This window comes from Erithacus rubecula (genome assembly GCF_903797595.1).
Source record: "Erithacus rubecula genome assembly, contig: SUPER_Z_unloc_2, whole genome shotgun sequence".
NCBI classification, from domain to species: Eukaryota; Metazoa; Chordata; class Aves; order Passeriformes; family Muscicapidae; genus Erithacus; species Erithacus rubecula.
Genome location: NW_027635860.1, coordinates 8,187,044 through 8,331,222, shown reverse-complemented (window position 1 = coordinate 8,331,222; position 144,179 = coordinate 8,187,044). Strand labels below are relative to the sequence as shown.

Here is a 144,179-nt window from a genome sequence, read left to right as displayed (position 1 = left end):
CAAGCTTGGTACACTCTCAGGAAGTTACAGCCTCTCACATCTCCCACTCACCAAATGCTTCCTTTCCTCTCCTTCTTTCTACTACTGTTCCCTCCACAACCTTGTCAAAAGCTTATGCATTTTGGTTGGGGTTGCAGTGTTTTAATTTTGATTGTTTGTTTTGGTCTTTTGAGAAAGAACACCAACATAATTATCAGTTGTGCTGCATATTGTAGATATGAAAATGAGATCTAGAGTGGTCTGGAACCTGACAGCTTAACTGAGGAGGTTACTCCTGATTTAGGTGCTCTCAGAATGTGAAGTCATGCTGATTTACAAAAAGAAACCAAAATCAGACCTTACTCTGCACCCAGGCACTGAAAAACTCCAGTAGGTAGATTTTTGTCAATATCGTCAGTTTTCCTTAAACATTTGTTTTCTGCTATTGCATGTCCTTGGCTCCTGGCTGGCAACACATTAGAGTGCAAGTCTATTCCCTGAAGACAGGCATTCTGTCGTAGCTTATCTTTCCTTTGGACTCAAGTCAGATTAAGATCCAGATCCGTGTTATCTAGTCTTCCAAGATATATCACATCACACTAATAAAATAAAAAGAAAAATTAAAAAATTATTGAGATACTGAAATTGTTCTCTCTATCAAAACCTTCTTCCCTTCACTGTTTTTCTTAGTGTCTTCTGGACCACCCATTTTTCCTCTCTGTTTTTTGGCATTTTTTAATGTATTTGGGCACTTTTTTGGTTGGTTTTTCCTTTTTAGAATATCCCTGTTGTAGAAAATTCTTACAGTCCAAGTATATACTCCAGGACACCAAAAGTATTCATTTTCTCCTATATATGTAAACCAGCATTTAGACTGGGCATATTGACACACTTGAAAAAACAAGGGAAAAATATTTGTCAAGTTTCAGCTTAACTAAGAAGAGCATTTCTTTCCTTGTAAGACCTCATTCTGGTGAATATCAGGGACAGACAATGCAGCAGGGACATCCAGAGAAATTTCCTCAACAATTACATTTTCTTCCCTTGTACACAATCCCAGTGTTATTAAATGTTTGCAGACCATTCACTGCAGGAGACATGGGCACAGCCAATTCAGACCGAAGCCTGGAACAAGGATAAACAATGAAATTCTGGAACTCACCTACAAGCCAAGGAGCCAGGGCCAGAATACAAGCCAAGGCTAAAGCCAAAGACAGGAACCAAACAACCTGCCAAGAGGCAGGACCCAGAGCCAGGATATGATCCAAGGGTTGTGAGCCAGAGCCAAGATAGAAGTCAAAGGTCACAAATATATGCCAGGGACTTGGATCAACAACAGGCTTCAACAGTTCAACAGCTGAAAATACAGACACCACTTTAATGCCCAGCAACTAACTACATGGAATGGCCACACATGTGACTGTGCTGCTGAAAAGCATCAGCTGTCTCTCACCCAACAATTTCTAACAGACTCCTGCTTGCACTGAGATCAGGCCAAAGCCAGCAGTCAAACAAATTGCAAACTGTTGCATCATAGTTCAGTGATGGGGTACGAGCTAATGTCTGAAAGTGGCATCACAGTTTACTCAGCCCAGGACACCCCCACAGCCCTGAATCAGCTTGATAATGTAGTTCATTACACATTTCAGATGCATGTGGTGCTGTATCCTTGTGTCTTTGGCAGGGTAAGTGAGACCATCCACTACTGACAGGAAATGGGATGCCAGATGACTGAAGGTTGGAGCACAGAAAGTTACAGGTGCACAACAACTTTTGAGGATAGTTTTATCAATAAATTTGTTGCTATAAAAACAGACATTCCAATAAAGTCAGATGGTAATCTGGTCCCTTTTTCAATTATCAGACTTCCATAGTTGCTCACTCAAAATTTAGGAAAAAAGGCAATGTGTAAATACATATGTGTGTGCAGACACAGACAAATAGCTGCAGCGTCATAGTTAATTCACTTTCTCCTATAAAGTCTGAAAAGTCTTAAAAGAGAATTAGAAGTTTCAGAAATCAGAGTAGGAGAACACCGTGAAACACCTTATCACAATCTTTGGCTAACTGGAGAAAAAGAAAACAAGTAATTGGATGCAAGTTGTAGATGTAACAAGAGAGGCTTACCTAATCAGTAGGAAAATAAGCCCAAGTGGTGGAGGAATGAACTAAGACAGATAATCAGAGTCCATTTCACAGGTGCTTCCAAAGCTTATTAAATTACAATGAGAAGCATTGATAAAATAGTGGTGTCTTATTTGCCCTGTTTAAATACCTGGCATTTCCCCAAACTTCATCTTCTTTGTATCAGGCCTGAAATAAGTTTTAATGAGGTACATATATTCCTTTTAATTAACATTCAATTTTTCTTGTTCTAGGAATGCAAAATTTCAGGCTTTGTAGCAGGAAAGAAGTTGTATGTTATTAGCATCCAAAATCATCAGGAATCGTGGTCTTCACACTATTCCACATTTGCTTTAAACATTCTGCTGACTGAGGTGAAGTAAATGATTGTTTATGAAAGCAAAAGGTGATGTTTTTCACTCCATTTTCTTTACAAATAATCTATAAATGCATGAAAAGGTGAATTGAGCTTCGTTCAGAGATTATAGTGGTTTTGATAGTAGCTCCTTAGGCAAGAGTGTGATAAGTAGGGCTGTGCACAAGATTATTCTTAAATAGGTAGGATAAGAAAAAAAATGTTTTGAAGTATGCTAGAAAATACAATTGATAAGGTATATCAATCCAAACCTCTCAAATAATGTGTCTTTCTCTTGTTTGCTAAGAAAAAACCCAAACCATAATTCTCAGACATCAGAACATTTAAAATTTTAGGTTTTCATGGGGCTCTGCTCATAAGAAAATCAGGGCATAGTCTAAGACAAGTCTCCTCAGTGAAAGAAGCTGTGAAATAATGGCAGAGATGTTTCCAGCTAAAATGTGGGGGGTGAGGGGCAGAAGGAAAAGACACATCCCTTCTTTAATTTCTCTTTTTTGTGAGACTGTGCTGAGGAGATGGATGTAATTCTTCTCATCAAAGAAGCAATGCTGTTCAGATGCCATTATTGAAGCCAATTTCTTTCCTGTCCTTGAAGGTCTGTATCTTTATAGTTAAATACTGAAAAATATGCACTATCAGTAGTGGTAATATCATTTGTTGCACAGGTGTCAAGCGTCTCCTGAATACTGAGCACTGTTAAAACTTTATATGGGATTTTTTTTCAGACTAAAGAAATATCTAGGTGTTGATAGGGACAAGTCCTGTGGAGTGATAATACACTTCAGAGCAGCTAGAAAGGATTTACTTAGGCCACCCATAAAGCGAAAAAGGGTAAAAGTAGCTTTTAGCTTGTCATTTAGCCTGAGGTCTAAAAATACTTTGTGACAAGGTTATGACACATGTCCTACAACTAGAAGCTCACTACTCTACAGGGGAAGTACCTGGCTGGTATTAAAGCTGGATGGATTATTAACAACACAGGTGCCCCTGTAATTTCACAGCTGCCTGGAGGCTTCATCAGGTATCTCTTCATTTAAACATCAGCAAGTGCCTGAAGGCAAAACCATATGGGATGAAAAGGGCTCTCCCAGTAAAGTAATTCTTACTTGTAAATCCTACTAATTTATGACCCTGTGTTAATTCCTCGAGCTCTTTGAAGAACTATTACATAAATCTTTTTAACTGCATTATCATCTCTTGCACACAAATCATAATTTGTTCTAAGGACTTCAAAGGTCATCAGTTATCCTGACTGCAGCTCCAACCTGACATGGCAATCCATTAAAAACAGAGAGACTTTTACCAACAAAGTTTTTCACTTTAAATTGCCAGATGACTGAAACTGTTAAGAGGTCACTTTCAGAAAAATAGTCATCGTATTTTTATCATCTTTAAAATCCTCTGTTAAAGGATTTTGCAGTCTCTTAAGACACCAGCAATCTTCCCCATGGCCTCTATTATTCAAGAATTATTCAACACCCTCATTATGATATGCAAATGTATATTTAACCTTGATGAGTTCCATCTTCAGTAATATCCCAAACAAACTCTTAGAATGGAACACACATCAAAGAATAAGCTCCTGCTTTGTAAATATATTCTGAAGAAAGACACCCTTTTCAATGTAGCTCAAGCAATATTTCTTTGGTGTTCAAAAAAGATCTTCCTGCTTTGCATCTGTTTATACCCCTGGTTTGAATAAGCTCTCTGTATCAAAAGAGTAAAATGTCTGTAAAAATATTTTGCATGTTTATCATGCAAAGTCCGAAACACACCTCCAGAGGAACTGGAAAAATGTAACAATAAAAAAGACCCAAACAACAAAAACCACCATCAGACAAACAAACAAACAAACAACAAAACCAAAAAACAAAAATGAACCATCAAAACAAAAACCCCCAAACAACAAAATTAACCCTCAACAAATTAAAAAGGCTTGAAAGCAAATCAAACAAAGAGGGATTTACCAAATGGAAAAGGCAGCTGTAATGGCTGAACTATTTTTATCAGTATTCTAACAAATAACACCTCCTGTGCTTTAAATATTTAATGTGAAATCCATGGATTTATATAGCTTACAAAATGCCAGAGGCTTATTATCTTTACAGATTGCATGACAGGAATATTCATATAATTTGATTCCACTTTTTAAGACAACAGGAATTCCTCCAGGTGCTAATGGTAGATAACTTGTGTGCTGCTTCAATAATCTACTAATTATAGAATCCCTCAGGTAGAACAATGTCATTAATCTGATTAAATTATTTATATTTCTGGAAAGCAAAATCTTATTAGATCCTTGGCATTTGACTGTGTATATTATGCAGCTGTTTTTGCAGTTTATGGTGTGGAGGAAAAAGATCTGTATTTTGCTTAACCATCAATATAGCTGGCAAAGGACCAGAGTATCTTATATCCTAACTTACACTGCCACTCATAAATTCCAGAGCATACCCTGCATTGCATAGGTTGTCCATTTAGTGCACTATAACACTTCTAAGAACAAAGGTTTGTTATAGGCATTTATTAGGCACCTTGTCTTCTCAAGAGCAATATAACAACAGACATGGATGGATTCTCATCCACCCACTGCGTGGTAAGCATGTTAACACTAGTGAAATTACCAGACACTCTAATATAAGATCAGAATCAACCAACTGCCAGAATTGAAGTGAGGGTTTTAGTTTTCTACTAAATATAGCAGGACCAACAAAAGCAACATATGTTCGCAGAAAGCACAGTCTGATCTCACTTCAGTAGCTTTGATTTTAAAACAGGAAAGAGTGTAGGGCATTGAGAGCTGGTATTAACTTGTAACTTAGCACGTAATAATGACACTGAAACCAGATTAATTTTAAATTAGGGAAAACAGAAATTTTCAATTAGTTCTTGCAGCAGATACTTCCTGCAGCAAGCATCATCATGACACATGGGATAGATTAAGTGTTTTTTTATAGAGAAGCAAAAGTTTCCACAGTCACCTCTGTACACCATTGTACAATATATCCAACTTCTGTTCTCACAAATGCCTCCATTTGCATGACAATTAGACAAGTCTAACCAACATAAATGTGTTCCCATAGCAAAGAAATAAAAACTACAGTAGATTTTTAGTAATTTAAATATTAATATATTTAGAGATTTCTTAAGGATGTGATTTGGTGTTGCACCTATTTCAGCTGCTATATGAGACAACTTACATGTACAATAATTTACTGAATAATATAAAACTGTCTCAGTAGGTCATTTTTCTGCTAACATTTATTTACAGTCAACATAATTTCACATCCATTTACAGCTACAGACAGGCTTAAATGTTAGCAGTATCCCTTCAAGCAAAAGATTGCTGGGCTGCTTTTATGAAAAACATCGACTCATGTTAATTTATCTTCTTGCCCTTCTAAACTTCTAGAATATTTAAGTACAAAATAAACTGTATAGAAAAAGTTGAAAACACCAGTGTCCCATTTGGTGCCTATTAAAATATATGATTTAACTGCTCCTTCTTGCTTTACAAATATATGAACTTTCACATTTCAGACTTTGCCAAGAGTTCCAGTTTTGATATTGGAAATAATTTATACAATATGTACTGTATGTAGGCAGCTACTGTAAATATTGTAAAGCATTATTATAAAACATTGCAAGTCCTAACATTACCAAATAAAGTAGGGAGTTTTATTCTTTTATATGAACTACCAACGATTCCTGCCAGTGCATTACTGTCTATCTATCAAACTTCTGAAAAGGGATTAGAAGGAGCAGCTTCACATATTCAGCTGGCTCTTCTAGCAAAAAAATAGTCTCAGTTTGTGAGTCATCTCACTTTCTGGCAATGATATCCCAAAAAAAGTGTGATAACATATTTCACCTCTGTACTACGCAAATCTGGTCCTATAAAATGTAGGATGTTCATCACAGTGGAAGTGAGAAAGAAGAGTCCTCTTCACCCTTCTATAGCAACTCCTGCAATGTGTCATAGCAAAAAATCTCCTTGCATAAAACATAATCTTTCTCTCAGTCCAAGTTCTCTCCTAGTTGATCTGGCACAGTATAACTGAGATTAAATAACTATCAACCATTTGTACCATAAGAAAGTTCAGTGCTCTTTCTATCAACAGGTTTCTGATGTGCTCTTTAGAACAGACTTTCCCAAGGGAATGCAATTTGCATGGCACGGATCTGAGTGACAGCACGCTCCTGCTGATTATCACCATGTTGGTAGACTTCCTTAAAATCTCTTAAGTGACACAAATGCCTGTCCACTTGAATGATTGCCAGAGGAAATTTACAAGCCATCTTGAAAAATGCTAAAGTGATGAGTCTTCCATCTGCCTTAAATCACAGACGTACTAAGCATGTTCCCACAACCAGTTCACTGCTCAGTTGGACAACATGCAAAAAATGAGATACACAGACACAAACACATCTATTTTGTGACCATTCTCACCACTCCTCAGGCCAAGTATGTCTGATTCATGTTTGCTAGGTAGGGCGTGCATCTGTTAAATAGCCAAGTTTATAGAGAAGAGAAAAAGCATGCAGTATCTCACCTTCACTATTTTCTCCTTCTCTAAGCTAGTGTGGTATCACAAGGCATTGTTTCACCATATATTATCTTTCTGCAAACTCCACCACTATATGGAGTGATAAAAATCCAAGTGGGTGGAAAAACAAGATTATTCAATGCTGAATGAGCAGTAAAGGCCTGTTAAAAGATCTCTGCTAAAGGATTTGAGTCTGCTCTAGTAGATACTCTTATTTGTTTTCCTAGGTCCACTGGCCATCAAATCCCAAAACAATGACTTTTTTTCACCTCTAAGATGTTATATCACACATCAGAAGACAAATCTAGACTCAGAAGGCACTAAAACCAGCACTGGTTCCTATACCTGTTAGTGAGATTATAAGAAATGACTGAATCACCTGTAGGTAATGCCGCCACGTTATTCATAGTTTTCAGTGCAAAAAGGTTTTTGGCTCAAGCTATCATGCCTTCTTATCTAACATGAATAGCTGTCTTTCAGTCTTTTGTAGGAAAGATAATGAAACTCACCAGGAAGATAAGTACAAGAACCTTGTTATTTCAAAAAAATTCTAAGGCTCCATTTACAAAATTAAATTTGCTTTTGTTTGCTTTTGCCCTATGCAAAGGACCATTTCTGCTTATCTTTAAAAAAAAAAAAAAAAAAAAAAAAAAAAGTAGTAAGAGAAATGTTAAGATATTTGATTCATATGTAATATTCCTTTATTTCACTACAATTTAAATAGGTCTTAAGTTTTCATGAATGTGTACTCCATTACAGAAAGTTAAACTGCAAAAAGCAGATTAACAGGTCTTCACACCTGAATGCAAATAGAAATGCTAATAGAGTCATCTTAGGGCACAAAAACCTGAGGGGATGCAAGACAGAATAGCATAAGACAGATGACTGTAACTAGACAGACACTAACAGATAATCTATTGGGACCTGCAGAAACTCCTCTAGCTCCAGTACCCTGCAATGGCTTGCAAAGCTGAGAGGTCTCCTGGGATGAGAGACAGGAACGAGGGATCAGACAGAACAAGGCATCACAGTACCTTGTCAAAACTGGATTTCAGGTGTTAACCTTTAGTGAAAAATCTTTGATCTTCTGGCTGTCCAAGAAGTTAGTTAAGTGGTGGTGACTAGAAAGGTGAGCAATCAAAAATATCTGCCAGGCCAGAAATATCCATTTGCAGTATTAAATGTCTACTCACAGTGGATATCACAGCTGCAGTGCTTGTAGGAGGATAAAGGTTACTATTTTGATGTTTTTCTATATCATTATGTACTTGACTATAGCTTCATGGTTGCCGTTATTTTTTGGCAGATTAAATAATTGTGTGTGTAAATGAAGGATAACTATGAATTTTTAAAAATAACTGAGTACTATGTACAAAATTCTTGTTCATCCTACTCATTAAAAATTACAACCTCAGGTACAAAATCATTTACGTTTTAGTCACTGAAAAAAAAACAACCCACCTAAAATCTGATTGCCAGAATTTAAATATACTCAGGCAGATCGGGTGCCTCCATCAAACTGACACCTGATATTCTTTATAGGATTTAACAATAAATATCACAAATTGTGAATGAATGCATTAGATGTCTGACTGTTCTTTTTGTCTCCATAATTCTTAAGGCTGCGTTTCCATCCAGTAAAAATATCAGTGTCTCTCCATCTACTTCATTCTCCTGATTATGAAACTGGTATGAAATTCAGAAAAAACAACAAATACTGGTAGTCCTAACTAAAGAAAGCTGTCATCTCTGATACCTATGGCCCACTACATAAGAATGCACCAGATTATAAATTCAATAACCATTTACAATAAAAGATCACTGTATCACAGAACTACAGAATCATGTAATTCAGAGACAATGAATCACAATATAAATTGTAAGTACTTGTATATGGTGGGTAAGATGGAGACACTTAATTTAGTTCTAAAAACTCATCTCAAATATATATTTTATTACTTGCTTTAGTCTTCAGACATGGTAGTTGAATGTAATACTTATTAGTTTTGGGAAAAGAGGGACTAGTCAGCTACATCTACCACAGGAAAAAGATAATTCTATAGCAGTAAGGATGTGGATTATGTATATTCTTACTACTTTTGTTGTCTCTAGCTTTCATGGTTGTATGATCAACTATTTATTTTTTGTCTCAGAATACCCTCAGCAACATGCAAATATAATTTCAATGTTATAATTAATTTTTGGTGCTTCACATGATTCATCAATACTCCAAGCCCCCACCCTTTTCATGTTGCTCAGAAATACCCACCAGTACATATATAAAACATAAAATTATCCAGGTTAAAAAAACCTTTAAGATTCTAATGTCCAACTATTACACCAGCACTATCAAGTCCACCAGTAAACCATGTCCCTAAGCACCAAGTCTGTAAGTCTTTTAAACACCTCCAGGGGTAGTGACTCACGACCTCTAAGTGGGCAGCTTGACTGTTCCATTGCTTGACAACCCTTTCTGTGAAGGAAATTTCCCTGATATCCAATTTAAAACTTCCCTGGAGCAACTTGGGTCCAGTCTCTCATCTAGTTGCTTCCTGCTTGAGACTAGAGACCAGTCCCCCACCTCACTGCACCCTTCTGTCAGGCAGTTTTAGTAAATGATAAGATCTCATGTCAGTCTCCTTTTCTCTAGACTAAACAATCCCAGCTCCCTCAGACACTCCTCATAGAACTTGTGTACCAGACCCTTCACCAGCTCAGTTGTTCTTCTCTGAACACACTTCACCACCTCAGTGTCTGCCTTGTCATGAGAGGCTCTACACTGGACACAAGATTCAAGGTGTGGCCTCACCAGTGCTGAGTACAGAGTGACAATCCCTCCCCTCGTCCTGCTTGCCACATAATACATAAATACAAACCAGGATGCCACTGACCTTTTTGCCCCTTGGGCACATGCTGGATCATGTTCAACTGCTAACAAAAAGCACCCCCTGGGCCTTTTCCCCTGGGCAGCTTCTCAGCCACTCTGCCCCAGGTCTGTAGGGCTGCCTGGGCTGTTGTGACTCTAGCACTCGCCCTGTTGGACCTCATGCTGTTGTTCTCAGCCTCAGTCCAGATCCCCCTGCAGGGCTTCCAGCACTACAGCAGATGAACACCCCCACCCAACTTGGTGTCATCTGCAAGCTGACTTAAGGAGCACTCGTCCAAACTGTTGATAAAGATATTAAACAGAACTGGCTCCAACACTGGGCTCTCAGAAACCCCACTGGTGACTGGGCACTGACAGGATGTGCACCATTCACCAACCCTCTCTGGGTCAGGGGGTTTCAAGCTCAGTGAAGAGTGTACTGGTCTGAGCCATGAGCAGCAAGTTTCTCCAGGACAGTGCTGTGAGAGACTGTATTGATGACTTTACTGAAGTCCATGTAGACACATCTACATGATCATGACTCAGTGAGTGCTTTCACCAGCTCCCTTAGTCCCCTCAGGTGGACTTATTCTGGCCCTATACATTTATACATAGTGGGCAAGCAGGTCACTGAGCATTTCCTCCTGAACTCTGGAGCCTTCATTTTGCTCCCCATCTCTATTTTCCAGCTCAGGGGGCTGGGTACCCTAACTAGTACAGACTGAGGCAAAGAGAGCTTTACAAGCCTTAGCCTTTTTACCCATGTCTAGTCACTGACATGGTATTGGCATGGTAGTTCTACATGGTATCCTGTAAGAGCTGTTCACCCAGTGCTACAAACACAAAGTCTACACCTCACCACATGAGATATTTTTGAGTACTTCAGTTGAAGTGAAGAAGCATAAATAAGGACAGCAAAAAAAGCTCAGATAAGAAGGGAGGTTTAATTATTCTGACATTACCATCCCCAAGGGTGCACTATCACCACTTAAAATAAATGTAATTAATTCTAATTCTAATCCTGCTCAAAATTTGCATATCAGGGACAGGCCTAAATCTTCTCTTAAAAAAATATAACATGCCATATGTCTTTATGTCTAGTATTCTTCACATTCATGTACACTATTTTTCAGGAGTATCAGCACTGTTTGGGATAATTTCTGAATGAAGGCTGTCTGTTAGGTCGAGTTCAGAAATTTCCAAATTAATTTTCTGCGTCATAAACCATCAAAAGACCTAAAAGTTTTCTTGCCAGATATTAAAACTGATGGCCATTTCTGAATGCTTCTCAATATCCACCCAAAGAACTGGAGAATGGAGCTTCCAGCCTTAAGATACCCTGACTTCAAACTGATTCTACTGACCAAAACCTTCCTTCCTGGAATGGAAAAACATGACCCGCGTTGCTCCTAGTTACTATAACTCTGAAATTAAGGTCCTTTGAGACAAACATATGGGGAAAGGAGTGCCAGTTCTTTCCAGTGTGTGTATGTATAAGCAGACAAATGAACAACGGCAGTGCCAGCCCCAGCATTCCAGAGCCCATTCCCATCCAGTCCCTTCCCGCTCTCCAGCCCCAGCATTCCAGAGCCCATTCCCATCCAGTCTCTTCCTGCTCTCCAGCCCCAGCATTCCAGAGCCCATTCCCATCCAGTCTCTTCCTGCTCTCCAGCCCCAGCATTCCAGAGCCCATTCCCATCCAGTCCCTTCCTGCTCTCCTATCCCAGCATTCCAGAGCCTATTCCCATCCAGTCCCTTCCCGCTCTCCAGCCCCAGCATTCCAGAGCCCATTCCCATCCAGTCCCTTCCCGCTCTCCAGCCCCAGCATTCCAGAGCCCATTCCCATCCAGTCCCTTCCCGCTCTCCAGCCCCTCTCCCCTGTGCGGTCCCGGCCGCAGCCGGCAGGGGGCGCTGGTGGCTCCGGGGCGCTGCGGTGCTTCCCCCCGCCGGCAGGGGGCGCTGTGGCGCGGGGCCGCCCCTCACGCGGTAATGGCGGCTCAGGAGAGGGGAGGTGGCTTCCCTTGTGAAACTCACAGGGAGTAGCTGCTTTCAGTGCCGCTTAAGGTGACGAGCTGAGCTGCAGCAAAAACCTTGGAGCAATGAGCTAGATCAGCAGAGGTGAACAGGCCTGGGGTCAGCAAATGAAAGTGTGGCAATAACGCCGGCAGAGCAGCAGGAACAGCGGCCGGGAGGGAGTCAAACAAAAATGTAGCTAACACCTCGGGCAGCAATGGACCTTGGTGTCACTCGCTGACAGCTGGCAGCAAGGGTGAGGGCAGCGGGTTCTGTGGAGCGGCAGATGTTGGCAGCCGGTAGAAATGGCAAAAAGAAATAGGCAGACCTTGTGAGCAAACCACAGCTCAGCCCCGTCAAGGGAAGGACACATTCCCCCAGCATGCGTGGCCACTCTCCCCTCTGACAGCAGAGAGGAAGAGCAGCTGAGCCCAGCCCCTGATCCTAGACACCGACATCTCCTGGTATTGCTGCACTTCCCAATGGAAACCCCTCAGCCAGAGAGCTCACTGCCAGCTAAGAGACTGCCGCAACCATACCCCTTCCTGCCTCCTCCCCCAGGATCATCTCTCTAGAATTTGAACATGCCCAGCCATGCTTTTTGTCTCTTAATACTGTCCGTTCATCATCTCCAGGGCAACAAATGGAAAGAAAAATTCCTTGAGAGAAGGAAAAAGAAAGAGAAAACTTAACCCCCAACATTAAGACACTTACTTTTCCTTTCAAAGGAAAGTTTGGAATTTCTACTTCTTGTTTCAGAAGGCTGGAATTTTGGAACCAGTTTTACCATCTTATTTCTGAAGGAGACAAATCATTATCATAAGAAGAGTATTTTCTGTGCAATTCACTCTGCTCCTATATTCTCCCATGGGTCCATTTGGTGTTCTCAAGGTAAGAATTTTAACATAGTGGTCAGACCACACCCTTGCCATATTCTTTACTTCCTCCTGAAGGCGGCCTGAATGGTGAAGGCGGCTGAGACACGAGTAGGCACCTGATACAAGGGGGAGCTGGTGTCTCTTGACCCGTCACTGTGAGTGCAGATGCAGAGGCAGGTTTTGCCCAGGCAAGGCCAGCAGCAGCACCAGCATCAGTTGCAGCGCAGGCAGCCAGCACTGGATCTGCCAGCAGCACCATTCACAACCAGGGGGGACCTGCAGATGATTTGCACAGCTCAGCTCTCAGAAGAAGGAAATATCTAGTTCATCTTGCTCTACTACTGATTCCCCCTAGGGAAACAGAGGGCACCCTTCCTCAAGGCTTTCCACAGCTGCCCACAAAAATCTGATGCAATCAGTACACTAACCTTGAGGAGGGGCCTTTTTGGCAGCAGTCACCTCATGCATAGAGTCATCTTGCTGTGAGGCAGAGACACTCAGTTACATACTCTGGTCCCAGTTTATTTTCTGCAAAAGAGAAGCATTATGCTGCTTCACTGCTGCTGTTCATTGTACATCCAAGAGGGACAAGACAGCTACCAACGAGTGCTAAGCTGATTTACATCCAGTGGTGGACATGAGTGGGGAGATGAGAAGATTCAGGGCTAACTAGATTCAGTCATAAGATAATTTTGGTGTTTATGATTACACGTCTGTAATGGGTATTACTCAGAGGTACAAGTCGTGCCAAAAGGAGAGAGATCAAGATTACTGCAAAGCCCAAACAATAAAAATAAATCCATGTTTGAGGAAGGAGATGCACTTTTCATCCTTGCCTAGACATGACTCATCAGTACTCTTCTCTCCATGCAGACTGAGGAGCTGCCCCAGAGCTTCCCTCCCTCTCCTTCATTTACAAACCATGTTGGTCATGGATTTACAGCTGTATCACTTTCCCTGCACACAGACAGGCATATTGTGCATAGAAATTCAAGGACTACTGCTAAATAACTTTTTGTCAGCAAATAGGGAGGCAATCGGATTAGCTTTCACTGCCTGACCTTACAGCCACAGTACCCACCACTTAGAAACATTGCTTCATTTTCATCATAACATTGATGCAACAAGGAATTATTATAACCATTTTATAGAGACACAGAGTGATTAAGCTGTTTGCTCACAGTCAGCAGCAGATTCCACAGCCAAAGTCATAAAACTTAAAATCCCACAACTTGAAAATACGGAGTCATCCATCATCTATCTCCTTGATTATCCCAATACTACATGATGAAATTTCACAAACGGTCATGTTCCATTGCTTTCTAAACTCAATGACCATTTCCAAAATTTGCAAATAATAATACAAGAGAAGGGAGACATTATAGAACAGGTTTATCTTTAAGCTGAAGAACAACATGTGGATTAATTGCACAATAATATCTCAGGGGCATTGTACACATTAAAGCAGTAAGAAAAACAGCTGAGTACAAAGGAAAAATACTTCAAAATTACAGCTATGGTCAAAAGAACTACAAATAAATTTATTTAGAAGTTTCTACTGGAAATCTTCCAGAGAAATTTTGGTCATGCTGCCTAGGGGGAGGCTTCCTGTCCACTAGCTTTTAAAAGCAAGTATATTACCATTGCTTCAAATTCCCCCACCTATCACTCCTGCCCTCGACAGTACATGCAGTTCTATAAAACATTTCCCAGATCAGAAGTACAAGATGCCAACTCACTGTATAACTTCCCTCTGAAAACAGCTAATCTAAGCACTAAGATATTTAGTTTCCAAAAAGAATCTTAAGCCTGAAGAAGGTGTTTCCTAAAGAGAAAGACATAAAAATTAAGGCAGAAAGTTACTTTTCCAGGTATACATGACTTAAGTGGAAGACTTCCACTGTTTTACCACATCCAAGGAAAAACACTTCCTCCCATTTACTTTACAACTAGAAACCAGGTGAAATGAGAAGGAGCTACCCATGAGCTATACAATTTCGAAGTATAAGATAATCAGAAGAGTAACAATACTCTTTTCCTGTGTTATAGTTCATACAGATTTTTTTAATCCAAATATTTTTCTCTTTTTTTTAAGGGGCTAAATTTCTGTTTTGTTTCAATGTTTGGAATATTTTTAAAAGTTTGCACCATTTATAATTGTTTATAATAATTATAATTTATAATTATTCTTCTAGCTACTTGCTAGAAGAATACAGTGTTTAGACCATTTATAAATTCTTTATGCCTCTCTATTCTACTCTGGTGATATTCCACCTGAAGTGCTGCATCCAGCTCTGGAATCCCTACCAAAGGAATGATGGGGATCTGTTGGAATGAGTCCAGAGGAGGCGACCAAGATGATTAGAGGGATGGAGCACCCTGCCTATGAGGGGAGGCTGAGACAACTGGGATTGTTCAACCTGGAGAAAAGAAGACTTTAGTTTTACTTAATTGTGGCCTTCCAGTGCCAAGGAAGATGGACAGGGGCTTTTTGTACAAGCATATAAAGGACAGGACAAGGAGGAATGGCATCACACTAGAAGCAAGTGGGTTTAGATCAGATATTAGGAAGAAAATCTTTACTGTAAGGGTGGTGAGGCACTGGAACAGGTTGCCCAAAGGTGCTGTGGATGTCTCATCCCTGGAAATGTTTAAGGCCAGGCTGGATGAAGCTTTGAACAACCTGGTCTGGTGGAAGGTGTCTGTGCCCATGTGTCTGTACAGGGGGGTTGGAACTAGACAATCTTTAAAGTCTCTTCCAACCTAAGATATTCTATGATTCTATGATAAAAATAAGCAAAATTTACTGGTAGATCTGTCATTTTTGCATACTTATTATTGCACTTGGTTTATATAATAAGGAGATATTTCATTTAAACTTTGGGCTACAGTGAATAGTATCACTGTTAGATAAACTTTAATGCTGAGAGTTTAGCTTGGCTAATCTATAGTGATTCATGAAGATAAGCTCATTATAACTCCAGTAAGTAAACCATATCTCACACAAAGGAAGATGTAGCTGGGGTGTCAGGGAAAATAGCTCCAAGTATATAAAATAACTGTGTCACATACTTCAGAGGAAAAATAACAGCGAAGGAAAAATACTTTTCTCTATTAAAAAAAACCCAGCTTTTTAGGATATTTTCAGGCATTAAGAGCTAGGAAAAAAAAAAAAAAAAAAAAAAAAAAAAGGAAAAGATAGATAGAAAAGAGAGAAAGATAAATAATCTATTTCAAGGCTAAGTGAAATTTTTGCAAATAGGATAGAGATTCATGGTTTTTCTCTCTGCTTCTTTGTAGTTATTCTCTACATAGACAACTTTGAAATTTTTGTGACCTGGAACCCAAAAATCTTTTACTATGTCTTAATAGTTACAGAGAACAACAGTTTCTGGAAAAATACTTCACAATAGAATAACCAATAAAGAACAATGGAAAAGAAACCATAATTACTGTCCTTTTAGCATGTCACTGCCTGAGGTGTCTCCTTAGACCTGAAATCACCTCTGCAGGACATGCAGATGTTCTGGACCCCAGCTCTTTCCCATGCCCATGGATGAGAGGCTGCAGGAGGCTGTTCTTAGAGGTTTTCATGGTTGTTTATAGTTTCTTATCTCAGGAATGCTTTGTCCAGCTAACAGCGGTCTGCTCGCCAGACATCCAGGGCAGAATCTGCCTGAGAAAGGCAGGGCTTATCTTTTATGTTCTAAATTACATGCTAGGTATTTACAAATTACTTCCAATACAATACAATCATGTAACATGGTCCAGCTCTGTCCCCATCCGGTCTGAAAGTGCCAGCATGTCACCCAGCATGGATGACATGGAGAAGGAGGAGGAAGAGGTATCCACACCCCAAATTCTCCATCTTGGCCACATGTCCCTTATCACAGACATTCTAGAAATCTGCTAATTCTACATTCTAACAGTCTAATTTACACTCTAATTATTTTTGCAGCTTGCATTTCTTCTCTCAATGTTGGTGAATTGTTCCAAGGAGCTAAATCCAGCCCCTGAGACACCTGGGTCTCATTCGAGGGTCTTTGGCGACCCTGCCAGGGGAGTCTTAAACCTCCCAGGGAAACCAGAGGAATACTCTTGACTCCCACATTAGCAAAGCTTCTTGAACTAGTCTTCCTGGGAGATGAAAGTTATCAGTGTATGAGATTTATTATGGGAAAGGAGTCCCTCTTTTGTTGTGTGAAAGAGCTTTCCCAGCAGTTATACATAAACCATGTTTTAATCTCCAAATCCAACATAGTATAGCTGAGACCCTGTTTGGAGATTTGCAGACTGCTCACCCACCTCTTGTCTTTTTCTTTTTTTTTCTCACATCCTATGCTTGTTCTGCAGTTACACAGCATTACCGCTACCCCAAGCACCTTTTACTGTCTCTCATGCAAGGGTCTTTCACCTTCTTGGAGTCACTACTACCAGCAAGGTGCTTGTTTGTTAATTCTGGTAACATATTATCTGAAGAAGTTTTCTCTTCCTCTCCCAGATGGGCTTCCTCTTCACATTAGGATCTCTTGTGTTCCATGACACAGACTCATCAGGGAAATCTCATGAAAAGGAATGCTCGCAAATGAAGTTGTGCTAATGCATAGGTCTAGGTGCTAGGGTATTGGCTTATTTCTTTTCCCATGGAGAGATCGACCTATTCTTACCTACAATTTCCTTCACTTTGTCTGGAGAATAAGAACTGCTTGCATATTTCAAATATATGCATAGTATTCCTGCCCTAACCTCTTTTAAAACAAGCATTCATCACTTAATCTTGAATCTCTATTGTAATGTTTTAGTTTTTCAGGTAAAAGCATCCTGAGATGCTCAGGTAAAACCAGACTGAGATGTTGTAACCATAGACCTCAGATGTCCTTAGGAAATTCAAAGTGCTTTAGCTAAACTGTTCTCAGTTTCAGTATTGTGGGTGTTTGGAATTAGCACTTGTCACATTTATCTTATGTTAGAGTGGTTACAAATACATCACTGAAACCACAACATTTTAACAAGCTGCCACTACAGATTAGTGCTAGCTAGCTTTTACATGGCACTTTAGATATGAATCTCAAGCACAATACAGAAAATGGTAAGCAACATGTCATTAAGCAGACAAATAAGAGTGAGAGTGTGGTTGCTGCTCAGGAAAGCCTTTCCTGACAACTTAAACAGGGGCCAGTATCATCCTAAGCCAGAATCATCTCTCCCTGCCTGCCAGCACAGAAACATCTTGGAGACATGGGGCCAAAGAAAAGGGTTTCCATGACATGCTATGGATCTTGAACCCAGATGCTGCAAAAGATTGAGGGCAAGGCACCTCACAAGATTTCATTTCCATGGGCTGGCCTTCTCCTAAAATGTATTCTCAGTTGCTTTTTCACCAGGAGTGCTTTTTCTGTTCTCCAGTGCCGTATTTTGCAACTCCATTCAAAGCAGAGTCTAGTGCTGAAACCACTTGAAACCTTCCCAATTTATACTTGAAAAGCAAAGAAAGACTAATCAAAACATGTTTCCATATGAAAATGTCAGTAACCATCTAAAACTGCAATGTATTTCTTTAGCAGATGATTAAAAACCAGCTGGCTCTTAGCCAGCCACTGTACTTTACTGTACTTTCCTTCAGTAAAGACCACTGAAGCTTTTTTTACTAGTCCCACAGTCTCTAACATTGATAAAAAGCAGGTTAAGCAGCAGACAGAAAAAAAAAACAAACCCTACATGTTCAAACATCCTTTTGATATAATAAAGCAAAGGTAGTTTATTCTAGTTTAGAAACCAGGTGGCAAAAGTAGCAAATCCCTAGGTTTTAAAAGCCAAAAGTTTTTAAAAACACTTATTTTAGAACATCCATGGGAGAAGACTTTGGCTTGTATAAGCAAAATTCCAACTACTTTGTTCAAGGAAGAGAAAGCTAGAGCAGAGCTAGATATCTAAACCCGAATTTTTTGGTTACTTGCAGAAGGAAGCAAACGCATGGCATGCATAAGCATCTCTGAATCTCTTTATGTCTGACATGTTTTAAGACTACTCAGAAGGCTTCTGTGAGAGGACAGCAGCACTTACACTGTTTACACCTGTGTGTGCCTCAACACCACATCTTCAGCCTCAGTGACAGCTAAGCATTTGCTGATGCTGGTGAAGGGATCAGCGTGATACGCCAAAAGTTTTCTGTGGTTTATCCTCTCTAAATCTTTTTCAACACTTTGAAGAGTGGATTCATGCTACTTCAACTATATGATATGGTTTAAAGGTAAGGAGAATGAGAATAAATTTCAATTTGCATACTGTGAGTACAGCACTCAGAATGAAAAACACTTTGTGACTTACTTTTTAATTGTTGGACTTGAAAAGCTTCAAAAGAGGACTTACATTTCCCATTTAAAATTACTCAAAGTATTATGAAGAAAGGGGCAAGCTGGAGGTAAACTTTCAAGGGACAAAAATAAAGCTTTAAAAGTACATTTCATAATCATATTACATGGGGCTTCTAGTCTGAAGATTTCATGTCCACATTCTTCCTGTAGATAGCTCAGTTAGCCCATGTTCTCTTGTGATGCACTACTTGTATTTAAAATGGTTGTATGCCCTCCAGCATCCCCACAATGAAACCCAGTCAGGAATTTTGAGTTCCAGGAAAAAGAGGAACCTGAGGACACAGAAGACTTCAGCATCTGAGGAATTATATTTTCAGTAACAAAAATAAGATCTTCTTTGGAAAAGATAACATAATTCTTAAAAAGAAATCAGATTTTCAATTAGCCTTAGTTACAAACAGCAACCTCCTTTTTACTGGTAGTGGGGCAGCAGATAGTCTAACTGAATTGCTGTAATTAATCATTACAACAACAAATAAATTATCTAATTAGATAGGGATATAGAAATAATACACAATTCTAAAGGAACTACTTTTCAAATGAGCTGATTATGATATTAATTGTACTACAATTTTCAGTTTGCTGGCCTGACAAATAATGCATGCTGAGAGAAAATTATGAATTTTAATGTCCAAGCAATTCTGTCACAACCTTGATATTTATAGTATATACACGCAAAGGTATGGATGAAGTGGAATCATTCACTAAATAACATTTATATTCATAGACAGGGTATTTAGTGTATTATATTAAGCAGTAGCTGTAAAAAAGTAATAAAGACAACTACTGATATTTCTATCTATGCATTGGTAAGTTTATGCATTTATTCCTGGGTGAAGGACTTTTTGTTTTGATTTAATAATGTAATTTATTTTTAGTCAAAATGAAGAAACAGGCAATAATACCATAGTTTTTCGTTAAGAAAGAAACTCTGTATTGTTTAGAGGAAGAGCTGAACATGAACAAAAGATAAAAGCAAGAATGTGATATTCTAAACCTTTAATGGTACATAAGAGGGTGCTCAAAGCATCCCCCTCAAGTTTATTTTTTTTTAAAGGGAATGGAAAAAACAACAAAAGTATTCACAAGAACAGTATAGGATTATTTATTTCAGCAAACACGGGCATTCACAGCCATCTTATTCCCTGAGCCAATATTTGGAAAACACTGTATTCTAGAAGCAGTTTCTAAAGCTGCCTACATCTTAGCAAGACAGAAGGGGGTAGCGAAATTTCAGTCATTATTATGACCTATATAAAAGAAATACAGTAAGTAAAATAACTAAAATGATACTCCAGGGATTACTATACAGAATAGATGTTGGATTTTTTTTTTTTTTCTTAGAGGATGATGGTTAAGAAAAAGTGGTTTCAAGCTCACAGGGTACTATTCATGCTACTCACTCAGTTACAAGCTTCATTTTTGTTTCTGTGCCCTAAATCTTGTTCTACAGATATGCTCAATTTTTCATTCCTAGTTTCTTCTTCATAATGTCAAGGCTGCTTTCTTGCTCAGTTTTTTTTTACTTATCAGGTTCTTAGATCTTATTAGAGATGATCAGAAAGAAATTATTTTTCTGTTGAACTGAAAGTTGGAAACGTTATTCCATAGAGAAATTATAAATGTACTCTTCACCACAAAATTTAAAAAATAAATTAAAACATAATTAAAACATAATTAAAACATAATTATGTGCACTTTGTTTGCGAAAAATAGCTTTTTCCCTGTGCTTGCTTTTACAAAAACATTCAGTGCATGTTTTCCATTGAAGTCTAGCCTTTCAAACAACAATTAAATGATTTCCTACAAATCCTAAAAATTCTCAGTGCACAACAGACTAAAAAGTTTCAGTGCACAAGAGACTAAAAAAAGAGAATAACACAGATCCCACAAAAACCCCACGTGAATGAAAAACTTGCCTTCATGAGAACATAACTGTTTAAAAGGGTGAAGTGGCCAACATCACTCTCCTTCAGTTTCTCCCCACTGCCTGCATAAAGAAACCTAGTCCTCTGCCTTTCCTTTTCTTTATTCTGTGTCATTCTTCTTTGTCTGTCTTCCAATTGTCTGTCTTTTCCAAAGCCATTCAGTTCTAGCTCAGACCTTTTTAACCAAAGCTTGGGGCACACTGCAGGGAGTCACAACATAGATAGGATAAAGCCTGTTTCATGTTCAAAATCATTTTCAAAGCCATAACTTTTAGGTGGAAATGAGGATGGGTGGCAACCATAGGGGTGACCCTTTATTCACATTTTGTCCCTTTTTAAGCCTTTACCCAACCCTGTGAAGGAATGCATATGGGTAAGGAAGCTTTGTGCCACATGCCTGTGCTCTCTGAGTAGGCAGTGGCTCAAAGCCAATGCAATCACCAAAAGTGGAAGATGCTGTATTTTGGCTTTCTGGCCTCTGGGAAGGGGTGCTCAGCAGGACTCTGGTAATTTCCATCTCCCCTACTCCTTGGCTATTTTCAGGGAAGCTCTTCCTATTTGCAGAAGAACAGTTTCTAGATTCTGGAACTTCCTCCTGTTCCTTCATCTCCCACTTTAGTAGTAGTCACATAACAAATATATTAAAAAAGAGTTTCAGATTAGGAAGAGTTAATTGAAATATTTACATAGTTGACACTCCTGATGATGCTTGGAGTGGCACCCTCTTAGCTGGCTTTAACATATACTAACTACAACCCATCAGGTAATTTCTGCATTTCTTGTAATAATGAAGTTTTAGCACGTATTTTCATTATTTAAAAAGCTCATATATTTCTGGAGTTACTTAGCCTTGGTTTTGCCAAATGCACCTAAAATAGCACCCAGTCTTTATCACATCCTTGTTCCCCAGTTATCACACATTTAATTCACAATAACAGTTCTTGCCTTTTGCCTCACATTATCTTCAAAGAGCAGAAGAGTTGCAATTAGCAAAATCTTGTGAAAGCAGAGCCATATCCTTTCAGCTTTGGAAAAACAGAGCTAAAGCCGTAGTGATGTTATTCAGCTTCTTCCATTCTGGAGGCTGACAGCTGTGTAAGATGCCTTTCAACACAGTGAGAACAAGGGTTTCCCCTCCTCACTCGTACTGAGTAACCTGGAGATGTAATTTATGATGAATTCACACACAAAATGGTCAGTGGTTCAGTACAAACCAAACATAAGCAGACACATTTCTAAACCCATCTGTCATGCTGCTTACACAATCTGTTGATCCATTGAACAAATATATGTTGAAAGATTAGGCGGGAGTTGACTGCCATTCAGTAAAATAAATGTGGACTAGACTAATTTTCTGCCTGACTTAACACTTAAGGATCTGTATTAAAGGGGAGGGGGAGGGAATTCCAGCCACCTAGATTTTTGGAATGAGATTATCCTTCCAAGAACCTCACACAGAGGTCTCTACCAGCCCTCTTTCACATACTGAATCATCTGTTTGTAGAATAAAATTGCTAGGCAAGTAAACTGGTAGTAAAGGAGCAATAATGCTGGTTTTTATTTTTTCTTGGCAGAAGAGAAAAAAAGCAGAAGGATGAAGTTGTATGGCATGCAGTTGTAAGTTAAAAGCACTAGCTGTGCTGTCATGGTCTTTGTTATCCTGTTGTTTCACAATAGAATTGCAGAAAACTGAAGATCATTAACTGGGGAAAAGTACTCATGCTGCCTAGGGCCATACCCTGACATGCACTAAACCTAGTATTTACTCAGCTTCTTTTTTGGTGAAAGTCTCTAAAATCAGCAGCTTTCCTAGATGAAGACTCCTTGGGCTTTCTCAGAAAAAATCCTTCACCAAAAGACATACCAGTTTTTGGAAACTTTGTCCAAAAGCTGCACTTAAGTCATGATTTGTTGAGTTAAAAGTAGTGCTAGAGAGAAATAAGCTTGTTTTGTGATTCAGGTTTTCCAGGAATCTTGGGAAATACTGGCATCCCCAGCAAAATGAACTACTGAAAGTTTAGGTGGGTGACGTGACAAGAGCTCCAAAAGGCTTAAACTACCTCTGGTAATTCATCATCACAAAGATGATGAATTCTGATAATTTCTGACAAACAAGCAAACAAGCAAAAAGAAATCCAACAAAAGAAGAAAGTTTCTCATGTGTTTTTACACAGCTCTGAAATGGAATTATGAGTATTTCCAGTAGGTCTTCAACAGACCCCTGAAGAAGTATTGAAAATAAAATAGATACATCTGTTTTGTCAAGCAGACCTGGCTTTTAGAAACATGGCAGAGACAAATGTGATAAAATTCCAGATTTACTGCAGTCAATGACAGCATTTCTGCAAGTTTGAATGTTTGTGTTTTCAAAAGCTTACAAAAAACCCCTCCAACTTTCCATGGTGAGTCTGAAGTCTGAATCACACATACTTCTGGGAATGTGTCTTACTGTAATGATTCCAGCAACCTGTACCAGGTGTCAGTCTTGTGGTCCTAGAGGTCCTGGCAGCATCTCAGAGCTTTCTATCTCATGATGCCTGAAATATAAAGACTTTGGAAGAGGTGACAATTTTATGGGCATTGAAATTTTAAGTGTTGATTGATTCCAACCTCTAAGTCTTGGTGCATTCTCACACAAGACAAAATTTGCCAGACTGGATATGAATATCATTACACAAACCCTTGTTGTGCAATACTCTCTTTGTATTGTGTCTAACAACACTGGCACGTTTCCTTGAATGTTTTGCTACTTCACAAATAAAGACACCTTGCAAGCATCAGTGCTTGTTTCTCTTCTGTTATAAAAAAAGGTTAGCCCTTCTGTTTATTTCTTTTGTTTTCAAATTAAAAAAAAAAAAAAAAAAATCTTTACAGTGCTGAACCTGGTCAACCAATCCACCCTTCTGCCAGTTTGCTTCATTTACTCTGAAGCAGATCCTGTAGTCTTTAGACTTAAAAAAGATGCTTTTTGATTTGCTTGTTTCAAAGAGTGGAGCCTAATGAAATGCTGATTCCTACTGGACACTACTTCAATACTGAAAGCAGCATGTCAGCAAAATAAGTAAGTGCATTGTTCCAGGTACAGCAAACACTGTCCAAACATTACTATGGTTGATTGCATCTCACTGACTCATGTGCAAACACTAGTCTCTGAATATTAAAGTTCAAGTTCACTGCAGGGATGGAAGAATCTCAGAAAACAGAAAAGGCGTCGCTTAATAATCACTAATACATAGGATAAAAAGCCCCAGGCATAGTTATGCATCAGTGCTAGTAGTTTAGTATTTTCTTGGGGTCTTTAATTCAGATGGAATTTTTTTCCTCCACTAAAGTAGCTATTAGAGTGTCTTTAAAGGTTTAATTCTACCAGAATCAATTCACATAAAAACATTTTATTTAGTTTCTCAGAATTACTTCAGCTGCAGCCTACTTTGATTAAAGAATTAAATAAGAACCTCTGTCCCAATTTTTGGGCAATTTTGGCAAGTCTTTGAAATAAGTTAAGAAGGAAATCCAAAATAACAAAAAAGGTCTAGCTAGGAATAAACAGTTTGGAAACATGGGTAAAGATATCTATGTTATTTAGGACTAATGTTTCTTATTCAATAAACTGATCTAGCCATGGTAGGAACAAGGCAGCAACGTTGGCTGAATACATCGCAATCACCACTACATATTATTCAAGCATCTAGATTAACTCCAGACAAAACACAATGTATTAGCTATCTCTAGATACCCTAAGCCAATAATTCAGTGATGTAAACTGATGTACTTTTAAAAAATAGAAAGGGGAGAGAAAAACTGGACAAGAAAAAGAAGTGAGAGGGGGGAGGGGGAAGAAAAAGATTATTTGAATAGTTTAAAATAAAATAATCAAAATAAAATAATGAAAATAAAATAATCAGGGACTTGAGATTAGTTTGGCAGACAAAGGCTTTTTAAACCTAGCTAAAATTATACTAGAAAAGAAAGCTACAATATGGTTCTAATGAATTCACTGGAGACAGTTTGCATTTTAAAGAAAACATAAACTTGACCATCTGGATTAAGTTACGGCAGATTGCTGAGTATTTTTCTTCCTCCGGTCCCATGTATATGACTAGCAACATCATATTTGGCACAGCAGTAATCTGTCTTAGGCTCCATGGCTCTTTTGAAAGCCTGCTGGTACCTGCTCCAAAATTCTGTAATTGAATGGTAATCATCATGACAAATGACAAACAAGGAAAGCCTCATTTGGTAGCTTCCTTTCCTTCAGACAGCTTTATGACTCTTTCCTTTCATGATGTCACAACATATACCTGGCAAGTAGCATCTACAGACACCCAAGTCAGTGTATCAGGCCATCAGTGTCTAAAATTAGTATTTTGCACACAGAGGCACACATACAAAATTAGCACCTGCCCATAAGATCTATGTTATTAAAGAGCTCCTAGGAGTGCATAATATGCCTAGTTCAGAATAACTTCTTAGAATTTATCACTCTTTCTTCATTCTCCTCCAGGTAGATGGGTGTGCCCATTTAGCCAAAAGGAGGAACAGACAAGATGTGTTTGTTACATTGGGATTAGCAAACAACAAAGCAGAAACCAAGACATAAAAGTATATGGACAGCACATCAGAAATCCTGAATTAGAAGAAAGTGTTTAACAGCTGCTCAAGTAGCCCAGTTCTCCATTCAGCACAATGTACCTGCTCTTCACAAAGCACAACAAAATTACATACAACTGATAACCAGGTCAGGCTAATCTCTCTAAAAACTTGTAAACTTTCTGCCCTGGAACTTGGAGATGAATTTGCCAGCTGCTACACCCAAGAATTTTACAATCATTTTCTTAAACAAAGATTGAAGTTTCAAACACATGTAAATTAAAATTTTTAATGATAACAAAAGGAAATCCTGTTTTAAAGACAGGAAGTTGAGACTTGGAGTTTTTCCCAAAGAGGGAATCCTGTAGTGTATTAAAATACCTGACCCAGCAAAAGGTAAGCAGTAGCAAGAAGAATGTATTTACTGTGTCTTGAGAACACAAACAGATTGCCCCTGATTTCTGTTTGAACTACAGTGAACCTTGAATCTCTTGGAGCAATTTGTTCACCTGTTTCTGCAAGCCACATTATTCACTGTGTTTTATTCTGGTAGGCCACATTTTACATTACCATTAATATCCTCACATATTTTTTGTTCTATGCTTATTACACTGGTAATAAGTGTTTCTGCTTCACAGGAACTTTAACTTATGCTTGACAGGTAGCAAAAAATCTGTACATCTCAATGCCATTCTAGAGTATGTGGTGCCTAATTGGACAAGAACACTATGGATTTTACAATAGCTGAAGCTACAAATAGTTGAATAAGGAGCAGAAAAGAAGCTCTCTTGGGATCTCCTCTGGTCCATCATACTGCATCTTGAACGTGTGCATATCTGACAACATCAAGAGTAGTGCTGAGTACTCCCAGGTCTTCTCCATTAAGCATGCCCAGAGGAAGATGACCATGAAAAGATTGCTATCCTTTTGAATCCACACTTTGCATTATTATCACTACCCAAGCGCATTCCAGTGTTCCAAGTTAATTTCAATGTTCCTGTCACTGCTCAAGTTATACAAAGACCTTTTGGGACAACTAGAGCACAATAAGAACTTTCTAGTGTGTTTGCAGTTCTCCCGAGAATAAGTCCTTCTCCATAAAGTCAATGCTGAATGCAAGTGCTGTGTTTGAAGTTAAGGTTAAGTCCTCTCAGCTGCTGCATGGGAGAGAGTGATTTACAAACAGAGGAGTTTTAACAGTTCTCAGGGATGGAAACCACAATGGCATCTTTAACATAAAAATTCCTTATGCTTATAACGAAAGGGGAAAAAAACATTGCATGATTTTACAGCCCACGCAAAACTGAGTCATAACCATGGAGGAGTTAAAACCACCATTTTTTCACCCCTACCCAGGAGAAAGAATGGACCACAAATCATTTTTCCCATCAAACTATTTCTGTCAGACAGGACAAAGCACATCTCTCTGGTCTGCACAGCAAATGAAAAAGACACCTGTCCTTATTCCAACAGCATTACAAAAAACCCACCAAAATACCCAAGCAAAAAATCCTCCCCAAAAGACAGAGAAGCCATAATGGGAATATCTACGCACTGAAATATGTTCTTCAGAAAATATTTAGTATCTCTGGGCTCAGAGTTAAGAAAAATCCAACTGGACAAGTCTTAAGCAACTCGGCTTTGAAAAAGGAGCTGGCAGGAGGTAAGAAGCTTTTAAGATAAACAGCAGCATAAGGATTATGTTTCCTCCTTGTTTTATTGAAGTAACGAATAGACACTAAGGAGCAAGAAAAATATATGGAGATAGGGGCCTACACTAAATAAATGAGGTAGTTTCATGGGACAAATACAAGGAGAATTGGCTGAAAATTAACTAGATTTTATCAAAGACTGGCATAGATGTATAATAGAGGTGACCTACAGTGGCTGTGAATGTATCAACCTCCCCTTGGTGGAGCAAGTAGGTTTAAGGAGAAAGGCTTTTTTCCAGTCAGCTATTTGGTTTGGTTGTGGTGGTTTTGTTGTGGGGTTTTTTTCCCAATAAATTTCCCACTGGATGCCTGAATTGGTAGTTATGAGACAACTCCCCTCTATCCGCAGCAGGAAATCAAGCACATATTGATTGCACAAAATGGCATTCACTGCAAAGCTAGCAGAAATGACAAAAAAGCTCCTTCTGCCAGTACAACCAGATACTACCCACTGTGGCCTCCCAAGCTGCCAACATCCAGCAGATTGAGATTTAAAACCATTTTTAACTAGTTTCATCTAAAGAGGCTAGTCCTAATTTACCCATCAATGCAGAATAATCCAGGAGTCCAACACACTCACCACACGGATTCCTCAGGACTGGATATTTTGCTTATGTGCAACCCCAAGACAAACAAACATCAAGGAGGAAAAAAGAAGAGTTACAGATGTTAGAGAGGTCCTTCAAATCTCCAATTAGAGACACTGGAAAAAGGAAGTGCTTCCTTAAAAAAGCTCAAAACTGAAGCAGAAAATAAATTTGTGAAAGTTCAAAACTGAAGCAGAAAATAAATCAGTGAAAGTAAGATCAAATTAAAACTGTTCTTCCAGAAGGGAAAAGTTGATTGCTGTGGGATACTAGACAATTGCTCAGAGCTGAAGCTGCTCTTATTGTTTAATTTCTGTTTTCTTTAATTTTGCTTTTGTAATACGAATTTCTTCACATTGGCATTGCAGCAGGCTACCTCCCAAGGAGCTGGACAGACAGTCAAATAGCTGGCAATGTTTTCCTTTTGATTGAATGCCTTGCTTGAGGCATATTTTAAGGCTTTGGATAAAAGCATGGGAAATTGCTATTCTAAGTCTTTGACTCTTAAAAGCAATGTAGTCGGGAAGACACTGCTTTAGCACATATTGTAGAACATTTCAAAGAAACATAGCAGAACATTATTCTGTCACTATACATGAACATAACAACTCACATAAATATAAAACCTACTTTCAAGTATTTCTATGGTAGCAGACCTGGAAAAGCTACAATAATTTTGAACTTGCGATTTTCTGTATTATTTGCTAGATTTCAAAAAATTCCAGAGCAAAGAATTTTCAGTAAGATTATCAAAGGAATTTTTTTTTTTTTGAGGTAAATGCCATACAAAGTTCAGTATTTTGAGACATGGGCCTGTATTACACCAAAACAACAGCTTGGAATGTCATACTATAGTTATGTGGTGCCAAAAAAAGAAGAGCCTTCATCTGGGCAAATACCTCATCCTTTCCTTGCTCTATATCTAGGTTTCAAACTCTCCAGCTTGACTGACCAAGAGTTAATAATCTACATACTTCCACTGGGTGTTTTTAGGCTTTTCTGGATATTGTGTTCCTGAACAGGAAGGTGAAATTCCTTACAAGTAGGAAGTTTTCCAGGGATCAGAGAGGATCTCTCATGGTACTTAGATACAGTTTGTTTTCATTAAAACAATTGCAAGTAAACTGTCGCAAACAGGAATTCTGAAATCTCTGCCAAAAGCATAATAAACTGGTTGGTAGCCATTGCCTGGTTTTTTCAGGAACTTATCAAATGCACAGATAAATATTTGCTTGGTTATTTCCTCTTCCACTGCCTTCTTTCCTGAGGGTTTAAAAAAAAAACTCAGAACAACAACAGTGTTTTCCAGCTTTGCCGTATTTTGTTCAACACAAATATAATATTCCACCTGAGTATCTTCAATCAAGTAAAGATTCTGGCTTACCTTTTTGATGTTGCATCTTCATTGCTGCTCAAGTGTGCTATTTCTAATGTAACTCAATTCCTTCTGTAAATGGAAAAGTCTTCCCTGCTGGCAGAAAAGCAATGTTCTTTTCCAAGCCAACCCACAGTTACCTTCTTTTCCAGTAAAAAAGCCCCAAATAAGTCCTTTGCCCTGGCTGGAAGAAGGCAGCAGAGTCAGGATGTGCAATTCATTTCCCTCAGGTGCTTTGAATCCACTGCAGAGCAGCTGGCTGCAGGGAGGTGAGGGAGACGACAAGTTCACCATTAAATCAGCAGACACCGCTCAACTGGAAGCAGCCATGATGAACCAAAGATTTGGTGTCACCCTACAAACCTATTCACTCCTGGGGTTTTTTTTTTCCCTTCACTTGTCCCTGGACCATTTTGGAGAAGCCCAGACCCCCAGAAAGACTTGGTGACAAGGCTGTAAATTATTTATTTAGAATTTTTGGGGCTTATCCTCATCCACAAGAGATTTATGCAGTCTTTTGATCACATATTCCCACTGCTGACACTCTCCTCCCCTGAATTTCTCCCAGCTACCCCTTCTCCCAGCAGGACTTAGACATTGGTCCCTCTCCTGCAGCTCTCCATCTCCCAGCTCCTTGCCCAACACTCCAGCCCCAGCGCTATCCCCAGCAGCACTGGGGCTGCCTGGGCAAGACTGAGACTAAACTACAGCTAGAGCCATGAGCACTTGTTTACATTTCCCCATGTCCAACTGTACTAGGAGTCCACCAGAGCATGGAGGACCTCTGCTCCTCCAACCTTTGCTAGCCCTGTCATGAAGGCCATTTGTCTCTCCCAGCTCATGGACCAGCTGGTTCAAAACAGAAGGTTTGCTCTTAATCTTCATTCCTTCCACCCTATTTCAACCTACCCCTGCACCATCCAGCATGGAAAGTCTTTAGAAGGGCTGCAGTTATGCTATGTGCCTTCTTAGTCCTTTTTATAGGAGAAAGATTAATAATTCATAGAATATAAATAAAAATGTTGGGACAGTTCATAGAAATCAAAGCTTTTTTGCTAAATGGACCAAGTAATTTTGGATTTTTTTTTCAGAGTGTCAGATTATTAAGTGAAAATGGTGGGGACTCTGTTTTCTCTCAGGTAGAGTTTCAGAAAGGTAGGTCAGGAGAAAGGATATTATCATAGAGTTCAATAATACTCTGATACAATTTTTTCATAAAAATTAAACACCCAAAATGCCATTGATGAAGTACTTGAAAAAAGTTTTGAATTGTTTCAATGAATGACCATAAACATGATTCTGGGTGCAATGAATAGCTGAAAGAAAATATGCAAAAATTTTTGCTGTGGCTAGAAAAAGTGAACTTAGCAAAAAGAATTAATGTTCACCAGCATACTGCAGTAAATTAGAACCATTTCATGGTTCCGCACTTAGACTATTGGAAATTTGAACATAGATGGGTTAAAAAAAAGCTTCATTTTCTAGTGTGGCAAGTGAAAAGCATTACCCAGGAAAGCATAATTTTAAAACAAAAATCAGGCTGATTACAGAACCTGGATTTTCTTTTTCTGATGTGTTATTGAGTGCACTTATGCATTTTGAATAACAAGGTCTGACCAATGTTGGATTGACCAGAACTTAGATTGACAACAAACTCTCTTGGAACTACAGAAGAAGGAAGCAAGCACAGTTTAATGTGCTGTCTTTTGCTGGACCTCATCAACTGTTACAAGGTAAAGGGTGATATTTATGGTTTGCACATCTTTTCCAGTCATTAAGAGCTGGCCAAGAACTGGTTTGTCAGGAGATGCTTTTCCCCAGTGCCAATCCTCTTTCAAACCAACCAACAGTCCAGAGCAGCTTTTGGTGCACTTCAGTTCCTCAGCCCAGTCTGCATTTTGGTTCTTTCCATAAGAAAGCAAGAGCTTGCAGCTTCGAATTTATGAAAAGAAAGCTCCTGCTTTTCATACAGAATGATTTGTTACCTTCCTGCTCTGTGTAGAATAATAGGCTTAGCCTCCAGAGTACGCAGCGTGCATAGGGTCATCAGCCAGAAGAAATGAAATTCTGAATATTATATCACCCAATTTAGTTTGTCTGTTTGAGAAGAGAAGGCAAATTCAGTGATTAGCCAGGGCAGATTTTCTATATCCTTTAAATAGGGAAAATTTTCTCTGTCTTCTAAATGTTCTTTGGTCATCCAATATATGTATTGAACTATACAAAAAACCCAGTTTGTTACTAAATGGCAAGGTTTATTTTGAGAATGCAATTAATATGTAATACTTTGCAAGATGAACAGCTATTGTAAATACAGAATAAAGGCTCAAGCACCACAGCTCTTCTGTTCCTGTTTTAGTGTTTTACAAGAAAAGACACACAGCACTAAACTGCGTAACTTCCATAAAAGGTGCTATATCTAATTTAGAGAAACAATGCCGCAGTGAGTTAGCATGTCAGACTGACATGTGTGCATTCATGAACACAACAATTCAAAATAGGGGTCCAGAGCCCCACAAGATGAACTTCTCTTGATCCCCTTCAGCTGTGCTTTGAACTATGAGCAGTACCTTTTTTGCCCAGCTGCCTCTGCCTCAGCTCCATAAGGCAGGCCACTAATTTTCTCTAATCAGTGGTGTGAGTGTCCAAAAGTCCTGTTAGCTTATTTACAACAGTGGACACTAATACAACAGGAAATGAACCTGCTGGTTTCATTTAGATCCCTGGGCAGCTGCCAGTTACCAAGAGATCTCATCCGAGTTTGAAAAGAGCAATGCTCTTGATTGCAAAATGACTTTTTCCCTGCTGCTGCTGCCCTCCTATACTTGCTTCTGATCAATACACCATTCTGATTCACAGCCACATCTTCCTCAGGAGGCTTTGAATCAACTAAGTAAAGAAAATGCTGGCATTTTTTTTATATTGCAAACTAACTCTACATATCCTCTCTCTCAAAATTCACAGAAAAGTCTTTTATTGAAAGACCCTATAAAACTGAGGTAAATTACAAAATTAGAAAGGTAGCTGTAGTAGAAACGACAGAGGATGAAACTCACTGTATATCCATAAAGAACACATGGGAATTGGTCTAAACATGACATAAGCAAGCTTCCTAGCAGCAAGGAAGTTTTAATGCTAAAATCTGTGATAAGTAATGTGTATCCCATGACTTTTTACAGTTCACAGTTATAGAAAAAATTCCTTTTACTGTAACTGCTCCAAAATCAAATTTATAATATGTATATACAAATAGAATGAAATAGCCAAAAAGTTGTTCCTTGTCTGACCAAGACATGACCAAGCAGAGGAACCTATTAATTTTCTTTTGCAGTTAGCTTCATAAATTACTTTTCAGCTTTGTCACTAAACTTTGAATTTTATATGTACTAATATAATTTAAATACATAATGGGTTTTGCCCATCTGTACAATAACATTTTTGTAAAAGGCTTTAACATGTTATCTCCCACCTTCCAATGGGAATGAGCTGAGGGGCAGCAAAACCTACTGCTAATGCTTAAGCTTCCTGGAACAGGCTGACTCCAAGCATAGCTAGGATAATAATTCCTTCCCTCCTTCAACCACACATAATACAGTCTTTATTCAGCAAAGTCGTTTCGCACCATGCCAAAGGTCAGCTTTTGTTGTATTAATAGCTGCTCTGGGAGGATCAGTGTTGTGCTATCCTACATTTTTTCCAGGGCCTGGAGATGCAATTTCCTACAATCTGCAGGCAATTTCCCACCAATTTTCTTGGGGAGCTAATAGGCTGTGACAGGAGATGGAGCTAGCTAGCAGCAGGCGGCTTCAGAAAAGACAAATTGCATCTCTGCCACCTAACTGGGCAATCTAGAAAGACAGAGTTTATAGCTTTGTAGTGTTATTGGGCCCCATGCTAACAGTAAATCGTTCAAGCTGCTATCTGAATTTCATATTCCTTTCCTTCTGAATTGTTATCACCACATATCACTTTGTTGCACTTTTTCTATGAATGACAGACACAGATCATGTGTGATTACTATTTTAACTGCCTTTTAACTAGACAAGCCCTGCTAAATGATATCCACACCAGAAACAGAGAAATATACAGTGTCTCTGTCAAACAGCAATATTTTGATCATTTTCATACTTGTTAAGGTACAAACCAGACACCTATGGAAAGGGATTAATTTGTAAGCGAAATTCAAATGAAACAGACAGAGCAAACTATGGGAACAATGAAACTGTGAGCACACCTACTGTGGTAAGAAAGTCCCACTGATATATAGTACAAAAAGAAAGCAATAAAACCCCCCAAATATAACTGGCAATTTTCCCCTCTATAGCAGATTTTGAAGCTTAAGAAGTTGACCTGAACAGTCAAATCAGTTCAAAACAATCCATGCTACCATTTACCTTGCAGATTTAAAATTAGTAAGACTAGTAAAGCTCTAAGAATGTATTAGCATATCCACTTTGATAGAAATGAAACTGATTTAAAGCTGCTCACCTCATCTAAGATTACAAAAAATTTTTAATAACTGAAGAAAATTATTCAAAGGCACATAGCACTAGCAACTATTGCAAGTGGTATCTGTCACTGTACTTCCCCTTACTGTTATAGTTAACCCAGGGGATAAATACTGTAAACACATTCTATTACAGAACCCTGTATATCTGTATGTTTTCTTCAAAATATAGAAGAAATATCTGAAGGCATGGAGGTTACTGAAAACAATTAACAATAGTAATGAAATTATTATAATCAGCAAAATTTGTAAGGTTAATATTTTTCCCCTTCCCCCCTGCCCAAGAATAAATTAGGTAGAGTAAAAACAATCCCATCTAAATTATTGCTGTCCACTGGGAGACAAAATTAGTACTGAGATGTATAAAATTTTACTATAATTCAACCCTAAGGATTTTTTTTAATTACTTAAGTAATGAAAAAATGCAAAATTACAGTGAACGAAGTGTTGAAATATTCTAACATGCATTTTGAAACTCTCACATTTAAACCACTTGTCATTAATATCCCCATTTCATATTTGTGGTTTTTAATAAGTTACAACTAGATAAAATACTGAAGAACCAGGAAGAATTATAAATATTATACCAGGTCAATAACTTGTACTCAACAAAGAAGAGTATCTACATAAACAAATAAAAAAAGCTGTGAAAACCCTTCAAAATCCAGAAGTATTTTCTTTAACAGATTCACTGATAAAAATACAAGAGTATCAGGATTTGAAAATCTTGAATTTGACAAATGAAAATCAATCATTTATCTATACAAGTCTATAAACTTCTTGAAGTACACATTCAAAAATTCAATTATATCATATATTCGTGAATAGTCACTCAACTGCTGTCAGAAATACACATCTCACATAATTAACAATCAGAGAAAAATTAGTAGCATTATGTATGTATAACTCATTAAAACATCTCTAGAAATCTAATGTATATTCAGGAGGAAACACAAAGAGCACGGTATTAAACTGATTTCTGTATGAAAAAGGAAGCTTATTCCAGTAAGTGAATTTAATGTGGCTATAAAAGCTGAATGACTCTGAAGTTTTGTTGCATGCACGGCATGCTAAACAAATACCAGGCTGACATTAAGGACATTTACATACTTAACAGCAGTGTTTGGCTGATTCATCAATAATTAGAATATACTTTGAATTTGCAAAGCCATCAGCTTGTATATTTATTTGAAATCTAATTTTAAAAAAATAGTGTCCAACTGCAAAAAAACTCCAATAGCTGACTATTTTTTAAGAATAAAGGGCATCTTTATTGGTCTGCAAAATTTTGTGCTAAAGCAAACCACAAAATAAGAGTCATTAGCTTATCATGATTACAGACCGTTTTTAAAGTAAAAGTAATCCACTGTGGATCACTGAAGGAAGTGTGAAAAAGGCTGTGAAATGAGCAGATGGATTTAATTTTAAACAAATTAGGCTCACTACCAGGAAAGCAAGAAGGATTTCTCAGTTTTCAACTGCTATGGGTTAACTTTCATTTATGACCCCTTCATTCTGCTTGTCAACTTCTTTAAACTGCCATTAAAATCAGTGCTTGAAGGAAAAACAGCATTTATTGTTTGCAGTTACAGGCTATCATCTCCATTTTCTATGTTAATGACAGAGTATACAAAAAGGATAATTATAACAATATGTTTGATTACTTAGTCTCCAGACTATGTGTTATCTTCACCTCGAACTCATTTTTGGAAGAAAACAGATAGAAACAGCATTTGAGAGATATCTTTGAGCTTGAACCTGGCAAAGACAATCCTGCCAAGCTGTACACAATAGAAATGTCTAGTGTTCCTTGCAGCATCTCTTCTATGAATCAACATAACCTTACAAAAATATGGGCAAAATCACATGTGAAATTACAGGACAGGGAGAAAAATATAAAAATTTTATGTTTTACATCAGAAGCCACCACAGAACTTTTCTAGGAAAAGTCAACTATGCCAAACCAGGAATTCCATAAACAATAAAAGTGTGAGTATAGAATAATGCAGTTATCTTACATCTCAGTGCTTGCTTTAGTAAGGGAAATCATTACAGCTGACACTGCCCAATATAATTATGTAGCTATTCACTAAAATCAGATTTTCCTGTATACTATGTATCATTAACAGGCAACTAAATTCTTATTAACGTGTAGAAGAGCACAGAGCCAGAAAAGACATGGATTGTTGTTGTTTAGCTTCTCGGAGTGAAATGTGAGACCCCAATCTAAGAAATAAGGGGAAGAAATCCCACAACCCCACAAAAAAAAAAAAAAAACCAAACAAACAAACTCTGCCCAGATATGAAAATTATAACTAACATTTGTCTCCACAAGAGAAATTTTTTGATATTTGGTTTTTCTGAGCAGCACTTTAGCCTCAGGAAAATAGAAATCCAGCTCTCTCAAGAATTAATGTATCATAGAAGCAGTAGGTTCTTTGCTTTGAGAAACAGCATCTTCAACAATGTCCTGCCCTCTGAAGATTATTATTCATTCTTCTGATTTCCCTTTGTGTTTTCTTCCTGTATTAAATTTATACTTTTTAAAGTTATATCAGAAGAAAAAAAGAAATAAATCAGCATAAAATAGTAAAAACCACAAACCAAAAAACAAACAAAAAAACCCAAAAAAACCAAAACAAAACAAAAAAAACCCAAAAAAACCCCAACAAGTCCACCATGTGCTTAAAATGTGTTCAAAACACACTTTTAGCTGATTTAAAAAATGTTTTAGGGAGTGTTTGAGCTCTCTTATATAGATGAGCAGAATTCTAGGCAAATTTCTCAGAAATGTCAGTAAGACAGACCCATAGGGCGGATTTTTCAAGCACCCAGTTCTTATGTGTTTCCCTAGCAAAAATCTACCACACTGCACTAAGCACTTAAGCTACAATGGGACATTTGGGAGCATGTTGCTGAAAATGGAATATCTATTGCTTGGAAGCAGATCTTGAGTTACAGAAATAAAAGGTAATGGCAAATGTTGAGAACTGGCTGTGAGTTAACTCCCTTTCCTCTTAGGACATGATGAGGTGTTTTTGGATATCAAATAAATGTCCATTTCCAGTGGACACAACACAAGTGTCCTTGAATAACTGTGCAGAAACATTTGAACAACTTCACAGGGAAACAGAAGTCAGTGAAATTGCACACTCATTCTAGGTGAATTGCATAGATTGCATGTTAGATTACACCTAAAATGTACGTGTTGCTATGATCTCATTTGTCCTGCAGTGTGCCTAGGTGGCCAAGGTGGCCAATGGTGTCCTGGCTCGTGCCAGCAGGACTGTGGCCCGGATTTTCCCTGTCCTTGTCACTGGAAAGGCTGCACTTCAGATCCTGTGCTCAGTTTCAGGCCACTCACGACAAGGACATTGAGGTGTGTTCAAAGAAGGACACAGGAGCTGGTGAAGGGTCTGGAGCATGAGTCTTTTAAGGGGTGGCTGAGGGAGCTGGGGGTGTTTAACCTGGGGAAAAGGCTCAGGGGAGACTTCATCACTCTGTAACTCTGAAATGAGGTTGTAGCAATTTGGGTGTCACTTGGCCTCTCCTCTCAGCCATAGAACAAGAGGACACAGCTTCAAGCTGAGCCAGGGGAGGTTCAGGCTGGACCTCAGGAAGAATTTTCTCATGGATAAAGTTGTGCAGCATTGGTCACCCATCCCAGAGGTGTTCAAGAAATGACTGAATGCACCACATAATGCTATGGTTTAGTTTACATGTGATGTTCAGTCAAAGGTTGGACTAGATAATATTGGAGGGCTTTTCTAACAAAAGTGATTCTGTCCATGGATTTCCTGCCATAAACTCTCTTACATTCTGGTGTTTGTCAGTTCAACTCTGACTTGCTTCACCTTCCCCATTACATAATAAATTATGTCTGTCTGGCAGGACAGAATGAATTGACTGAAGTCTTAGACAGAGCTACATTCCCAAATTATTTCTGTGTACTTGTGGCAGGAGAAAAAAACAAAACCCTTGAGGAATCAGCAGAGTTAGAGCAAATCCAGATTATCCAGTGAAGAGATTTAAGGGGTAAACACTCTATCAGTAGTGCGAAATCAGAAGTCAGTATTCCTCCCTAGCCAAAGTTTCAAAATCCACCTTTCTTAATTAACAGAATGGTGGAATTTCCCCATCTACTCAAAATTGCACCAATATAATAGAAAATATGATAGACTAATCTAACTAGACTACATAATCCCACGGACTCCTAAGTGGGCCAGTCATTTCACAAAATTGCAAACAAACAAAAAGCCCTATCAAGAATTAAACACCAAAAAAAATAAAAATCAGTTTGTCAATCTGAGTTTAAATAACTTGAGTAACTTGGAAGCTTCTGAAATGCTAGTTGCATCATCAATGCAAAAATGTGACCCAAAAACTATGGTCAAGCATTCATAGACAGAATTTATGCATGAGATGACAACTTCTACACTGATGTTTATTTTTAAAAAATAACACTTGTTATAACAGTCTATGAAAATCATGCTCATTTAGTGTTCCCACTTTCCTTTAAAGGAACAAAAGCCTTTGAAATGCCAAATGAGTTAGAAAGAACTAATATAGATGAAAATTTTCTCTTGGGTACCAGTGGCTTTTGGACTAACAGGGGGAACTACACTTGGATTTATAATCAAAAAGAGTCTGACACGCTGACAAAATACATTGTGTGGAATGATATCATGACTTTCTGCACAATTGATTTATGAAGGGTTATGCCAAGTGCACATATACAAAATATACATATTAAAGCCAGCAAAGGATTTTGTTCAGTTGAATTGGCATTACCACAAATCCCCTCTTCATCAGTTATTGTTTGCACTGACATCCAAAGTATCTTTTGTAAGGACTCCCTGCTTCTATCCAGCACTAGCATTTGCCAGAGTGGCATTCAGACATCTCTGAATACTGAAGGCCACCCAGCACACAAAGACTGTCCCAAAAAGAGGCTAACCAAAGGAATCTTTTAGGACTGTAATTAAATTGACCCCCCCAAAAAATACACAATAGTTACTGGCGCACTTCTTTTTCCCATATGTTTTCCCATACTTTTTCCCATAGTTTTTCTGTTACTGCTGATCTTGGTTGGTCTGTTTCTTCATTCAATAAGCAATTATTTCCACCCACTACTTTACACAGGGCTATAAGAACTTACAGAAGTTCTAAGCTTCACAAATTTTACATCTTTTAGGTAATTGCATAAACAGACATCCTAAGAGTTCAGCAAATCTATCTTTTCATTAAACATTACATCTGCAGTTGAATATGCTTTACTGCCTGACAAATGAAAAAACTCACAATGTTTTATAAACATTAAGTGAAATCTGAAACAACAAATGGAGAGAACTACTCATCCACAAGTATGGATGATGCATCCAGAAGCTTTCAGATGCATCCACTAATTTTTAGACCTCAGGCTTAAAGTAGATATGATGGGGAAAAAATTAATTTCTTAATTATAATCAAGAAATATATGGTACAAATATGATGAATTTAATTCGCATGCATAAATTTCTGATTCCATAACTCCTCTGACACTGTGCATTCTAGGAGCCAAGAAAACAAGGTATTTTATGATTTTCCTGACACTGATTTTGAACCTTCTGATTGACAAGAATGTGATCTTACTAGCAAGCACTATGTCACAACACATAGCAGACCAATTACACTTGTGGGGTTTTTTTTAAAAATTCATATATATGTGTAATAATACTTGCATTCTTGGTTCTTCTGATACTGACTTCAGAGAACAGCAAAAGGATATCTATAAGGTAAAAGCCAAGGTGATAGCAGTTTTGCAAAAAACCAAAAGGTCCTAACTAAAGCAAATTTGCCAGTGCTGCTAAAGTCAATGATCACCACCAGAGCCAGATGTTCAGAGAAATTTCAATATGAAAAGTGTAAAAAAAGTGTAAAAATTAAGTAAATCACGTAAATACTCTTGTTTTAAAACTTTCCCTTTTAAAAATGGCATAGCACTTCCCAGTACTTCAGTGTAGCAAATATAGTTAATTTTTTGAAAAGTCTGATGATTCTAGTTTTTGCCCCACTATATCTGAAAGCAACAGGACCAGCATCTAAAGTGGTCTGTCATTTTCATCCAGATACAGATTAACAACTCAAAGTTATATATGGATACATACTGATAGAATGCTAATTTTAGATGTCTAGGAAACCATATTATCCTGAATGGGTAACATTTTACATTCTGAATGCAATGTTAATACATTAAGGCTATTACAGTTCTAGATGCTATAAAATGGTTTCAGTAGAATGGTCATGTAAATGGAAAAGAAAAAACCTGTGTCTCTTCAGACTAGAAACTTAGATAAAATTTGCCCCCAGAAGAAAAATTCCTTATCCAATCAACACATCTGTCAGTCAAGCTTGTTTCTTCCTAGTTATGTGTCCTTGGAAGAGCAGGGACACAGGCCATTGTCAAATGCTAGTAAAATGAGAAAGCAGCTCTTCTTCTGCCTGCCTGTTTGTGTAATCTAAATTAGTTGTTCAAAGATATCCTTCTGTTCATCTGTACTCTTCATTAGCAACAGAAATTCTAACCAAATTACAGACTGTGGGAAATGCATGGCTCTCACTAATGCAACAGCACAGTTTGCTGTCTAGCACACAGTGGTAGAACACCTTAGACTGAAAAAATAATAGTTAAATAAAATGAACACATTCTCTCCTCATCCATTGCTCTTGAGTACACCAAGAAAACTTGAAGATGCATAGCTTTGGTAACTGGCTGCTTATCATGGCTCTTCACAGACATCACACAGTGATGTGGCAATGGAAAGGACTCAAAGATTGCTCAGCATGAATACATAGAGCATACAGGCCTGTGTAACATGGGACACTCAGGAAAATTAATTAATTTGTAGAGTGGATTAGTTAAAAATCAAAATATTCCTTTGTCAATATTCTCACAAGAAATTAAGAAGCAAGTTTAACTTAGTTTAGGTTAATTCTCTTCACTTGCAACACTGCAAGTATTTAACATCTTTAAGCAATCCCCTGTAAAACTCACACTTTTGGTAATTTAGTTAAATTTACCTGAGTATCTGAGTATAGACAAGATTTTAAAAAGAAAATGGTCATTAACTACCATTTCTCTGTAAAACATGAAGGATGCAACTTATCTAGCTTATCTAATCACAGACATCCTCATATAACGAATAAAGGCTCTGATGTACTTAGTTGAAATGCAGTTTCACATGAATTCTTTTCAGCTGGGGGAAAAAGGACAGGGAAGTCATCTCCTCTTCTAGAGAAATGACCAAATGAGTTATGATCAGGCACATATTACTGTATCTGCCAAAGAACATGTACATGGGACATCAGAATAAACTTAAACTGCACAGCTTTATGAAATGTTCAATTTTTATATTTACACTATAATTAGTACAAAACTGCCTTTAAGTTTTCTGTAGAACAAGACAATATCTACTGGACTTGATACCCTAGTATGTCAAAACAACTACTTTGAAATATGATAAAGGAATCTAAGAAGTTATAAAGAATAAGACACCATTTTCAAACTATACATAGTGTTTGCTTTTGCTTCTAAAAAGGTACTTATATCCCCAAAAGTTTTTTAATTTTAAATAAGCAGGGCAAGCAGGGAGGGGACAAGAGGGAAGACTGGTTCTTGGTACTAAAGCCTTTACTGTAGTAAACTAAATATATTTACAATTTATACAAATGTTTGACCTTCAACAAAAATACAAAAACATATCACAAGATGCAAAACCAGGAAACAAGTTCATCTGAGACACTGCTGCTCTACACAGGACAGAATGCAACTTGAACTGCAAGGAACAGAAAGGTATTTATCCCCCATATTCAGGCAATGAGAAAAATTTGCATGAGGTCACAAAAAGGAAAAAAAAATAAAAGGCTCCAACATTGTTCAGTAGACTTGGCTTTTAAAAACTATGTCAAAAACCTAGGCTACATTTGTCCGTCTTGCCTCTGTGTTCCATCTGGTCCACGTAGCCAATACTTAGTTGCTGGATGTTGCCTTCTATTTCAAAAAATCAGTGTGGATTCATGGCAAGGTCTGGAACCTGAACACTTTCGTTCCTTTCAAAAATTCAAACTCTTTCTACTTCTACAAACAATTTTGGCCCAGTTCAACCTCTAAAATAAAATCCCCATCATATTTTTCAGTAGATAACTTCATAGACTGTAGCCTTTTTGTCTCCAGAGCCAGTGACAATGTACTTATCATCCACAGAGATGTCACAGCTAAGCACTGATGAAGATTCTTTGGACTAGAAAAAAAGATAGAAATATATTGCATCATTAAAAAGAAGTCTGTTTACCCTCATTTCATTATCTCATTTTAGGTAGATCACATATTTGAAGATATCTGAATCCACTCTTGGAACTCTCCACATCTTATTATTTTTCATTAAAAGCAATATCATCCTCACCTGGAAGATACTAGCTCCATAAGGAGTTCTCCATGCATTAAGGAGGTTATCTTTCCCAGTACTCACAAACCATTTACCTAGAATATAAACCAGAAGGATTACAGAAACATGGAAGAGACATCTGACAAACTCTGGGTTTTCACTTCACATCAATGAAATCCGTTAACTAATTACCCTTATAAAAGCTCTTAGTACTAATCAACACCGTACTCTTTTTTTTTTTTTTTTTTTTTTTTGCTTACAATCAATGCAGATGCTCAGTGCGTTTGCAGTGTGTTACACACTAGGAAATCCCTAAACTCTTCAAAGAGAAATAGCTTTTTACACATGAATCAATCCTCACAGCAGCCTCTAGACAAACAGATGGTTGTTTGTAGATAAGTGCATTTGAATTCATAAAACAGAGATATTTATGCATTATTTAAACTGAGATGTAGTAACTAATGACTATTAAATAACTAATCAGCAAAATTAAGAGCCCTGACCTCCAGTTCTATGTTCAGGGCAACTTACCACAGTAAGCAAACTTGAGTGACAATACACAGCTCTCATGAAGGTGCAGTTGATATTTGTCTGGTTTATTTACATGTAGCACTTCAACATTGCTGCTCTCCATTCCCACAGCTAGCCATTCACCAGTAGGACAATAACCAAGGGAAAATATCTGAAAATTAAACCATATTTGCACCTTTTAATTTTTTTCCTATAGACAATTTTTTTTTCCCGAAGTTAAAATAATTTGGGAGAGGGAGACAGAGAGATAAGGACAAATTCACAATAGTTCAAAAGCAAAACTGCTGTTCAAAATTCAAGTAACTAAGTAACTTGTGTTTTTACATATTAACTTAGAAAAATAGGAAAAGAGTAGTGTCAGGCTATAATTTTCTTCTGTAATCTAAGCACATAAGAAAGCTTCAAAATATTGTGTTGAGAGCAGCCAGAAGGAAGAGAGGGAACAATCTGTCAGTTCTACTGGGCTCAGTCTTAAATTTGATCCTAAGGGTATCCTTCCCACCCCACACACTGCCACAGGCTGTAGGAAAATCCAGTTACCTGTGATGTGAAGTCATGCTGTTGTAGCTGTCTCCCTTCTCTCAAGTCCCAGGATCTGACAGTGTTATCCAAACCTCCTGTCCAGAGCTTGGTACCATCATTAGAAATGTCAATACAGCTGGCTCCATCTGTGTGGCCCTGGAATTGCCTGATAAAACAAACCAGATTGAATAATGATTTCCTGCCAGAGCTCAAGGTAAACACTGTTGTGGTGTTAGTTTTGGACTCTGTACATGTGTCATCTGTTCTGTGTCTGACGATGAGCAAGAATCAGTCCCTCCCTCTCACTGAGCATTAAATACCAGTATTACAAAAACATTTTCCAGGTGCTAGAGGAATAAACTGCATCATGGCTAGCTGAATAAAGTCAAATATTTCCTATCAGGTTTTGAAAAAAACCCACAAAACAACAAAAAACCCCCAACAGCCAAATCACTTGTGACTACAGTCAAAACCAGTAAGGATAACTCAGATTAAATCAAAACAGTCAAGAAAATAAAACCCCCAGTTTCAGAGAACAGCTTCTGTACTTTTCTTTGGCTGCAAGTCAAGAAGATAAATAACAAGCAGACATACTAATAGAAAGGGATCCAGATAGAGATCCAGATAGTTAAACACAAGCATTGCTGAGTCACAAAGTTGCATTCTGTGTGGCAGGAGATTAGAAAAATCTAAATGGTGCAGTTTGTTTTACAACCTTCTCATTAGCAACTCTCAGCTTTCAGCAAGCAGAAGGTCATCTCAAGTTTTTCTTAATCCTCTGGCAAAAGCATTCTGAGGCTTCTGCATTTTTCATCAGCAATTAGCTTCAGCAAAATCCTAGGCCTCAGTGTGAAAGGTGGAGGGCGGGTGGGGAAAAGACAACTAGCTTGGGAATGAAGGGTATGAATCACCAAGAGCTGCCACAGAAAGGTCACATTCTGTTGGCCACAGCACATTTTGTTTAGTAGCTCTGGTCTCAAAATTCCATGTGTTATCAAGATCAGTGTGCAAGTGGGAACACACACAGCAAGCATTTAAAAAGCACGATGTTCCTAGATGTGTATAGATGTTGCAGAGTGTACCTTTACACTCTAAGCATGCACATGACGAAGTGAAAACTTCACACAACTAAAATTTATTGATCTCGGCCAATAAATTGGCCAAATTTATTTATTGACCTAAGGGTCAATGGGAAGTCAAATTTGCATGCACATTAACACGACTGTCTGCATGTAATTTTCAGCTAATTATGGATATATGGGAAGTTTAATTGAAACACAGCAGACTAAGCATAATCTTTGGTTTTTGTGTTCAGAACTTTCCATGTATCATGGCCTTTCCCAAACTAGACTCTCTCTTCTCAAAATATTGTAAGCCACCACTACTTTGGTAAGCATAATCTAAATTTATCTTACAATAAGGCCCTATGCTTTCCTAAAGAACTGAGCGGATCCACCCTTTCAACCACTTTTGTAAGATTAATTTTATTACTCATCATCACTAAATAAGAACTGAAAGTACTTTTTTTTGCTTAACAAGGCTTAAGACAAAGGAAAACAACAAACCTCAGAGTGCCTAAAAGGCGTGTTCAGTCCATACCAGTAATATCATGCCAGCAAGAATGCTGCTTGCAGAAACCTGCAGACCAATCCCAAATAATAGAGACCTGCAGGAGCTTTTACATTGACTACAGTAAGTTATGGACCAACCTTGAAAGCACATCTTCCACAACTAGGCTGAAGCGAACAAAACTAGTTTCTGCGCAACTTGGGTAAACCACTCTTCTGAATAAGAGACACTATTTACTTTGCTGTCATAAACCCTGTTCAGGGAGATAAATATTTATGTAGCTGTCCAAAGAGTAACTCCTATTAAAATTTTTGGTAAACAACGACTCACCTGACCAATGTCTGATTGTGCAGATCCCACACTGCAATGTTCCCATCACTGCAGCAGGAAAAGCACACCTTGGAATCAGGGCTGATAGCCAGAGCATAGCAGGCAGGTGCTGAGGATGTCAGCTCAGCTTTGATGCGAGGAGTTGGAGCTGCCAGGTCCCAAATGGATAATGTGCTGGCTTCCCCACCAACAATCAGGGTGCATCCATCGGGCAGCAATTTACAGGAGCGGATGTAGTTATCTCTGTTCTGTACAACACAAATCACCTCAGTTACTGCCTGCCAGTAATGTCCACTAATATAATTCTGACTGCATCAAAGTTTCAAACTGTTTGGTACATTTTCCATTACCAAAGTACTGTAGAAGAGCCAGCAGATCCTGAGAGGTTGGAAACGCCCACTTCTCATCACTACTTAGAAACTGCAGCTGCAGAAATTAAAACTGCAGACTCCTGTTTCCACAGTCTACTCTGTTTCAAACGTGACGAATGGCAAGTTTTCTATCTCATTACATAAAAACAGTACATTTGCTTTTCTGCAAATGTACTCCATCAGTGAAGGTCACCAACAATAGAAATATTACAGCAAATGACCTTTCATTTGGCATTTAACAGCCCCATATGAAAATGTCGTTCTAGTCTCATGCCCTTCAGATTTTTGAATTTTTCTTTCAAATACTACTTTGCATTCACAGTATTAAAGTTGAAAGATTAAGGATTCCTGTATTGGTCCTATATTTATGTTGGTCCTTTGTTTTTCATTATGTTTCTTATTGTACATATTGATCTCTCATTTGTGATACTATTGCTGATTTGAGAGAGACTGTGGGGGAGTCAGTGACAGAAGACATTTCTACCTTTCCTTATTATGACCTTGCTTGGCTGGCAACAGTTTTTTACAAAATTGATGATTAAGATCTGTGACTAAATGTATAGAAAAAAAAAAACCACTGCAAAAATTACTTAGCTGCATTCTTACTATGGTTATTTTTTTTATTTGCAGCAAAGGAGCAGTAAGTAGGGCAGTGAATATATTGACTTAGTAAGTCATTACTGCTCCATAACTAAAATGAAGGCTCTGCATCCAGACAGATACCTGCCAGAACAGAATACCTATTCAACTTCACTATTACTACTAGGCATTTACAAGACGATAGCAGCAAAGAAAGGACAAAAGGTAAAAAACCCCAAAAACCTTCATCACATTTAATGGGATCTACACTGAAGATAGAATTTTCATTTACAATGCGTATTGCTGTTCTTGACAACATTAAGTCTTTCCAATTAACATTGTACAAACCTCTATGCTGCTTCTAGTGAAAAGTGTCTCATATAGAGCTACTACCATTTTTGCACTAGCTTTTCAGCTGCCTGTACTTTTGCACCCAGTTCCTTTTGTACTCTGTATATGTGAAAATAACCAGCGTGTATGTATAACTAGTGGATCATAACAAAAATCATAGCAAAACGTAAGAGCAACCTTGTAAGAGCACTGTGTCACGTTATTTCAGTATTCAGGATTTCAGTATGTGGCTGCCATCACCTTACAAAAATGAGGTGAGTGAAAGACCTAGCAAGGTTCTCTGCAGCCCAGCATAAGACAAGCTATCTTCCTTTTGAACTCATGCACAAAAACCATCAGTTTAACTAGAAAGGGAAAAAAATAAGGTTTTATTCAAAACTTGACAGATGCATTCTATTCTGAAATCTGATCTGTTATTTGATAATTATCACTAAACAAACCAGCACTATTCTAACACCATTATGTATTAAAAAAAAAAAAAAAAAAAAAAGACACTAGGAAACAGACCTGCCCGCTATTTTCTTCTAATACAAACAAAATCCAAACAAGGACAGCTTTTTTTTTTTTTTTGAATCTCTAAGGAGAAGCTACTCTTGTGCATAAATTCCTGTTCACCTACCAGGCAGTCCAGCTGAGAGACAGGGCTCTTGTTGCCAGGCTGGCTGATGTCCCAAACCTTGACACAGCCCTTGCCACCCGTGTAGACGTGTCTCGTGGGGTTGCTGATGGTAACTGCACACACAACTTCCCCGTGGTTCAGGGTGTTGATCTGCCGGGCATGGCGAGGGATTCCTGGGCCGATGAGGGCATCAGGAGGGAAAGGAACTGGCTGCATCTGGCCATCTGCAGTAACATGAAAGGAGTAGGCTCTTTTGGGGAAGGAAAAGAGAGAAGACAAAACAACTTTAAAAATCAGCCATTACAGAACTACAATGCAAGAGAAACACAGCATTTTTAATCTTAGTTCTTTGCTAATCAACTTATGAAAATCAGAGCTACAGTGCCAAGTAATACAGGCAGATGAAACCTCACCAGGATTCACAATAGAAATTTTCAGCTTGCCTCAGCTGAAGTATTTGTGTAATGGGGAAAAATCCCAGGTTAAATTCCACCCTTAATCCCACAGACCAAGGTCATGGTTGCTATCCCTCAGCCATCTGGATAATCCAAAGACCTTTCACCCTCGGCTTCTAGGTAGCAGTTCCAAGTCTCATCACCACAAGTCCTAGAGCAGCAATCCCTCAACAGGCACTACCCTCATCCTTCCTTAAGGCTTACATCTGTTTCCTTGCAGTACAAGACAAAGTTTTGCTTGATTCCTGTACCTCATCTTCAACATCTCCAGTGTCTGTGCTTATATATCCCTCTTTCTATCTGCAAAGTAGTACTTTAGACAGAAAATAGAAACACATAGTGTTGCACACAGATTTCATCAGAGAGCTGATGTCAACTTCTCATAATTATGTTTCCTTGAATTAGTACATTGAAAAACCTGAAAGGCTCAGTTTTCCAGGTACTTTTGGCACTTCAGAAATAACTTTTATTTGTATTCATTGAAGGATTTCAAGTTTATAGGAACTGAGGGTTGAGGAAGTGACATTCTAGCACTGAATAAAAACACTCCCCAGGGAAAGTACATGAAATTATTTTTTCATGGCCACTGAAAAGTTTAAAGTCTGCTCTACTTAAGGACAAGGGCACAAACACCAATTAATGAAGATTTTAGGTGCAGGGGGGTGGGTATTTGTTTGCTTGTTTTGACTAATAATGAAAATACTACTGTAAAAGGCTTGTTTTTGCTAAAAGGTGAGCTCCTTTTCTGTAACTTCTGTTGTAAGTGCATCCATAGCTCATGCATTTGATGCTCGTGTTACGTCGACATCATCCTTCAAGAGGCCAAAATGGATAAAAAATGTTGAGAGATGAGTATTCTTTTTTTTTACTAATGAGCTGCCATCTCCCTACCAAAACATTTCTTTCACTAATATATTCTTTTGTTCAAAAGTTCACTTTCTTTTTCACATCCACTTTCTTCCTCAGAAATCTTCAATCACTGTAGCTCAACTATTAGTATCACATCCATCTTCCAAGAACCCAACAATAGATATTTCTATTAAATCTTCTGTTCTGAATAACAAGCTAGTATTTTCAAGGTATTTTATTATGTGTTCCCAAGTATCACACAGTTTGAAGAGCAGAAAGATGCCTGGTTCTGGAATAGACTTCACAAAGCAACTGAATCTGCTCTGCTCCTGGGTATAAGGTAATCCTTTGAAAAAGCATGAAGAGAGATGAAAGAATGCTACAGAAAGTAAGACTGGAAACAGTCAACCCATGCAATATCACAGTTTTATCTTAAGTGACGGGTAGAAACTGGTTAACAGTAACTGCTCCTAAACAGAACAGAAACTAATAGTGCACATGTATGCAATTCTTATACTCATTCATGTTTCATGGTTCGACATATAAGCAGAAAGCTTGCTGGGTGAGTACACAGAAATAGAGGATGAGAAAATGCAAAAGATGACATCTCTTTCTGTCACAGAAATGTCAGGAATGGGAAATGCAATATAGGGAAGGATGTACAATGTTCACTCCCTTACCTGTACAAAAGGCACGCAGTTTATCAAATGTATTTAGTCCCAGGAGACCCTTTCTGGCTCTTTGTATGAAGAATTACAGTAATGATAAAAGGCTTAACTAGAAACCCATTCCTTTCTGTGAAGAAGAATGGAGACAAAACTGTCCCAAAGTAGCTATTCACTAAACAGGACAGGAGAGGAAGCAGAACAGGAGTAAGACTGCTTGAGGCTGAACTGCCCAGGTTCATCAACAGAGTCCAACATAAGAGTCATAGCATTCAAGACACTGAAAAGCTTGGCTCCATCGTGGGCTCCAGATCAAAGTCAGCTGCAGAGTATTTGTTAGCAGGAAGAGTACACAGAGCTACACAACTTTGAAGTTCCAGCCCGCCCTTGCTTTTATCATGGACTGAAGCAAAACAATTAAGCATGTATTAGGCAACTTTTTCCAGCATGTCCAAGATGAATAATCTACTTGTTCATGACTTTTTCTTTATTTGAAGTTTACAGCTTAAATGTTCTGTTCAATCCAAAATACCTAAATAATTAGTGTTTTGAAATGCTTAGGTGCATACACAGAGCTCTTCAGTTCTTGCTGAAGTGGGGTGTCAGGAGTTCAATAGAAACATTTTTTTCTTCCTGTTTACTGTAGAATTGTAATGACTCTTATGCTATGAAACATCAGAATACTACCCAGTGTATTTTTTAATCATGTAGAATTTTGCCAGTATGTCTACATTTAAAGTAGGGCTATCCTAATCATAGAAACAGTCACTCTTTTTTAGCATTTGCTTCTAAGACAGGTTGATCAGGATGCAGGATGGCTGAGTTTGATTGCCTTACAAACAGGCCAGTGATAGTTTCTTACAAGTCAAAACAGCTTTTTCTACAGTGCAAGTTATCTGCAAACCATTGTAGAAAGAAATGGCTACATTTTCCCAAATCCCTCTGCCAGGACAAGCATGCAAAACAGTAAATGTTCCTGTTTGCTTGAAGAAATGTGGCAGGTAATGCTAACATCACCACTGCCAGCATACTTATGGTATGGTAGTCTAGTGACTTGTATCTGCTGGGTACTATGGTATAAATTTTGTTACACAACCCCTTTCAACCTTTGAAAGGCTTGCATCATTTGCCAGACTGACACTCCTGACACTCCCTGGACAAGGAAAGTGTCTGTCTCTAGAAGAGGGCAGGGCTGGAGACTGCAGTGCAAATGAGTATTTGCAGCTCAGCTGCTGCAGCCCTTGGCTTCCTCTTCATCAGGTTACCGTGAGAGAGACCCTGCTACTTCTGGGAAGGACTGTACTTAGAGTTCTAAACCTAGAGAAAACTCAATTTTTTAATGCACTAGACATACTCACAGGCCTCAATTCTCAAAAATGACAAGAATTTTCATTATCTAATCTCAAAAGAGTAAACAGCAAAACCTAGCAAATTCTTGAGTTCCCAAAAGCTCAGGATTTCTTAACAGGCCCCACTTGTCCACCCATTTTTCTTTTAGAACTGACCACGTATGCCAGAAATTGCTGTTTAGTCTCATGACTAGCACAGTTTTCTGTCTCACTGAGAGCATTCTGCCTGTATGAACGATGGCTATCCTATAATGGATTCTATGACCATCCCTCTTTGGTCAAAGGAGAGTCGTCCTTCCTTGTGTTGGGCTAATAACAATCAGAGAAAATTATCTTATAAAAATGCAATTAAATTTAATATAAAATAAGCTAATTAGGTATCAAGTAATACTTAAATGTACACTTTTAATTAACTGAATATTATGACAAGACAAACTTCTGTGCCTTTTACTTAGAAGAGTTCTGAGAAATAGCATACTGTCACTTATATTATTTCTGGATAATGGAAATATTCTTCTGAATTACTGTATCCAGAGACTTCTTGCATGTGTGTCAAAGCAGTACTGAGAACCTGCATAGCTCTTATGCCCAGCAACATGGTTAAGTGATACTAATACAAACCAGTTTCTCTGCTTTACTCTCCAATTTCAAAATAAGTGTACAGCAAGTAAGTATCATCTGACATACAGAGGACAGCTCAGGATAATTAATTCACCACCCAGGAACATAGAAAGTTAACTAAATAGCCTACCAGCTACCCTCAGTATTCAGATGGATGTACAAATGCAATCTGTACAATGTCTGCCTACTAAACCACCATGCCTTAAAAAAAAATCCCCCTCAAAAATCTCCAATTCATCCCTTCAATTCAAGCAGACTTTTTTGACTAGCACAATACCCCCAAGAGCAAAGCACAAAAGCAAAAAGTTCCTTTCACTCACGACTGCAGTTTGCTTTCAGCTTTTCTTTGAACTCCACCTCATTTTTAATTGTAGTTAACACAAGAAACGGTGAATGTTGTGTGTTTTGTTGTTTCATCATATAGAACAAAATGCAAAGAAACAAGGATAGAGGTATTTGTAGAGAAATGACTGAATTTTCATCTTCATACATATTATCAAATAATTCTATTTAGAGAAAATGGCAGGGATACACACAGTCCTTAATCTCCTATAATTCAGTAAAATTAGCCTTCCTTTGCAACATCTCTCATTGTACATTCACTGTAAAAGTATAAAGATCTGAAGAACAGAACAGAACTGAAATCAAGCAATTCCAAAAGAGTATACCACACCTCTCAAAAAACACAATGAAAAGTCAGCTTATAAGTAGAAGCAGAAAGATTTAACATTTACCACGTAAAATTCTCCTGTCCTACCAAAATGAGAAACGTATATTTTCAGCTTTTTTCACTGTCTGGGAAAACGTGCTGCAAAATATATTTGTCCTCAATACTATCATTAATTCAGAATTTTAGACACCAGGGAAGCAGTACTGTGGGCATAAATCTTACCACTAATCTTGAAACTGTATTTAGTCCACAATCCAGCTATTAGAAGGCATGGTTCACATAAACCAGAAATCCTTAAGAATCTTAATTTAGCAGCTATAGAATACTAAAAGATAAGTACTTGTTAGAAAGACTATGCAAAGCAAAGAAACAAAAAAAAAATTTAGAGCAACACACCAAAAACTTACAGTTCAGGGCATATTTAAATGCATCAAAGCAAAAGAGTTCAGGACTTAGACACTACATCTTCATGTCGATTTTTAACAAGTCATACATTTTTCTAACAAGCAGATCATTAACAGATCTCAGAACATACAAGGTTTAAAAAAACCTGGGTGCTATCACATCTGTCCTTTAGAAAGAAGCAAACATCATTTTCTCTTGGGTGGAAAAACGGCATAAACATAACTGTAGATAAAAAACATGCAGCCTAAAGCATACACATATGAGTGGGGACTTCATAGTCCAATTTGAAAATTCACTGTACCACTTGCAACAACTCACTAAAACTCCACATCTAATGAAACAAACTCAATGTGTCACCATATCTGCACTCAAGAAAAGGGCTGAGTGAAAATAAGCAAGGCATACTACACCAGTTTTCACTATTATATCTGTTCTGTGCCGAAAAAACAGGAGAAAAACATGAAGCAGGTGAGATACTCATAAATGCTGCAGGTAGCAGACAGCATCTAGCCAATCAAGACTAAAACATAAGATTGTTTTGTAGCTGTCAGTGGAAAGATAATTCCATGAGTTTATGGAGTTTTAGGCTTGCTTCACTAAGATTAGCAAAGAAGTAATTTTAGAAAAAAATGTACAAGTAACATGACCACAAAAAGCCTCAAACACTGTAGAACACATTAAATGGAGACTAGGGAGTATGGATCAAAGCAGGCAGTACATGAAACAGTGTGAATAAACTGGTAAGAACATTAAAAAAACCCAAGCAACCCCTACACAGCTTCCCCCCTGACAGTACTTTAGCTAAATTACCAGGATACAAAGTAAAGCAGTATACATAGCTGTCCTTTAGTCATGAATAGTGCAACAACTAGACCTCAGCCATAGACAATTTCTGATTGAACAAAAATAGGTTTCACTAGATTATTATTTTAATGTAAGGCATTAATAATGAAATATGTCATTGAAAGTTTATGAATAACTTGTTTAGAAGTTTAGACGTAAAAACTTGGAGCCACTCAATTACGTGATTTTCAAAAGTATTTTATTTAAATATGCCAAATTATATGAAAGTCTGCAAGAATGTGTCAGGGTTTTGAGTACAAAGCCTGATCCTTACTGCACTAAAGCTAAATACACCACATTTGATACACAACACCCACTCATTGAGCCCTCACTTGACCAATCTTGTCAACACACCACCAACCTCAAGTACAACCAAGATTTAACAGGTTTCTCACACTGTCAACAGAGAGCTAAACCTGTTCCCAGAAGCATGGTGGAGAGCCACAAAAAGACATTCAGGATGGCTTTCCAAACTAAGTCTCCTGCTTTCCTATTGTTACAGGAAAAGATCAGAAGATAATACACACTTTTTTTTGCCTGTAATCTGGTACCCTTTCAAGGATCATTGCAAGACTAACACTACAAGATATCACTAGCAGGAATCCAAAGTCAAGGCAAACAGAAATACATGAGTATATAACTTTCACCACAGCCTGATAACTTAGTATCCTAAAAGTAGTAATTTCTAAATGTTTCCTGAAAGTGTAAAAAGAAAAATTAAACTTAGATTGGTAAACAGACATTATGTAACATGAACATCCCCCGCACAGAAAGTGAAACATATTAAATAAATTTCAAAATTATGTATATACCTAGACAGAGAAAAACTACTCTGATTGCAAGTTCCTGTTAAAAGAGAAGTCAGGATTGACTTCCAAGTGTGAACAAGGAACAGGTTCTAACAGAGTGTTGAAAAAACTGTTAAGAATTGTCTCTGCCTCATTCTTTCCAGCAAAACAGCTCAGTTAGTACCAGCATAGACTACTTGTCCAGGAATACCTAAACATTAATTGAGTATTTTCAGAGGTCATACATGCTCATGAATCCACTACACTGGAAAGTTCAGGGTCAATGGTCTACAAAAGGCAAAATACTGAAGTATTTAATGTATGCTGCTGAATATATTTTATTGAAACATCAATAAGTCACAGCATCACCATTTAATAACTGCTTCACCAATAACAAAAATTTTTAAATAAAACCAACTTATTATGGAAACTCTTCTACATCTATTCACTATCTGCTTCACAACTGCTTCATTATCCTTTGGTTCTCCAGCTGCACTCACACAGAAGTCCTAAATAGCTTGTTCCATTATGCAACTTCAGTTTGAATATATTTTTATCTAACACATTTTACCACTATTTACCATTTAGTTTGTAGTCCCCTTACATTCCCACAAAAAGAATGAAATAAAAAAAAACCCCTAAAGTATACCTTCAACAACTTTTCCTGGGAAATAGGTATATTCACACCTGTTTTGGGTTATGACAACTACCATTTGAGAGCTTTTACACTGCAGATTTTACCTGGAGAAGTCTAAAACACCCTTTTAGAAACAGACACTCACCAACAAATCTAACTCCATTCCCTCTAAACACTGCAGAAGTTACTAAAATGTTAAAAGTTACTTACGGTTTTCCCCCAGGAATCCCTGCTAGATTCGGAGGGATTCCAGGTACTCTCATGTGAGGAGGAGGATCAAACCCAACCTGACAACAAAAAGTGAATTAATCTCACACTTAGAATTTCTCATCCATTTTTCAGCAAGCCTCTTTCCTCCACTCCCAAGATATAAGGCATTTAACCAAAAGGTGCCTTTTACCCACAGTATCAGATGACCCTCCATTGGGGGGCAAAACCCAGACCTTTTCCCTGAGCATACTTCTGATAGAAGCACTCATATGAAGGCAGAGAATAATTTATCACACACTCACAGCACTGAGCATAACCCAGCAGGCTGTTTAGCAGGGAGAGTCCTGTGTCAGCCCTGGAATCAGAGTCCATGCCAGCACCAAGCCATGCCAGTGCTCCTTGCCCCTGAGAGAACCAGCACTTACTCAGGCTGGAAAGTAGCTCTGGGCCCCAGCTGGGCTCTCACTGCCTCCACAGCTCTCTCACAGAGACACACTGGGGGTGCAAACAAACTTCTCCACAGCTTAAAAAAAACTTCATTCTCTTTACATGCTGCAATTCCACTGAATCTTTATATCATGAGTAATTTTATTATATAATCCAAGCAGAAATTTTGGACCAAAAAGACTTAGTTTTTCTTCTGAACATTATACTAGAATAAATATTGTTATTGCTTTAAAAGGAGGGCGTAGGCTATTCAAAATTTGTGTGCTTTCACATAAAAGCCCTGTTTGAAAAAAGTGGTCATACAAACAGCAATGAGAAGTTGACAGGCATAATTCCAATTTTGCAAATTTACAAGTAGGTAAGTCTGTCTAAGCAGAAAGCTGCCATCAAGCTCATATTTGCAGAATCAGGCCCCAAGTTATTTTGTGTGACAGCCACTGTAATTACCAGGTTCCATTTACTTACTACACCCCCAACAGAAACTCTTCTAAACACACCTGATCTCAAAGCTCCAAAACAGGTATTGACCACCTTCTCAGGCTGATTTCCACAAAAAAGCCAACAACAAAATACAGTGACAGAGACCCAGATAAAAAGACTTTTGCATACTTCAAGATTAATTTGTTATGTCTATATGGGACACAAATGTGGTTCAGCAACAAAAAAGCAGATGTCCACAGCTACAGTGAATTACTTTGTGTCTACTGGAGCTAGTTTTTCATTTACAGTAGCACAGAATAATTTTTAGGCATTTATTCATCAGTTAAAGCCCTGATGAATGTGAAGGACAAAAAGAAAACATACATTAATACACTGAGATTCTTTGTTTTCAAGGTGCAGATTTGTTTCTTCAGCCACACAGCAAAGTGAAGCATGCAGTGAAGCACGCAGTGAAGCTGTCAAGCCTCTGGCACTGTTATGAGCTGGGGATTCTGCAGTGCTAAATGAAGCATGTTGCTTTTCTCAGTGAACCGCAACTCGCAGGACTCAGACTGCATGCAACGTATGGCCTACCATAGGAGATCTTCCATAGGCAACCACGGCAGCTGCAGCAGCAGCAGCACTCATCTGGGGTGACATATTGTGCAGACTGGCATAGGCTGCCCCTGGACTGGTTAACTCTCCGTTCATGCCAGCATGAGGTACCATTCCAAACGGAGCGGGGTACGGGCCCGGAACCGCCAACGGGGTCCGCAAACCTGCAGCTGCAGAGTAATGAAATCAAGAGGGTTTATTTATCTACTCCTGCCTACAGGAAAGAAGCCCTTTTTTCTCTCTCCTCTAAAATACCTCGCCTACCCCTCTCACACACTGTCAAGAAACATTGCCTTAATCTGTCAGTACCACCGGCTCTTTTCAGTGTAAATAAGATCTACTGGAGTCTGAACTTGCTGATTACTTCTAGCAATCTCTTCTAGCATTACCAATTTCCATTTCTGTAATATTCCCCTGTTTACATTAATCTCTTCTTTGCCAAATTAAGCAGTAAAGCTGACAGACATGGTTTACACAGCTCATGTCTGAAGCAACTGTGTGTACCAGCCTGAATAGCAAAAGTAAACTTCCCCCGGCATTTGTCAAGCTGTGCACTGCAGCAAATATTAGTAGACTCAGACAAAGACTGTGGAAGAGATTGCATGCAGAATAAGTACTAGAAACTTCTGAGAAGTCTTTTTATATTGCATTCGGTCTGTGGATTATTTGCAAAAAAAGATAAAGACAAAAGTAAACAAAGACGACTAAGAGACAGAAAGATATTCAAACTCCTGATAATCCAAACATCTGCTTCTCATCAAGCCCTCTCTTGATACCAAGAACAAAGCAATATATTTAGTTAACAGTCACATGTGTAAAAAAGATTAATTTTGGAACCATAAAAACACATGAGGTAATGCATTTACCAGCTTGGTTAACCAGAGGGTCCATTGTTGGAGGTTTGCCAAGGCCTGGACGGAGTCCTGGAGTTGCACTAGTGCCTGGGGTTGGCACATCACCTCGAGGAGTTGGTGTGCTGGATTTCAGAACAGGCGTGCTGGCTTTTTCATGCTGGTATCATTAAACAAATTAAATGAGTATTATTTTTAATCCAGGCCATATTATACAATTTATCACAACAGCAGCTGGGATGCTGGGCACCTACTACCCAGTCCCTCAGCCAATTTTCATAAATCCACACAATGCTGACAACATTAACTCGTGAGAGAGAAATGTTGACCTTTTTGACTGCTGCCAAAATTAAAATAAGAAACGTAGAAAGTTATTTTTCCTTTTCTACTGACATAAAAAAAAATGCCTGAGCTCATTTTTTTCTTCAAGAAAATACAGTATGGAAATACAAACAATTTTAGTTTGAAATCATTAATATCTTAATTATTAGACACAAAAAAATCTAACTACAAAACCAAAATACCACCATAGTTGATAGTTTCAAAAAAACATGATACAGAAGTTACAGAGAATCAGATCAAGTTATTAGTGATACTACCAGAAAAAATTTCCAAGGATTAACAGCTTATTTAGAAGAGTTTATCAAAAGCCTGAAGAACTTAGTGACTGTATACAGGCCATGTTAAACCATAAGTTATTGCTCCCAAAAAAACCCAAACCAAGGCTTAAGCAACTCTTGTACATTGGAATAAATTTGCAACTCATTTGACAGAAATGTAGGAAATGAGAAATCATAACAAGGCACAAAATACTGCTGAGGAGGAAAGCTCAATACTACTTTAAAGATCTGGAAGAACAGTAGCAAATTTCAGCCTCAAATAATTTGTGCCACAGGTAGTTACAGAAGAGTGGAGAGTTAGATTTTTACAAGAAAGAAGACTATGCAGACCACAGTCTGCAACCTACCAGACCCATTTCTTTGGATTTGAGGGAAGTGGAACTCCCTGAAGAGGCTGTAGATGCTGGACTGCTGGAAGCATCCTTCTTCAGCAGGCGGGTTTTGTCTATACCGTTTTCACGTGGTGAATGAGTGGGACTTGCCCTTGGGGAAGAAGGATCCTAAAACAGTGGGAAGGGAAGAACAGCGTAGAACCATGTCATAAACTTGTACACAGATACTACTAAGGAGTCTATGGGGAAAAAAAACAACAAAAAAACAAGAAGAATTGAAGCAGTAAGTGCAAATGACATGACGCAATGTAATCTTTTTAGGAAAAAATCTGAAATTCCTTCATCAGCCTAGAGAAGTAAGTAAAGTCATATAATAAGCAATCTGTTTTTATTTTACACTGCATGCAATCATAAACCGTTTTCAAGCACAGAGCTTGCAAAGCATCTAAGCACAAACTAAAGAAAGTGTGGAAAATGTGGTAAGAGCAAGGAAAACCAACAGAAACTGCAGTAACCTGACACTGTTTTTAGCATGTATGTTTTCCATGCTCTGCAAGTTTCAATAAACATTTTAATAACCTCTTTTAGGTGATAAAGACCTTGCTCATCTCTACCTTCAGAAGCAGAGATAGACACATGCCTTCATAGATTTCAGAGTATTTTGAGTTGGAAGAGACACACAAGGATCATCGAGTCCAACTCTTAAGTGGAATGGCCCATACTGGGATCTTTCTGTGCCGTAACAGCTGTCACATTTTTGCTAAACACCATCTGCAATGGCCTTGCCACTTACATATACAGGAAAATTGAAATCACCTCTCAGGTGACTATTCTTCTCTGTTCCAGAGGTACTTTGTGCATTTACTTTAACTTGAAATAGCCAGCCCCATGAGTTAGAATGCTATCAGAGCTCTGCAGGTTCTCCACGCTCCTTTGGTTCATAAGAATAGCACCAGGGAGAAATCACACCTCACAAAAGGGCAGTAAGTCCACCAACTGATTATTGAGCAGTTTCATTGTAAGCAGACTTTCTGAAAGGATTAGTAAAATCACTAGTTGGATTTCTATTTTTCTACATGGTTTGGGCACCTCAAGCTACTGAGGGCACCTATCTATCAGCTTCTCTCTCTGTGATTTTCACAGACCTGAAGAATCTCACTACCATATTCAGGCTTCCTAGATCTGTGTCTTGTATGAAATAAATGATGAACAAAAGGGAGCACCCATCCCTTTACCTTGATACCATTACCAAATCTTAGCCCTTGGGAAAAAAAGTGTCTACAATCTTTGGAAAATCTTGTAAACTAACTTCATCCTAAAAAATACCTAATATTTCTGGAAAATGTCTTTAACATAGGAGATTAAAATACAAGGAATTTTTAGTGTATATTTTTTAGTAACTATGAAATTCAACACTAGATAGTATCTTCCTTTTTCATTCAAAGACAGTAGTTTGAAAACCTCTGCCTTCCACATATGCTTCACTACAACCCTCTACATTACAGAGCAGCTGTGAAGTGTCAGAATGTTAACTGTGGAGAGAATAGACCCAGACAGAGCAGCAGAAGAAAAGTTGAGAAGGCAACCAGATAAAACTCAGAGGAAGACACAGTACTAATAAAAAGGAGAAGTGAATACTTATACATATCCACACAGAGGATTATTTTTCTTCTAACAAATACATGTACTTTTCCTTTCACCTTTGGGCAAATGTCAAGACTACAAAAATGAAAAAAGTTACCTCATTGGATACATCTACAACCAAGTTATCGTCACTCTTGTCCCCATCACTGTCCTATTAAAAATAAATAAATATAGTGTTCATTTCAATTAGTACAGTAAGAGCCCAGACAGAAAGACTATGCATCTACTCAGACATTTTTTGTTTTTCCCAAACAAAAAACAAACAGCCTTTCATTAAGTTATTAGCAATAGGGAGAACAATGAAAACAGAAACACAACACCTTTTTTCTGCTACAATAGTTGAAAGGTGGGGATCTCACCATCAGTGCAAGATGGTCCAAAACCCCTTCTTATTACCATCATAAACAGTGTTACCACTACTCCTAAAAGAGAAAGGTACTCTGTTCATACACTAATTTAGATAAAGTACTTAATTTAGATAAAGTACTGCTTGCTCATACTTGGAAAAACACCAAAAAAACCCAGATCCCAGCTTTTTGGCATGTATGATGAATCATCTTCCTTAAAATGACAGTAACATTTTTCCCCTTTTTTCAGAAAGGCAAGCTTTGAAATCAAAGGTTCTGGGAAGAAAAAACTTCAGAAATGCCAAGGCATTTCAACATTTCTGCCCAAGAAAAGCAAAACACTTGGACATTCCTAAACAGAAATGTTCTACCAGCTTGTCAAGCTGCATTTTGCCTGTTTCACTTAGATTTATGTTCACCTGAGCTGGCCTACTAATGACTGCTGTTACTGTAGTGCCTCCTGGTCCCTCTCCCCAGAGGACAGGATATCTCATCAGACACATCTGATACACAGAGGTCTAGTGATTTTCACAGTACCATAGAGTATTTCAATCAGAAGGTGAGTCTTTACTCAAAATCAAACAAAGAAATTAAGTGAATGTCAAAACTTTAATTTTTTTGAAAGAACAAAGTACTTTTAGTTAAAAAGGTTCTGCACAAACAAACCAGACATACAAGATTGCTCAACTGTCCTCCATCCCTTGCTTCCAAAGCGTCTGATATTTCACATGTAACACTAGATCCTTCCTCACACTTTAGGCCACAATGCTTTAAAAGACCAAAAAGAAACAAAGCCACCCAAAACTAACCCAACAAAAAACTCTAAACCAACCAACCAACAAAAAAAACCCAAGAACCCAACTTAAAACAAAAACCAACAAAAAACAAAAAACCCTAACCAACAGGTAATTTCAATCCTTTTCTTCTGTTAACAGGTGAACCTAGCTCCAAGAAATACCACAAACAATATCAGGGATCCAAGAGTGCCATTGGACACAGAATGGTCACCCAGGCAGCTACACAATCAGCAGGTGCAAAGGAAGGACAGGAAAGCTTTAGCTCCACCTCTTGAGAAGTATGAAGCACCCAGACTGCTGGGACAGTGGGGGAGATGGGGACACTTGTTTGGCAGAAATGCCCATCTGGAGGAGAGCAAAATTAGTTGAAAAGCAATTTTAAGTGAAACCCACTGACTTTGTCATCTTAATAAATAGAAATTTCCTGGGATTATTAAAGGCATCGCCTGTAACTTCTACTAATATCAGACTTTATTAGTAAAGTCACACACTGAAACTACACAGGTACTAATTTTCATATTAAGCAAAAGTTAAAAATAGGAATAAAACCTCAACTTTTCATATTTACTCCAAAAGCTACATGTCCTACAACTCATTTATTCCCCTTTGGACAAAAACAGTATTTCCTTGTCCCTACAAGGGATTAATCTAAAATGATCTCAAAATCAGCAGCTCTGTATCTGCTTAATCAGTGGACCATTAAAAAAAAAAATATCATCTTCAAGATCAGAATAAATCTGGAACTTTCAAATATCCTTGCTTTGCTCCATTGTTTAATTTGATGCTGCCTTTAGCTTTCAAATCCATTTCAGATAAACAGTGGGTAGAAACATAATTAAAATGTGGGTTTAAAACTGCTTCTACTGTGCAATAGCATCCTTTACATTTCTTTACAGTAGAAACACAAGAAAAACAAGTTAAACTTTTTCTTCCTTTTTATATCAAGTGCATCTTAAGAATGCTTAATCTCAAAATATTTAAAATGAAAAATACCAATAGAGTATAAAAACCTTAAAGTTAAGAGAGTAACATGGGGAAGTTTCCCAAATCTTTTTGTAATCAAAATATTATTATTTGAAAGTGGTGGAAATACAACTTGTAAAACCATTAGCAGCACTAAAATATCTAAAAGCTGCTCAAAGATATTATCCAAGTGGAGAGAAATTAAAATTACCCTACCAAATACTGAGAAAATAAAATGGTCCCTAATTTTCTCACAGGTTTCAGTAACCAAGAACTAATTAGTGATCTGAATCACATAAACTGGAGATTTTGCCACATTACTGCTATGTCAAAATACAGTATTAGATTCAAATTTTGTTTTTCAGTACTCTCTCACACCAGTCCTAGTCCCTTAGGCCAGTTCAAGTACCATCTTGTGTTTTGGCTGAGCATCTAGACTTGAAGTGGAAAGCCTGTGAACCTTCTGATGTACACATCCATTGTTGTACTGAAGTGTCTCTTTGAAATAAAAAACAAGCAAGCTAGTAAAAAATGCAGAACACAAAACTCTGAACTTTCAACACTTCAATTTGCCTTCTGCTTAAATTGCCATATCAGCCAAAACTAAACTTCCTTAAGTTGGGACAGCCTGACAGCATAGGCAATTTGTAATGGTAACTGACTCTCAGCATGGTAATAGCTACTTATCATTAAAATTTACCAAACTCCTCTCAATAAAAAAATCCTCCATTTCAAACAAACCTGCAGTTTCTAGAGTAGTCCAGAAAGAATATAATTCAAACTCTGAAAAATGCCCCAGAGCACACTGGATCCCAAAGAACTACTCCTATTGAGGACTATTACTCCACAATATCCCAAACTCCTGAGTCACTTCTCTTCCCACAGTCTGAATCTTGTGTCTCTCTGGCACATATATTCATGTACTACTTCAGCCAGAAAAAAGTTGTTTTGTGATTCACAGCTCTTTTACTCCTCATACAAGCACGGTATGTGCAAATAAATTAATCATTTCCTTGACACAGATTTGCTTACATAGTGGCTGGAATCCTTATCATCCACCTTTCTCTTTTTGATGTCATTGGCATATTCAGGGCCATTCCTGCGTTTATCTGTGCTTCGTAGACTGTCAGGGACCAACAGAGAATTACTCTGTAAAGACAAAAAACAAGGTCAATCCAAAACCCCTTTTATGATTCCTTCATATATTCTTAAAAACTCAAACTGATGTGATAGATGCTTTAGAAATGTGATGCCTACTTAGTCTTTAATTCAATTTAATTCAAAACAAAGTCCTCCAGGCAAACATGTACAGCTTCATGCATTCTAAGAAGCTTGGCTTTTCATTGTTGAACTTATCAAAAGTTTAGCTCACTTGTCAGTCACCATTTATTTAACTAATTAATTCGTCTGAATTTATTGTTCAGGAGAAAAGGCAGGCTTTGCAGTTTATGAATGAGCAAGTAACAGTGATTTTATTATTTTTTTAATATTCGGATTTCATGCAATAGAAGATTTACTACAATCTGATTGATCAGTTACTTTTAGGACATCATAGTTTGATGGGGCTTTGGTATGGACAGCAGCTTGCCTTTAATGACTAAAACAACAAGCATTTGCTGAATACAGTTATGCAGCAATCAATTGTTAGCTGGAGCAAACTCCAATTGGATTCCTTCAACAAATGTATTGCAAACAAAGATCAAATATTTTTACTTCCAGCATAACATTCACTACTAGTGTGAAATTAAGGCTAAAGTGTTGCTTAATCAGACTTGATCTGAAAAACAGAGGCCAACACACACACACAAAAGACAAAAGCAAAGACTAATCTTTTCCTCAAACTACATGGACTGCTTTCATTCATGCTAAGTTATGCTAAGTACAAACTGTTGACCCAAAGAGCATTTTAGACATTTTTCAGTCACATGACAATTTGATATGCCTGTGATTCCCGATTCCCATCTCCATCTCAGTTCCAGCTAAAGCATTAAAATGTGTTACAATGAGTTCTTTTAAGAGCAGGATTAGCATATGCAAGAGGGCAATTTGTTCAGTGATGTGTTAATGCTGTGAACAATACTGAATGGGTTGAGAAAAAAATCTCCTTTCACAAAGACCTGGTAAGCCTAGATCCTAAAAGCCAAGTACATGCTTAGATAAATAAATATAGGCTCACATAAATATATAAGTAAACATTTACATCCATACACGTATCTCTCTCAAGAGAGAAGTCTAAGACCAACATGTACTTCAGTGTAAACCCTCAAAGGCCATACTTAGATCCACCCAAGAGACAGAGACATGTACTTGCAATACATCACAAACATATACAAATAGCCAGTGAACTGTGCACTGAATAGCTTCCCCTTTAAAACCTGAAGACATCAAGGTAGTTTTACTCAGACACAAATGTTTAGCCCCAAGGAGAAGGACAAGGAAACAGGGTACATAAGGCAATCTGAATCCTCTTTTTACTAATTCAGAAGCTGCACTTTAAAGCCAACTCTAAGCTCTTTTATTCATGACTATTCAAGCTAAACAAATGCCAAAGGGCTTACATAAAGCATATAGGAGGGTCTATTGAAATTCAGTATAAAGAAGCTCAAAATAATGTCTTTACCGAAATGTTTTGTAGCTAAAAGGTGGGCTTGTTGGATCATTGAACTAATTGCCTTGACAAATACATTCGGAATTTAACCCCTTATCTCCTCCCAGATGCACATGAATTCAAGGATTCACTAGTCTGAACACCATTAATACTCCTTTTCTACATGTTAATGTTGAATCGATCACATTTGCAGCAGTAGAAACATCTTAAAAAGCAGTGGAAACACCTTAAGAAGCAAGATAAGTAGTGCAAATGGTAAATCTGGAACATTGAAGAAAAATTTAAATGAAAACACAAACAAGAACTGGTAAAGAGATGATAATACAAGCCTTGGGCTATTGATGTCTCTCTCTTGTAGTGTTAAGGTTCAGGGAGCAGTGAGGACAGCACACTAAAAGCCATCTTTCCTCATTTCAGCTCTGGCAGAGTTTTTACTTGCTGTACTGTCTACTATCAAACAGGGCCAGCCAGAAAACAGAAGCAACAGCTTCACAATATTACAGTCTCATTATCTTCTCTTTAGAAAAGTAATCTATTTAGTTCTCTTAACTACATCTACTAACAACTCACTTATTTTTAAAAGTAGGACAAGAATTTTTATTTTGGCTATACTTTTTTAAATAATTCTACAGAAATTTTCAGTTGGGATAGATCTTCAATAATAATCAGCTTATGCAAAAAGGGGAAAAAAATGTATACATGCATAGTTTATATCTTAAAGAGAAACTGCATGGCACCAGTTTTTGTCTTGATTTCAACAGATTAGATACATGACTGAGGATATTGCTTTCACACTTCAGAGTTCAGTTTATTAAGGATTACCAATGCAACATTTGCAAAATCAGTTTTATGCATTTTCTCTTTCTTTTGATTATTTGCTTTACACACATGAAGCTCTTTTCTTCAAGTCCCTAAAGAAAATAAAAAGGTTAATGTAGCACTGCTTCCTGTCAGAATTACCAATTCACATAAATGCTGTACAACAGGCAACTTGTGATCCTCAAGTAACTGTTTTGCCAGCAAAAGTTAAACAGTGACACCACCAGCAGGCAAATGTAAAACAAAAACCTAGTGGTGATGCACTGAAGGAAGGCAAGTGTCCCCTGCTAGGAATATAATGCACATTATTCAAATGCACCTCTTTGACTGCCATACCACTCCCCTCGGGAACCACTTCCAAACTTCAACTACATGTGCCAGAGGTACAGGCTGAGAGCACACAGTATCTCATTTATCCCATTATCCCACTTACGATACAGCACAGACAATCCATACAGAGCAGTACATACAGAACTGACACCTGACTTTGTGCTGATCATCACAGCAATTTAATAAGAGCAGTTACATTACATCTGTGCACACCGATCTGGTCTCAGTTAAGATCTTCTCTAGTGCTGGGCTCCTTAGTTCTCTCACTGCCCCCTCCCCAAGGATATGCACACAGGTAGGCTTGTTCTGTGCTTGGTCATTCCCTGACTCTGCACATCCCTGCCAAGGACAGCCATCACAGCCAGTCACCAGCGTGGGCTTGCCTGCTCTGCTCAGTGGAGCCTCTGTGTTTATTTTCTCTAACCATGCACAGGACATCTGCCCTGACACTATCTGTGGAGTGCTATCCACAGACATGCACAAATGGACAGGAATAGCTGGAATTCCTTGCTGAGTAGGCAAAGCAGGATCAAGTCTAACAACTACGCCCAAAGCATCAGCTGCTCTTTGTTGGGACTCACTGACAGAAATACAGTAGGTGCTGGAAGATGGACTTTAGTATCCCCCAGACAAGCAAAAGAAATTGCACCCAAAGCTATTCTACTCCAGAATCATTAACTTCCATTTCTTCAATATGCTTATTGCAAACATGCACATCAAGAACCCAAAAGCTGACTTATGAAGTCAGTAGATGTTGTCACATTACTCCTGATGGAAAGCTACTTGACTTCAACCTCTTTTTAAGCACCATTTTAAGTTATATTGATTTTACAATCAGAAGACATTAACAAGGAACAGGCTGATTTCAATATTTTCAAGCTACTGTTTATTAAAAAACAAGGTATCCATAGAATTTTTTACCAGACCACCTCTATCCCTTTATCATCAACCTTATGCTGCCTTCCATCAGCTACAAACTAAACTGCTACATAGCAACACACAGCTCTTACATATAAGCCTCCTCTGCCCTAAACTGGAGCCATTCTTTCTTCAAAATGTCCAAGAAACATACTTGTGCTATGCTGATCAGCACCCAAAACCTCCACATAACAACTTTTATGAATTTCCTTCCCCCATCAAAAGAATTTAAATATCAAACAAAATAAGCTTGCACATAATATCTTCCAAAAAGTAGCACAGTTAGTTGTTCATGGCCCCCTTCTGCAAGAATGGGAGATGGAGAATAGGAGAGAGAACTCAGGTCATAGAATATTTTTCTGCTGTAGGAAAAGAACATTTGCTTTTCAAAACAATAGCAGGATTTACGCTCCACAATGAAGGCAAAAAATGTCCAGGAAAATTTATGAATGCTTCCCAAGTCTTAGAAAATAAACTCTTTTTCATGAGGACAAAAGATAAACACCAACTAATATAAATCTTAAGCACACAATGAAGTAAGATTTCACTGTCTGAAAATCATTACTATTACAACAGAGTGCATCAAAACATTTGCATTTCTGTGCCATCCAAACAGGATTCTAGAATAGTGGGAAGACAAGAGATAAAATGGATATCTACAACTGCAAGTATGTTGACTAAAGAAAATGAGTAGGACATCAACGTTCTTTTATACTGATATCTCTTAAAGCTTTCAGTTTCAGTTGCAAAGCTTGCTTCCTTTGTCTTCCTTCACTACCTGCAGCCTGAATTTGCCACAGTAGAAGGGATCTCTGCATTTGCACAATAACAGAATGCAGTTTGGGATGGTTAGAGCCAAAAGCCACCAGCCATCACCCACCTAGGCATACAATTTAAACCTGACAAAAGAGTTTTAGCATTTGTGTAGTAAGTACACCTTCTTACACATTACACAAACATGCATTTACAAAAAAAACTTTTTTTATTTAAATTTGTGGAACTTGAGAGAATATATAAAAGAAAAACATAATCCTTGCTGTTTAGATACAACCAAAGCAGTTACACTGTCAAAATAAAAAAAAAAAAAGAAACCATGTCTTTATATTAATTTATAAATACAAGAATTTCAGTAATTTTGGTGTATTTCTAGACATGTAATATATAATAGTTTGTGACTGCCCATTTATTTAGGAAGACTTAAAAAAATCCAAACCTAATTTAAAAATTAATATATTTCAATCGATCACAATGCTTTAACTCAATGTTATGCCACAAAAACTCAATTTAAAACCCCTTAGACAAGCACTAAGTTTTAACTTTTCAAACTTCAACATTTCAAGCTGTTAGCTTCTACTAATAGTGCTCAAAGGTCATGCTGGACATATTTGATGGAAATCATACTGTAGATCTGCACAGTAATACCAAAAAACATCATGGTGAATTTAGGTAACTTACAAACAGCATGGGATTTGATGTCTTGGATGATGAAAGAATGCATGTCAGGATTTTTACCAGCACCATTACTTTTAAAATGTTAGTCTGAAAATCAAATTGATTTTACCTTGATGATCCAGATGTTATAAAGTCATTTCAACCACACATAATAACCAGACATGCTGCTATCCCTTGTGTACTTGAGACCCATTTCCTAATATGCTTAAAAATATATTCTACTTTTTAAAAATTCCATCAAAAATACAAGAGAATTAGAGAATTTTGATGAGCCTGTAATTCCCAGCTGATCATTTTAGCCACAGAGTTGAACTTCACTATTTTTTGAATTATTATTTCATTGGAGATGTCCTTTACTGTTAAGTCATGATTTTGATGTAACACTGTATTTAAACAATTTTAAGTTCAAGTTCACCTGTATTCAGCTATTAAAGTTAAAGTTAGCTATTCAGTATTATCCTACACTAAAAAGCAAACGACCAAAGTGTAGTATCCAAAACTCAGTACATTCACATGGCAAAATTTATTTATGATATAAAACCTCAGACTGTTTAAAAGTTAATTAAACTCAGCATAAAAACAGTCTGCTTCAGATAATAAACAAACAATCATCAGTTAGACATATGGATACAGAAGCAACTGCAGCATCAATTTTACATAGTTTAAATAAAATTTACATCTATAGTAAGTGATCCTGCAACTCTCTCCCACAACACAAAAGCCAGATTGAATTTTTGATAGTTCTCCTTCCACAGGCAAGAACTATTCTCAGCTACAAGATGAATTCAGAGTTCAAATTTCACAACACTAAGCATCTCCTTTGAAACTCAAACCCTTGACCAAATTACATGATGGACAGGGCAGGAGAAGCTGGGACCAGGACAAGGACAGGAAACAACAACCAAATCAACACACAGAGCTATCAATAGCCAGGGATTCCTGCAGTCAACTACCAGCACTCAAAGAAGCATTAAGGACCTTTTGCTCTGTGTGGGACATAAGTCAGAGACTCCATAAAAACCAAGATTAAAATTATTTCTGCAGAGACTCTGTCATTAATAACATTAAGCAAGCTGAAATGAATGCTTTTTGCTTAGCAATCTAAAACTAAAAGACTTCTGCAAAAGATATGAGATAGTTTCCAGTAAATAACTGTCAAGCAAGCCTTGTAAATATATTAAATAAGAAGCAATAAGTCAGAAATTTAGTACTGTACAGCTATCTGTCAAATAACTTTTCATAGTTCTTGTCTTTTCTAATTGAGAAAAGGAGCAAAACAGAGCCTAAATTCACCTCTGACAAACAAACAGAATAAGCTTTGCTACTTGAATTGACATTAAGTTGCACATGACCATCTGTAACAGATTAAAACAGCAATATCACTCAAAACAAAGCAGCATGAAAAGCAGCAAGTTCTTCTTTAGAGGGCTTTTCAGAAAAGGCCAATTCTATTACGTCAATTATGTCTACAGGGGAAAAAAAGCATTGCTGTAGGAGTAATACCTGAAGCACAAAATAAGAAGTAATGACATTAATATGGCTTAAACAGATGCAGTTAAAAAAACCTACTAAGGCCAAAGACCATCATGACACATTTTAAATTCTCACATTTAAATTTCTCACCTGTTATCCAACTCTAATTCCTGAAAATCCTAGGGATTAAAAATCTTAACTCTGGGCTAAAAATGCTGTATTTGCTATGCTCTTTTTGATTTGCAGCTACATGCCCCCTTTTTGCCTCCAATAAGCAAAAGTTCAAGTTTACCTTAAAACATTATGCTCAGAAACAAAACTCTTTCATACAGTCTATCAAACAAATGATCTAGTATTCTGCATAAACCAAGATTTATCACAACAGAAAACACATACACCTTGTATCATGAAAATAACTAAAAGGAGGACAAAACAGACAAACAGCACAACATCTGATAATTACATTATTGGAAATGGAAATATTAGAAGGAATGTTGGTACTTACTGTGCCTGGCTCTCTGTCTGCTCCCGCAGTAACCAAGAAATGGACAGACATGCCCGTTCAGACACAGAGGCAAGAACAGAAATAAAAAAGGGGGGAAAAATTAGAACACAAGCCACAAACAGTTTTAAAATGGCTTTTATTTATATAAGTCATTGCACATTCCTAATACAGTGATTTCCTGAAAATTACAGTATTTTGTAAACATGATTTACAGTTTAACCATACACAAAGCCTAGTTTCATTTCATGACAGAATAAATTATTTTCTTGTCAAAAATTAGTCAAGTGCAATTTTGCCCAATATTTAACTAAGTACTAGAATTTAAGCTTATGAAACTGAAGTAACAGATGCAATTATCTAAATCCTTTGTTTGAACACATTCACTTAAAAATTTAACTTCATGTTCCGCCTACCTTCCCTCCCACCCACCCATTTAACAACATTACTTTCTTTGATAAAAATCACCATGAAGTAGTTTAACAGTTTTTCACCATTTGGTGCAGGCCACTGATATTACAGCTGAGCATTTACCAGGATGTCAAACAGCCCTGCAAAGTATAGAGCAGGTGACACCTAGTGATCCCCTTTAAAATATTGAAAAATTCCAAGCTGCATTTTGCTCCTGTGGTTTATATGCAGACATTTAAACGTTTGCCAACAGTTTTTTTCTCATTCTATATAACTTGGATTCTTTAGAGATGCACATTTGCAGCAATGTGCAAATTTGACAATGTCCTAATCAGGCCTGCCATGCCTCTCACCTCTGTGGTGGTCTGCATCGTGATGCTTCTTGTCATCTTTTATTGCCAAGTGAGACTGCCCACCCAAAGCACTGGAGAGGGCAAGAAGGCCAGCACTGCTTCCAAGGGGAGGGATTCCTGGAGGCTGAAGTCCTGATGGATGTGGTGTTAGAGGCACTGGAGGTCCATGGCCGTGGGAGAGGTGCTGAGCCTGCAACTGCTGCTGCTGTTCCCAGCGGTACCATCATCCCCAGAAGAACAACGCACAGCACATGGTTTGGGAAGGATAAGGCAGAAGTTTGGTTAATTTTTGAGAATCTATAGAGGATTTTCACATTTATTTGTTTCTTCTTAATCTAGCCCCTCCCCTTTAACCCACCACACTATATACACTGCATTATATCATGCTGCCTGAGGACAGCTCTTCTCCTGTCCCAAAACTCTAGTTGGATATTTATTTTGCAGCCTGAAGAGTAAGTTCAGCACCTATAGATTATTTTGGGCAGCTACTGCCTACCAAGCATCTCTGGCAACAAAGAACAGTAGCAGAAGAAACAAACACCTTTCCCTTTCTAGACAAAGCCTTATCACTGCTCTGCAAAAAAAAAAAAAGTTTCAGTGGCAGGATCAATTTAAACTCATATCCCTCGCTTCCCCCAATTTGGAAGCAGCAATTACATTTCTATCCTGAATATATACAAATGTAGAAGATATTTATATATCATATTTAATAAAGTTTAATTTGCATTTTATTCTAGCCAAGTTTTAAGGGGAAAGAGGGAAATGATTAATGACTTAACACACTATTTCAAAGCCAGCTTTGAGCTGAAAATCCAGGTATTTTAGATAGCATGGAATTCTCAACAAGAAACATGATATTAATGAATACCTCCATCTGTTTTGAAAGCATCTTGCAAGACCAAAATTGTAATGAGTGGACATACAACCCTGTAACCAATCTGCTTAAATCATCTGTAAGCAATTTTAGAAACAGAATTTTTACATTAGAATGTCTTCCCCATAGTTTAAATATTAAGATATTTTCTAAAACTTTTATGCTTTTATTAATTTTTACAAAGTTCAGCTCTCCATTTAATTTGTCCAAAATGCTCAGCAAATGTTATTTTTAGAAAATGAAGCTTCAAAACCACCTTTATCTTATGTCATAGTTCCCATAATCTGCTCCAGGTTAACTGATATTCTGCCTCTCTCTCCTGCTTGTCTCTGGGCATAAGAACAGAACAATCCCCTCCACCTTGGTCACTCTCCACTATCCCTCTGCTCAAGGCAGATACCAGGAAAAAGCTAGAGTGCCATCCAATTTATGGGATGAAAAATGAGGCAAATAAACATACATCTGAATACAAGGTGAATGCTAGTGGTCCTGTAATAGCACACAAAATTGTTACAGTACTTCTGACAGCTACTGAAATCCTACCTGGAATGCGACTTACAATATTTCATCCATGACTGCAAAAAACCTCAACTCAAAATAATGCAGAAATATTTAATCTGTTTCTTTAGGTGTGAAGACTTTTCAAGACAAACTAACAAAAATACCTGTGTAACTTCTACTGGTTAATGAATTCATTTATTACTATTTACATATATATATCTACTGAACTCCTACACTTCTATTTCTCATAACCCTATCCCAAGACATGCCTTGAGCTGTTTATAAAATTGTGCAGCAATGGGTTGACATCCAAGAACTCTGGACTGCACTTGCTAATTTTTCACTTTTCTGTTATCCAACTGTCATGGAGCAATCATTTACCTATATTTTGATAAAATAATATATAATAATCTTTAAATTTACCACAGTCCATTTAATCAATTCTATAAAGCCACATGTTTACCAAATCTGTCACATCGCATATCAGGAATTTATTTGTGAGTGCTGCATAAAAAGCCATGCTAGTCTACACTTCAAAACATACATCTGATCACCACTCTTTTTAGTATGTTTACAACACAAGGTAAAAGAGAAGTATTTCTTATTCTTCTAATTTAACATGTTTACAACAACACAAAAGGCAACATTTTGAAGGAAGCATTAGGAATTATTTTGATTTTAAGTAGTAAACGCAATAGACTGCTTTCTGCAATATCAAACAATTTTTGCTAGTGAAGCATCACTTAACTGAAGAACTATCAGTAAGGAGCACTGTAAGGTCTGACAGGACTGCAGAGGTTGGGTGTGGGGGTTTTGTTTTTTGCATCCAGTTTCTACAAAACAATATGACATCCCTCCCCACAGACTTTAACAAGACTTTAGTAGTTTCTGGCACATTTCCTCAAAACAGGTAATAACCCAATGTCTTGGCAGCCTCTCTCAGGGATGGTAATCTAGTCACCTCCTTCCTCATTGACCACTTCAACCAGGTCAGTCATCTGTGCTCTAGCTTTGAGGACACATGAATCAGCAGGACAGTGCAGCACTCTTGGCATTGGTCTTACTTATCCCCAGCTGCACTATCACCCCACATTATCCAGTCTTGGGGTGAAACTGCCTAAGAATAAACAGCAATTTATTTCTTCCAAACTAGTTTCATGGAGAAAAGCCTCCTGCCTTCTCCAACAAATTCAAACTAGCTTCTTTTGCAGCATGACTGGGGGAAAGTCAAAACAGGGAGCAGGACTTAAATTGTTTCCATTCTTGTCCCTACCATTTGGAAAGTGAGGGAAGATAAACCTTACTCATCCCTCTCCCACTTGGTTCAATTAGCAAACAAGTTAACCCACTTGATTTCAGGAAGCACAGGTTAACATTCCAGGAATTATCAGGGGCACATTACCTACCCTTCCCTGGCTCTGGTTTGTAGCCTGCACACCGTGCATTATGAAAGCTGAGAAACAAGGACCAGATTAATGCCCTATTAAAGGTTCTAAAGTGAGAGTGAGGGCTGTGTTCACTGGTGGTGTTGCACCCAGACTGTGGGGAGCAATGGGCAAGGTGTGGTGGGAGATCTGCAAGTGCATGGCAAAGCTGCTCTGCACGTTTTTGCAGCTTTGCAAATGGTTACTTACAGGCATGGCACATAAAGAACTATAAATACTGCACATAAATACAGGAAACTGACTTAAGACTGAAAGCCTGATCATAGTCTTTTAAGTCTCCAAAGTTTTGTCATGATCTCATGATTATCTGATGTTCTTTGCTGTTTAGGACTTGAATATACTGATTTATTGTTTAGATGTTATTTATTCACAATAGGTTTAAAGTTCTCCCTAAGAGATGAGGGATTATCCACAAAAATGATCCTTTCCAGAAGTTCATATTTTTATTTAAAAAATCTTTAATTTTAAAAAGCATATTGTATTATCTTTGTAGAAGGGGAAAAAAATGAATATGTGCTGCACACAAAGGAAGAAATTAAAGACCAGGGAGAGGGATAACAGCAAGATGCTCACCAGATGTATTTAGTAACTAAACATTTGCCATAGAAGATCCTACAAACAATTATGTTATGCATATAATCACTTTCCCATCACTTCAAAGACACTAATGCCTGCTCTGTAACCTTTTAAGAGCTTAGCAGCAGTGAGATATAAAATGGAGTAGGTTGGCAGCAGTATCATGGTCTACTAGGCATGTTCATTAGCAGTTAATTAAAAACTAGACATCTGCCATAAGAAACGTGTTCAAAAAAGGATGAGTAACAGGTCTGTCTTACTACCAATTATTATCATTACTTGCAGAGCAAAGGCTGTGTCCACTTTCAGAGGAAAGTGGGAAGGTAGAGAGGAGTGCAATGATGCATACTAAAGTGACTGCACTTAAGATAATTAGCCACAGCAGTGATTTTAAAAATATCAGTAGTTTACCCACCATTTTGTTGCAAACCCAGAAGTTCATATTTGAAAGGCAGAAAAGGAATTAGAAACTCGTATTACTATACTGTTTAGATGTAGGTTTTATTGTCTCCGATTTTTATTTCCCAGTGTCTCCATGACCAAACCATAAAGCCCCAAAACTCGGCATATAAAAAACAGCATTGGTGTCGCCGAGCAAGCACCTCCTAACAATTTTAAAGGTAGTACAGCTTTTTATCTCCCACATTGTAGCCAAAGTCTAGCTATGAAGAGATCTTTAATCAAGACTTTAAATGTGGAATTACATATTTAATCTCTGACAAAAACTTCCAAAGACAGAGTTAGTATATCTTTGTGAAATAGTTTCTACAATTAAAGAGTGACAGATCTCCCTTAGGCTACTTGCTCATAAGGATAGAGAACAAGCTCTTACAACACCACTCCTCACCTTAAAGCAGCTCTGTCGATTTTAACTTCTTAAAATCAAACATGTGATTTTACTTTAGAACCTTTTTCACTTAAATACATGATTTTTAACCTGTGTCATTAAGCACTTAGAGCATTCTTCTGTTCTTAAACAGATATACGATGCACTTTTCTGTATCTCTTGAAAAGCACTGAATTAAAAATTCAAATGTGATTGTAAATGAACAGTGGAAAAAAAGGTTATATTTTGTCCCAAAATACAATAGCTGTCTTCTCTTGTGATTTTTCTAAATAAATGCTTGAAAAATAAACAGTTTCTTTTTATTTTCCAAAATATTATCAGCACCAGTATCAAGTAATATTATCAACAGTTAGCTGTTGATGATGATGAACAGATGCCCAAGCTCCACAGAGGTGTTCTGAAAAAATATCTGGAAAACATAAGTCATTTAGAGAACTAAATGTAAAGGATGATATTTCATGGCAACTTTTGTAAAACAGGAGAAATGTGATTTTTTTTCAGATCAAGCAGACAGAAGGATATGAGAGAAAAATATGCATTACTATGTTCAGTTTCATTATCATATTCACTTCATTTCATAAAAAAGTGAGAGCCTGCATCAAATATCTGTGGCAAACAAACACAAGAGGGCCAGTGTCTTAGCACATACAGGTGATCAAGGAATAACCTTTTCTCTCACTGTTTAGAAATATTCTTAAAACCAGTATTGCAAATACAACCTGTCGAAAAAAGGAAATAACTCAAAATGATGAGTTACTCCTGTCACAACCCATTTTTTTTCTTTCTTCACACAAAAACCAGAAACCCTGTATGCACAACTCACAGTATCAGCAGTCAAATTTGACATGAGCAAACTCAGAAGACACTCTTAAGTCGTTAATTAATACTTACATTTAAATTTCTGTAAGTACTTTCTAAAGAGTATTACAGCTATAGGCAAGAAAATATTTCAGGACAACAAACAATCACTTGGAAGAATATATTCACATTCTTCTACAAACAGTGACTGTATCCATGGGAAGAAAAAAAGATGCCATCTGTTTAAGACTTCTGGCATGTCTTTGTTATGACCCCTCACAAAATTCTTGCCACTCAAAGAAATAGTGCATTGAGGGATGGATTATTACCTGGATGAGGACTGGATGGATGACTGCATGTGAAGAGCCAATGAAACTTAACTCGAAGAGTCAACAGCTTCACACCTCTGTGGAAAGCAGTAACTAGTGGTGTCTCTTTCTTTGTGATGCAAAATGTGACCAACACCACCCAACATCTTCATTAAAAACACAGGTAGTAGCACTGACTGTGGTCTCTGCAAGTTTGCAGATGACACCAAGCTGTGCAGTGGAATTCATTGACTTAAGGAAAGGGGTGACATCGAGATAGACGTTGACAGGCCTGAGAGGTGGGATCATCTCATGAGGTTCCAAGGCCAAACACAATGTCTGGCACCTGAGACAACTTCTAGACTGGGGGAGGAAGGGCTTGGGGATGGCCCTACTGAAAAGAACTCACAGGTGCTAGAAGATAAATCATTGGTTTATTGCATCTGCAGCCCAGAAAGTCAGCTGTATCCTGGGCTCCATCAAAAGAATTTGGCCAGTAGGTCAAAGGAAGTGATTTGTCCTTCTTCCCTCTACTTCATGAGATGCCTACTGGAGTACCATGCCCTGCTGCTGGGGTCCAGAGTGCAAGAAAGACATTAACCTGCTACAGCAGGTTCAGAGAAGATGCACAAAAATGATTCAAGAGGGCTGGGACACCTTTCCTAATTAAAAAATACAAAGTTGGGGCTGTTCAGCCTGAAGGCTCTAGGGACACCTTACTGTGATCTTTATATACAAAGTGGGTCTGTAAGAAAATAGAAAGACACTTTTTACTGGACTGTAGCTGCAGAGCAAGAGGCTATGGCTTTACACTGAAAGATGGTAAATTTATATTGGACACAATGATAAAACTTTTTATGTTGTGACTGGTGAGACACTGGCTACTCCATCCGTGGAAGTGCTCAAACTCAGATTAGATGGGATTTTGAGCAACCTGTCTTGTGGATGGTGTCTCTGCCCACGGTAGAGAGTTTGGGCTTGATCTTTGAATGTTTCTTCCAATCCAAGCCTCTGTATCATAGCTGAACAGGTTTATTTATGAAATATCAAATAGTAACTGCTTACTGCTCCATTTCCCTATGTTGCTTTGGCAGTAGCTGTCATGTTTCCTTCTGGTTGCTTCTACATATTTCTTTTCCTTTGATAATATCACCCCACAAAGTGTGTTAATTCCCACATGACACTTCCTTCTGACCTATTTCAACCCTAATCTTCAGTACCACTGCAGCAATTTACAAAACTTAAGGTCCGAGTTTGCTTTTTTTTGCTGACAGTACACAACTGTGAAGAGTGGCTGATACACCAGACAGCTGTGATAACATTCACAGAGAACTCAACAGGCTGGAAAAATGGACTCACAGGAATCTCATGACATTCAACAAGGGCAAGTGCAATATCCTACACCAGGAAGAAGAATCCCCTAAATTCATATACACTGGGGTCCACACAGCTGAAAAGCAGTTTTGCAGAAAAGGTCCTTCCACACCAAATCATGCATGAGCCAGTAGCATAATTCCCTTGTGGAAAAGCAGCTGAATGCCATTCTGGGATGCATTAGACAAAGTATTGCAGCAGGTCTAGGGAGGGATCCTTCTTCTCCACTTATCACTGTTGAAACTACAGCTGGATTACTATGTCTTGTTCTGGGATTTTCCTTACAAGAGACATGAACAAAACAGAGAGCATCCAACAATATGTCTAGAGATGGGTAAATAGTCCCAGGCCTCTCAGCCCCTCCTCATATGGCATACTAGACTAAAACATGGGAGGGTGGCCTTGAACATTTGAACACACTCATTTTTGACTGAGCCCTTGCTACCCAGGGAGCTTTGGAGACTTCATCCTTGAACACACCCATCTGGTCCTGTATAACTGGCCCTAAGTGGTACTGTTTGAGCAGGGGCAAGTAGATCAGATGACCTCCAGTGGTCTTTTCCAACATTACCAATTTCATGATTCACAAACAGCAGAATCACAGAATGCCTGAGGCTTTGAGGGACCACAGCCCTGGTCCAGCCTCCCTGCTCAAGCCAGGCCACCCCAGAGCACATGGCACACAATTGAGTCCAGACAGTTCTTGATTATCTCCAGTGAGGGAGACTCCACAGCTTCTCTGGACAATCTGTTCCAGCACTGGGTCACACACAAAGTAAAGAAGTTCATCCTCATATTCAAATGAAACTTCCTGGGCATCAATTTGTGCTCATTGCCTCTTGTTCTATTGCTCAGCACCACCAAGCAGAGCCTGGATCCATCCTCTGACACCTCCCTTCAGAAACTGACAGACATCAATGAGGACTCCTCTCAATCACCTCCTCTCGAGGCTGAACAGGCCCAAATCTGTAAGCCTTTCCTCACAAGTGAGGTGCTCCAGTTCCTTAATCATCTTTGTAGCCCCCTGCTAGTGACAGGTCTGCCACTAGATCATGCACCAATTCTTACTGCTTACTGTTGTCTCCCCGTTAAAACAAGTTTTAGAAAAATGAATAAGTACTACTATAATTAACTACTTCCTTTGAAATATCTATTTTGGTCAAATCGGTTTCCTTGTTTCTTAAATCCTATATTCTGACAGGAAGAAAGCCACACTTTTCAACAGTAAACAAACTTTAAAGTGCCCACCACTGCATGTCTAGCTAATGAGCCAAGAATGTGGGATTGCAATAGTTGTTTGAAAACTATCCTTATGAGAACAAGCCACAGTGCCCAATGTGGGAAGAGAATGTCCCTTCAGAAACAAAGAACAGTGTCTTCAGCAAGTCTTCTCCGTCCATAAACCACATGAAATGTCATTGTAATACAGAAATTTAAGTCCATAAAAGGACAACATTGGCAAAAGCTATTCAAAGTTGTATACATGACACATACAGAATTTGTGTGGCAGTGGCATTATTTAAAGGCCCACTGTCTCATGGGTAAAATCTTGTTTCTTTTTCATGCTATATTGAAGGAGATGTATAGGATAGTGTCTTGGGGTCTTCACACTGATTTTCCACTCCAACAAAAAAACAAACGAAACCCTACATCTTTATTGGGAAAAGAATTTATGTCAGAAAAAAAGCAAATATCTAAGTCAGAAAGAAGATACAAGTTACCTCAAGTTTATTATATTTCTGAACAGAAAGCTCTTCAAAGTTTTTTCCCATTTCCTGTTTTCGCTTGTTCAGACAACACAAACCACAGTAGTAAGTATCAATTGCACAACAACATTTTTAAGCAGTAAAGGGTTGTATAAATTGCCTCTCATAAAACAGAAAGGCAGCTTGCCACACACATTCCCCAAACAGTCTTTTTTTCACAAATAATTTCAGCTGTAAGGTAACTGAAATAAAAAGAGAAGTTGTATTTCAGTACTCCACAGATACAGTGATTCTAAGTACAGTAAGCCCTTGTGTCACTTTAACTATTAAAAGAAAAAAAAAAAATAAGATACAGAAAGTCCAGCAATGTAGTCAAAGTAATCCAGGAAGCTACTTCAAAACAACATGAAGCTTAGCTGAAAACCTGCACCCTCAGGGTCAAAATAACCCCAGTATGATTTAACCTGTTCATCAGTGACTTGGACAAAGAGGCAGATGCCTCCTCAGCAGGTCACTGGTGACACAAAGCTGGGAGCAGTGGCCAACACCCCAGACAGCTGTGCAGCCTTTCAGAAAGGCCTTGGAGAGATGATCAGAGAGGAACCTTCTGAAATTCAGTAAAGGCAAATGCAGGGTCCTGCACTGGGGGGGAAAAAGACCAGGCACCAGCACAGGCTGAAGCTGATCTGCTGGAAAGCAACTTGGTGGAGAAGGACCTTGGGATCCTAGTGGACAACAAAGTGCCCATGAGCTAGCAGTGTGCCCTGGTGGCCAAGAAAGCCAATGGTGTTTTGGGGTGCAAGCCCTCTACTGGCCAGGACTCCTGCCCCTCTGCTCAGATGTAGTGAAGTCTAGCCAAGTTATTAAGGGGATTAGGGAAATGGAGTACCCCTCATACAAGGAAAGGCAGAGAGAGCTGGGCCTGTTCAGCCTCTAGAGGAGATGACAGACAGGTGCTCATCATTGTCTGTGAGTGTCTGAAGGGAGAGAAGAGGGTGGATCCAGGCTCTGCTCAGGGCTGCTGAGCAATAGGACAAGATGCAATGGGCACAAACTGATGCACAGGAAGTTCCACTTGAACATAAGGAATAGTTTCCTTACCGTGCAGGTGACCAGCATGGGTTGCCAAGAAAGGTGTCTCCCTCAAGGGAGATATTCACGAACCATCTGGACACAGTACTGCACCATGTGCTCTGGGGATGATCTGGCTTGAGCAGGGAGGTTGGACCAGACATCCCCCTGTGGTCCCATCAATCTGTACCCACTATTTGATTCTGATTCTGTACATGCATTGTTTGGCCCATATTATGAAATATTTTCTACTTTTACAAGATATTTGGAATTTTTTCAATGTGGAGAGAAAAAAAGAAATAAAGTCTTCCAACACCAGAAATGCTTGGGCTGCTCTTAATTATATAGCCAATACCAGTATATGCACAGTACTTTTGCTAAATCACAACATCCCACTCCTAAATTTTAATACTGTAGTTTTACACCTACAGAACTAAGAAACAGGTTTTCAATGCTTCCCAATATAATTTAAGAAGCATTTAAAAATTAACATTCAAGGGTAACTTGCTAACCATTGATTAATTTCCACATTACCATTACACATCCCAAGGAAGAAAGGGTTCTTATCTTTCCCTTAGTACAAATCTGAGCAGCAAGTCTTTCTTCACTGTGCCTTCCTGTCTTACTGTAAACAGGTGGGTTTCACTGTCTTTCCTTTTGGCATCTTTGAGAGCAAGCCAAGGCACCAGAATTAAAAAGATAAGAGATAATATACTTCAAATCACATTTGTAAACAGTAAATGACAGGTGTGGGTGACCCCACCCAAATGATTTGCCACCACACCCAGTGAATAAGCCCATCAGCTGTTTTTCCACTAAAGCAATCAGCAATTAAGTATTTAACAAATTTTTAGCGATAACGTTTAAATGGTGGGATTTCCCATTATCATAGAGGGAATAATTATATAGCACTGCCAGCAGGACTGGGATTTTCACCAGAGCAGGTCTGCACTAGCAGCCTCCCTATGCTGTGGATCATCCCACCACATGCAGGCAGAGCCCTGCAGCAAGGATGCAGGGCATCACCAGCAGATGGAATTCTTCCAGTTCAGTGACATCTTCTCCCCAAGGTACATTAACACTCCTCTACTATAGCTGCATACACACAAAGGCTTTTGCCCACAGAAAAGGGATTTCTTCCTTCCTCCGTGCTTTAAGGCAATGTAAGTCAGCCTAAAACTCTGTAGGTTGTACCACATGCAGACCCACTGAAGCATGAGTACAGCCACACAACAAGCAGCCCACAAACTAAAGAAGTATAACCTTTTATGCATTAGCCCATCACATTTTATGTGATACATACACAATATTTTACATCTTAATGTATGACTAATATATCGTTATGTATGTTACATAGATATCAACACTTTATACTGCTACATAAAAATATAGATCTTTGGTGTGTTTGCATATATAAAAGTGTATTCCAGGGCTTGTTTAAGAACAATTCCTGTCTCAAACACTTCATAGCCAAAAAAAAAAAAAAAAAACCAAAACAAAAAAACCCCAAAAAAAACTACAACCAAAAAAGCCAAATAGAAATTAAGCAGAAGACCATGTTTTTAAGGGCCCTTGTATAAATTACCTTATTTGCCTTGTTCTTAACTTAGATAAAATTATGTTGTGGTTTTTTTTCTTTTCTTAGGCCAAATTCTGAAGAAATAAGGAATAAACAGTAAAGTTGAAGGCAATCAGGAGAAAAGGACTGCCACAATGGAAGAGTCAGACAAGTCTTTATAGAAAAAGATGCCACAGGACAGGAAGAGTAGAGTCAGAGTCACCACAGAAAAAATTTATCCTTGCTCAGGAAAACATGTCACCACCAAAGGACTTCCCAGACTCCAAAATTAAGTAACAAATTCAGAACAAAGTCTAAGTCACAGAAAATGACCTTAAAATCTCCTGGCCCAGACAAGACAAAGGCTGGTTTTCTGAAACCATTCACATTCCTCTGTCACTGTCAGTCTAAGTCAGTTCAAGAACGAAGTTTTTCTTTAATTTTAGACAAGTACATATTGCCTTCTCTGAGTACTCAGATGCAAGCCTGAAGTCTCTAGAATGAAGCTGTCAGCACACACTGCTTCTGCTCTGCAGAAACTGCCAGCACATTTCATTTCTGCGGCAACCATAAATTCCTGCTATTACTCACCTTCTAACCTCAAATCTATGTATTTGCCTTTTTAGCTACTGTTAGCATACCACCACCATCCAACAACACTTCAAAAGCATGCTCCTACTGCACAGCTGCCAAAAACAACTAGTTCAAGCATGCACCAATTTGGAAATGACTTACAGACATTACTCTAGAGGGTTTTATTACTGACGTATGATTATCTTAAAAAGTATTTATTTTCCTTCCAGGCTCTTTTAGTCTCCAGAAATTTAACTCTTGCTGAACATGATAGAAATTATTAAGTAGCAAGGCTTTTTGGTAAATTAAAATCCAGAAGTTAAATAGAGGATTTGAAATTATACTTGCTGCCCTTTTGTCCCAGCTACTACTAACTACAAAAACACTTCAGAGACACCACAAACTGAAAAACCTGACAGTGAAAAGCATTACACCAATCTGTATTTAGTATTCCAAGCCAAGACCAGAATCTTCTATATTTTCTCCACATTCTATAACAACTTCAACAACAATTACTTCTCAACATGTATTTAAGCACTTTTGCTAATTCTTGCTTTTACTTCCTCACTACTGCTGGTCGAAAATACTCAATCTGAAGAGCCAGTTAGCCAGTTCCTTTAAAAATAGTACTAGATACTGTTTCAGGCAGGTGAGTGTTAATTTCAGTCAATTAACTCTTATACAAGACAGCAGCCTTGGAAATTCAGCAAACACTCTGAAAAAGTAAAAAAGCATGCAGTTACTAGATAACAGAAATTCTGCAACAAACTCTTATGCATTTTGAAGAGTTACAGCAAACTGTACTATGTACTGTGCAAGAGTAAGGAAAGCAAGCTTCTTGTCCAGAGTCTCTATCTCCATGAAAAGTCTGCTCCTCCATAAAAAGCACAGTAAGCAGGTTGCTGTTTCCTTGCACATTTCCAGTGTTTAACATTTACAGTACTTGTGTCCCCCTATATCTTCTTCCACCTGCATCTTCTTCCACCCCTTCCTACTCTCAGTGACTCCATCGTTGACACTGGTAGTCAGAGGTACATTTTGCCTGTGCAGTCCACACCACTCCCATCTAAGCAGAGGCAATTAGTTAACCTCAGTTTATCAGTATTTCCTTTCCAAAATCTGTATTGGGTCATTCTTTGCACTACTTTTACTGCAAAGTAGGCCAACCTGCAACTCCACATCAATCAACATATTAACTCCCGACAACTTTCTCTACTTGAACTCATATTGGGATGGGACAACTCCATGAACATAACCATCCCTTGTCCTTACTCAACTAACTTCTTCGCATTTCTCCTCGTATGCAGTCCAAGCTGAGTTTTTCTTTTGTCTGCACCAGCTAATTCACTCTCCCACCCAACTCCTTCCTCCTCTGAACATACCATATTTCCAGCTACTTTCCAGACAAGTACTGAAGGTTACATCACGTTTTATCTCAGCCTACTGAGTGTTTATCTACTCCAATTCCCCCACATCTCACTAAGTATGAAAACAAAGCACACATTTGTAAGAGAGAAAAAAAGTACGTACATCTCTTCATTTTGTCTCCCTCTACTTAATAACTTTGTTTTTATGAATACTCTATCACCATCTCCAAACAAGGTAAGCTATTCTGCCTATACACTTGATTCAAGAGAGGTGAGTTGAATAATTTTTAGAGGAATTAATACTTTCCTCTAGGATTAAATAACTTACCATCTGTGCCAGTTACATATATGAATAAACACACATACTGCTCCAACCACATTCTGCAAATTCTTGCTTTCAACTGCACTATTCCAGCATTTGTATCCAGCTTCAGTTCCTTATACTCCCCAAAACCATTCTAACTAGTCTAAAAAACCAAATCGTTTGGAGCCAAGCACACAAAATGAATCAACCAACTCTTCAATATCAAATCTTTCTATCTAACCCCGAAATCAAACTATTATCAGGCACACACATTTTTCCAAACTTATCATTCACCTCTGATGCAAAACAGACCATCTACAATTGGTCTACAGGATTCCAAGTATCCACACTACATCCCTAACACCCAGCCAGGAAAAAAATCCAGCAAGAAGTACTGACTCACATTTGATACCTGACATGCTATCTCATAAGAATCCACCTTCTCTCTGCATTCACAGTTGCAGCTGCAGATCTTCAGGTTTTAGCACCAGCTAACAATATTTTTGTTCAATAGTCATACTTTCACTCCTTTCCTGAAAGCTCTTCAGCTTCACAAATCTGTAATTGTATATGTGGTCTCACCTTTGACTTGTAGTTTAAATGCTAGATCTTGATGAGATCCACCTGAAGTTCTTTGGGGTTTTTTTGGGGCAAGATCCAAGGTGAAGGTTTTTCCATCTACCACATATGAAGCCTTGCAAGACAAGGGAGGTCTGGCCTGCAATCCAATTATTTGACTTCTGGATGTAATTTTGCCCTCTCCAGAATGACAGAATACCTTCTCCTGCAGAAAATTGCCTTGTTTAGATACTACCTTCCCTCAGATTGCTGCTTCAACATTCTCCATTTCCCATCAGTCCACAGAGAGTGGGTGTGTGGGGCTGGGGTGTCAAGAGGAAACCAAGTTTGGTTAACACCATTCTTTCATATTTACACACCTTCTCCCAGATTCTCTCTTTTGAGTATGTCAAGCTACCAATACACATCAATGCCACTTGCTTATTTTTCCTCCAAGCTTAGTGGCACCAACAGTAAAAATGTGACCACTGTTTGGGGACTGGTATTTTGAGAATACTGACTACTATGCTGACAAATACCTTTTTCCCTTGCTATCTACTTAAAACTGGTAAACTAAGTTGGGAGCCTTTGTATTCTAAATGTAGCTACCATGAATCCTAGCATAACATTAAGGTTTCTATGTGCTCTAAAATCTCAAGCATAACCCAGGATGTTGCTACACAATAGAGCTCCTACTGCCAAAGTTCAGTAATTCAGGCTTGGGGTTATGAAGTTTATGTTAAAAGTGTCTTGTGCTCACTAGATCTAATTTTATTTAATTTAAAAGAACTAGGTAATTTCCCCTCCCTGAGCACATAATGCAGATCATGGCTGAGAAGGATCTGAAGTAATGCTACAGCTGCTTAGCTCTTCCCTTGCACTAAATTCTGCATTCATTTCTGCTCTAGTCTGTATTTCTATTTTATAATGAAACATACAGCCTAGTTATTTATAGGCTTTCTAAGGATTAACTACACACTCATAAGAATAAACCCTCAAGAGGTTAACCTCATCCTTTTAAGCTTCACACACTACAATCCCAGAGATAGCTGGCAACCACAGCCAAGAGAGAAAAAATAATCCCACATCTTGGTAATCCTTTAGCCAATCACCTCATGCAACAGTGGAGAGGCCTCTTGGAGGCCAACAACTCAATCTGTCTCCGGAGCACTGTCAGTCCAAAAGATACATATTTCACTAAATCATTAGCAATCCACCTTAACAGGAAAAATAAAACATACCTGGCTTCTCAGTGTTATGCCGAAATCATGCATCAAAAATGCAGAGCTGAAGAAAGTTTCCAGCTTTCTGCTTGTATTTCTCATTCAGATATTTGCATATTCAACTCATAAAACTAGTTTACTGATTAGAAAGTAAATCTAGTGTTGTTCACATCTAGCACACCAATTTATCTGTCACTTATACTCCCTAACACGAACCTGCTATTTTCAAGACATATCACAAGAAAACAACCTCACCAAAAAAGAAGCAAATGATGAAACAAAACACAAAAAAACCTAAACCACCCACAAAGAAGCCAAAACAACCCTTCAAGTTAAACCATAATCATCTACTTAATTCTTTCATACCATGATCTAGATTCTTCCTTAACCACAGAAGTGGACACTGCCTGCAGTTGCAGCAATGCCAAGGAGTTAATGGGGGCACTTATCCTTTTAGTTAGGGTTTCTGCCTTGTTCATTATTTACCTAGCAAAATTGCTACTTCATTCTACTCTGATATAACATTAAATGGTGCTATTTAAAAAAAGAAAAAAAAATTGCAAGGATATCATTTAGCCACACTGCTAGTGTGTAAAAGTAAAAGTCTTCAAGAACATGTAGGGGAAGTGTAAGGCTAGGAGTATGATTGTTAATAACCAAACATCATCCAGGGTTTTTTCCTGAAGTAAGAATTTTAATCAACATAGAGGATTAGCACTGCTGGCAAGCTCACCAAGTACAACAATATTACTTTCTTAAAAAAATGTGTCAATTTATTCATTCCGTTTTGTGTGTGCTTAATATACACCTATTCCAAAACCCGACTTTTGATTTTGTAGGCAAATTCTCTGAAAAATCCCAGTCCTGTGAGACTGTAATTCTCTATCCTCACAGTCTGTCCTCTAATACACTTCCTTCTTTACAACAGGAAATAAAAAATATAAAGTAAATATAGCCCAAAATGATTTTGTATTTAAAAATAGTATTCCCACTAATTAAAAAGTCTTAGTTCCCTTCCAAAATTCACACATTGCACAGCAGTAACAGGAATTTCTCTAACTGAAGGAAGCCAGCTGGGGGGAGACTCTTGAATCATCTGGTGTCAGGAAACAATTTGCCCTTAAGGACAGAAAGGAAGGTGAGAAGAAACACAAATCCTGGCAAAAATGCAAAATTTTATTTAGTCAAGAGGAACCAGGCAAGTTAGCATCAGCTAGCAAAATGAAATTTCCCTCCTATCCTCAAGACCTATGACGTGAATGTATTTTAGGTAGTGTGACACCAGAAGCCCCACAATTGCATCCTCTGCTGTTACAGATTGGTCCAGCCCATTTGCACCCTGAAAAGAAGTCTGATGATCTTTCATGCCCATAATAGATGTCTAACCGTTAAATTACTATATCTTTTCTTATCTTGAAAGACACTGCACTTTAGCAGCATGGCCCTTCCATTGTTCTTTACGCTAAGTCGGGCCCCTGAACAATACTGACAGCTGCTATCAAACCGCGCCGTGCTCACCCTGGGTGCAGCTGCCGCCTGTAGGAACAGACAGGCTGCTGATGTGTCCTCCCCTCTGGGGAAAGGGCTTGACACCCTGAGTGCTCAGCGAGGGGGAGCAAAGGTCCACTGAATTGTCAGCCTGATTTTATGCTATTCAGATTTTCCAGGACATACACCATCCCTTTCAAACAAAACCAAGCATATGTCGGAGCATGAAACTTATTGTGTGGCACAAGGTAACTATTGATTAATAAGACTGTATAAGATCACTGGGACATACATCTAATTTTGGCATTATGTAAATGCATGCATCTATAAGGTCAACATATTTTGTACTCAGCATGTTAATCTTCTCACTCACAGTTTTGGATTTGTAGGGTATGGCATCATTCAGAAGTCTTTCATAAGACGCAGGAATGCATTTCTTTAGGTAAATCTTAGATAATTATAGAACAAAAACAGTAGAGCCTACTATTCCTGCTTCCAAAGAGCTTCCCTCCCTGCTCCCCCAAAAACCCTAAAGTTCTCAATTGCATGTGGTACTTGTAGATCCTATAGCTTTTAAGACTGTGTTGTGCAGACTTTAAAAAGAAACAGATTACATGTCTTGAGATAGCAAAATTTGGTTTGTCTAAATAGCAGTACTTTAAGGTAAGAAAGAATTTTAAAACATTTTAATATGTTTCCTTTTATTGCATAAACTCTTCTTTAAAACTAGTTCATAACAAAGGCTTTTCTATTCCATTTTCATCTTTAAGAAGCAATTCATTTTAAAAAATGCAAGAAAGTACTGTTCTCTAATCTTTGCTAATCGAATACCACAAAAGTACATGTGGTGTATTTCAAAGATCAAATCAGGTATTCATAAACTAATTCATTACACGAGCAAAGCATAGAGGAGATTCTGACAAATACAGATGTAATTGTGTGGGTTTCTAAGATGTGATTAGCAAATCAACTAAGTAACAGTCAAAATTTGATACGAAGGAAAAACAGCACAGATTTGAAGGGGGGGGTATGTTTATGCAAAGCTAATCTGTCAAGTGTAATAAAGCAGCTTGAATAAAATTTAAGCTGAAAATCCACTGAAGCTCCCCATTTCAGGGAGGAAAAGCTATTAAAAGGAAATGAAGGTCACCCTCCCAGTTTATTTCACCTAATTGACTGCCAATAGCTTACCACAGGCAAACCGACTGCAGATCTGCAATTGAGAAACTGATGAAAGGAGCATTTTCAAGCTGAGGCTCATTCTTTTAATCCTCCCTCACTCCTATTTTTTTTTTCCATCTCCAGTTGGGATGTAATTTTAAGCACAGATGGATTAACTGGTTCCATTGTCTGTAGACGTCATTGGACTATGGCACTGTTAATCCGTACAGCAGCATGTCTAATTATCATTACAAAGTGTCTGAGGGAACTATAAAGACCAGCAGGGCATCTTCTCACAAGCAATTAACATAAATTGATAAATGAGTAATTTGAATCCGCTCAAGGCGCTCACATATGAATAAAATCAGAAAGGACAGGTTCTTGTTTCGGCTACTTCTTTCACTTAGTCGGAAGGGCAGAAAACATGAGAAATATTCCAGACTTAGTGGCAGGGGAAATGAACTCATACAGTGGAAGGAATGTATGGTTCAAAAAGTTCATTAATACAAAGCAAATTACTTGTGATTGACAACCAGTCACAAGCAAGTAGTATTAACTTTTTTAGCATATTTAAAAGCACATTCTTGGTGAAAGGCTATTAGAACACTGTGTCAGACAATTAATACTACTTCAAAAGCAAGTGAAGTTTCTATTCAGTAGCTTGCTAATTTAAAATTCATGAAAGATTCACAAGAAAGGGAAAGAAAGAAGAATGAATAGTTGTATAAGCTCCAAGAACTCAAGTGTCACAAAAAGCATGAGGAAAAAGTATCTAGCTCAACTGACATACAATACCCATAAATAAACACGCAACTCTCCTAAAACTAAATTTCTTGCATAAAAAGTTTTGTTACATGCAGCACTGCTGGACAAAATTATGTTCTGACACAGTAAACTACTGCCTTTATCTCTGCTAAAATCTGTGTGAAGCAAAAACACTTTAGCAACACTAGGCATCAAAACATATCAGCTATCAAAACATTAAGTTTATTTTAAAAATAGCAAAGCAGTAAGGTATGAAAGCGAGTTATACACACTGTAGGAGGTAGACCTGGAAGGCCACGTACCCCGATGATGGCATTCAATTCAGCCATGGTCACTTGTTTGGCACGTTCTACAGCTTGGGCCACTTGTTGCTGATGCTGTTGAAAGAAGAAGGGGTATAAGGAAGAATTCGTTTTAAGGTTATTACCACACCATATCAAACCAGGATCACAAATACTTGAATAACCAGTTTGTCTGCAGAAGCCCACACTACCCATTGCAAGACATCTCATGTAGGTAAAAGGTAACAATGCCCTATTTTTCACTTGTTCAAAAGGAAAGAAGAAATCTGAAGGCAGCCAGCTTATCTCTTACCCTATGTCCCTTCATTATTAGTTTTCTGGCAAATTAATAATCATTTTTAATTGAGCTGACAGGAAATAATGTCAACTTTACTTTAGTTTCAATTTTAACATTTATAGACTGTGCCCACATAACAAAACCAACTTAAATCTCAAACAGTGAAAACTGACCACCGAAATCAAGAATTACAAATACTCTTTGAACAAATGTAGAATTTGAAAATAACAAGCTTCAATATATAACAGCAGCTGCCCAGAACATGCTAAAATCACATTCTCACCAAATACAGATTTACAAACTTAAACAATGTTTTGCATATGAGCTGAACAATCACCTTTGATATAAATTATGTAGAGAACATAAGCACATTTCACTAGATCTACACTTGACAACTGAATATCTAGTAAACAATCATCATGATTAGAAATGAAAGCATTTTCTTGTATTGCTACTATTTTACAGACTTCCACACTCCTCAGGCAATGAATGAGGCTGAGCCATTGTCACTAGTTTGAACTCAGATTTGTTAGACCAAATTAGCAGGGGGTTTGCACACTTCTACTATAACAGATGTTCCTTACACTTGTGTATTGTGATAAAATTAACATCTTAAAACTAGCTAATTTGCAAACAGAAAAACAACATAATTGCACTTTAACAGCTGAACAGTTTTACTTACTTCCTGAGACAAAAATGGGATGACTTGTGCACAAATTGTATTCAATCTCTTCGCGATTTCTGTCTACAGAGGAAAAGTATATTCATTAAAAACTGCATTTTAAGGGGTTGGACATATTAACTAGGCTTATATTAAGTTCAGACAGTGAAGAGAGTAACAAAAAAATTACCCATTTTTCATACTACTGCAAATATAAATACTAAATTTATAAGCCCAGACAAGGAAAGAGATTTTGTTAGCTACTCTAGGACATCTGCCATGTCTAAAGCACCTAATCTGTATACATATTTAGGCACAAATCTGGTCCTTGTATATAGTTCATTAATAAGCAGAGCATTTTTGAAATCCATTAACTCCAAGATAAAGCCTTTTAAAAGGTAGATTTATTATTACTCAAATTATCAAGCAGCGTAACATTAAGGCAACAGGCATAGAAGAAAAATGCTTCTTTCATGATCAATTTTATCTGCTTATTAGAAGGTAAAACGACAAAAATGTACCATCGGGAATACAAAAGAAATACTAAAACAGAAGTGAGGAAGAATGGAGACAGAAAGTACAGACTTCTAAAATCTGCATTGGAAGAGAATTAAAATAAGACAAACAAGGAAAAAGAATCAGATCAGAAAATGTGATAGTCTATAACGGCAAATTCGTGAAACCATGAGCAGCAGGAGAACAAGGTTAGGAATCAGTAAAGAATGAAACAATCCTTCAATGAAATCAACAGAGATTACAGCAGGACAAAAAGTTTGAGTTCCACTTTTCAACAGCTTTATATATCTTGTACTCCCTGTATCTATTTTGACATGTCAACCTAAAACTCGACTTCTGGTAGGGTAAAGGGATCTTTTTCTCTCATTACTCAGTTTTATCTGTGTTTACAGCAATTCAGACCTATGTATCTGCCCATAATTCAGAACCGCTATTATACACCTCAAAGTACCTATACAATTTCCTCAGCCATCCTTAAAAACAGCTATTTCAGTCACTGTAGCACAGTTGCACAAAAACAAAATCAGTAACCAGACAAGAACATAGCATATGTAAAAGACACTGAAAAGCTCCTGTCATTCTCTGCTGTACAATTAACTCATTAAGATATTTCTTGGTTAGTTGAGGGTTCATTTTATGTTTCAAGATAGAAAAGAAATCAGTAACTACTGTGAATCATTAGGCTTTCTATGAAATTACATGTATTAAAACTGAGCAAAGAAACTCACTTAAGCCAGACTAAAACTGCTAACTCTCTGCCAAGCCTTTTCCTGAACCTTCCCGTAATTCTGAGGGTTTTTAAGACAACACTGTGATATGTTGGTCATGTCAGTCACATAATAATTGGGATACAAAATCCACCTTCAGAGACAGGTGGTTTTGGATCTAAGTATAATTAGCAACCTTTAACACCTCCTTCCCCATTTCTGACAAACACACAGAAAATACACAATTGCATCTAGACCTGTAAAACACCTCATCTCTCTTGACAAGAAGCACTCCACCTGACCAAAGCCTGATATTTGACACCCCCAGTCTATCAAGTTTTGCAGAAGCTTCCAAAGAAGTTCTGAGATGGTTTCTTCCTAGGATTAAAAGGTTTCCTTTAACTAAGGGCAATGAAGAGACAGTTGCTTTACAGGAAATCTTTACCCCGCGCAACAAGGTGAACACATCTAAATTTTCAGGTGAACCAGCTATCATTTCATGGAGTACACAGTGGTCTTTTCTATCCTGCCTGGGCCACAACCATAAAATATCTATAATTACACATTTAGCCTTTAGTACTAACGCTACACACATAATAACAAAGTCAATACTTTGAAGTTATCAGCTTATCAGACTTAACTTTTACCAAACCTGTTGGTATCTCTCTGTTAAAGGAAAATAAAAAATCAAACACATGTTCTAATGGGCATTTTTCCATATACCTAGTATATATCTCCAGAAAGCAGAGTACATCAGCTGTGGAAAGGTAGTGTGTTCCACAGCAATCTGTTTGGCTGATGTTTAGCTAAGATGTTTAGGATCCCAGGACTTAATTGCCCTAGACCAGAGGGATTAACTTTGTTTTTCAGGCAGAAACAAGTTTGAGTCATAGCAGGTGACAAGAAGGGATAGCAAAAGAATAAAATAAGAAACGCACTTGGTTCTACTGAAAAGTTCTTTGGACTGTATGGTCTACACAAAAGTCTCCCTATTCTGAGGTAAATGCCCTTATTGTTGCTATAAGGAAACAAAATGCAATCCTATTTTTAGTATAATCGGTAAAATATGCAAGTTGTCCATATTGTCAAATTTTTGTACCTCAAGCCCCAAATATCTGAGCTACACTGCAATAACACAGCATACATGGCGTCAAACAGTCACAAAAGAATGCAGCGTAGTACATCAAGTTATAATTGCCTTCCAATGAAGGTCAGTTAGATGTTTCCTTTAATTTATTTTCTAAAAATTAGAACATAATCAACTTTCCCCTTTTCCATGCCTATCCTCTGTTAAAATTATTGTCTCAGTACTATCACACCCGATTTAGGGCCAGAACAGAAAATAAGAAGTGTATTCTTCTTAGTCTTTACCAAAGCAGGGCATCATTGATGACCATATATGAACAGCAACTTTAATTCAATTACAGTGCTAGATAAACTTAAATGTACATGCCACAAAGTTTATTTGTTGATTCTTTGCTGTTGCTACAAATGCCAGTCAAGAGACACCTACACTGAAAACTGGAATGCCTATTCTAATAATCATAAAAAAGTCTGCTTGCATTCAAAAGGCAGTTTAAGAGAGTTTTCACACACGTTTTAAAGTACTTAAAATTATTTATGTACTATGCAGTTTCATGCACCTCCTGTTTGCTGCCTTTTAATACTAATTAGAAAATATTTACATTTTCAAACACATTAAATATTTTTGTTGTCTAGCAAGTTGTGAAACTTAGGTGGTAACGCATAATTCATGAAATTTTGCTGATCAAGCATTGCAAGAGGTTGCTTTCAGAATTGAGAAAAAGGGTCATTTGTTACTTTAAATGCAAATGCAACAGTTGAATACACAATGTACATTTGCTATTTAAGGTGAAATACCCTTGAGTGCATGTGCCTGCGTCCTGCAAGTGTATACACGTTCATTCTGGAAAGCAAAAGTCCTTTCTGAAAGAGTCAAGGACAGTTTCATTAATCAAGACTAGACATCAGTAACTGAAGTCATTAGAGTAAGCCCCCAGACTCAGGGCTCATGAATTTGAAAGTCTTAAAATAAAGGTACTTATCTCCTGTTTCTAGAGGACTTCGAATACAACCTCTTACCCAAATGCTAATCTTGAGACACACAGAGAGGTCCTAAGGATAACAAAGGAAACTTTGCAGAAAGCTGCTCAAACGTAGACAAACATGACTAATTGCCATGTTCTGTGGCTCCTTGGTAAAGCAGGCTACAGAAGACTGCACCTCTCCTGAAAGTCCTCTGAGCTCTACGGCAGCTCTTAGCAAAGCATCTGAAGTGTCCTTAATTGTTTGTGTTCTTAATGCAGAGCCTCTTGAATACATTCATTTTTAATAGAGAACTTGAGTGTGAGGCCCATCAAAGAATAACAAAACTACATCATTCATTGGTTCTTGCTGCTGTAATGATTGTCTTTTGATTTATTTGCAAATGACTAGCTTGTCAGACCCCTGACTGAAGTGCTACCCTCCTTTCTGAAGTATCAATAAAAAATAACATGAAGCAATTCAGCTGCGTTTTGTAAAATTAAGTTGAGCTGATGGATTTTTTTCACTTGACTTGTGTAATTTTTTTTGCCTCTGTTCCATTCAGTTAAGGACTTAAATGTTTTGACCTAACCATTGCCAGATTCAAGTGTTTGTACTTAAGTTTGTCTTGCTCACTTGTTAAAGTGAATTCTTAACATAATGACTAAGAACAAAGCAGCCAGACTAGTTACTAAAGATGATACTCATTTAAATAAGGCATTTTACTATGCACTTAATCTTGTTTGTGGAACTGAATTTTGTTTTTCTTCTGCATTATTAGAAAAAAGTATTTTTTCACCTCTAAGTAAAATTTTCCTTTAGAATAATCTAATCCAGATAATTTTGCATTTTCATAGCCTGTACTTTCCAAACCTCCACATAAGGTATCATACCTAAATCACCACAATTTCTTGAAAACTACAGATTTTTGCAATTAAATTAAGAGGAAGTATAATACAAGTATCCAAATTCTATTTCACAGCATAACAAACACTCGTGTATTTCAGTTCTAATGTAAGAAGCCCTAGATTATGGGAAGCAGCAGTTCAACTTCTGAGTGAAGAACAGAGATCCTCTGAGGAGAATTAGTTAATCCCCTTTTAGCTTTAGAGGTTTGACAGGAGTAATTTTGGGTTTGCTCCAACCAGTATCTACCAATACATATCCCAGGAGTAACTTCAGCTATAGTATCCATGGTGATTTAAGACAAAAATTGAATCTTGCAGCACATTAGTTTAAGCAATCACTTGCGCTGCAACAGCTGTCCCATTATTATTGCTGAGACTCAAAGCTGTACAGATTTTATTTTACAAAGCAATGCCTAGCTAAAAATGTCCATTTTATGTCAGAAACTTGTTATTCTTTCCTGCATTGAACTTTCAGTATCACAAAGTTAGATCAGATCTGAAAGCACTTTCTAACCAGTTCTGAATGATGGGTTTATATATTCCTATTTATAACATTGTTATTTATGCTGTTATTTTGATCAAACTTTAAAAACCAAATTTGCAATAAATTCAGGAAAATACGTCTTAAGAACAACATGATTAAAAGTAAAGCAAAAAATACCAAAGTTCTGATAATACCAAAGAAGCATGTCAGAATTCATTCTCTTCAAGCAAAAGAATCAGAGAATCAGCCTTTAAGGGACAGAAATGACTATACTGTTAAAACATATTCACAAAAGCTTAGAATGCAAGTCTTAAGCATTCTACCTCTGCTTACACTTTTAAGACTTAGAAAGCCAAGTGCAACACTGAATTCCTCCTGGAAGGACAAAATGGACTTCCTGCCATTTACAGCATGTAACACAGTAATCCACTGGGGAGAAAAGGTCACTGTTGCACTTTTGGTCATTACTGAATCATTTGAGATTATCTGTGGTGGAGATGAGAAGAAAATCGAAGCCTATGAGAATGCTGCAAATGGCTTGACCTCAGCCCAGTTTTCATCTCCATCTGTCTGGAAGGCATGTGAATAAAAGCCCTCTTTATGGGGCATGCTTTACTATTTTTTTTTAATCCCTGCTGCAAGCCAGAAATTCTAATATCCAAAGACTTGTGAAATGCAGTCAGAAACCGTATATTTCAGTCTTGTGCTGAAGTATAATATCTGCTTAGTGTTTTAACTTTTCCAACAGTCATTGAAATAAGCAGTGTACTTAAATGACAAAGCTTTTATTCTTTTTGTGATCAAGATCTTCAAAAACAACAGAAAGGACACACATTCAGAGAGCAATGACAGAAAGACATATTTCACTGTGCTTAACTTTCCGCATGCTTTGTTAGTACTTGCTATGGCAAGACTCTAGCACATCCAAATTTTTTTTGCTACGAATTCAGGGGATGGGGAGATGTTGGAGTTATAATTAAATCTCAAATCTTAAACACTCAAAAGCTTAAAATGATTAAGGCTAGCATTCTGTGAACTTTGCTATTCATGAGTTATTGAATCCAGGTTGAGCACAGAGATATGCATATATTATGAATGCCCTTTTATTTAAAATTAATACACTACATTCATTTTGGCAATGGCCACAAAAGAAAAAAATAAAAATAAAGGCAACATGCCATTTAAAAGTTTAGGCCCCCATAGTATATCAATGTCAAACAACAGCGTGTCAAGCTAAGATTCAATTCAGGTAAGTGCCACTGCCAAATTTTCTTGTTCCCAGACGTGCTTTAAGATTATTTTATTGCTTAAAATTTAATTTGTTCCAACTTGCATTTCCATGACAACGTTGGCTAACCCTGCAAATCATTTGGGTAATTGGATATCTTATCTTTCTATTGCTCTCAAATCCAATGATTCTGGAAGAACTGCAGCAGCCAATCAAATTTACAGGCCTCCTGAGTAATAGACTTGCACAAGTAGCCACATCCATCTCCCCTTTACTGCCGTATTAACCAACCCGTGACAAACTGCGGAAGTCGACCTTCCAACTGTATTTTAAATTATAAACACTGTCATCACTAATACTCTCACCAATAGGAAGGAATGGGAAGGTTTATTCTCAACAGATACTTGATATTCAATCTGACAAGAAGCAATGGGTAGCATTCATTTCAGCAACAGAAATAATTTCTCTATTTTGGGCATGAACTTCAGTTTAGCATGACATGTAATTAATAAACACTGTTTTCCTTCTGCCCTGCATTTGGACTACTCATTTTAATTGTGAGATCACCCACAAGATGATATTAAAATCCCAGAAGACTGGGATGAAAAATCTTTAGCAATGGAAAAAAAACAAAACACCACCATATCGCAAGTGGGAGTGGGGAAAGGAAGAAGTAGGAAAAATATTAACAGAATAAAAATTCAACATTATAAAGCCACAGAATGCTACATAGTTTCCAAAGTGAAATTAAAGGGATTTAATACCTAAAGGACCTAAACTACTTTTATCTGAATCCTCTTAGATGTTTGTTTAAATTACAGAAAGGTCACATTAATTTAAACATAAGCTACATATGATGCACAAGGCATCATACACTTGCCAAATATCTACTACAGATTTGGATCCCATTCAAGTGTAAAGTGACTGGATATATTTCAGATGTCTAATTTCAATGCTTTATAATAATAGAGAGAAGCTGTAACCCTCAATGAAGCACTGTACACAACTGCCCATCCCATTTACAGCTGTAAATCCTGTTGAAACAAAGCCATCTGGCAACGCAGACTCTGTTGTCAGGATGTCGAAGTGCTCCTTTCACATATCTTCACTATGTCAAGACTCTTCTTAGACTTGGCTAAAGAGGGCAGTTACCACGTTTCTCCTTTAATCTAACTTCAGCCCATCTTGCTTAAGCACTCACAACTACAAAAGGTGTGTTTATCTAAATTTTAGTTCCATTGTTTAGTTTCCAAGCCTAAGCTAACCTTAAATACACACAGAGGTATTTAAATCTCCTAAGTGAGCATACAGCTTTGTTTTACTTTCAAGCTGTTTTCCAGGACACAGAGTTCCCACTTTTATTTAGATTCCAAGAGATGCTGAGTGAATCAAAGGCTGACTCGAATCCAGAAGAGGTCTTTGCCACCTTTGCCTCCAGGGACATTATTTCTTTGAACCATACTGCAGACACCTAGAGACCTGCCAAACATCTCAACAACTAGTCAGGCAGAAAACGTTTCTATAATACAAAGTGGGAAAGAACCAGCTCAGTAGATCACTACATCAGGGAGCTAAATAAACTCACCTAGTAGGAGAGCAGACCAAAGTATCAGGAGAACCACAATAGGAGCAGAGGTTTTTGGGAGAAACATAAGCTATCAATGAGTTTCCTTCTCAACTGACTACACTTCAAAGTAAGTTACTACTCTGTAAGTACCATGGTCTCCAAAATTATCCAGCACACCTTGCAGTATTATCTTTAAGGTCACTAAGAACTTGATTTATTCTGGACAACAGAGCAACACTGCACTACACAGTAACAAGGAGGAGACATAGAGAATAGAAAAATAAAAGAGCACAACAAGTGTAACTAACTGCTACACTACTACCAGGAAAGGGCACCAGTGGCTCTTAATTTAGTTTAGAATGTTATTTTAAAACTGCTTTCTATTTTGCTCTCACTCCCATAAGCCACATTGGAATTTCTGCAAATATCTTTTCAGTACTTGTCACAATGAGCCACTTGATTGGGATGGCAATAGAAAGTCAAAGTTTTACACTGCTGAAGAAGTACCTGGAACAATTTCTAAAAAATTAGAGCATTAAGTTCCTCAAACCAAGCACATACATTTACATCATTCAAGTCAATAACAAAGCTCCCAGTTGGACTCTGTCCTTATCAACATTCAAGTAAGACTGCAAGAGCAGTAGGACTAGAATTTATTTACCAGAACAATAAGCATGCCATTTACAAAAGGGAAATATTAAGACAAATATTGGGAGGAAAAACTAATTGCTATGCTACAATCAGACTTTAGCAATAACTACCAAATTAACCATACCAGCAAAGTCCTGTGTACTACTCTAAATGTAGTTTCACCATTTTAAAATACTTAGCATACTCACAGCTCAAAAATCTATCAGTTCATCTAGCACAGTTTCAAAAATCTATCAAGTCAGAAAAACAATTTAAAACACTTATTCATATCAATGATTTAGGTGTCATCAGGTGACTCACTCACTAATGATTAACAAGTTAAAAGGACTGACAACTCCTTTGAAAGTTACTAGTGGAACTACCCACCACATAGGATTTGCAAGGAAGGTGATCATAACAGATATTTTCACTGCATAGGGAAAAATATTCACAAATCTTTTAACAAGACTTTGGCAACATTGACAGTAAATTCCTTACCCATTTTATTATTTTTTTATATATTCTGTTGTTTGTAGAATAGAAACAACAGAATAGTAAAAATACCATTTAAATTGCATTTTAATAAACAAGAGTCCATTGAATCTGCCCAAATAGAAACACATTTGATTAGGACTGAAATCACTACAATTTATAATGATTGTGAAAGGAAGGAAATAAAAACCAAGTAAAACTTCAGAAAAGCACATCCCAACCAGTATGGTCAGCTTTACAGGCCCTACTACTGACAAGGGAGATCAGATGGCATTATGGAGAGACAACATTTTCTTTTTGAAACAATATTAATGACATGGATGACAGTTAATAGATCTACATATGGAGGTGGAAGGGAGAGAGTTAAAATGGGAAGGGTGGAATTGCACCTAGACTATATCTCGGATTCTTTACTGACTTTGCACCAACAGGAAAGCATACATGAAGTTAAAACTAAATCCAGTGAGGCTGTATAAACATATACAGCACAAGAGCATATATGCCAGTAGCAAGAAATAACTAAAGATTATAAAGAAATAAAGAAATTTATATATATACTTTATTTCTTTATAAAGAAATAAAGTAAAGCTTCTGCTTGCAGATTGGAATAGTCAAGTTTGATCACCTCACTTAGAAATGGAAGATATGGTCAAGGGACATCAAGGTCAGAAAAGTCTGTGCTTTTTTTATATGCATCTTACCTATATTAGAATAATTACAAATAATTTATTATAAATTGCTAGTTATATAAGGCAAAAACTGCATCTTAAACTGAAGCCTTGGGATTTTAGCTTTTATAATTTTCAAATTCTGAACTACTTTAGTGTAAAACTAAACTCTATATGGAGTGTCAGTTATTGCCTTCACATTTTGGTCCGACAAAACAATTCCTCTAGGCCCGAAATTCAAGGATACCCTATTGCCTCAGGCCTTGAAAAGTATAAAGAAAAGTGAGTTGGGGGGGAAGGGGGGGAGAGCAAACTGGGCATATATGACTTAAATATCTGAAGCTGTAATTGGACAATTAACATCTGATATGTAAATGGACTAACTTATAGCTGTCTGAAAAACTTGTGACCATGGTCCATCTGGAATGTAGCCCCTCCAAGAGGCTTCTGACTGCCCAAGGCATCCCCATTGAAGGCCCTCAATAAATACCCACTTTTATTCTCTTAATCTTGTCCAGCCCCTACTCTAAGTAGCCACTCCAAAGAAAAGTTCCAAGCAAAACATCTTCATATTGACTAGATCTGATGAAATACAAAAAGCACATTAGTGAAGACTGAGCAGCTCGTGGATACCTTGCAGAATATCAAAAGACAAATGGATAGGCAACTGAGAGAACAGTGCCTAACAAAACACAGCAAACGAAACAGCAAAGAACTCCACCTTAATTACTCAGTTTTAGGCAGTAAAAAGCCCCTTATCCACAAAAATTTAAGTGAAACATTTAAAAAAACCACAGCTCAAATATTTTTCAGCAGAAAACATCAGAATTATACAAAGTCCAAAAAGGTAAAGCGATAACAGATAAAAGGCAGATGTTAACATCTTTGGTAAGAATCTGACAGTTTTAGATAGCATTATTAGGAGCAACACTAGCAGCACAGCAAAAACTTCATGGGAACAAGGACAAAACTGCTTGATTATTAAACCATGTATGGACAAAATCAGTTGGGTGGTTTTATTTTAAACTAAGAAGCTCTGCATTCATCATAGGTCCAGTATTTTTAGTGTTTCCCACTAACAAGCATAAAGATCTCTTCATTTACCCTAATCCTCAATTTGCAAAGAGTTTCAAGCTGAGAAAGACAGAATATGCTGGAGAATAGCTTCAGAACTCGCTTTACAGTGAATGGAAAAATGGACTGAAAAGTAAAAAGGACTGGGATAAAGGCCCATGGCTGCCTAGACAGGAACATAAAAGAAAAGGAAATAATGGGCCTCAGAAATGAATCTCTCGGTCACAGAGGATCAGAAGTTGAACATAAGTCAATAGCAGGCTGTTGCAGAAAAGGCTGCCACCGCAATAAGCCGCATTCTGAGTAAACCTTCTGTGCTACCCAGCATGGCATTTCCTCCCCTGGAGTACTGTACTTCAGCTGGGCAGCACCATTCACAGAATGAGCACTCGACTTCAGAGGTATGCAGCTCGGCTCTGGAAGGCAGGGGAATGATTTGCTCTCCTTTTTTAGGGTGAAGAAAATGCATAGTAAATAGCTGAAGCTACAACAGAAAAGATTGTAATTGTCACTGAAGAAGCTCTTCAGCAGCAAGGACATAAAAGCAATCTGCTATCTGAAGAGCTTGAGGGTTGCCACTGCTGTTGAAGTCCTTGCTGATAGATAGAACAAACATCCTATCAGCAATGACACTGGTATAGCTGATCCTGCTAGGAGGACACAGGGAGGCACTAGGCTCCTGCTAGCTATGAGATTTTAGAGCTCATGTGTCATTTGGAAGGAACAACCTAAAAGCTTTCCATCGGTCTTGGTGAAAATTTTGTATTTGTTTAACAATTTGTAGTAACTATCTGAGACTACAGATAGCTAGCCTAGTTTACCATCCAGAAAGTAATAGCTGGAAATCTTATAACTACTTACAACAATAGCAATTTAGAATGACTTTAAACCTTAAAGAAAGATGAATGCTTTATTTTTTAACAAAACTAAAAACTTTGCTGTAAATAGAAACCGTTGGAAAAAAAGACAAAAGAATGATCTTTCTTAAATCATTTTTCCCAATAAAGTGTAGAGTTTTCATCCCTTCTCCCCAGCTTAATTCCAGCTTCTACTTAAAGCTGAGATCATCACACCTTGAAGCAGAGAGCATGGCATTTCAAGGGGTTTAGAACACTTAAAAAACAAATTCATAAGCAGACAGATGTTCACAGACCATATAGCCCACCCAATTTCAGACATCCTTTCTTTTTCTTGAGCTAACAAAAGCAGGTTCTCATAGACTTAATATCTTATCAAGATGCAGCTCAGCAAGCATACCCATTCTTGCTCCCATTCTCCAAAATGAAAGCTATCTTTTGTTTTTCACTTGCTAATCCATAGAAGCCTTTAAAATGGCACAAATAGAGATGGCAGCATTTTGTTCTCTAAATCAATTTTATCCTCAGCCATCAACTAGATGTTCCAGCACACAGAAAGATCTGCCCTTCCCTTCTAATTCAAAAATCCATACTACCATTGCCCTTGCAAACTGCTAAACAAGCAGTATCGGCAATGCACTTGTGTTCTATAATATATTTACTGCAAATCCCAATGGCTTGCCTCCTAATGCAGTTTTCTATTGTGTCTGTTCTTGTCAATACAGTGACTGGTCACCTTACAAGTAAGTTACTTTGACCAGCTGCTTACACAAACATCAAAAAGGTTCAAGACAAAGGAAAAAAGAGAAATGGGATGGGAAAAAGAACATCCATGTTGCTGAGGGAGGGCAACCATAAAAAAAAAAATAAAATCCTAAAACCCAAACAAGCTAAGAAGCCTTAAACCAAAACACAAATTAACCTCAGTTTTCTGTTTTGTCATCACACAGCCAAAAAAGTTAGTTAACCCATCAGATCATCTAAGTAGTATAAATACTTTCAGATGGGCAGCCCTGACATAAAGCTTACCTTATAACCCCCAAACAACTTTAATCTATAATTTAGTCATCAGTGTTAATTTGTTCACAAAGAGCAAATTTCTGAAGAACATGAAGAAAAGGTGGGAGCAACTTAGCCAATCCCAAATTAGTGACTAGGCTCTCCTAATACATTCTGCAATTTCTCATAAGAAATTTCTCATTTCCCCATATTAGAAGTGTATTTTATAAGTAGCCTTGCTAACAATTGAAATAAGACTCAACATTCAAAGCAAAAGAAACCCAAACAGCCCAATCTGTCAAGATTCATATAAACTTATGGAAACAAAATTAAAATCTCAACTTGAAAATATAATCAATACTTTCAAGTGAAATTAGAATCAAAAAAGGCTTATAGCATTATTTCACAGGTTTGCAGCATTTTAAGTTTTTGTTTTGTTGGAGGTTTTTGTTTGTTTGTATAGCACTAGTGTTTCTTTCTTAAAAGAGACAACCTCAGGAAAGAACTGATTTTTAAGTCTAACCTGATTTAACTAGAGTTCGGTTAAGATTAAACTCAATTTCAGCAAGCTCTAATCCACTTTGCAATCACCTCCAGCACTATGCCAGAAACAGTTCACTGGTGGAGTTTCACAGGGGCCTTTACTGCAATCTGTTTTACTAATATGATCAGCAGCACAGCCTGGAAAAGACAGCAACCATAAAGGAATAAGAGAGAAAATAAATACAAAGGTTGCAAGGAAATGGAATACATTATTTTATCCATAAGAAAGTGAAAGTAGTGGCTAAAGAATTGCAAAGAGACCTTACAAGAGTAAATGGGCAATTAAACAATTATACATAAAGTTTACATGAAATTGTACATAATATTTTCACACACTAGGAGTAGACATCCCTAGCCATGTAAAACGTTGGCTCCTGAGCTTGCAATTATCATTCATGAGCAAGAACTCAAATGTGAAAGGAGTTTCCAGCAGTTCAGTATTTCATGGCAGTCAAAAGGTTAAACTTGGAAATTTTACTGAAGAATAAAAAGTAAGAAAACAAACAAAAAACATCCAGAAAACAGAAAAAGAGGGTGACACTGGTCACCAGCATCCTGAGAAGTGCATATAGCTCCACTTTCTTTATTAAAAAAGATTGAGTGAAAAGCAAGGAAAGTGCTCAAAGAAAGCTACACAACTGTTTAAGCTGGGACAGTCCAACCTGGAAAGGAGTCTACACAGATGGGCTGCAAGAGGTATTAATCTTTTGACTCCATTGAAGATGCAGCACCAACAGTTTCTGTCCTGAAAAGCAGTGGCCATCAAATAAAGACAGTGGAAACTAGATTCAAAGCAAACAAAAGTGAGGTGTTGTCCAAAATTGGGAACACCTTTCTCCCCACAACAGCACAGCAATGGTGGAAACATACTAGAAAGCAATTTTGCAGAGGAGGGCTCTGGAAAACAAGTTGAATATGCATCAGCCCCATACTCACAGTGCTGATGAAGGCTACATCTCATGTGAGGACATAGGAGAATGATTGTAACCAACTGGCTGATTGAAAATAGTTTCCCTTTCTGTTTCCCTTGTTTGGCATGAGGAAAGATGTTGCTAAAGTGGAGCAAGTCTCCAAGTGTCACCAGTAAGATGATCAGGCAATCAGAGCACACATCATACCAGGGAGAAAATAAATTTGATCAGCTTCAGGAAGAAGGGGATTAATGGGAGACGAGACCCCATTTCTGACAAAGAAACAGTTATGGAGGGGACTATGTCATCTCCCTCTCAGAGGTGCACAATAGAAGAACAAAAGGCACACAGTGGTTACTAGTGCAGAAAGGCAAACTCCCAGGTGGTGAAGGATAAAATTCTTCACAGTAAGGGCAGGTCAAACGCTAGAAATGTTGCCCCGACATGTCACACAATATTACCTCCAGAAAACTGTTTTAAGTAGAAATTTGATACTTACATGAACACAGGTTGCAAATTCAGCTTGACTATGGGACCAGCTTGCAAGAACTTTAAAAGCCATAGCCTCCTAGTTATGATAAGAACTAATCTGTTAAACTAGCTGTTTTGACAATTAAACGTTGACAAAATTATGAATTCTCCCTGCCTTTGTGCTTCCCCTAAGAGGAATTATGTAAGCAACTGTTGTTCAAATACCTACACTCAAGAATCCAACTTAGAAGCGTGATACAGAAAGTGACAATAGCAGTGTTCAACATAATTGCCATTAGATATCTCTTAATCTTACCTCAAGTGGAAAAGTAATTTCATTAGCTCCATTCAAAGCTACTATCATTTTTAAAGTAGGTACTATGCAGTCTCCTGATAAGTGCCAGTTGATCCAAAATTGATTTTAAAGGCTTTTACTGTATGCCAATGATGAGCTATCAAATCTAAAGGATCCTAATTTTCCATTCTGCACAGGAGACACTGCAATCTTAGCACTTTGCTGCAAACACTTAAGTAGAGAGGGACAAGGGGCAACTCAAACTCTCAGCTTGATTTAACAACCAGCAGAAGAAAGAAAACCATTAAGCTTTCTTCACAGAATCTGTTGTGACAAAAAGATATTGCACATTCACAAAGTATCTCCACTCTTACTCTTCCCTCCACCCCAAAAGTTACCAGGACATTTTTTTCCTTTCCCACAATTGAACAGATAGGCAAAATACATCAACAGACTTTGCAATGCAAGCTCCAGCAATGCAAGGGAAATGTAACAACATAGCCAGTAGGAACAGTGTTGCTCACTCCAGCTCTGTGAGGAACCTGAAATCCAGCAGATTTCGGTCTAAAATGAGAGTTGATCAGGCACCATTTAACATATGTACAGTGTTTGCACTGTGACACACTTTTAAATTAAGTTCTACATGAAGTTGACATAATAGATGGTATCTGACAACATGGTTATGTGAAAGCCACGTGGAGATGTACTTCACAGTGCCCCAAATCTGTCAGATAACTCCTTCACAATAATGTTGGCCTCGAGCTTGAAACATGGCTCAAAAGTCATGAAAGTTGAGGTAATTACTCTAGTCTTTTCTCCTCTTTCAAACCGGCAACTCTATTTGTGGTTGAAATGGCTAGGCTGCTGACACAACTGTACTCATTTAGAAACCAAATATTTGTAGAATAAGTATAGTTTTTTTCAGAGAAAAATACTGTCACAATCAATTCTACCATTTTCTCTTTTAAATAAAAATGCTTTTTGCATGTCTTTTGTGGCTGTGCCAACTGTAAAATGCTCTTGAAACATTCACTGCACACCACCAAAACCTTAAGGAGTTTTTCATTCCAATAATTAAAATGTAGGAAAAAAGAAGAAAATTAATTTATCTTTAAATCCCTTTCAACAGCAAAGCCATCCTACTCGAGAGCTGCAGAGAGCTAACTAAGCTCCTTAATTCCCTCCTGTTTAACCCTCTCCTGAAGACTGATGTTCTAATGAGATATCATTAGAAGACTTTGTCCTTTGCCATGAAGCATTAGAAATGATTCCACGGAACAGTCTGGAATAAAACATGTTACCCTTGTACAACTGCTTAACACAATGCAGCTTTGGAGTCTGTGTATCTTTCCACAACAGGCAAGCTACCGAATGACAGGTCTACCTCCAGGCAGGTCACAGAGATCAAAATGACCCACCCAAAGAGAGGGAAACCTTGCCATAATTGTTGGGATAGCAGAAACCCAGACGCTGTAGTAGTTTATAAGTCTAGCACATGGTTCAGCACTGATGATGTTTTTTTTCCTGTGGCTGCCTGCCAATGAACAAAAGATAATCTTGCACCTAACCAATCTAGACATTAAATGCACAGGAAGCCTTATCTTCTGACTTATGACAGAAGATGACAAGCAGAGCAGGCGAAAATAAAGACACAGTGCCCTAGGAGCCAAGGGCAGCAAATCTAAGTACAGCAGAATTTTTAACACCCAACCAACTCTTCATCTTGGCACTAGCAGTTGATTCATCTGCTTTGCCAGACACAGATGTCACATTGGGGAAAATCTCACTTGGACAGTATAACACAGAAAAGAAACTGAAGACCACACAACGTTCTTATTCATTCTGTGTTGACACATATGAAAACAACATCTAAATCAACCCACATCTACCTAAACAAATCCTCAGGTGGTTGTTTCTATTTCAGGAATGCAAAACTTGGTCCATAACAATTAACCCTAAAATAATTTCTAAGAACGTGGTCTACATAAAATGTGCTCTTAAGAAAAAAATCTTTGGAATTCCTAAATTAAAGAAGTTTAAAAACCTACACAGAAAAAGAAGGAAATAAACAAAACCAAATCTAAACCAGACACAAATGTGTCAAAAGGATTATTTCCTGACCACTATTCAGTTTGCAGGTTGAAACACAGCAGCACCTCGATTTAAGCACACATCATGCAGGTAAACACTGCAAAGGGTCTGAGCTAGATTTCTGAGGGAAGCCTTTCCATGGCCATTTCTGGACTTAAATGCAACATATTCAAGTGAAAAGCTCTGCCAGTACAGCATGTTTGTGTATGCAAAGTTCACCTCAGTTAAGTCTGTTTATAACAACATTCAAGTACTGACTAACTTTATTTTAGTTAAATTATAACAGATTACTAAATTAAATGAAGACAGAACTGCTGACACAAATCCATCAGTACAAGAACTCAAACTAATTTACATGCAGGCCAACTGCAAGTACTTCATTTTATCTAAGTGACTGTACCTTAACAGCGATGTACACACCACACTCCATAAATAAGCTCTGCTGCAGTGTAATTTTGTTTTTCAAACAGCAGCCTAAGCAGTCTGAAGAGTTTCACACAGAGCAAGCACAGCATCCAAATAGGAGGAAGACCTTAAAAATGTTAAGGCTTGTTCACTGGAAAGTTTCCCCATCACTGCATTTTCCAGTAACAAAGATGTTGTCAGAAATGACAATTTTTCATGTCCCCTGATGATGCCTCGCTAGCATTTGGTTATAAGCCATAAAGTAGGAATAATTTCAGCCTGTCAGGAGTCTAGCTAATGCCCAGTTTCCCCCTAGAGAGAATTCCTGTCAAACGTAATGAGAGCTCCAAAGGCCCTTTCTACAACATAATGAGCACTTAGGCCATGCTGGTGATCAGCCAGCAAAAAGCATCAATTTGAGCCTGGCTACACCCTTGGGGGTAGACGTCACCAGTTAATAAGAATTATGATTACTATCTGTCAAAAGCCTCCTCAGAACTTAGTGTTAGCAGTGGAAATTCAGAAGATTGTCACTGTTAGGCTTTTTTTTTTTTTTTCTAATGCTTCCTGTAATCTAAGGCCACCTACATACTGAACTGCAGCACCATTTGGCATTCTCACTGCAGGCATCTAAATCAATAGCCTTTAACATGAAGGTGCTACTTTTACCAGAAATTAGAATTACTTAACATGTAAAAGCATATTATCTGAGATTCACATCCAGAGAAATGTATTCATACCTTGAAAAGCCTATTCTTTTCTTAACAGCACACACTGAGCAAGTGTGCACTATTCTTTCCAACTACAAATAACACAGATATAATGCTCTGTCATAAATCTTAAAAGCTTCCGAAGTATCACTGCCCACTGGGTACATAACTCTAATTGCCATACATACAGAACATTAAACCTTTATACATATGTTAAGGTCAAAGTGGAAATATTAGTTCTCACCCCCTTTAGTCCTGTGGGATTAATTGATTTTACCTAAAATTAACTCCTAGTACACTAACTGAAATCACATTCTCTTCAAAACCTCCTGAAAATAACACCCATTTTGCAGCAAATGAGCTTCCTATACATACACTGGTTTTCTCACAGATTATTTTATGCCAAGAAGTTGTCAAAGAGAAAAAATGCACAAAAAAGTCTCTAAATCACAAAGCTGTGAAAAGTTACCTCATAGAAAAACTGACATTCTTCTAGAACACTAGCCACAAGAAAGTTAGTTAAGCTACAGTAGAGAACTAAGTCAAATACTAAGATTGCTCTTTCATCTGGTTGTTTGGTGGAATATTAAAAAAAAAAAAAAAAAAAAAAAAAAAAAAAAAAAAAAAAAAGTTGTCATAATACAACTTCTTTTAATGGGATTTTGAATTGAAACAAGCATACCTCCAAAACCCTAAAGAATACCTACCCAGATTTGCAGACAGAAAGTTATCATGGAATTACAATGCTAGCTTACCAAATATGATGTTTTAGGGGTAAAACAAAACAAAACATAACAAAAATTCAAAGAGTTCAGAGTTACAAAAGCAAAACTCAACTCCGTAATTCAGTTGCTTAATGAATGTCTTTGAATATACTGAAGATCTGAAGCCTGAACTAATCAATTTCTTCGCTGTGCCCTAGCCGGTCAGCCATGCTCTTTAATTTAATGAAACAAGAGTTTTAGATGAAATAGCACATACACATCAAGAAAGAATTGTATTGTTGCACTTTGAAATGTGTCCAACTGTGCAACTTCATCTAATGATAATTTTTTTAAGAGGCCATCGATTTCTGAAAGACTTATTGTACTAGGATCTTGATGAAAAAGTGAATGTCAGCATATCTACAGAATACTTACACCCTGCCATTAATGCTTTATTTGGCAGACAATGACTACTCAATTGAGGGTCCTCTGGGCTGTGCAATCATTTAGCTTTTCTTCTCTTATGAGGTCCTTAGTGTCTTGTTCCAGTTCAATACTCTTTTTATTCACCATTATAGTGGCCATAAGTGTGAATTTTATGGGAACTTGCAAACTCATAGTCATAACTAGAGCTTTCCAAGTCACTAATCTCTTCATACCTTTTTAAGGCAGGGATTTGAGTAACTATGACTACATATGCTACACAGACATAGGATCAGTTCTACATGTCAGAGCTTCTACCAGTAACAAAACAAACGACCAAAAAAACCAAAAAACACACAACGCAAAAAACCCCAAACTTGTAAAGTACTGAACTGCATTTTTAGAACCACAGATACAAGACCTTTCCTATTTATGCCAAAGCCTTCCAGGACCAATACAAAAAAGGCATTGCTGCTTAACCCAATCTACACTTCATCTGACAGCAGGCAGGCAAAGGTCTACTAATCAGGGCACAAATCAGGCTATTGATTCAGACATGATACAGTCATCTAAGCATAAACACCACAGCTACATTTAAATGCACCAGACACACTGCAAATTTTGTGGCTTAGAAAATAAAATGTCTTACCTGTTTGTGCATTTCAATGTTTAATCCATACGACATTTCATAGTACTGCAAATAAATGAGTATACGTTATTTTCTTATGCTGACTTACATTGTATTAATAGTAGGTATCTACTGAAACAAAGATTAAAAAAAAATATACTTACCATCACATAATGCCTCTGCATTTCCGTTTTTTCGCTTGCCAGTTTCTCACATTCCAATTTAAGGCTACAAAATAGATCATGTTTTAATGCAACACGTCATTTTTTTTTACATCTACACTCCCTATTTGTATTTTGACAGAAGCTGCTAATTAAAATAAACTCATAAACTAACTTGCAATATAAAAGACTTAATTCATACTTGAAATATAAAAAGGCCAAAGAAGAAACTTCAAGAACATTCCATGGGCGCTGTATGAGGCCTGAACTGTCTACAGAATCGAAACATACCCAGCCTTCATACTCTGACAAAGACCTGCTATTAAGTGCTGCAACTTACAAGTTAGAACAGGGTCTGAATTTCCCTGAAGTATTTCTCAGGAGTAAAAAAGGTAAAATAGAGGCATTTCTTACGATAAAGCATTTAAGAAATGACTGCCAAGTAACATCGCTCACATTTACAATTACAACTTGAGTATAATTCTATCCTTAGATACATTCTAGCAAATGTTACTTTGCCCAGTGCTTGAAAACTGATAATTCTGACTATCATTTACCGGCAAGTTTCTTCCCCATTTTTGTTTTTGTAAACAAAAATAACTTGCATTTGGCACTTGCACGTCTCATCACAAGCAGTGATATAATTTTAAGTACTTCCACTGAGAGCCTCAACGTTCCCTTTGTTTTCTAACAAACTGATTTTTTTAAATGATATTTGTGAGCATCCTATGGAACAGTTAGTGTGCAAGAAGCATTTTTCAGTTACAACTGCAAAACCAGATGTTTAGAGTCTACATTGTATTTCTTAAGTAATAAATGGCTTAAGTGAATGATTTTTTATAAGACTACAGTATCATAGGTAAAGGAAGAGGAAGAATAACTAAAACCAAGAGACTTCTGACTGGGAAACCTGTAAAGCTTTTACTTCTCTCTAAATATTCCACGTGCACATAAGTACAAAATCAATGTAGATTAATGCTCCTTAACACCAGATGCTCAGAGTCAGAAAGAACCTGTACCTTAAATCGCTGAAAGAAATTCAGCAGCCACACACACTCACAAAGAACTTCTGAAGGGCATAGCAGCAACAAGGAGCGCATCCCACAACTTCCATGGATTCTGGTAAACTTTTTGTTACGACTTTAAGTAATCATCCTCCCTGGCTCCTAACCACAGGACATTTGTGGCATTTTATTAATTTTTGCATTTACACCACAGACAAATGAGCAAATATGAGAAGCAGCCTCCTTAACGCGCTGTGCCACAGAATTGGCGCAGCTCTTCTCTGGATACACCCAAGTGACCCCTCCCCACATACGGGCTCCCAAGGCACTGTGTATTTTTCCAAACGCGCAGAGGTGCCGAACGCTCCCGTTTCGACAGCCCAGCTTTCCCAGATGCCCGGGGAGCACGGGCCCGCTCAGGGCAGGGCAGGGCAGGGCAGGGTCCCCCGCGGGCGCTCGGTCCGCCCGCTCCGGACCGGGGCTGCCCGCGCCCCGTCGGGTCCCCGGCGGGGCTCTGCGCGACGCCGCACGCCACCGCCTGGACGCGCCCGTTCGGTGCAGCCCCCCGAGCCTGCGGGGACCGGCCGCTAGCCCCCGGTCCCGGGGCGGCCCGCTGCCGCTCACCTGTGGTACTGCGCCTGCAGGAACTGGAACTCTTCTTTGATGCGGTCCAGCGACTCCGGGATGGTGAATTTGAAAGGCTGGCCCGCAGCCTGGTGCGGGGTCTGGCGCGGTGGCGGCACGGGAGAGAGATGCACGTTCAGACACTGCGCGGCCGCCCCGTGGGGAAGAGGAGGCGGCGCTGCCCATCGCGGCCGGGCCGGAGGGGAGGGATGGAGAGAGCGCCCGGCCCTGTCCGCCCCCGCCCCGGGGCGCTGCGCACTTGTTACCCACCTTCCCGTCCCTCATCTGCTGTGGGGCCGAGGTTAGCCGCGCTCCGGCTCCGACCCACCCGCGCTCCTGCCGCCGCCGTCTACACGAACGCGGGGCGTGCCGGCTCCTCCCCACCGACCCCCAGCGCGGAGGCACATCCAGCCCCATTCCGGGGGCTGTGTTCGGCGCATGCTGCCCAGCCCGGCAGCGACCCCCCGCCTTCCTTCCCAAGGCAAATAAGTTGCCCACGCAACAAAAAGTAGAGGGGCCCGCTCCGGCAGGCAGGATGAGCCGCTCCACCCCGGAGGGAATGAACTTGTGAGGGCGCCTTCCTCTCCCTTCTCCCAGGTCCAGCCGAGCTAGCGAGCCGGAGGTGGGCTCCGGACCGCCCGGCCCTCGCCCCGCGCCCAGACCCGTGGCCCAAGCCGTACTTACGGGGTGCCGGCTCTGGGGGAACATGGCTCCGGCCGCGGAGGGTCTCCCTCGCAGCGCGGTTCTCGCGGCGACGCTCCCCGCCCGGCCCCGGCTTCACACCCGGTGCGCCAAGGGGACGGGAGCGGCGACACTTGCCGGCCGCCTTCCCTCCGCCGCCGCGGGCAGCAGCGGGGCGAGGCGCGGCTCAGTGCCCCCGCCGCGGGGACATCCCCCAGCCGCGGCGCCCTTTGTTGCTGTCGTTCCAAGGAGGGCCGAAGGTGGCCGGGAAAGGCGGACGGGCCGCGCTTGGGACGGTCACCACACTCCGCGCTCCTTCGGCGGCGCTTCGACCGGCGGGCGGCGCCCGCAACGCCCGGGCGCGGCGGGACGGGACTCGACGGGGCACGGGGGGAGGCAACAGCCGCCCCTCAGCGGGAGCGAATAATCCCTTTCACGGACTCGCAAGTGGTCGATGCGATTGTAAGGCCGGAAACCCCGAGCGGAGGCGACTCCTCTCTCCACTTCTGCCCCTTGTCAAAAGGGGAAAATCCAGCCTGCGGTAGAGGGTCGCAGTGTCCGCGGCGGGACCGTCGCAAGCCGAGCGGGCGGAAAAAAGTCTCCAGGGAGGGAGCGTTGCTCCCTAGCGTCGGCGCAGGGGCCAAACCACCGGCAAGAGACAGGGCGATGAACAAGGGAGCAAGGCAGGAGGAGGAGGAGGAAGGAGGCGGGCGGGGGCTCTTGCACAGCCGTCCCCGATCGGAGCAGCTCCAATAGCACATGCACGAAACGCTGGAGGGCAGAGGAAAGGGTACCACACACGCAGAACAGACTCTTCCGTTAGTTGCAGAGAAGTCCTAGGACAAAAGGAAAGCAAACCCCTCAAGATGCTCGCTGGCCTTAGCGTCCAAGCGACAAGCCCCGCTGGGGAAGATTTAAAGAAAATAAAATATAGAAAGGAAAGCGTCCGTTTGAGGTTTAAATCAGACGGGAAGCTCCTTCGTGCAACGGCACCGCTACAGCCTCCTACAGGCGGGCGCGTATCTGGGAACTGCGCGTCTCACTAGAGCCCCCCGAACGCGATACATCGCGGCGACAGCAGCAGCAGCATCCTCATCCTCGTTCTCCTCCGCGACGGCCCGCCGCTCCTCGTCGACCCAGGATAAAGTTCTCCCCAGCTGAAAAATCCGAACCCGAGCGGCCGGGAACGCCACTGGCTTCCTTTGCCCCGTCCCCTCCGCGCCGGCCAAGGGCAAGGGGAAGCCGAGGCGGCGGCCTGGCGGGCGGCGTTCGGCGGGACCAGAGAGCGGCCGTGGCCGAGCTGGACACGCCGAGCTCGCCCGCGCCGCTTACATTAGCACGCGGTTTCACACTCCGCCGGCTAACCAGCCGCGCGGCCCCGCCCCCGCCGCCGCGCGGGGGGGCGCCCGCCCAATCGCCGGCCCCGCCGCCAACGTGGGCCCGTGACGCGACGCTGCCCCGCGGGCCAATGGCGAGAGCCGCAGTCGCGCCGCCTCTCGCCTTTCGCTGGGAAGCGTTCTCGCGGAGGAGCGGCGGGAGCGCCCGCAGCTGGCCAATGGGAGGGCGCGGAGCGCGCGGCGCCGCGGGGGGGCGGGGAAGGTCGGCGGGAAGGAGAGCGGGGAGGCCGAGCTGTCCATCAAAGTAACGTGGGGCTCGCTAGGCGGGGGGCGGGGCTGCGGCGGCGGGCGCGCGGCGCCTGCGCGCGCCCCTCCCTCCTCTGCCTCCGCCGGGGCCGCGGGCATGAGGCGAGTACGCGCCGCGCCCGCACCGTCCGCACCGCCCGGGCGTGAGGCGAACCCGCACCGTCCGCACCGCCCGGGCGTGAGGCGAACCCGCACCGCGCCCGCCGCTGGCAGCGCGGCGAGCGAGTCGGGCGCAAGGACCCTCCTCGTTCGGCAGCGGCGGGGCCGTGGCACCTGCCGACAATGCACCACGGAAAAGGCCGAGAGGAAGGATGAGCCCTCCCGCCTGCTTGCGGGGCTCAGGGCACGCCAGCTGCTGTGCTGGTTGGAATGACCCTGTCATCAGACGGAAGTTGTCCTTTGGGGAAAACTGGCTTCTTTTTAAGAGGGGCCTGATAGAGGAAAGCTGTCAATAACTTTGGTTTATAGGCCCACTTGAGATAGATGAGGGTTAAACAAATTCCACAGACTGCGTGTGCCTTGCTGGGATGACAAATGGTGACATAGCTTGCAGTGGGAAGTAAACTTCAAAACATATCCTCTATTAGCAAGCACCTTTTTCATAGCCAAATTCCACAATGAAGTGTGAAATACCTTTGGACTTAAAATAGTGTCTTAAGACACGCTTTTGCTGTTGGCATATACTTTTGTGCTACCTAAAAAGAGGTCTTAGAATGTTGAATCCCGTCTTCTAACATGGTAAGGGTAATGTTATAATCCGCATTTTGTTATGATTCCCCATTAACCTTTTTGCTAGATACAGATTACGTCCTTAGAATTGTATTCTGCTTCATCTTGTATCCTAAAGAAAGAGCAGTCTGTGTTCAAAATTTTATAGGAAATTTATTGTTTTGCAATGTCAAGATAAAGCTTTACTCATTCAGAATGATAGCTTCCCATTACTATTCCCAAAATATTTTGTATTCCCAGGTTTACTTAAAAGCATCAAACACAAAAGGGAGTGAAACTGTCTCAGTCCTTGGAAAAGAAATGAGAAGTTTGAACTTCATTCCAGGACTGCAGAGTATTGTCAGTGAGCACTGACACATGTGTCTCCGTGCACGTCTGTGGCAATGTGTATCTCTGCATTTAACGGTGTCTCTACCTATTGGTGTACATACATGTGTGTATGTGCTTCTGTTTATGTATATGGTGCGTATGTGCATACATTCTGAGGAACACATAAATAAATATGTGGTCTTTTAATGGTTTGTAAAGGATGAGGCAGAATACCCTTGGTAGTGTGCTTTGATAGACTGTGGCTCCCAGGACAGGAGTGTAAACTTGCCTGGTGTTCCACCTGCATAAGCAAAGCTAAAAATCCGGTATTCTGTTCCCAGCTCTTCCCTTGTCTTGGACAAGCCAACTCACTGCTCTGTTCATGGCAATGAAAAGCTTAATTACTTAATGCTTATTAAAGTACTTAGATCTTCAGATGAAAGGTGCCATAAAAATGCAAACTATGATTATATACTTTGTGTGTACCTAGTAGCTATGGAGTCTATAATAAGGTAACACTTACCTAACTTTCGCTGTACTTTGCTTAACCTGCTGGCACAAGTTGTTAATGAGATATTGACAGATATGACATTAAAACAACACTGTGTTTTGGAACATAAACAAAAGGGGTTTGTTTATTCCTTAATTACTCACCTACATGAAAGTTGAAATGTCTTGTTACCTGTATTTGTCAACATTAAAACATCCAAGGCATGTTTTAACAGAAAGAGAAAAGCTCTGTTTTCCTGGTTCTTATTAGCAAGTGCTTTTAACCTACTTTGATTCTGGAATCAGTCACTTAAGGGCATTTTGAATCTTATCCATTATATTTGAGATAGAAGAGCTGTACAAGCAGAAGCAGAATCAAATGCACTGGATTTGTTTTTTTCAAATGAGAGCTACTGACATTGCATAGCAGGAATAATAACCAACATTATGTGATGTATAACTAATTTATAATGCATCATCATTGGCTCATTAAAGCATAAAAAAATATTTTTGTTGGATGGGTATGAATCTGGATTAATTCAAGGAAACTGAACATTCTCACTGCATGGCAATATTCACTATTTACACCATAGAAAGGCAGCAAAATATGGCTAAGAATGTTGTATTCAAGTAGGTAGTATTTTACACCAGGTCATTTTGCCACAATGCTGTATATGTACTCTACACAGTTCTCCAACTGTATTAAAAATACTTGTTTTTAAATATCTGTCTTATGTTTCAGAAATAAAAGTATTTCTTTCAGTATTAACCGCCTCTCAACTGTTCTGTCCAGCCATCCATTTTACTCTGTTGTTTGAAATCAGTTGTTTTTTACTGTAAAAAATTTAGTGTTGTCTTCCTACCTCATAAAGAAGGGGTCTGATCCTAAACTCGCTATGTACTGAAAATTCACACTGGAAGCAGTTGGAGCTTTGGGTGAAAAAACAAAGAACTCTGGGGTCCAAAATGTAGGTTAAAAATATTGAAAGGGTTTTAGATGTAGCATACAGTCTTTAACGAAACTATGTATTTTATATTGTTCTGTCTAATGCAGTTTTGTTTTTTTTCTTCACTGTTCACATTACTATTTACAAGCAATAATTTTAAACTTTTTGCAAACTGGCACATAAATCGAAGATGTTGATAATGTTGATCACTAGGTGTTAGCTGCAGATGGGCAGTAAAGAATTTAGTGTGATTTATCCCACTCTTCTACTCTCTATATCGTGAGAGCAAGTCAATGGAGGAAGCAATTCTAGAATTCAATATAGTTTATGCTTTCAAAGTTTTAGATAGATCACTGGACTTTCACCTATAAAAGAAGCATGCATGTGTTAATGGGCATGAGGGTTGTTCTGTTTGGTTTGTTTTAGGGTTTAGTTTGTTTGTTTTTAATGTCAGTGTGGTGCAGATGAAATAGAAAAAAAAACCCCTTGAATCATACAGTACATGTGGAATAGTGGTGGCTGTCTATACAGTTGAAAGAATAATTATGATAAGGACATGCATAACAATATCACTTTTAAAATATTCATTTATTTGTGAAGTGCAAATGATATGAGCAGGGTAAAGCAATTACATTCCTAATTATTTGCTGTCTTTTGGCTAATAGCCATTGCATACCCTCTTAGTAATTTGATTTCTTTTTAATTAGTAGCTTTCCTGGTAGGCAAGAATGTTCAAAAAGTTGCACTAGGTCATTTTACTATCATGACTGTATTCACTTCCCTTATTCTTTCACCCTTAAAAAATCTCCAAGCTGAATTTAAAAAAAAAAAAAAAAAAAAAAAAAAAAAGTCGGTAGCAGATTGTGCAGCAGTAAAACCTCAAATAGAATCAGATCCAAAGAATCCCTTTTGGCTTCACACAATATGGTAAAATTAGAGATTGCAGGAAACCAAAAAAATTAAACCAGGAACATTTGAAAAGAAATGACTGGGCTTTATGAAAATGACACATTGACTGGCCAGTGTGTTTTTTTTTATCGACAATTTCTTTGTTGAGGCATAGATCAAAGAAACCTGCATATGTTTTCATTTTGTTCTAAGTCTAACTAGAAAATTGCATCCAGATGTTTAATAGGCATTCTGTTGGTTTTCTGCATTGATTAGATATGTTGGTACTGTTTGCTTACAAGTGTAGCCGGATCATTAGCTAATGCAAAGAAATGTTTGTAGCGAGTTGCTAATTAGGTCTTTTGGAAACTCTCCATACTAAGGAACAATTTGTACAGTGGCCAGAAAAACTTGCGGTACTTGAGAAGTCGCTTTCCCTTCTGTGTCTGGGAAAAAACAGTCAGTCGCTTTCCCTAATCTCCTTTTGCCTACAGGGATTGCAGCTTGATCCCAGTGGGTTGAAGTGCAAATAAATTAGGAAGAGACCACACACACGCACGTACAGGCACACACACACACACACACACACACACACACACACACACACACACAGAGTCCCCACACACACTCCCCCCTCCACCCCCAAATCTGCTCCTTCAGCCAAAATTCAGTTGTACAATCTTACAAAAAGCTAGCCAAAATGGAGTGCTCAAAACTAAAATGTGTTAAATTCTCAGCATTCATGTTATTAAATACGCAGCATTTTTGAGCATACTTTAGAGACAGATGGGGAAGCCCTTTATGATAAATGAGTGTACTTGAATTCATTACTGTGGTACTTATAATTAAAGTAGCTCTTTCTCAACTTTACTATTTCTGCAGGGTACTTCAAGACAAAGCTTGGGGAAAGTGTATACATGGATGACAGAAGGGTGAAAGAGGCACAGAAGAACTTCATTCGTCTGTGTTTTGTTAAGTCCAAAAAGAGGTCAGATGTATTACCTGTTTACAATATTGACAGAGAAATTGTTGTAGACTTCATGGCTCTGGCCTGATAACCTCCTAGGTGCAATGTCACCTTTCAAAGGATGCTTGACAGTGTCAATGACCTTTCTAATAAAGACCACTTGCCAGTGTATCACACTTCAGCCCACAGCAGAATGAGGCCTTCGTTGCAGGAGGTGACAACTAGAGGAGTAGTGTGTGTGTATTTTGTACAATAAATGAGAGCGCATGATCATACTAGCTCTCTGATCCTGTCATCACATGCATGATGGAGTTTTACTCCTGGAAATAGTCCCTTTGAAGTCCATGACAATACTTGCTTGAAAAAAGATGTCTTTGTGTTAGACTTCACCAGATCAGGCCCATGCATACAGAATAGTAGGTTGTGTGTGACATACATATGCAAAACACATGTATTTTTACCAGTGATGCCTTACAAACATATAAGTTTTATCCCCCTTTTTGGGAGCTACCTATAACGGAAGGTTGCCACAAGGGTACAATTAATCATCACACTACAGTGGACTAGTTGCGTTATGCTATTTTTCGTTGCCTCACAAAATACTAAAACTTTTCATCCTGTTTTGTCTTTTGAAAGAATTTAATGGAGTTTTTTTTCCCCCTAAGCTGTCAATAACATTAGAAAGAGCCTACAGATCACCAAAAACCTTTAGACTTAAAGCCACAGGGCAAATAGTATTGATGCAAATGGTCTTGCAGAAATGATGCTTTCAAAACATTTGTTGAGATGGCTAATAGAAGTTTCATTGTACAAAGAAAGGGATTGTCTGAGAGGGAAGGTAGGCTCCAAGTGCACTGGTATTTCAGGGTTAGGAACAGCAACTAACTTGATGCTGCTAAGGTACATGAGGCTCTGTCCTTTTCCCTAGTATCTGTTCTCCACATATGAAAGCAGCAGCCTTTAGGAATCTTTAAAGTACAGATATGCTGTCGAAATATTGTGTGTGGAACCATGGCTCTCTGTCAGCCAATAGGAAGCAGATTCAGCTGAAAGTTGGCTAGGGTTTGGCAGCTCTTTCCTGTAATACCTCTGCCTCCCAGTCCTTCAGATGAGGTTCTTGTCTACTGAGGTTATAAACACTACTCTTATATCAACCTCTACTCCAGACCTCAGATTTCAGTCTGACAGAGTCTAGATGAGAGCAGATTGCCCTGTCCTGCTGTCTCTTCATAATGCAGATGCTGCAATGCGCTGGTGTGCTGTGGCTGAAACATCTGTGGACAGGCTCTTCCAGCACTGGTGGCAAAAAGGCATTAAGGCTGTTTCCAACTTCCCCCTGCCCTAAAAACTCTGGGCTCCCATATTCTGGAAGGAATGGAATTAACAAATATGTCTCTTAGGACCCAATTACATAAAAAAAAAATTATGTCAAAGAAGTTGCTTCACAAGGATAGTGATGGGGAAGAGAGCTGTGGAGAGGAATTAAATCGGGAGGGAACATTTCAGTACCACTGTGATGCGGTTCTTAACAAATGTGGAAATTTCCTTAGTAAAACACCATTGAACTTCAGGCAAGATTGCAAACATTAACAGTTGCTCACAGTATAAAAAGAAAATAATTAACTGCCTGAGTCATCCAGCACTGTCTTCCTCTCTGTTTTTCTACTTACACTGCCCTTCCACTACATTCAATGCAGGAGTCTCCGTTTATATCCTGAGGGGCTAACATGTAATGAAAACTGTAATTATTAATAGAGTATATCCATTTTCCAAAATACAAAATAATAATTTTGCACCACTTGACATATGCATAAATTTGTCACTAATATGTATCATCTACTCAGTGCTCAAATGAATATCTGCATGAAGCATCCAATCAAAATGGCATGTCTTGCTACTGACCATCTATTCTGATATACTGGCATGCTCATAATCATTGGCATCACCCAGTAAAAAGTTGCTATGACGGTAAGAAAAAATAGATCCATCCCATTCAATTCCACTTGCATATTACTGCCTCTAAAATACTGACATACCTTCTATTGCAGAAAACCACACCATGACTACACAGGCAGTAGAATAATCATGGTTAGCAGGCCAAATATCTGAATATTTAGCAGTAAGAAGGCATGATGAAGAGTTGATAATGCTTGTTGAGGAGAGAGCAGCCAAAGTCACTGGGAGCATGTCTTTTGAAAACCAGAGAGCTAATAAGTGCAGTATAGGTGGGATGTTAAATATTTCTTGAGTCTGGAGAGAATGTTGGGGACAGGGGGAGGTTGTGTTTCATTGTTTCTGGTCTCTGTTAGTTTTTTTTGTTGTTTGGTTGGGTTTGTGTGTGTTTTTTGCACAAGAAGGATTTTTCATCTATCCACCTGAGTTCAAAAGCAATTAAAAATATTGCACATATTCATAATTTACTATTATAAATTCAGTAGTTGGTAGTAAGACATTTTCTACCCAGCCTTTCACATTTTCTTCTGTAGTTTTACTGTCTGTTAATGTGCTTATGCATGCTCAGGTGCTCAGCTGTCCGAGTTAAGTAGCATCCATGCAGAAGAAAATCTCAATGCAACATGACCCTGGAGCTCAGGAGAATGTCTATGCCCTAACACTGGCAAGAGATTGTACTTTGGGAACAGACTGAATCTCATAAGTGAAACCATTATATCTTCATTAATTTTGCAATGAAATAGTTTGCAAATCTCACCCATGTAAACCCCATAAAGCAGAGAGTAAGCAGCACAAGGCATACAGGAATAGAGGTGCATGTGCAGCACAAGGCTTTATTATACACTGAAGTAAGTATTATGCCTCCTCTCCTCTCCTCTCCTCCTCTCCCTCCTCTCCTCTCCTCTCCTCTCCTCTCCTCTCCTCTCCCTCTCCTCTCCTCCTCTCCTCTCCTCTCCTCTCCTCTCCTCTCCTCTCCTCTCCTCTCCTCTCCTCTCCTCTCCTCTCCTCTCCTCTCCTCCTCCCTCTCCTCTCCTCTCCTCCTCTCCTCTCCTCTCCCTCTCCTCTCCTCTCCTCTCCTCTCCTCTCCTCTCCTCTCCTCTCCTCTCCTCTCCTCTACTCTCCTCTCCTCTCCTCTCCTCTCCTCTCCTCTCCTCTCCTCTCCTCTCCTCTCCTCTCCTCTCCTCTCCTCTCCTCTCCTCTCCTCTTCTCCTCTCCTCTCCTCTCCTCCCCTCCTCTCCTCTCCTCTCCTCTCCTCTCCTCTCCTCTCCTCTCCTCTCCTCTCCTCTCCTCTCCTCTCCTCTCCTCTCCTCTCCTCTCCTCTCCTCTCTCCCTTTCTTTTCACCTAAATGATTTTCTTTCCTCTAGATCTTTCTTGAGCTCAAGAAAGATGAGAAACACTTCTCTAACAAAAGGAAGATGTAAGCATATAGGGTATTTCTCACATACCTTTTGCATGGCAAATTCTACAGTCTTGCAGATCAGTTCAGAATATGGCATTTAATTTTCAAGAGAAATGTACTACCTGCAGTGTAGAGCAGTTACTTCAATGCAGCTTCTCTAAAAGAGCAGAGGTATTTAATTAATTTAATTTATGTGGTAAAGCTTTGTCCATTTGGATTTTATTTACATGATTTTATTAGGAGCTTGATTTTGCCTGTGTTTTTTATAAATTCTAATGTGTCTGGATGTATGAAGTCACCTGAATGCCTGTCTCAAGTCTCCATTTGAGTAAGTAGATTTTTTATTTTGAAATCACACCTAGTTTGAATTAGAGGGTTATACATTTTCTTTTCTTAAACTATCAATTTCACTGGGAGGAAAAAGAAAGCAAATAAATGTAGGGAGAAAAAAAATCACAGATTGTTGAACTTTAGGTTTGTCGTAGTCTGAGATATTACGCGAAGCCAAGAGACTGTGTTCTAAAGGATTTTTCCTAAAGTGGTTCACACAGGGCTCCTGCTGATCTGGTCAGATGGTGCAGACAAGGTCCCACATGTCTTTAAATAAGTTTTGAGTATTGGTTGTTTCTCTCTGAAATAGCCAGCCAAACCACGAGACAACTTCTGAATTCTCAATTGAGTGAAACTCCCCACATGCAAATTGCTCAACAAAGCCTGGCATATTTTGCCCCTGTGTTTGAAAACAATAGGAGAGAGAAACATGTTTACTTGTATTCCAATTTACTTCTATCCCAAGCTGTCGGACACTTCACAGAAGGTCCTGGGAATGCAGCAGGTCATTTGTGGAGTATTGCACCGGGATGGTTATCTTCTAATGGTTTCCCTTGAAGGTTGGGCTGTCAGCTGCAGCACAGCCATATTTCTCTGCCTCACACTTTATCCTACCTTGTTGAGTAGCATAAGTCAAGCTGATCTGTGTCCCCATCCCCTGAGTCATAAAGTATGAGAGGCTTTCAATGAATGAGGTACAGGGCTATCTGTAGGGCTGCATGCACTCAACAGATCCCATTCATTTCAGATGATGTAGGATTTCATGTTAGGTATCTGACATGTTTTATTTTCAGTCAAATATACAGAATGCCCAAAGATACACTGAGAATTTTCCTTTCTCTCAGAGAGAAAAGCAACCATCCAGAATCACCTATGTTAACCTAACTATCAAGTACAGCTTTCTTTGTAAGGAACCTGGGCAATTGCAGAAATATTGCCAGGTGTAGAATTTTACTGTAAGGAATATTTACGCCTCTTTGTCCACTCTTTCTTATTTTAAGGTCTTTCATAATTTTGCTGGTCTACATTAATATCTTCTTTTTTGCCCATGAAGAACATCTGGGACTGGTTTACTCACTTGCACAAAGAAGTGATGTAATATGGTTTATCTGGAATACAGTACTAGAAAATATTTATAAACAGCTCTTGAGTTCACAAAAAACAATTATTTCTCAAGGTATCCTATCACTTGTTTGAGTGAGGGGTTTTTGGTTTTTTTTTGGTTGGTTGTTTTTGGGAGGATTTGGGAGGGTGTTTGTTTTTTTGTTTGGTTCAGTTTCTCATTCATTTGTTTGGATTTTTTATTCTGCAGAGTTTTCTAATGGGAATGTAGCAGCAATTTAAAAATAGAAATCTTCAAATCAATCAGCTGATTGTATTGATAGAGCCTTGATTTTTTTATATATCATTGCAAGACATCTACAGTAAATCCCCAGTAAAAATGAAGAAAACATTTGTTGGCATAGTAAGTATTAGAAAAGCATGAGAGAGTGGAAAATAGAGTTTAATTTATCTTTAAGCTCTATCTTAGATATTTGCTTTGTTTGTCATTGAAAACATTTGAAAAACCATTACATGATGTCTTGGGCCTAGTTAGGTATTTTTCTACTGAGTGGAAAATTATTGCAGAAAATTGGGATACTAGCATCTGGTCCATCCCAGGAAGATTTTCTCTCTATAGAAGTTAGATTGTACTGCCTTAAGCCTCTGACTGAACTCTATTTTCTATCCAGTATGTAACTATTACTTGCCTACTTAGAAATAAGATAGATCACTTGAATGAAAAAGTGACTACTAATGCTTTCCCAAATTTTCTGGAAAAGTATATTTTATAAATATCTCGAACATATGAAATAATAGAAGAATGTATATATACTATTCCCAGCTTTCTTTTGCATTAGCTGAGCAAAAAGGTCAACTCACAGGTATTATTTAGGGCATTAAGTGTGGCAAAGTTATGAATAAGACATAAAATATTGTATGATATAGGATATAATTTTGTTTCTTGATTGTTTTGAAAAAAAAAATTTACTGTTCTTCAGTAAATCAAAAAGTTGTTTATGCATATATATATATAAATATATAAATATATAAATATATAAATATATAAATATATAAATATATATATTTATATACATACGTGTGTATGTATGCATGTAATTACATATGTAAACATAGACATGTACATATACAGCAGCATGAGGTAAGAACTACTGATCTGTCTATTTCCCAGGCAAGGCATTCAGTGAACCTGACAAGTTGGAAAGAGAACCATGATCCATTGAAGCCAAGCCAAAATAACCTCACTTTTTTTTTTCTTTTTTTTTCTTTTTTTTTTAATTTTTCTTTTTCTTTTGCCATTCCAAATGATTATTCAAAATGCATGTTAACAGTCTGGTTAAAAATGTTAATTTTAAGCACATCAGATGCTAGGAAATGCTGTTGTCTTCTGTTTTCAGCATTTTCTATCTTCTGTTCTTTAGTATAAATGGCAAACTGAAACTGGCACCTGAGAAATAGTGTTAAATCACACTGGAAGTATCAGCATGACGTTGATAAATGCAAACAGCCTGCTGGAAGGAATATCACCTTCATTTGGATCATCTGTTTGAAAATGTGTATATCTGTGAAACAGATTTATTAATATAGCTTTTACCACAGAATAAATACATGGAGAATAATTTAAATTAAATAATAAATATCTGTTGATATCTTAAGAGGAAAAAAGGTCCTGGAGATAAGTCTGCAATTAAGAGTCCAAAAGACCTCAGTGTTTTATCATATGATAAGGAAATGGTGGACCATTCTTCTTGTAGATTGAGTTCCTATTTCTTTTTTGTTATAAAGTTTTATACAACAATAAGGCAACACATATTGCTTCCTTTTATTAAGCAATTCGATTTCATTAAATGCAAACTCAGTTGTAAAAGTGACATCATGTTAATTGATTCAAAGTTGTGTTTTAGATGCTTTGTGAATTTTTTCTTACAAGTAACTCTGTCCATTTCTGGGGCTATATGATTCATTCAGGTGAGTTTTAACACTCATGTTTTAAAATATGAGACCATTGTTCCAGTTTTCCTCTGTGCACACAAATCTGCACGCTCACATGCATTCACACAGGAAAATGCATCACAAATCAAAAGATGCTTCATAAGTATGGAGGTGTGAAGCCACTGGGATTTGTGATCAACTTATGCAGAATTGAAAAAATTACAAGAAGGTTTTGGTTGTGTTTTGTTGAAAAGATTTTCTAGTTGATATATATACTTGGTCCTTTAGCTTATTACGATGCTTTACATGATATTTTACATTTATGGATTAGAAGCAAACAAGCTGTGTACTTATCTTCATCCTGGTTGAAGGAAAGCATGAGAATAAATTGTACCTTTGTCTAGGTACAAAGGCCAAACTGTGAGACCATGTAGATATCTTATCTGTGGTTCACACTGGGTCTGGTCACCAAGAGCAAAGCCATACTCAGTACCAGACTAAGATTTTTGTATAGTGAAGATTTTGTATATATCAGACTAGGATTTTTTTAATAGTGTTGGAGCTCATATAAGATGGTGGTATGTCTGTATTTTCTATTTTAATTTAAAACTCTCCATTACTGTTTTTAGAGTACATGATTCTCTTTTCCCCACACCATTCTCTCTTTTCCAGTTTGAAATACCTCTGCTGCCTACTTACTGGTGAGATGAGGCAAAATATGTGTCTTTCAAAGCTGCAGAAAATTATGGCAGGAGGTACTCAGAAGTTGCCTCTTGCTCTTCAGCTGATGCACAAGAAAATGAAAGTGTTGGTTGTTCACTAGGGGAATCCAAAATCTGGCACTGTGATGTAGTCCTCAGGTTTTATGAAAGAATGCTGGAGCCAATAAATTTAGATGTTCCTTCACCACTTCACGTGTATTGTGGTAGTGGTTTGGTCCCACAAAATAATCACTTGTTGGCTTCTTTTTTTTTTTTTTTTTTTTTAACATACCAATAATTCTCCCAGGTTTCAGGGTAAAAACAGCCACAAATATGAAACCCTGTTTCATCTAGTCTTGTAATTCCAGACTGTTGGGGGGGGGGAGGGGGGAAGTCTGGCTTGATGTCTATCCCATTTACTTTAAAGGGAAGTCAGAATGTTTCTGTGAAGCAAAGAATAAATTAGTCAAATAATTTTTTCATTATATTAAAAATATTCTAATTCAAAATGTTGTTTTAGTCAGTCTAGATGAAAGTGTCTGTTTTTGCGTAACCACTTAAAACTAATCTTTTACATAAATCTGCTGAATATTCATGTGTCAGAGATATTTTAAGAAAAAGGGCTTAGTCAAATGGAGTTATTATTTTGTTGCAAGTAGGTTTGGCCCACTAATTTCTCTGGTATTTGTAAACCCCACGTTTTATCCATGGGCATCTTAAGGATTCTTTACAGTTCAGTAAGAACTTAAAGATCCAGCTACAGCTCCCTGTTAAAAGTTCTCTCCTTTTGAGAGAAGGTCTTTTAGCAGACAGAAAAAAAGAAGCCTGTAGTTTGTAAATTAAGTATCAGGGTTCCATAGGTGTTGAGGGTTATTAGAGGGAGGGAGTCACAATAACAAGGTTGGGATTTATCCCTTTTGATTTTTCTTTTCCCCTAAAAGAAACCTCATAGAATTTATTCTTGGGGCTGTATCTCTTTCAACTAGAATACAATAAAAATGTTGGCTACAAAACTCTGAGTACTTATTTTAAAGTACTTTCTAAATAAATGCTTTGGAGTATCTTGCAAAGTCCATAGGTTTTAGTTTCAATTACCTGGTTATTGTCTGATCCTTGTAGGAACATATTTGTATTTTATTTCATGTCATCAAAGATATGCTTTTAAGGGACAAAAGCAAGGATTCATGCAACCAAACTGTTCTCCACAAACCTTATTTAAGATTTTTCTTCAAAATATGCTATGCTCATACCAGTTGTGGAAAGGATTTAAGATGGAACTGGTATAATACCAAAAAAGAGTAAAGGGCACAAACTCACTTTGCAATTAGTGGTCACAACTAGGTTACTTCCAGTGTCCATGCTACCTTGTTTAGATTTTATTATTAACTTTGTGCTGGGTATTTTGGTGGAAGCTGGTCCTTGAGGTGCTTCCACAAGGAAAAAATAATCTGTGATTGCTTGTAGTTTTGCAGTATACTGACTTCCCTTCTGGAGTAAGGGTGAAGTAGTTCAACCCAATGCAATGAGGAACTTGCTGTAATAACCACAAAACAACCTTGAAGAACTGAAGACATCTAACTGGGTGCTAATGATATATTAATATAATTTTCAAAGAGCACACTCAAACCTCCACTGGAAAAAAAGCAACTGTCAAAATATTGAATTTTTCATGTAGCTGAATTTTTCATTTGGCATTTACAAGTGCTGAAGTACAAGAATAGCAACCATACTTTATTGATCAATGCAAACTGCTAAAATGGCACTAGGACGACGAGAAAAAGTGCCAACATGAGCAAGGGCCAACAGCAGCCTTTGGGAGCACCATCTCAGCTTTTTACAAATTATAGGTACAGCCAAGAGTACACTAAGAGGAGAAGCATGCTTTTTCAGAAGAGAGTGTTGTTGACATTTCTCTTAAAGGAAGGCTGCCAGTGGTTTCCTTCTCCTTGTGTCAAGAGGAGTACTAACATCAGATACTTTTACCTGGTATCTGCATAATAGTACTTTTGACGTAGAACAGTTCTGTGCATGTTCCTCTGTACTGCCTCAATTTCATCTACTTCATGAATATTTGGGGTGTGTAATCAGATGTAACCACAAAGATACCTTTTGGTTATTTGTTTTTGTCAAGAATTAAGATTTTAGTCAGAAATTCATGACTGAAAAGAGGTGCAACTGAAAAAACAGTAAGAAGCATCTGGTGTACTCAGAGATTTAGCAACTAAGCCAATATGAGAAGAAAGAACTCCAAACAACACGAATCACAGCTTTCTGCTCTTAAATATCTAATAGATCTAATAGAACTGCAGTAACTCCAAAAGGAAGGAGGCACATCACAGACAAATGGATATCATGCTAGCCACACATGCTACACTGATAATGTGTGGTCATAAGCTATGTCTTTTTTCTGGTGGAGTTTTTCCTAATCTTTAGCCAAAAACAACCTTAAACAGTCTTTTGCTAGAAGTCATAGCAATTTGAGGAACATAAGCAAACATTTCTATACAAAGTGCATGGTTTGGTTTAAGTATACTAAAAAGCTCTGTTTTATCTATGCTTAAATAACAGTAACTATGGAAAGTATGAAAAAATCAATCAACCTACATTTTAAAGCAAATATATCTTGAGTTTTCTTATAAACAGCAAGTCATAGGCATTTCTACATGTTTATATGTATGTTTGAAATAATAAAACTCATGTACCATGATTCTTTTTATGCTGTAGTTCAGGTCTTACATTATTTACAAAAGTAACTTCTGGATTTTTTGAATTTTTTTCATATTAGCCATTTTATAAATCTTGGCTCAGGTCTCTTAGACCTGTGATGTATCTTAGTGAGAAATAATAAGCCTTTCTTAAATAACAACAAAATCCAGGGGCTGTGAGTTGCTGTTACGTGGTAGAAGTCAGACTAAATTATATTTCACTTTGACAATATCTACCATGGCACTATTTTGAACCTTTACCAGGTGTTCTTCTTTATCTATTTTCTAGCATCTGAAATAGAGTATACTGAGGTAAATCAAGGACCTAGTCTATCCCTAAGAAAGTCTGATTCTTTTTGGTGGGCAGAAGCCCTCCCTCTGTCAATAACACATGATATTTCCTTAGGATGACACTTTATATAGTCTCCACTGGAATTAGTAGATTGGTCAACAAATGGTCACAGCATCCAGTATTCAACAATCTTGATTGTGTTTTCTGTTAGATTATTGCTGCTACCTTAAATTTGCTTCCTTGTCTTTCAGAAACCAACTACTTTCAGTCTCATTGGAAAAAAAAAAAAAAAAGTTAATAAAGCAAAACAAAAAACCCCACAAACAACAAAACAAAACCCCAACCAAACAATTAAAAAAACAAAAAACCAAAAAAAAAAAAAAAAAGAAAACTCTACCAAAATCCTACACAATGGCTTGTTAAAGTGCAAGTGCATGCAAATTGATGAGATATTGAAGTTCTGCATCTTTGTAGTGTCACTGCTTCTTTATAACCTGTTTCCATTATACCTATCAGCAGATATACACATTATGACATTGAAAGCACTTACAATTGAAAAATTATGTTTTAAAATATCTCTTTTCCTAAAGATTTTTTTTTTTAAATAATATTAAAGTGGTGTGGTAAACTTCTCTGAAATGTTTAGACTCCCTTGAGTTATCACTGCATGTGATAAACATTGATGCACGTTGATATGAGGAAATACCCAAGAATGACATAGTAGCACAGAAAAGTTGCAATGTCTGCTATGACATTAACTGTTAGAAGACCTACAGCATTTCATGGGCTAAGTCTTCTGGAAATAAATATTTTGATTGAAAACACTGGTTACGTCTATGTCTTCCATACATTCTTGAAGATTTTTTTTTTTTGCCATTGTTCAAGGTTTCCAGTTGAAAAGATCAACTTGCTTTATATTGGAAAAATAAGGTTTCTCTCTTTTTTTTTTTTTTTTTTTTTTTTTTTTAATTTTATTATGAGTGGAAGGAAACAAAGGGATGAAGGGCAGCCTCAGTCAGTTTGCAGAGGAGAGTGTTGATCTGCCAGCAGGCTCTGCATTGATGGGCCAAGGCCAGTGGGATGGGGGTCAGCAAAGCAAAGTGCCCAGTTCTTCACTTTGGTCACAAGCACACTTCCCAGTCCCAGGCCTGTGGGGCAGATCCCTGTGAAAATTTCAAAACAGTAGCTATCAAGAAAGAAGGCTATGAAAATAAAAAGCATGCCCCAAATCCATAGGTAGCTGGTGACTGACTGGGCGGTGGCTGTAGGCCTTGCCTGCTAGCTGGAAACACCTCCTAAGAAGACTTAGAAGGGTTAGTGCAGAGAGGACAGGTACATCCTAAAGAGAAACTGGAGACTGTGTAGGCAGGCCTCAAAAAGCAGAAATACAACAGGAAAATGCCAGGTCCATCACCAAAATAAAAAATAATTGATAAATTTCTCACAGTGCTGGATAATACTTAGGAGCAGTATGTACTCAGGCAAGTCAGGAGTGTTGATCTGCTGGGGGAAGGAAAGTCCTAGGCCAGCATAGATCCATGGCCTGAGGCCAGTGGTATGAGGTTCCCAGCTAGCATCCTGCACAGCGTGGCCATCAGGGCCAGGGAAGGGCTCATGCCCCTGAGCACAGCACACCACGAATCCCGAGCTCGGTACTCGACCCCTCGTGACAAGAGACATGAGGAGCTGGGACATGTCCATGACAGGACATGGAGCTGGTTAAGGGTCTGGAGAACAAGTCTTGTGACTAGGCAAAATTGCTTATTTGGAGGTTTTGTACCTAAAATTTCTGGCCCAAACAATTTGTTAGTGCAAGGAAAATAATTATATTTTAATTAAAAGAGAAATGTCCACAAGTAGGCAAAGAGGCAGATGATTGCTACTGCAAAACCTGGAGCATGGATTGCATTCCTTTTTAACCAGTAGTGTACCAACAATAATATGGTTCATTATCTAGATGGTCAACTTTTATCCTTTGTTTGTGAAACGTGAGAATTGATGTTTAAATACAATATTTTCTTTCAGATTTTCAGATGGTGATAGCTAGGGTATAATTTATCTCATTAATCCTTTCAGGTTGCCTTGTTTACATGGCTAATGTTCCTGCATCGTGGCATGTCTGATGTCAATCCATGGCTTTGTTGTCTCTTTGTCTTCTCAACTAAGCTTAAAATCAACAAAGAGCTTTTCTATCTTTTCAATCTTGCATTTTACCTTACATGCCATTCAGCTTTCACAGGGTGTGTGAAACTCCTTTGGAAACAAAGTAGTAATTCATGTTTACCACTGAGAGAAACAATTACCTGTCTCTCATTTCCAGTAATCCGCTTCTGTGAGTAAACACTGTTTTTAAAAAACCCTGCCTTCATCCAAAAAGAATTAACTTCCTTGCTGCTCAAAACTATTTATTAGCAATAGTATATCTCTGTTTATATTTGTTGTAAGATCCATCCGAGAGGAGAGGAGAGGAGAGGAGAGGAGAGGAGAGGAGAGGAGAGGAGAGGAGAGGAGAGGAGAGGAGAGGAGAGGAGGAGGAGAGGAGAGGAGAGGAGAGGAGAGGAGAGGAGAGGAGAGGAGAGGAGAGGAGAGGAGAGGAGAGGAGGAGGAGAGGAGAGGAGGAAGGAGAGGAGAGGAGAGGAGAGGAGAGGAGAGGAGAGGAGAGAGGAGAGGAGAGGAGAGGAGAGGAGAGGAGAGGAGAGGAGAGGAGAGGAGAGGAGAGGAGAGGAGAGGAGAGGAGAGGAGAGGAGGGAGAGGAGAGGAGAGGAGGAGAGAGGAGGAGAGGAGAGGAGAGGAAGAGGAGAGGAGAGGAAGGAGAGGAGAGGAGAGGAGAGGAGAGGAGAGGAGAGGAGAGGAGAGGAGAGGAGAGGAGAGGAGAAGGAGAGGAGAGGAGGAGAGGAGAGGAGAGGAGAGGAGAGGAGAGGAGAGGAGAGGAGAGGGAGGAGAGGAGGGAGGGGAGAGAGGAGAGGAGAGGAGAGGAGAGGAGAGGAGAGGAGAGGAGAGGGGTCCCTTTATGATAAACACAACATCACAAAGAAAAACCAAGACTCTCAGAGACTCACAATCTGAAATTAGACTTTACATTCATCCTTCCTGGAATATTTTGTCTCTTTTAACAAATAAAGAAAATCTGATCAGTGTGAAAGATGCAATGCAGGAGAAGAAAAGGGAGAAGTAAGTTTGCCCTAAGTGTCTCACCGTGAACTGCACAAACCAAATTAATGCCAAAATTCCATATCCTGCTGTCATGGACAATTCAGCAATGCACATAATGAAGAAATGCTGGGTAAACTGTAGTAGAATTGACACTATTGACATCCAGATCAACCATTATAATGAAATCCAGTGGCAAAACAGGGGCAAAAGTCTGTAGTTATAACGTAATTAGGAGGTTATCTTTATTAAACTTTATGGACAAGTACAATTATTTTAAAACAGGAAAGAGGTAAGAGAGGAAAAGAAATTCTGAGTTATTCTTATGTGTATTCTGACTTTGTCTTTTAATGATGTTACATTAGTTGGTCAGCTACTGCGTGGAGCCTAAAGCTCTGCTCAGCTAAAAGTCATTGCTTTTTAGCACCAGATTTTAATGCAGCAGATGTTGTGTTGGAATAAAGGCCTGTGCAGTCAGAAATCTGATGAATAGTATATTATCTGATGAATAATATAATAAATTACTCTTTCTATAATTACTTTTTATCTGTACATGTGTGTTTTTATATTGTTTGTCCTACAAGAAGTAGTTTAAGAATGTCAAGATTTTTCTCGTGTAATTTTTTTGTCTCACTGCATAGAAGAAAAGTAGTTTCCTCATTGTCATCCTGTTTAAAACAACTTTTGAAAGTCACTTTATGTTAGAGAAAATGTGAAGGTACTCCCATGGAAGACATATAGAGCAAACCCCTTTGTTTCCTTTCCATAGTAAACACCCAGTCTGAGTAGTGCCATTATAAGGGCATTCTGGCAATGTACGGGAGACTGAACATCATAATTTTCATTTCTGTTTGTATGTCAGCCTATCAGGGTTATGTCAGCAATAGTGCTTTTATTACTGTATGACATGTTCAGAAGAGGAGTGGCAAATGGAAATACTGCTTTGAGTCAGAATTCTGACACCTGGGAATGAATTTCTGGCAGATACTAGAAGAAATATAGATATTTTTTATAATTTTCTGCAGGCAAGGAGACTTCTGAATAGAGGGTCAAAAATTAAATGTCATTGCACACACCCCTTCATTTTGTCACCACCCACTTTCTCATGGAAAAATGTCATTGATCCTTCTAGGGGAAGTGACAACAATTAAAGCTGCTTATAAACAGAGTAACGGTATTAGATATGAGACTAGCTGTCCATAGTTAAAATGTACTGTTTCTTTTCTGAGCAGAACACTGTTACACTGTACCAGGACTGCCAGATGGTTATTTTTCACTGTGACAAGGCTAATCTTGGCTCTGTGCAATGTAATGCTTGGTGCTAAGATGAAGGCCACAGTTACAGGGATTTTGAAGAATGTAGGAAGGAGGATGATTTAAAGGCCCTTCTGAATTTGAAAACTGTTCCATTATCAATTATACTTTCCACCATTTCGACTGAAATTGAAGCCTTTCTCATACTGCAGTGTGATGCCTTGTTGAACTGTGTAGGGATATGACCAGGCCCTGAGCTGAGGCCACAGTTTGTGTGGGGGTTTGGGACTTTGGACAACCCTTGGGCTTATACCATATACTTGGTGAATATGCAGTTTTGTGTTATGCATTCCAGCTACTGGTACAAGACAAGCAAAGTGTGAGGCCTATGGAGAATCCTGGAGGGATAACACAGCTGCCTGAGCCTGGACATAGAGAAATTTCAGGACATTTTGATGTCTTAATTTTTATCTCAGTCCACTGCTAAGCTTTTGGGTTGGGGGGCTATTTTTCTTGCAAGGAGCGCCTATATTGACAGCTAAGGACATTGGCTTTTTCCTGAGACAGCTGGGGAAGCCAGAGTCTCTAAGTGCATTGGAAGAATAGAGGGGAGAGAGAAAGAGTAGAATTTCATTCCCTGTTTTTCCAGCATAGCACTGTTTCAGTTGTGCACCACTCATCAGAATTTCAAATCTATTCTCTTAGAGAATTTGTGAAGATACTTTATTTTTTCTTTCTTTGCTTCAGCATATGCAGAAGGTCTGTATGACACAATGTTCACAGGTTATAGGGCAGGAAGGAACACTTTTTTTTTCCTTGTCAATCATTAAGTTATGAGGCTTCCCTCAGTGTGTATATTAGAAAATCATAAATAATTAAAACAGTCATGTACTTCAGATGTAATGAGGGACACCATCATGCTTTCAGTGAGAAGCTTGAATTGGCACTTCTTTACTTTTTGGCCAAACAGAATTTCCACTCTAATGTTACTATAATGTTGCTTTCAAGTATAATTCTTATACATATTTCATTCTACCTTGCCATTCTTGGGGTGGATTAAAAAAGATCCTAGCTACATCTCAACCTCTGTAAGTATTTCTGCATCTTCTGATGAAATATTGTTTCATAACCAGAGCAGCATTTCTCGGAAGATGCATCTTACCCTTCCACAAATAAGAATATATTTCACAAGACTTTTCTTGTTCCCATAGGCCTTGGCCAAAAAATGAACTGGTGTATCAGAGCTGGTGAGCTGTTCCTGTCTACCATATTATTAGCAAACTTTTATTTTGAGAAGGCATTTTGTTATAAGCTTACTCATTAAACTTTGATGAGGAATCCTGTCTAATGTCCCCATTTTCTGAGTAGAAACTGGTGCCTCAGATCTTCCAGGATTTCATGAACAGTACATGTGGAGGGCCAATAACAAAGGTAATGTTGGAAATACTGTCCTCTAAAAAACATTGTCCAACTTCCTTAATGTGCTTGTTTATATTTTTCATGGCTGCGGTATGAACCAAACAGTTGTTCTACTTATTGAAACAAAGAAATATATACTGAAATCAAATTCAGTGTAAGAGATATAACATCACTGGTTTCTATGGGGTTGTACTAAAGCTGCGTTTGCCCAGAACATGCAAAGTTCATGCGAATACTTCAGGTACTGTGGATAGTTTTAAATCAATTTTGTCCTACAAGCTATATTTAAGTAACAGCATTTAAATTAGTCAAAAATAGTTCTGCCTTTTTCCTCTTGAAAGCATATTGCTTGCATTATAAAACTTAATTTGGTGAACTTTTACACACTCTGTGTATTTTATAATATTTTCTTAGAACAAAAATCTGAAATGCCATCTGGTTCTGCCAGTCTTGGTTAAATATCAATGATTTAGAGGTTTTGTGACATTTCTTTATAGATTATATACTGATAAAACACTTTCACAGAAATGATCACAGAGGACTTCTGCTCTGTCTTTTCCCACACTTCAACTTTAAATTGGCTGAGTGTTTGTTCTATTACAACAGCCCTGAACCATGCAGTCCCTCACAACTGATGTATCTTATTTGTCTCTGTAGTGGTTTACAAATGGTATTCCTATATCTCCCTCTCCCTCAATCTCTCTCCCCTTCACTCTCTCCCCTCTGTCCCTGTGGCATGCTGAAGAGGAGAGCTGATGACACAAAAGATACAAAGATCATGGGTTGAGATAGGACCAATTTACTGGAAACAGCAATGAGATAAGAAAGGGACAGTAACAACAACACAATCAGTGGAAGTGGGGTACTCCTGTGCTTTCTTTGCCATGTTTACTCAATTAGAGGGACCCTTTCTCTCTGGAAGAGATTTCCTTTCCCCCATCGCTGGCAATGACATGAAGTTGTATAGAATAACCTCCTGGTCCTGACTTCTCCAAGGAAAAAGGAGATATGAAAGCTGCCCAACAATAAGAGTTCTATCATTCCTTATCTGAGAGGTGGGGAAGGGAATGGTGGAGAATCCCCTCAGTAATATTAGAGATGGGATTGATGCTGAGAATCCTAATTCCAAATGAAAATTTTATCCTGGAAATTTCCATTTACAAGGCAACTTCTCAGAAGCCTGTTAATTCAGTTTGCATGCCACTTTATGCCAAAGGGGTGCCAGGACTGGTGTGGCTCTTTTTTTCCATTGTTGGTTTGCAAGTACAGGCCTGAAAACAAGAATTCAAAGAAGTAATAAAAGGAAAGAGCTTTGTTTCCAGCAAAATCAAGATAATTCCATGAAAGAATTAGGATTTTTATTCAGAGGCGGTTAAATTGCCAATGAGCTCCTAGCTAAAATCCAGACAGAAATACTGTCAGCATCGACCCTGGATCAGAAGATTAACTTTAATGGCAAACTATTGTTCAGAATTTGTGCTTTTACTGGCCAATCCTATTAAAAAGCATTATATTACAAAGTCCATGTTTGCTTAGACCAGCATCTTTTATTATGTGGGATTTGCTTTTTTTTCTCTTAGATAAATTTTTGTGGCAAATCTTTTTAACTATTGTTAGTGTCTGTGCTTGTATAGAGTCCATGAGTATACATCTCTAATTCTGCTTTGTAAGTTACCTAAAGTTAATGCTAAATTTCTGTGCCTTTTGAAATGCAGATCCTGTTTCTTTGGTTATCACTATAAACTCTAGAGCATGTGTAATTGCACTAGGATACAAAGGAGGAATTTTAGTAAGTTTTTAAAATGATGTTATTTTTCAATAATTCTATTGTGCTGCCAGGTTTTTTTTTTTACTCTGTTGTATTATATGCAAGATTTTGCTGAAATAATGCAATATTATGACAGTTTCTTCCCGCCTCCCATCTCTTTAGGTCAAAACAAGCTGAAAGAAGTATCAAGCCCATTTTCAAAGAAATAAGAACTGTGCAAACATCTGAAAAATCTTTTTAGTGTTCCAAGTCTGAATTGAACAATTTCTTTTAAATGCTTCATTATAGTTGTTCTAAAAATCATTCACCAAAATGCCATATGTTGCCAATAAATAAACCTTCACTAGATAGCCATTGTCCTCTCAACAGATATAAGCACTTCTTAATTAAACCTAATTAACCAATGGCATATGTAGTAGAAACACATGCTAACTAATTTGTTAGCCAAATGATTATGCATCTTCTGATATTATAGTTGTCTTAATATTTCTGTGTGAATTCATTCATTTTTCCAATGTCTAGTACAACATTTTAAGCCTAATTCAATAAAATGAAGGGTTGTTTTGGTACTTTTTTTTTCAATTCAAAGTGAAATTTAATTCAGATGTCTCATATGCAGCCAAATATTTGTATGAAATATCCTGGGTTTATGAATATTATATTAGGAACATTTATTAGTTGGAAATTTCAATTAGCCTATATTTACATATGCAATATTAAGCCACAAAATTGCATAAGTTTCCAATTACTGTAAAAGAACTAGAATTATTTACAATGTCTAAAGTAACAGCAGGGAAGTTATTGCATTGGAATAATGGGGCAAAAAAAAACTTTGCAATATCTATGGATTCCTTAGAGGGCTGATTTACACATAATTCCCTTCACTCAGGAATCAAAAAAAAAAACATTGCAGTCATTTAAAGTTTAGTCCAGATAATGTACTGGATCACAATACCACTCATACAGAATGATCGAAGTTTTTAGAAAAATGTGCAAGCAATTCTTCCTACTGAAAGTAATTTGAATTATTTTCCTTCCACAAACAAAAGGGAGATTACAACAGATCCAAGAGTTTCCACTGCAGTTCTACTTGCCTAGAAGTTTATGAGCCACTAAATGCATGAATATACTGCAGAAAAAGTTAATTACTAATATTTCTTTACCTCTCTTAATTTTTACAAAGCAGCAAATGAAATAACTTTTCCAAACCACATTTTTTCCCTCTGGTACAATTTCAATAGACATAAGGACAAACTTAAAATGACAGAATATGTATTTAGGGTTATACAACAAACATTAGTGCTCATTGTTTTCTGATTTTTTTTTTTTCCTCAGAAGAGTAACTTCAAGATAAATCCTGGGCTCTGCTTTCTACAGATTATAAGAAATCAGCATTTGACGTGGTTGATTTAAAATAGACTCTTGTTTATAGAATTAGTTGCAGAAGATTGTAGTTCATAATGTTTTGGAAACAGGTATTCAAGAAAGTTGTCCACCTCAGGTTTTCTAATGAATCTTCCCTGAAAGGTTCTCTCATTTACTTCATCACTTAACTGTACATTATATGCTTACACAAACTATTTTTAAAACACAGCTAATTTTAAATTATTTTAAAAATAGGCTGTATTAGTTTGTGTAAAGTCTCTTTATCTTGTGCAAGCTATAGGACTAAATTCATAAATACAGAAACACTTATTGCAAAAGAACAGGTTTTGTCTTGGGGGATTGCGGAGAGGAGAGGAGAGGAGAGGAGAGGAGAGGAGAGGAGAGGAGAGGAGAGGAGAGGAGAGGAGAGGAGAGGAGAGGAGAGGAGAGGAGAGGAGAGGAGAGGAGAGGAGAGGAGAGGAGAGGAGAGGAGAGGAGAGGAGAGGGAGGAGAGGAGAGGAGAGGAGAGGAGAGGAGAGGAGAGGAGAGGAGAGGAGAGGAGAGGAGAGGAGAGGAGAGGAGAGGAGAGGAGAGGAGAGGAGAGGAGAGGAGAGGAGAGGAGAGGAGAGGAGAGGAGAGGAGAGGAGAGGAGAGGAGAGGAGAGGAGAGGAGAGGAGAGGAGAGGAGAGGAGAGGAGAGGAGAGGAGAGGAGAGGAGAGGAGAGGAGAGGAGAGGAGAGGAGAGGAGAGGAGAGGAGAGGAGAGGAGAGGAGAGGAGAGGAGAGGAGAGGAGAGGAGAGGAGAGGAGAGGAGAGGAGAGGAGAGGAGAGGAGAGGAGAGGAGAGGAGAGGAGAGGAGAGGAGAAGGGCCCCCAGCTGACCACACAGCATGGAGAGCTGCAGCTGAGCTTTGGAGTTTTCATCCACCTTTTTCCACGTGGCCCAGAGTTTTTTCAGTGTGGCCTGGCCCAGCTTCTTCACTTTCTGGATGCAATTTTAACTCTTTCAATACCTGGATAAGATTCTAGATCTCCTGAACTCCCCTGAGTGAGAGGAATAAAGCAAGGAGTCTACTGAAGTCAGTGAAATAAAGATCAAGTTTCCAGATGGGAAGGGATTGAAGAGATGCCACTGGTAAGTAGCTGAAAACCTTTTTTTTTTTTTTTTTGTGGGCTATGAGAGGACTGTGACTACACTGAAATTCCTTTAAACTGTGAGATATACTTGGGGAGGACAAAGTGCTTGATAAGAGAATTTTTTGCCTCAAGAGTATGGAGCTCTCTTTTGGGACTGGAAATATGGACAGAGACATTTAATAGAAAAGAGATGAAGAGAATTTTGTCTTTAAAAGTAAATTTAAAGCAGTTTGCCTTTAAAAGTAATACCCCAAGTGTGCAGCATAACCCATAACACAGCTCTGGAGCAAGTGTGGGGATGAGAGGAAATTCATACTTTGCAGTTTTCATCCGGGAGAACACAGATTGTGAAAGTAAAGACAGCCCCTAAAGCCTAAACCCCAAAATAGGAACTTCTCTCTCCAGAGTGAACTGAAATGATTATTTAAGTAAATAACTAACTGAAGTGTTCTTTGTATGATGCTCTTAGGCAATATTGAAGATGAGGGAAGGGGGAGGAGGGAATAATCTGGAAATCTTATTCTGAATTTTTTTTTTCATGTTATTAATAAATTTCTTTTTATACCCTTCTAAGTTTTTGCCTTGTTTTTGCTGCTAAATCCTATCTCTAAAAGAAATTAAATATATTAAAATTAGCAAACCCAAGTCAAACCTTGACACCTCTGAAGAAAATTTATGATATGGGCTCACACAAAATAATTTCTTGCAAGCAGGTGCTGGTGAGATATAGTGGCCTTTATTGTGCCATTAATGTAATATCCATTTCAAACCTCTGATGGATAAAACTGCATTTACATTAAAATAGATGTTTTTTCCTCCTCACTGTAGAATTTTCAGTTTGAATCTGAAGATTTTTAATAGAAAATTGGACACAGATTTCCTCAGAAATATCCTTACTTTTAAGTCAAAATGACCTTTCAATAGAAAACATTGTAAAGACAACACACATAACATATGGATGAATAACCAGAGGAATAAAGACTAATTTGAATATTTTGTCAGATCAGATCCTAATCTTTTTTTTTTCTTCAGGTTTTCAGTTCATTAATTATTTATATAATTTATATTTTTCAAGATGAAGGCAAAAAGAAGTCAAAACCTCTAAAAGTCTTGTGAGAATTATCTTCCAAGCACCATGCAGAAATTTTACTATGCTTCACAAGCATTTTCATCACTTTTCTTGAAAAATATAATAGATGTTCTAAGATTGGCCATTACATATTTTTCAGGTTTTCATACTCAAGAATGCTATAGCAGCCTTTTTTTACATTAATCTACCTGAAGATGGTAAAAGGATCACTGCTGTATGATTAAATTTAGCTTGAGTAAAACAGATTGATCTCCTGTTTGTCAGCACTTTCATCCTGAAAATAGAGAAGTAGTGTTTATTTCATATGAGCTTGCAAAATTCTGGTTTGGTCACTAACTCTTTGAAGATTTTTAAGAAATGTTAATAGATGTTTGTACCATGCATGTGAAAGCTATTCGCCAAGTAAAGCCCGATCCTCCAAATTCCTGCCTATGGAAGCTTATTTGGTTCTGTAAGAATTCTTCTTTGAGCCGTTTAAAAAGGCTTATAGAATCAAGCACAATAATTTTAAAAGTACAGTCACTCTTCAATTATTTCTTTCACAAGATGAAAATATAATCACCCACAAAGTCTGTGCTTTCTAAATTACTAAGTCAATATACAAAAAAAACAGCATCTGTGTGTCTGGGTTGTGGAGGGAGGCGGGCCTAGAGGCATGAATTTTCCAATAAAATTAATTTTGCTTAACAAAACTGTTTTATCATTAGTTTGTTTTTGGACCTGTGATGATGCATAAAATTATACAAGAATCATCAAGAACTTGATTTGAAATGACATCCTTAATTACTGAGGCTAGACTAGCAAACAGCTTTCCGAAGAAGATTGTCTTAATTGTAGACTTTCTGTTACCAGTCACTTCCAACACAAAAAATCTGTTAACCATTTTGAAGACTTGGTTAGGTATGAAGGTCAACTTTCTAGCTGCCAGGAACAGGAATTTTACAAGAAGGTGAATAGTGAGCTCAGTTTCTTTTCCAAATGAGGAAAACGTTGCTGTCTGTGCTCCTGAAGCTGACCAAAGAAAGACAGATGCAGTTTTTAATGTAATACAGTCCTTTAAACATTACAGTTTGAGTAACAGGCAGCAATCCTTGAAACAAACTGATAAAAGGCTTATCTATTGCAAAGCAGTATTTTTAAGAAGTTTTTTCTAGTATCATTGCACTGAAGAAAACCTGTCATATTGTATGACACATAGTAACAATTGCTGATAAAAGTAATGCAACTGGATACTGGTTATTATAGAGAGAAATTATTTGAAAGCATTGCACAGTATGCCATGTAACTGCTCCAATTTGTATGGGTCTGGCTGGTATGGAGTCAACTTTCTTGTTAGCAAGCATTATGGTGCTGTACTTTGTATTTAGGACTAAAACTGTTGAAAACACACCATTATTTTTTCTATTACAAGCTAGTCCTTGTTCAATATAAAGGCTTTCTCTTTTTTTTTTTTTTTTTTTCTCTAACTCCCCAGCAAATAGGCTGAGGTCAAGCAAGCAATTAGAAATGGTCACTGTCAGACCAGTTGACCCAAACTGGCCAAAGGGGTATTCCATACCATGTGTTGTCATGCTCAGCAATAAAGCTGGTGCAGCAGAGGAAAGTGTTTTTTGAGGGTCCTATGTTTTCGGGAACACCTGCTACTCAGAGGGTGGCTGTGCATCAGTGTGCTTGTGGGAGGTGGTGATTGACTGATTACCTTTGCATCACTTCCTTTTTCTCTTTCCTTAATTTATTAAACTGTTTTCTTCCTCAAACCATGGGTTTTCTTGATTTTGGTCTTTGCGTTGTTTCTCTTGGCCTGCAAGGAGCAGTGAGCAAGTGTGCTTTGCTGCTCACCAGGGTCAGCCCAACACAGTAATACCTGCAAAATAGTTTTCTTGCTCTCTCAGAGACATGTGTTTTTACTGGAGAAATAGGAAATGCTTGTCTTTTGAAAGCGCAGAATGTACTTCTGTTATAAATCATGGCACAAATAAAATCACCTGATTCCTTTCTCAGGTGTGAGCCTGTGTGCCTTCTCACCAAATCTCACACCCACAAACATATATATGTATCTTCAAACAAACTATTCAGTCAACCTGCTTATAATTCCTATGTCCCTACCTCCAAATTTCTTCAGAAAAGAAGAAGATCTGGGCCTCTAACAGTAACCTTAAGCCCGTGAGTACCTCAACTGATGCAAACTTAACCATTAAAAATCTACAAAGCTGCATAAAGGATTACTTGGCCTTTCAGTTTTTAGATTTTTTGTTCCTGATTTTTTCTTTCTGTTTTGTGATTTTTTTTTTAACTAATAAATTGACACACTTCCCCATATATATGAAAACTCCTATGTATTTTCCCAACATCAGGAAGTGTTCTAAGCATGAAGAACACTTATTTGATTTAGAGATTTTATTGACCATAACTAGTTTGCTGTGTTTTGTTTGGCACAACAGCCTTGGTGTGGTGGCTTTGTGGTTGGATTTTGCAGACTTTGTGCAACCAGATCCACACTTAATGATTTAGTCTGGCAATATTTCAAAAACAGACAAAATGTATGCACTTTTATTTTAAAGTCTTCTTTTCCAATTTGTGGCTTTCATTTGGGAAGCAATTTTTTTAATAACAGTATGCCCTTTTACATATGGATAGCAGCAGCCTGCTAGGAGTGAAGGCTTTTGCAGTATTTGATGTTAAGAATGTGTTTATATGTTTTTGTAATAATTTGTGGGCTTTGAAAGTACTCTATGGACACTGTAGAGTAGAAACATTTTTTTTACCTGAAGTGCAAAGACTCAGAATTTTAGAGTGTGTAAGCACAGCAGGATTCATACACAGTGATTTGTAGATTTTCTTTAACATCAAGTGTTGCAAACAAGCACCAAGGGGAAGATGCAGTTCACCCTAGATGGCTTATAGTGGAAGTGTCAGAGTCTTAGCTAGGAACCTCTGAGGGATGATGGACTGAAGTTGAAACTTTTAAAATATAAGTCGTTCTAAATTATTGCCAAAAAAAGCGAAAGGAATGCCAATCTAGAGTTGCCTCTCTCTACTGTCTATATGGAAAACATAAGAGGCTAACATTTCTGTAGACATGTTAGATACAGTAATTCTGTCACTGCAAGATCCCTGTAGGATATGGTTATTTCTACCATATTTTTAGGCATCTAGACACCTTTAAAAAGACTTGACTAAATAAAAATGAAATATAAACTAACATAATAGTACTCTGGGTGTCCAAGCCTGGCATGGAGAAAAAAATTTGGAAAGTAGTGGCATAGTTCATGGTTTTCTTAAATACTCAGAGCTAGGTCCTAAGCACAATTCATACCATTTGTGATGTGAACAGACCTGCTTTTTGAATTGAGGTTTTAGGTGCTCATTGCATAGTTACAATATATGCTCTTTCAAAGTACCTATTTGGCGACCTTGAAAGGAGGAAGTTTCTTACAATGCTAGTGCTGTATTTCTAAAATTAAAGCAATTGACAAAGAGGTCTGGTGTTCTGTTTTGAAGAAAGTCTGATTTAATTAATTAATGATCATTTAATTGATTAATGATACTTTGCATTATATAAAATGTATTTTTATTGATACAGAACATGAAATATTATTGGGTTTTATACCCTATTACTTCCATATGGTGAGATAGTAAGCTATGCAGGGAGAACCTGTGCCATCAAAGATGAATTGTGCTAACACACCACAAGGTGGTACCTTGCAAGACAACCTGCTGACTGACAGGCTGTGCTGTAAGGAAGTGATGGCACTGCATCCATTCAGTTCCATCTATAATATCACTGCATGTCACTGCCTTGTACTTTGTAGTTCGTGATTTGCCCTATCCATAGCAATACACTAGTGTGTAGCCATAGGTGAAGGTCAAAAAGTTTCTGGATAAAGTCAGTACCACTGGATAAATACTTAACACTTCTGCACTTATTTCTCATACACTTTTCATCCTTAGATATCTTAATTGCCTTTAGATGGTCATTAAACAGCCATGACTGATATCTGATATCTGTGGTTTTCTCTTAACCTTAATCTTATACAGCCTTTGGTTTTGTTAGGGTTCTATTTATTTTTAATGAACCCATATAAAAGTTTGTTTTGTTAGTGCAGTAAAAGCACTTGGTCTTGGAAATAGGAACAGAAAATGGTAAAAAATTGTGAAGACCTTTAGTTTTCTTTCCTTCTCTTACACTACTTTACACTTAAAGGATCTCTACAATGACTAATAGGCTTTAAAGTTACTTTGTTTCAGAGTACTGGCTGTCAGTCATGGTCTTTATCCTGGCATATTTCTCTTCGATACCAAGAGACTGTGCAATGAGCATGATAAAGGTCTAAACGTTTATCCTTTCTCCGCATTCTCTGATAAATCTGCTTTATAAGCAGAGTGTGTTTCTTATCTTTAAGTCAGCCTGTGCAGCTAAGTATGCAGATTTACCCACAGACTGTCTTTAACCCTGGTATAATTTTGATGCGTAATGCTCCAAGTAACATTTGGCTCTCACACTAAGGCAAAAATTTGGGTCTTCCTTCATCCCATTTGTAGT

The 144,179-nt window shown here is 38.3% G+C and overlaps 1 protein-coding gene across 5 annotated transcripts; it reads right to left on the bottom strand.

Moving 5' to 3' along the window:
- Positions 1 to 41,205: 41,205 nt before the first annotated feature.
- On the bottom strand, positions 41,206 to 113,442 carry TLE1 (TLE family member 1, transcriptional corepressor). Of its 5 annotated transcripts, none has more exons than XM_079331063.1 (20): positions 112,113 to 113,442; positions 111,429 to 111,529; positions 109,804 to 109,867; positions 109,661 to 109,705; positions 90,304 to 90,366; positions 89,345 to 89,419; positions 70,546 to 70,750; positions 69,785 to 69,801; positions 62,712 to 62,828; positions 59,670 to 59,723; positions 57,944 to 58,096; positions 56,992 to 57,136; positions 56,105 to 56,295; positions 54,644 to 54,720; positions 47,152 to 47,401; positions 45,232 to 45,479; positions 43,351 to 43,498; positions 42,811 to 42,961; positions 42,298 to 42,374; positions 41,206 to 42,135 (listed from the first exon to the last, which is right to left on the bottom strand). In XM_079331063.1, exons 1-20 carry the CDS (start codon positions 112,134 to 112,136, stop codon positions 42,028 to 42,030), a joined length of 2,313 nt encoding a protein of 770 aa, XP_079187189.1. In that variant the 5' UTR covers positions 112,137 to 113,442; the 3' UTR covers positions 41,206 to 42,027. The 5 variants fall into 5 exon arrangements, with proteins under 5 accessions (XP_079187189.1, XP_079187187.1, XP_079187188.1 ...); XM_079331061.1 differs by having other exon boundaries at positions 89,315 to 89,419; positions 112,113 to 113,438; XM_079331062.1 differs by having other exon boundaries at positions 70,546 to 70,747; positions 89,315 to 89,419; positions 112,113 to 113,438.
- Positions 113,443 to 144,179: the final 30,737 nt, after the last annotated feature.

Coding starts and splice junctions, on each gene's coding strand:
- TLE1 (XM_079331061.1), bottom strand. CDS start 112,136: ATGTTCCCCCAGAGCCGGCACCCC. Junction 45,480..47,151: donor TCTCTCAGCTGGACTGCCTG/GTAGGTGAACAG, acceptor TGTGTTGTACAG/AACAGAGATAACTACATCCG. Junction 43,499..45,231: donor CACAATCAGACATTGGTCAG/GTGAGTCGTTGT, acceptor TTGTTTTATCAG/GCAATTCCAGGGCCACACAG.